This window comes from Lathyrus oleraceus, chromosome 3 (assembly GCF_024323335.1).
Source record: "Lathyrus oleraceus cultivar Zhongwan6 chromosome 3, CAAS_Psat_ZW6_1.0, whole genome shotgun sequence".
Taxonomy (NCBI): Eukaryota; Viridiplantae; Streptophyta; class Magnoliopsida; order Fabales; family Fabaceae; genus Lathyrus; species Lathyrus oleraceus.
Genome location: NC_066581.1, coordinates 15348977 through 15493155, shown reverse-complemented (window position 1 = coordinate 15493155; position 144179 = coordinate 15348977). Strand labels below are relative to the sequence as shown.

The window sequence follows — 144179 nt, the reverse complement described above, 5'->3', positions numbered from 1 at the left end:
GCAATTTAATTTCCATGCTAAATGATCTTTGATGCTTCTGATTTTTTGTATGATGATGATGTTGGATATGTTGAATGCTCATGAATTTTTCCATAATTATTTGAATCATTTGTGTTTTGATTTGGAATTTTCATTCATGATGTCCATATATGTGCTTTGAAATTGTCTTTGACTTCCCTTTGCACATGAAATGCCTTTGCTTGATAATTTTGATGTGGCACTTTTTATGACATGTTCATGATTGATTGAAGTTGCATTGTGTTGAAAATTAGCTCCTGTTTTGAATTTTTTCTTCACCTTTGACCCTAGGCTTTGACCTAGGGGTTTGGACTTACATGTGAGCTTTGAATTTCAGGACCAAGCATCTAATCTCCATGGTTGATGATGCTTCATCATTTGAATGTTGATATTTTCTATTGATTGCTAATAATTGGTTGTTTTGTAGGTTGAGGATAATTCACTTGAGTTTGCCTTATGGTTTACTCATAGTGCATGTTTGGGATTGTCTGTTTGATATTGACTGTTGTCTGTTTGTCTGAATTCTGTACTGATTGGTTTAGTTGTTTACACAGGTACCTAAGTTGCTTTAAGTTCATTTGAACTTTGCTTTGCTATTGCTTGGTGTTGGCATACCAATTAGGTAATGACCCCTAACTTCATGTAGTCTGGAAGACCTGTCATGTTACTTTGGCGGGCACCTGTCTGAAGCCCTCCTTAAGAGGCAATGTTTGTGGTTGTTTATCTTTGTGCCTTGTACATATAAAGACCTCCTAAGTGAAGAGGCATTGGCAGATAAAAGGGATGTGCAATCCATCCCCTGCTATTCAGTTGTGTCATTCATCCTGCTCACACCATGTGTTGATGCACTTTGAATAAGAACCCAAGATCTTGTTGTGTCAGTCATGTGGAGAAGAGTTCCTGATTCTGGACTCCCACACTTTCATTGTCTGAAGCTCTCCCGGGCCAGGGATAAGAGCTGTGAGGTCTGACCCTCACTTCCCATTTCATCTGCTTCACCCTAACTCTCAATGTTAGGGTTAAGAGCAAATAACACCCTTTTCCAGTTGGCTTGTTTGTCGAGTTTGACATGACCCCTTGACTAAAGCCCAGCCTTGTGTGAGCCAATTGTTTGCATATAGTGTGTGATACTTGTGCTTGTGATTACTCATGTGCTGTTTAGGCTAGCTTGCTTCCTGTGCAAGTTAGGATTAGAGACCTCAACATAGGGATCGTGTGCATGACAACTTCTAGGTTCGAGTCGTAGTCTCCCTAGTAGTTTGTTATCTCCCTAGTCTCTGGTCAGGATAGAAGTTTCTCCCCTGTTAAGGGGAACTACGTTGCCCTGATCCTCATACCAGATGAGGTACGTAGGCAGGAGATCGTGCGAGATCTCTCCGGGCACCCTTTTTCTTTTTGTGTGTGTTTGCTTGACAGCTAGTAGGCTCGAGTACCAGACTTCCTGTTAGCTTGTTTGTCCAACCTTTGTGTTTCTTTTGACGACTCAGCGTCCGGTTAGCGTTTATTTGCTTGGAGTCTGATGTAAGTCCAGCGATTGGCATTCGGTTTCCTTGTTTGTCGGTTGTGTGCTTGGAGTCTGAGTAAGTCCAGCGATTGGAAGTTAGTTTCCTGTGGGTTGTGTGTGTGGAGTCTGATGTAAGTCCAGCGATTGGCATTCGGTTTCCTTGTTTGGGTTTGTTGCTTGGAGTCGGACGTAAGACCAACCATTGGTAGTCTGTTTCCGTTTGTGTGTTTGTTTTGACGTCTCAGCGTTTGTTCGTGTGTCTTGTTTCGGCGTGCGTTAGCCGAACTACGGTAGCTCTGATTCTCATTCCAGATGAGATACGTAGGCATAGGATGCGATATTCTAGCGAGCCCGTTCCCCATTTCCCCGAACTACGTTGACTCTGATGTTTGTTTCTGACAAACTACGTAGGCCCAGGATGTGACATCCTGCCGAGTCTGCTTCCTACGTCTTCTTCCATCTGTGTTTGATTCCAGTGTGTGTGCATTCTTTGAGCAGTTATTTAGCAACCTTATTCTATTCTTTTGAGCGTGGATCTCGTCGAGTACGACGGACGTGCGGGGTGCTAATACCTTCCCCTTGCGTAACCGACTCCCGATCCTTGCAATCTCCGGTCGTAAGACCGTTTCCTTTCCAGGTTTACTTTGAGCGTTTCCTTTCCCTCTTTGGGATAAATAACGCACGGTGGCGGCTCTGTTCGTTTGTTTTCCCGCCGGTTGTTTTTCGCGGATGCGACAGCTGGCTTCTAGTGACCAATGATAGTTTATTTTCATTCTCTTTCTCTTTCAATTTTATTTCTTATTCATTTGATTGGATGAGTTGGAATGGACAAGGATTGCTAATGAAGACCATTGATTAATTTGAATAAACGATCAAGATCGAATCAAAGAAACACACAAGCAAACACACATTGCTAGATAATTTTAAATGCCTGGAATGCCCCTTCTAGATGATTTGATTAATTTAAAACAATTTAAATCAATAAAATCAAATAAAATTCACATTTTCTAAATTGAGTATGACAAAAATAAAATAAGAACATGGAAAATTCTATTTATTTAATTTGAATACTTTGACAAAGGAATAAAAATAAAACGAATGATTATGAATAAAAATCGGGTGCCAAAGTGCTCGAAAAATTAAACTGAATGCATTAAAATGATCAGTGCGAAATAAACTTATTGAAAAAATACAACGTTTCTTTTGATTTTGAAATAAATTTTGACCGGTTAAAAGGCTCAGGCGGGTCAAAATGCGACTGAAAAAGTCGTCGAAAAATATAACAAACACATCAGGCTAAACTACGTGAATCGTAGATTAATAATACGGGCGTATGCAAGCTTGATTTTGAAACTTTTTACCCGTTGATTTTACATGTACTTGAGGAATGATTTAACCAATATGTCTGTATTTTTGAGAATTTATTCCGACTGATATTTTAGGCATTATTCATGATGAAATGCATGTCATGCTATACATATGATGCAAATTGAAAATGAAATCCAATTTACGAAAATTTTAAAATGCCCGGACAAAATTGGGGTATGGCTATTGCCCATATTTAATTACCTTGAACCAGAAGGTATGAATGACGTCAGTCTTCGTACATTCGTGGTGGGGACTCTGCTTGGAGAAAATGGTCCCCAACAGAGTCGTCATCTGTCGCATCTCGAAAAATACGATCCCTCGCGATGGTCGCGGAAAAAGTTAGTTCGAACAGAGTCGCCACCAAACTTTATTTATCCCAGTGAAGGAATAGGAAAATATAAATAAAACCTTTAAAAATAGAATAGTGGTCATCGCAACCATATTCGGGTTCGGGAGTCAATTACGTAAGGGGAAGGTATTAGCATCTCTCACGTCCATTATACTCAACGGGAACCTTTTAGTTGAATTTGCGATTTGAATGTGAGCTAAATGTTGTTTGTTTTCTTCGAATGAATAAAGGATTGAAAATAGAGATGGATGGAACAGAAGGGGAAAATGAGGTTTTTTATTAGTGTTCTCACCAAGATCTCGCAATCTCGTGCCTATGTATCCTTATAGTGAAATAAGAAAGTCAGAGCATTCGTAGTTCGGGGACTACGGTTTGTTTGGTGTCTTTTAATGAACAGCTGTTTAGATCGCGTTCTAAAGCCTAAACGTTGACTTGTCTACTCTCAGTGGAGGCTTAAGCACTAGTTTGTTGTATGCATTAGAAAGGATTAAACATTGTTCTTTTTGAAAAGAGTTAAGTTGTCGATTGTACGGGGGCGAGGAAAGAGGTTTGATAAGTTGAATGTGTTTTAATGAACAAGTGCTTAGATCGCATCCTAGCGGTTAAACGTTGGCTTGCATGCTCGCGGTGGAGACTTAAGCGCTAGTTTGTGTACGCACTAGAAAGGATTAAGCAATGTTCTTTCTGAAAAGAGTTAAGTTGTTGGTCGCACGGGGGGGGGGGGGGGGGGGGGGGGAAATTAGGTTTAATGTGTTTGGTATTTTTTAGAAGAAGAACGATAAGAAATTGAGCAATATGGTGCATACCAATCATTCAATCTTTTGAGGAATAACAAGGCGAACACCTCCTATTTCCCTTTTCGTTCAGATTATCATTGAAAGTTATTTGCGGAAATCGAATATGCATGGTAGTGAGGCGAACGCCTCCCACTTGCTTACTCGAGGAATAATGAGGAGCGTGCCACCTATTCCTTTATCCAAGTTTACTTAAAGTGTTTTAATTGGACGATGAAAAAATCGAGCAATATGGCGAGCGCCAATCATTCCATTATTCGAGAGATGGTGAGGCGAACGCCTCCCATTCTTTTTCATCCAAAGTTTATTTAAAATATTTTAATCGGACGACGAAAAAATCGAGCAATATGGAGAGCCTATTCGATAGATGGTGAGACGAACGCCTCCCATTCTTTTTCATCCAAAGTTTGTTTAAAGTAGTTTAATTGAACGACAAAAAAACCGAGCAATATGGCGAACGCCAATTATGTGGAAGTTCGAATTCCACAACTTTAATAGGGCGGTACTTGTATAACCGCTCAATAAAGAGACGACTAGTGGAAGCCGATTTCACAGCTAGTATACTTTGCATGTGTGGTGCCTCGGCCTTGAAATACAAGGCATCTAATACTAGTTTAGAGGTGACTTTATGGTCGAATTCGTTGCAAGTTTGGACCATCTTCAGCTTGTGGCAGGTAAGGTATGGGAAACGGATGAAGTGGATAAGTTTTAATCTGAAAATTTATCTCCTCTCTTCAAGACTACGGTATTGGGTTTGAGCTCACTTCAGCATGGAGTCGTACACGGCATCCTCATATGTGACCTACAGCTCATCACTGGATAATAATGCCACCACCCTAGCAAGTGACAGTCCCATCAACTCATCCTGATGCCTGGTCAAAATGAGACTTATTAGCATTTAAAGAATCGGCAACAATTCAGGTGACAATTATAAATACATCAACTGTATCCTAAAAAATCATTTGAACATTCTATTCTTTTATAGTGTATAAAATACAATATAGTTTTTTTTTAATGAGCTTTGCACAGGGTATATGATAATTTATAAAAAAAAAGTATGTTTAAAAGAAGTTTATAACATATATCATATAACTAATTTAATCATAGAGGAAAAATAGAAACATACTTTGTGATGTCGTTGTAACGAGTAACAAGATACTATTTTGATTCTATAACTAATGGTCGAACAACATTAGCCTTTCGCACGTTGAAACGAAGCTCTAAGTATACAACGCAGACTCCACTATCATGGGTATGTTCAGCAATATCCGACTGCAGTATCTCATGAAGAAAGCCATCTCAAACTTGTCCACTGCCATCAAGATGTCCGACATGTTATGCGGTGAGGTCACATTCAGAGAACTGTTGTACATAAAGTTCAAAAGCTCCATGAATGAAGCTTCCTCTATCACATGCAAAATAAATTAGCATTAGTAAGCAAACTATTGGAGAAAACAAATCTGATTAAGGAAATAATCTAAAAAGCTTTTGATATATGCTCATACCATATGGTGACTCCCGCATCCCATTAGAGAAGAGCTACAAAATAATACACATAATCATACAAACAAAATTACCAAGAGTATTCAAATCTAACTAATAAGTAAAGACGCATACCTTGTAGAAGAACATACTCTTCCCAGCCAGGATGGCAGAGCTAATATGTAGTGTTCTCACTTTAAGTACTGTAGAGTTGTCCATGTGAGAATCTACAACATTTGTGGGATTGGCAGCCTCATCACCTATATAAATACAGTGAGTAGAACTGAAAACTTTAATTTTTTTGAAAGGAAATGTTTAGCTAGAAAGCAAAAATAATTGAATCAGGATACGGACACAATTCACAAATTCTGCCAGGTTGTGCAATTTCATGGATTATCAATAAAATTATCAAGCCACACAATCGGAGAACCACTTGCAAAATGTTTCCCCATGACTTGAACCATAGTATTTATTTCGATAAAAAGACTCATAAATCGGATGTTGGAAATCCCCCAAAATCTATGAAGAATTTCAATCAATCTTGATGAACAAGATTGTTCTTACCCACACAATAACAACAAAAAGAGAAGAACAATGGAGAAAGAAAGTAAAGAACGATGAAGGAGAATAGTAATAAAATTCTGCAGAGTTTCTCTCTGCCCATAAAATGTGGAAAACTCGTTATTCACTTTGCAACTGCAAAATACTGTAAAATATTGTGAATACAATATGTTGTGAATACTTTATTCACCTCTGTTACAAAATAAGGGTTACTCCCTCTATTTATAGATTTTAGGTTAACTTGGACCTCAAGTCAAAGACCAAAACTATAAAATCCCAAAATTATAAAAGCCCAAAAATAGCTAACACTACTCAACACACTAGGTGGTTGGACACTTTCTTGCTTCTGTCGAGCAACCTGCTTCAACACAAGGAATTATAATTCAACACACCATCTAATTCATTGTGTCTAAGCTATCTACATTCATCATAGCTCTTAGCCTTCTAAACACTTCGACCTGTACTTCATTCGTCATGATGTCTGCAATTTGATTCTCAGTTCTGCAGTGTTCCACATTCATTTTCCCATCTGCTACTTGCTCTCGAAGATAATGGAACCTCATCTCGATGTGCTTGCTTCGACCATGTGTTATCGGATTCTTTTCCAGATTGATAGCTGGCATGTTGTCGATCTTCATGGTAATTGTTCCATGACTCTTCGATGTTATCTCTTCGACCAGATTCACCATCCATGTTGCTTGACATGCACAAAGAGAAGCGGTTATGTATTCTGCTTCGCATAACGATAATGCCACTACTGGCTCTTTTCCCAAACTCCAAACAAATGGTGCACCACCTAGCATAAACACAAAGGCTTCTGTATTGGGTTGAGTCGACATCATCTTCATCTAAATCCTTCGACAGTTGTAATTTGGGCTCAGCTGGAGTCGAAGTTGGGTTGCAATCTTGCATCTCAAATCTCTTGAGAATTTCGCCTGCATACCTTCTTTGATGCATCATCAAACCTCTACCACTCTTGTAGAATTCGATGCCAAGAAAATATGAAATGTCACCCATATCTGACATTTCGAATTCCTTGTTGAGATCACCTTTGAAGTCTTCGATCTCCTTCTTGCAGCTACATGTTATTAACACGTCTTCGACCTAAAGGCATAGTATTGAAGGTTGAGAAAAACAAGAAAGGGGGGTTTGAATTGTTTTGAAAATAATTTTTTTTCCAGAAAATCAGACACACAAAATAAAAAGAGATGACATAGAATTTTATACTGGTTCGCTTGAAAATCAAAGCTACTCCAGTCCACCCGGCCAAGGTGATTTTTGAAGGAAAATTGCGGTCCAAAACGCAGCGGAAATTAAAATTTTCTCCTTTAGAGATCCTTACGAATGGCCATGATCAGTGATAGAATATTTACCTCTTGTGACGATTGAAACCTTTGGTGCAGATCTCTTGTGACGATCAAAACCTTTGATGCAAATCCATGGAGCGATCACGAACGTTGAACGATGACAACGTCTCTACTCAGTCCACACGAACGGATTCCTTCAATCTCAGTGCTAGCTAGTACGAATGAAGGCTTTGAGTGTGTGTGTGTGTGTGTGTGTGTGTGTGTGTGTGTGTGTGTGTGAGAGAGAGAGAGAGAGAGAGAGAGAGAGAGAGAGAAAACGAAAATAATGCAACCGCCATTAAATGCTTCTGCACAAGGGTTCTATTTATAGAACCACTTGTGTGGGCTTCAAGCTAAAAAGCCCACTTAAGTGTATTTTGGCCCATATCTTATAATATGCCCAAAATCACTTAAGCCCGTGGTACCTTACCATATTTCATATTCTACTTAAGTACACCGTACCTTACGATGTTCTATAATTCACTTAAGGGCACCGTACCTTATGGTGTTCCTTAGTTACTCTATCTCTCATCAATCCGTCCTTTGTGTGTGACCCTGTAGGTTTTCGTGACGTTGGCAATTATATTAAATCACGTATTTAACATAATAAATAGTGAGCGGTATCTAGCATTACATCACTGCTACCCAAGACACGAAAATATCATGTGATCTGACAAATCCTTCTGTGATAATACTTATTTGTATAATTACCCTTTTGCCCTTATGTCTATATTGAACACAAGGCATAGACCGTGTCATCCTTGTCCAGTTCAATATTGGGCCCATAGACATTTATCCTGTTATGTAGGATGGGCAAATTCCATCTAGGTCACTCATGTCCCTCAGCATGCTTCGTGGAGTATCCATCAACTGTCTTTATGGTTATCCAGTTACGAACAACGTTGGATCAACAATAAAGCACTCGACTCTACATCTAGGGTCCATAGTGGTTTCAGGTTGAAGAGTGGTATACACCATTATCACCATGAGAATAACTTATGACACTTTGCATAACTTTCTATATAGTATTCTCATAGCGGGTCAATCCGGTATAAATATTACTCTTAATATTCATACCTATGTTTAAGACTTGATAACTCCTTATCCATGATCCATGAGATGTGATCATCAGTCTACATATATAATAGTCTTAATGCTTTAATGTTATCCCACTTCACAATAAAGCTCGACTACGGATACTTTAAGAATAGTGTCCTTATGTTTAATGTGATCTCATGGTCAAGCCACACTTGATACATTAAACGGACTAGCTATTCTAGGGACTTTATTAAACGAACGTAATAAAGAAAAAGCCTTTAAATAATTAGATACAAGTACCAAAAGTATTGGCCTCTAGGGCTTACACCAACAATCTCCCACTAGCACTAGAACCAATCAGGCATACCCCGAATGCCCATAGATCTAGTATGGCCATCATGCTTCTGCTGCGCAAGATGCTTTGTCAGTGGGTCAACAATATTGTCAAGTGTAGGTACTCTGCATATTTTCACATCTCCTCTATTTGTTATCTCTCGAATGAGGTGATAACGCCTATGTATGTGTTTGGATCGTTGGTAAGATCTGGGCTCCTTAGCTTGTGCGATAGCACTATTGTTATCATAATAGAGACCAATGGGATCCACAATGCTAAGAACTATGCCAAGTTCACTAATGAACTTTTTGATCCAAACAACTTCCTTTGCAGCACTTGTCGCATCAATATACTCGGCCTCGGTTGTAGAATCAGCAACCGTATCTTGCTTTGAACTTTTCCAGCTCACAGCGCCACCATTTAAGCAAAACACATAACCATATTGCGATCATGCATATTAAAGCGTCTCAGCACTTTGTCCATGTATGTACTCTGACTTAGGCTAAGCAGTTTTTGTGATCTATCTCTATAGATTCTGATTCCTAATGTATATAGGCTGTTTCACCTAGGTCCTTCATAGAAAAGCATTTCCTCAACCAAGACTTTACTTGTTGCAGGGTAGGGACATCGTTTCCAATGACTAATATGTCATCTACATATAATACCAGGAAAACGATCATGCTCCCACTAAACTTCTTGTAGACACAAGGCTCATCTTCGTTCTTGATGAATCCATATTGTTTTACTATTTCATCAAAACGAAGATTCCAGCTTCTGGAAGCTTGCTTCAATCCATAGATTGATCTTTGTAACTTACATATCTATTGGGCTTCCTCTGGTATGTCAAATCCTTCAGGATGTGTCATGTACACATCCTCAAGAAGATTTCCATTAAGGAAAGCAGTTTTGACATCCATCTGCCATATTTCATAATCATGATATGCAGCGATAGCAAGTAAAATCCGAACAGATTTAAGCATTGCAACTGGTGAAAAGGTTTCATCATAGTCAATCCCATGAATTTGTTTATATCCTTTTGCAACCAGTCTTGCCTTATAGGTATGTACCTTACCCTCCATGTCAGTCTTCTTTTTGAAGACCCACTTGCATCCTATAGGGTTAACTCCTACATGAGGCTCTACCAAGGTCCAAACTTGGTTTGTGTACATGGAATCCATTTCAGATTTCATGGCTTCTAGCCACTTCTCAGACTCGGGACCAGTTATGGCCTCTTGGTAGGTCACAGGCTCATCTTGGTCCATGAGTAATACATCACCTTGATCAGTTATGAGATATCCATATCTCTCAGGTAGTTGACGTATCCTGCTTGACCTACGCTGGTCTTGTTCTACTTGAGCAGGTTGCTCTTACACAACTACTTGTGTTTCCTGCTCTAATTCCTCCATAGGTGTATCAATGCTTTGTGATTCTTGAATTTCTTCAAGCTCTACTTTCCTCCCACTAATTCCTTTGGAAATAAAATCCTTTTCTAGGAAAACTCCAGTTCGAGCGACAAACACTTTGCCCTCAGAAGGATTGTAGAAGTAATACCCTCTTGTTTCTTTAGGATACCCCACAAATAAGCATTTGTCAGATTTGGGCTCAAGCTTAGTTGAAATTTGTTGTTTCACATAAACTTCGCAACCCCAAATCTTCATGTAAGACATATGTGGTTTCTTACCACTCCATATCTCATATGGTGTCTTCTCAACCTTTTTGGATGGAACACGGTTAAGTGTGTAAGCTGTTGTCAATAGTGCATGTCCCCAAAAGGAGTTTGGAAGATCGACGTGACTCATCATGGATCGGACCATGTCTAACAGGGTTCGATTTCTTCTCTCATATACACCATTCCATTGGGGTGTTCCAGGAGGAGTAAGTTGGGATAGGATCCCACACTCTTTCAGATGGTCATCAAACTCTAGGCTTAAATATTCACCACCTCGATCTGATCGAAGAGTTTTAATATTCTTACCTAGTTGGTTTTGTACTTCATTCTTGAATTCCTTGAACCTTTTAAAGGACTCTGATTTGTGTTTCATACACATAACCGTATCTACTGACATCATCGGTAAATGAAGTACTGAAAACCTCCTCTGGCTGGAATGTTCAGTGGTCCACATACATCAGTATGTATGAGGGCCCAAAAGATCATTAGCTCTTTCACCTTTTCCTGTGAATGGAGATTTTGTCATCTTCCAAGTACTTTGGGCAGTTTCTCTTCCAGTGTCCAGTCTTACCGCAATGGAAGTAGGTGCATGCCTTTGCTATGCCTCCACTAGGCTTCAAAGCAGCAACAATGGATCTGGGTTTGGCAACTTCCTTTCCTTTCCCTTTATCACCCTGCTTGGTGGGCCTTTTGTTCTGTCTCTTTCCATTTCCGATCATTAGAATGGACTTCCCTTTTGTCTTCAGATTCTGCTCAGCAGTTCTTAACATGGCTAGCAGTTCAGGAAGAGATTTGTCCATATCATTCATATTGAAATTTAGGACAAATTGACTGAAACCATCTGGCAACGATTGCAAGATCACATCAGTCACAAGTTCGTTTCCGAGGGGAAAACCCAACCCTTCAAGGTTTTCCACGTACCCAATCATCTTGAGCACATGGGGACTTACAGAGGCTCCCTCAGCTAACTTGCCTTGAAAAAGGGATTTTGAAACTTCAAAACTTCTCATGCCTTGCTTGCTCTTGATAGAGCATCTTCAGGTGTTCGATCATATCGAACGCTGTCATGTTCTCATGTTGCTTTTGCAACTCTGAGTTCATGACATCCAGCATGAGACAAGCAGTTTCATTGGCATCATCGACATGCTTCTTATAAGCATCTCTTTCTGCCTTAGGTGCAGAACTAGGAGGTTCCTCTTCAGGAACAGGTGTCTCCAAGACATACAGCTTTCTATTATGTTTGAGGACAATCCTCAAGTTTCGGTGCCAATCCAGAAAATTTATCTCAGACAATTTATATTTGTCAAGGATTGATCGTAAAATGTTGTTAGAGGTGTTTGTTGAGATTAATGAAAATATAAGTATCATTGACATATTTAATTAGGCCTTTAATTAAATATGCTCCCACTATTTTACTCAAAACAAATGACCCTCATCATTTGATTCGGAAAATTCCGTTGGAAGATTTTCTAGTGGGTCGAGATCCATATTTCACTTCGTTCTAAGTCCGCGTAGGCGGATTACACAAAACTAGGTTATTTAGGTAGGAACTCCTTCCAATTGTATCTCATACAACTCTCTAAAATTTCAGTTGGGTGAATAACTCCTTATTCCAATCCATCATATGGATCATTCCCAACTCTTGCTTCTAAATATATATAATATTATTATAATTAAGTTTGACCCATTGTCTTAGCAGTTGGATATTACAATTATCCCATCGCACCTTACTAACATAGAACATGCACCTCGCGTAGGCGAAACCTACATTATCCGATACTAGTCTTGATGAGTGCTAAAACTTGGAAAGCAAAAACTTAATATTTAGTTTGAGGGAATTGCAATTGTTCTGATCTCATTGGCTTATTTATCATATAAATCGTCTCTCACATGCATCAACATACATTCACATGCATCAGCATACATACACATGCATCAACATACACAATGAAACAGTTATGGCCCCTAGCGCAATTGTTCTCCCAAGCCAATGAGAGAACCTAAGCTAACCTAACAACGATCTAAGCTTCTCCAAGCAAGATCTTCAAGGTTGTCCTCCTTTGATATTGAATTCTTCTCTTTCTTCATAACATTGTCCTCCTTTGATATTGAATTCTTCTCTTTCTTTATAACATTCTCCTCCTTTGATATTGAGTTCTTCTCTTTCTTCATAACATTACATTCCAGAAGAAACTCGTTTTACATACGAAGGAGTGAGATGAGAAAAGAAGTTACATTAAGAGATTAAAAGGAGAGGCACGACTCGCAGGTCGTATTTCAAAACCCAAAACAAGATAAAGGATAACTAAGGCCATAATTGATCACCACAAGGCAATAATAATAAACACATCATTATTATTATTAATTTTAATTCCTTTAATTAATTAAAACCAAATTAAATCTCGGCGACCGATCACACTACGTAGAGTTAGTCGGGGGTCCGCTGCCCGGTCAGCGGACGGTGGTCAAGGGGGCAGCGCCCCTTGCGGGGTTGTAGGGGCAGCGCCCCTGTCCGAAATTTTTAATGAACAATTCATTTGAAATCGGCGTCGTTTTGCATCAACACAACTCTTGCGCAGTCACAAAACAGAAAACCCCGAGAATTCTGACTCTGTGAATGTGACGACCGTCACAAGCATGTTACGACCGTCACAGGCCCATGACGAACGTCACGCGGCCAAAAACAGAAACGCCTAGAATTCCGGATTTGTGAATGTGACGACCATCACAAAGCACGTGACGACCGTCACGTCCAGCTTGTTACGATCGTCACAGGTCCATGACGATCGTCACGCGGCCAAAAACCAGCGTTTTGAAACAGTCAGCAGACGTGTTCCAACAAGCCCTCAATTCACAACTCCTTGACGGCACAACCCTTGCGCCGTCACTAACCCTAATGCGCCAATTTCAGACCGTCAAACACACCTGGATTGTTGATTCAGTATGATTAATCAACAGGCCATTGCTTCACCATACTAATGTCAGATTCCGAAGCAAATGACCATTGATCGCTCAAAGGAAAACAACCATTTAGTGTTTGAATGAACGAAACAGAAATACTATATCATATATACCGTACTTTGCATTAGGATTACTTATATCATATATAAGTTGATCGGTCTCAATTGCGTAACCTATGGACGATCGATGTATCGCTGCTTCACCATACTAATGTCGGTTCTGAAGCATAGTCAACATCAATCATCCAACTCGTACACTCATGATGCCAAATTTAATTACCCGTTTAATTAATTGATTCATTCTATCTTTTAATCATATTAATACAGAAAATAAACAGTTATCCGATTCATGGTTTCGCAAGTGGCTCTGATACCACTGAAGGAGAATTGCGGTCCAAAACGCAGCGGAAATTAAAATTTTCTCCTTTAGAGATCCTTACGAATGGTCATGATCAGTGATAGAATATTTACCTCTTGTGATGATTGAAACCTTTGGTGCAGATCTCTTGTGACGATTAAAACCTTTCATGCAGATCCACGGAGCGATCACGAACGTTGAACGATGGCAACGTCTCTACTCAGTCCACACGAACGGATTCCTTCAATCTCAGTGCTAGCTGGTACGAATGAAGGCTTGAGAGAGAGAGAGAGAGAGAGAGAGAGAGAGAGAGAGAGAGAGAGAGAGAGAACGAAAATAATGCAACCGCCATTAAATGCTTCTGCACAAGGGTTCTATTTATAGAACCACTTGTGTGGGCTTCAAGCTAAAAAGCCCACTTAACTGTATTTTGGCCCATATCTTATAATATGCCCAAAATCACTTAAGCCCATGGTACCTTACCATTTTTCGTATTCTACTTAAGTACACAGTACCTTACGATGTTCTATAATTCACTTAAGGGCACCGTACCTTACGGTGTTCCTTAGTTACTCTATCTCTCATAAATCTGTCCTTTGTGTGTGACCCTGTAGGTTTTCGTGACGTTGGCAATTATATTAAATCACGTATTTAACATAATAAACAGTGAGCGGTATCTAGCAACACATCACTACTACCCAAGACACGAAAATGTCATGTGATATGATAAATCCTTTTGTGATAATACTTATTTGTATAATTACCCTTTTGCCCTTATGTCTATATTGAACACAAGGCATAGACCGTGTCATCCTTGTCCAGTTCAATATTGGGCGCATAGACATTTATCCTGTTATGCAGGATGAGAAAATTCCATCTAGGTCACTCATGTCCCTCAGCATGCTTCGTGGAGTACCCATCAACTGTCTTTATGGTTATCCAGTTACGGATAACGTTGGATCAGCAATAAAGCACTCGACTCTACATCTAGGGTCCATAGTGGTTTCAGGTCGAAGAGTGGTATACACCATTATCACCATGAGAATAACTTATGACACTTTACATAACTTTCTATATAGTATTCTCATAGCGGGTCAATCTGGTATAAATATTACTCTTAATATTCATACCTATGTTTAAGACTTGATAACTCCTTATCCATGATCCATGAGATGTGATCATCAGTCTACATACATAATAGTCTTAATGCTTTAATGTTATCCTACTTCACAATAAAGCTCGACTACGGATACTTTAAGAATAATGTCCTTATGTTTATTGTGATCTCATGATCAAGTCACACTTGTTACATTAAACGGACTAGCTATTCTAGGGACTTTATTAAACAAACGTAATAAAGAAAAAGCCTTTAAATAATTCGATACAAGTACCAAAAGTATTGGCCTCTAGGGCTTACACCAACAATTTCTCCTTCAAAAAGGACTTAATCCACTAATGTTGAAAGATTATATAACCAATCATCTAAGAGAATAATCTCTCAGCCCTCTCAAGTATTCAGACTACACAGAGTCACTTGAGGAAGTATTTTTAAGCAAGAGTATAAATTGTAATGTAATGTGCTTCTAACAAACAAGCAAGAATTACAGAATTGTAAGAGCGATAGTTTTTCACATAAGAATAGCAGCTCGTGAAAGATAAGAGAGAGTGATTGAGAGTTTTCGTATACTGTTTGTCTCAGGTGTATCTTCTTGTCAGGTATTCCTTCCTTTATATAGTCATTGAGAAGGACCGTTGGAGTGTTGACAGGATCTTGGTCATTGAAGAGTGATTAATGTCATTACTATCATTGTTTCTTTCTAAAACAATTTTGAGAGCCTCATTATTTCCTTCTTGAAATAGTTTCTTTCCAAATACAGATTTCTTTTCGGTTACGCATTCTGAGTTGGTGATCTACGTCAGAGTCTTGATAGATCAGAGTTTGTCTTTAGAGGATAATTATGTCTAACCACATCAGAGCTTCTCAATGCTCTAGACTTCTTTAGATTCAGAGTCTGGATTCAGTATTCTTTTATCGAAGTTTCTAAGTTCTTAATGTTGCGCTGGTATCTACGTTGATCAGAATCAGAACCTTCTGGACACATTCTTTCTGAGTAACATCTGATAATCGATATTTTGTATCTGATGTAATTTTCTATTTGATGTATGGTCAGAGTCCTGCACGCTAAGAAAGAATCTCGTTAGAGTACCATTTTTGTTTCATCCTTTGTTATCATCAAAATCTTAGAGATATATTGTAGGACCAACTTTGTTCTTACAAGTATAAGCAATTCACTCTTGCTTCTTGTTACATATACTCCATGTTCATATTTGCACTTCACAAATTCCTTCTCCCTTAGAAAGCCATCTACCTTCTTGTTCCAAGCTCTTGGAGCTTGTTTAAGTCCGTACAGGGCTTTGTGCAGCCTGTACACTTTTCTTTCTTCGCCATGTTTCACAAACCCAGCTGATTGTGCAACATAAACTTATTCTTCTAAGGGGAAATTAAGGAATGCATATTTCACGTCCATCTGGCACATCTGCCAGTTGTTCATGTTTGCTAGACCAACAACCAACCTGATTGTTTCGATCCTAGCAACAGGTGCAAAAACTTCATCGAAGTCGATTCCTTCTTTCTGAAGAAATCCTTTCTCCACAAGTCTCGCTGTGTGTCGAGTTACTTCTCCTTTGGGATTCAACTTCACCTTGTATACCCACTTCACATTGATTGCCTTCTTGTCTTTAGGCAATTCGACAAGTGACCAAGTGTTGTTGACTTCGATTGGTTTCAGCTCTTCGTCCATTGCTTTCATCTATTTTGAATCTTTCAATGCCTCAACTGCATTGACAGGTTCGACATCTGCGTAGAAAACATAATGTACCAGCTCACCTTCTTCATCGACCATATCATATGATGTAATCACACATTCTTGCATCCTTGCAGGCGTGTGTCTTGTTCTCTGAGGTCTGCTTGTACTTGGTTCACCTCTGACTTCTTCCTGTCGAATTTCTCTTTCGACTTCAGTAGCTGGTTCATCATAAAAGATTCTCATTGAATCTTTCTTGACATTCTCAGTCCAATCCAACTCCTTAAGCTCATTTATGATCACGTCCCTACTGATCATTACTTGCTTATTCACTGGGTCGAACAACTTGTATCCTCCAGTCGAATGATATCCTATTAGGATCATCTGGCTGGACTTTTCATCAAGTTTTATTCTCAACTGATCTGGCACATGTCTATGTGTTATAGATCCAAACACCCTCAGATGACTCAAGCTAGGCTAGACACCAAACCAACATTCTTCTGGCGTGATTCCTTCTAGCTTCTTCGTCGGACATCTATTCAGGATATATGTCGCAGTCGACACAACTTCTCCTCATAATTCTTTGGGTAAATGCTTTCCTTTCAACATACTTCTAACCATATTCATAATGGTTCTATTCTTCCTTTTTGCGACTTCATTCTACTGTAGAGTGTAGGATGGCACCACCTCATGCATAATCCCTTCTTTCACACATAATGCATCGAAGTATTTTGACACATATTCTCCACCACCATCAGTTCTCAAAATCTTGATCTTTCGACCGTTCTGTCTTTCGACCATAGATTTAAACTTGGAAAATACCTCGATCACTTCACTTTTCTTCTGGATCAGGTAAGACCACAGTTCGACTGAAATCATCTATGAATGTAACAAAGTATTTGTACCTCCAATAGAATCCACTTGGAGAGGACCACATACATCAGAGTATATGACTTCAAGAATTGCCTTCGACCTGGTTCCTGCATCCTTACTGAAGTTGTTCTTATGCTGCTTTGCCTGCACACATTCTTCACACACTTCGTTTGGAATGTCGATTTCTGGTAATCCTGAAACCATATTTCTTCTCTTCAAATCTCGAATGTCTTTGAAATTGAGATGGCCAAGTCTTTAATTCCATATCCATTCATCTCAGTTGGCTGCTATTGCAATGCACTTATGCTCCATCACATTTAGTTCAATCTTAAAGGTTCTATTCTGAGACATTGGAGCCTTCAAGATCAACCTTCCATTTGAGTCGAGAACTCTCATCATCTTGTCTTCGATCGACACCTTGTAGTTCTTTTCAACTAACTGTCCTATGTTGAGCAAATTACTCTTCATGCCTGGTATGTACAACATATTTGAAATTACTGACCTCTTGTCATCTTTCCTCATAATCAGAACATCACCAACACCTTCAGCTGCTAGAGTGTTGTCATTTGCAAATTTCACCATGTTCTTCATTGAGGGCTTTATGTTGACAAACCAATATTTTCTTCCAGACATGTGTGATGAGCATCCTGAGTCCAAGTACCACTGGTCTTTGAATCTCTCTTCTTCTCTTGTTGTAACCATCAACAACGTCTCTTCTTCTTCACGTTTCTCCAGCTTTGCATAATTTTCTTGATTCTTTTGCTTTTCTGGACAATCACTAGAATAATAACCATACCTTTGACAATTATAACACTGAATGTGACTCTTATCTGACTTTTGAGCACCACCTCTTCCTGTACCTGCAACACCACCTCTTTGGTTGCCTTGGTTCCAGGGTTTTCTCTAATTTGACTAGTTTCCTTCTTGCTGATTTCGACCAGTCAAATTGTTGTAACCTCATTTGCCTTTGTTGCCATTCCAGCTACCTTTGCCTTTTCTTTCTTTTGTTGATTGAGCCTGTAAAGCCATATTACTCTTCGACTTTTCTGCAGCTCTTTCAGCCATTCTTTGTTCATGAGATTCAAGCGTCCCTTGAAGCTCTTCCTTTGTCAGTTTTGATAGATCTTTCGGCTCTTTTATGGCTACTACCACGTGGTCGAACTTTGGAGTCAACGACCTTAAGATCTTTCCAACAGATCTTGATATCAACACTTCTCCACATACCTTGATTTGATTCATCCGTTTCATAACCTTAGTGAAGAAATCAGTTATGCTTTCATTGTCTTCCATCTGAAGCAATTCATACGTTCTTTTGTGAGTTTGTAACCTCACCTCTTTCACCTTCTCCGTGCCTCCAAACAATTTCTCCAGAATTTCCCATGCTTCTTTCGCTGACTCTGCATCACTAACCTTTTCAAATTTATCTGCATCAACACATTGATGGATTATAAAGAGAGCTTTATAATCTTTCTTCTTCAATTCTTTATGTGCCGTCTTTTCTTGATCCGTCGCGGCTTTTGCAAGCATTGCTACTCCTTCCTTCACAAGATCCCAAAGATCTTGATAACAGAACACAACCTTTATTTGCTTGCACCAATTCTCATAATTGTTGTTCTTGAGAATCGGAAGATTTGCTGGAAAATGCCCGTTTGGATGATTCGTTGCCATGGTGATTTTCTTCCTACAAATCGATTAACCGGAGCTCTTGATACCAGATGTTGGAAATCCCCCAAAACTTATGGAGAATTTCAATCAATCTTGATGAACAAGATTGTTATTACCCACACAATAACAACGAAAAGAGAAAAACAATGGAGAAAGAAAGTAAAGAACGATGAAGGAGAAGAGTAATAAAATACTGCAGAATTAATACTGCAGAATTTCTCTCTGCCTTCAAACTGTGGAAAATTTGTTATTCACTTTGCAACTGCAAAATACTGTGAATACAATGTGTTGTGAATACTCTATTCACCTCTGTTACAAAATAAGGGTTACTCCTTCTATTTATAGATTTTAGGTTAATTTGGACCTCAAGTCAAAGTCCAAAACTATAAAAGTCCAAAATTATAAAAGTCCAAAAATAACTAACACTACTCAACACACTAGGTGGTTAGACACTTCCTTACTTCTGTCGAGCAATCTGCTTTGACATAGGGAATTACAATTCAACATCGAAGAAATTAGGTGAGAGATTTTGTTTAAGTTATCCAAGTACCAGTTGTGGGCGTTTCAACCATTACATCCACCTCTGCATCCGAGGCTTAAGCGGCGAAAATCATCTACATCAGGTTGGTCTAACAATAGTTCTGCTACGAAAACTAGGAGAGGGCATATGGTAGTATGATGAAAAATTGGTATGTAAAACACATAACTTGATATATACATAGTAACACTTCTTAGGAAAACACATGCACATATCATGTTTTATTGCTTTGACTCCTATTATAATGGTGCAAACCAAGTTATATTTAACTAGAATCACAAGGACCCACTATTGAAATATATTTAGACATAACTCGTAGTAATAGAAGTATTTTAAAAATGAATGAACAGATCCCCTAAAAATTAAGCAAATAGACATAACTAAAGCGGTGCTATAAAACTTCTGCCAAAGAAGAATTTAAGGACCCACTGTGAGTTCATTGTAGACAGCTCTGCACGAGGCTGAATACACAGTTGAACTTGGGACTTTCTTATCTCACATTAAAGTTAATTAAACATACAATCTTTATCACTATTATATATACCATTAAATTCTGGTATAGTATAACTGAAAAGCATGTGCCTTAGTAACCCTAATGTGGTTACAGTATCAATGAACAATTCAACATTTTTTGAAAAACACATCTAACGTGGTTCATTAGATATGAGTTTTAATTTTCAACTTTTGAGTTATTTATCACAGCATATTTTGAAAAACTTTTGTTTCCCTCTGAATTCTAGAGAAAATTTGAAATAAACACACAAGGGCCACCAAATTTGAAAAACACATCTAACTTATGTGATCACTCACTTTTGAGTTATTTAAAATAATTTTTAACTCTTGTATTTCAAAAAATGGACAAATAAAAAATACATAAAAGTGAAGAGTTTTGGGGAAAAAATATTAGTGTCTTTCTGAATGTTTTCTGACGTTTGGAAAAACATCAATAAGATCCCTCGTGATTTCGAGTTGAATGATTATATCCGAGACAGTTGAATACAGAGCAAAATTCAACGTCCTCAGAACCTCTCCATTCAAGATTGAAGACTCGACAAATTTGATTTCTCTGACAAAATTATTCTCCTCAAAATGATGATAGATTTTATTGAAATTTTCCCTAATGTCAAAAGTTCCTTCACAGGTACCAATTGAACTAGCCTCCACAAAAAGAGAAGGGAGGACATTCAGAAAGACAATAGGAAACACTAATAATTTATATTACTCATTTGACTCAATTTAATTGTATTTTTTTCTTCAATTTAACAAATGTGATTGAAAGATTCTCGTGCATTCCATGGTATATAAACGTTATGTAAATTTGTGTATATAGTACATATTCAAAGAATTCTAACAAATAAAAATGAAAAAATAACTAATATCCTTATTTATATTATAAAAAATAATTTTAAAATATTTTAAGTAGCATAAATAAAAATGGTAATTTAAAATTAGAAAACATTAAAAGGAAATGTATAGTGTACATACAAAGTAAATTCAAGTAAATTCAATAAACTAAGTGATAAAATAAAAAATAAAATAATATTTTTATTTATTTATTATTTTTTAGAAAAAAATTTCAACAATCTAATTGAGTATAAACAAAAGAGCATTTGAGTTATTTTCATCACCATCCTCTTATTCATTTTCCTTGTTGATCATCACAAGAAACTTATGTGTCTCTTAATCAATCACTATCAACAACATTATTAATTTAGTTGAGTCTTTAATCATGACGGATTCAGATCTTGATTTTTCCTTCAACAATTCTAGTTTCTCAGATAGAATCATTCGACTCAAAATCACGAAGGATCTTATTGAAGTTTTTCCTAATGTCGACAGTTGCTCCAAGTGCCGATCGGAATAGGCGCAACAAAAAGAGAAGGAAAGACATGCAGAAAGACAATGGTAGTCCACTTATATTTTTTTATTCATCTCATCTTTTAGACTTGGTACCATGCTTTGAACCAAATGTTACTGTGATTCAATTGTTGTAGCTTCTTTGTTTATTTCAAATTTTATCTACAAATCAAAGGGAAACAAATAGGATACGAATTAAAATTTAAATCTAATAATCCACGTTAGGGTTCCCATAAACTGAAAAGGAAAAAGTTTCTATGTAAAATGTAATACCATTGTCTTTCTGCATGTCTTCCCTTCTCTTTTTGTTGCGGCTATTCCGATCGGCACTTGGAGCAACTGTCGACATTAGGAAAAAGTTCAATAATATCCTTCATGATCTTGAGTTGAATGATTCTATCCGAAAAACAATTAAAGGCAAAGCAAAATTCAACGTCCTCGGAACTTCCGTTCTCGACCGAAGATTCAATTGGTGTTGTTGTTGATACTGTTCATTCTGTGATTGATAAAGAGACACAAAGAAGAACAAGGAAAATGGGAAAGAGGATGATAATGAAGATATAACTCTCTCTAACTATGAGTAGTGATGAAAATAACGCTCTACTGTTTCTCTATTTATAATGAAATTTTATCTACAATTTTGTTTTATTTTATGACTTAATTTATTGAATCATTTTTTGGTCAAGACTTAATTCATAGAATATTTTTTTTGTCAAGACTTAATTCATAGAATTTATTTTATTTACATTTAAAATTTTAATTTTGGTTATCGGTACATTTAATCAAACCATTTTTATAAATTACTTTTAAAAATATTAATTTCTTTTTGCAATTTTTATTTAATGAAAATGTTAAAAATTATTATACTTTTGGTAAACAAAATTTAATCTTTGACTGATATGTAATAATAGTAGAAAAATATTATATATTATTAATTTTATCTACAATGTTATATATTATTCAACTGTTTCTCTATTTATACTCAAAATAAAAATGTTGTTAATACATAATTATTGTTTTTTTTTATGACTTGATTCATAGAATTTTTTATGGTCAAGACTTAATTCATCTAGAATTTATTTTATACACATTTAAAATCATAAATTTGTTTACCGCTACATTGAATCAAACCATTGTTATGAATTATTTCTACAAATATTTATTTATTTTTGTAATTTTTATTTAATGAAAATGTTAAATTTATTTTATACTTGGTAAATAAAATTTAATCTTTGACTAATATGTAATAATAGTATATAATATTCTAGAGTATCAATTAATCATAATTGTTAATTATAAAAAAAAATTATTAGAAATTATTAAAATTCATTTAAAAACAATACAAATGATAGTTTTGATTGTTTGGAAATGTAAAATGTTTTATTTTATAGTAAATTAAAATTAGTCTCTTAGTTAGATTAATATTTGTTTTTTAATGAAGGATTCATATTCAAAATATAGAATTTAGAGGAAGAAACTATTCTCAACTAATTATTTAAGTGTTTTTAGATAAAATTAATATTTATTAATATAAACTATATATATTTAAGAGTTGTAATTTTGAGATGAAAAAAATATTATATTTAGAAAAAATTCAAAAGTTGAAAATTATGGAACTTGATGAGTTCCGAAATTATTATTCAGGTGGGGGAAGCGGTGAGAAAGGATGTTACAAACATTGGAAACCACCTAAACAATTTTTTTTAAAAATAATTAAATACCTTTAGGAGTATCTTTAGGTTCAAGGGGATGGACAATGTCTCCATACAGACAAGGTCTAGTGATTAAGATGTCAAATGTCTAAGGTATATTTTGGTCTTTTAACTTAATTAATTGTTTCGCATTGGTCTCTTAACTAAAAAATACTACAAAATAGTCTCTTAAAACCATTATGTTACCTCAAATGGTCCTTGCCGTTAGTTTTTCATAAAATATGTTAACTTTTGTCTTGTTGGACATGTAAAATCTGACCTCGCTTTTTTATTTCTCTATCTTTTAATTTTCTATGTAAATTATGAAATTTTAACAAAAGAAGAAGAAATGAAACTCGTTGCATTCCTTTTATCACTTTCAAAACCTAAAATCAGCTGGAGAAGACGAGTGGTACGAATAAGAGCAAGGAAAAGAAACGAAACTCGCTGAATCCCATTGTATATTGAACAAGTGCTAACATCCATTGTGTATTTCTAGGTGAAGAGTTCTTTAAGGTATGATTACTAGTGTTAAGCATTAGTCCTCATCGATCTTTTTCTTTTTACCACTTTTTTTAGTAAAACATTCTTAGTAAAGCATATTTCTTTATTTATCTTGATTATGTTTACACTATGAGGTTTGAATGTGTTGTACATCATGAGGGTGAGTTTCTTAAGTTTAAAAAATTAGGTTATAAAGAGTTAAATGAGGTTTGGATTGTAGACCTTGATTACTGGAGTTATTTTGAAGTGTTTGGTGGTTTAAGGGACTTAAGGTATCTCGATGTGGAGAGTCTATGGTATTGTGATGCGATGGATCCAGCAGTTCACAATGTTCATATCACTAATAGTACGAATAACACTTTCATCATGGAAAAAACAATTCATCCTCTTGTTTCTATTTTTGGACAAAATCCTTCCTACTGCCACTAGGTTTGGATTCAAAAATGGTGACAAAACTACAGTTGAGACCCACATTGGCCATGAAATCGACGCAAATGTCCCCTTCTCGGTAGATGTGGGAAATGAATAAGTGTTTATATGAAAAATAAGCTAAACAACAAATCCATTTATATGTTAACTGTTAAGGCAACATAGATTGAATATGGAAAGCTTGCACGACATTGGATGAATCAGTTTCAATCCAAAGCTTGCACAACCTCTTTCCATTACAAATTTCATGGCTTGGACTACTACATTAAACTCCTATAGGTAAGAAGAAGGCCACTTAACCTTATTTGCAAAAGAAATCACAAAATTCCCATGATTATTTCTAAAAATCCCTCCACAACCGACAGTGCGAGAGTCTTTATGATAAGCTTCATCACATTTGCATTTTAGCCAATCTAGTTGTGGGGGATGCCGACATACCTCTTTGATTTGGGGAGCTCGAGGGGGCCTAACAATCAACTTGAAATCTTTTATGATTCGGAAATCATCAACAAGGGAAAATGTAGTGGCAGATGAGTTGGAACTAGTCAGCATGATATGATTTTTAATATTTCCTATTGTGCGCAAGACATTTGGAGACTTCCCTCTAAATCTATCAAAGTTCCTTGCATCCAACAAATATCTAAGAATGTAAGTAATATATACTTTAAGAATAAGAGAAAATTGCCTTGACGTGTTGGTTATACAAGTCGTCCACCAATCCTCCAAAAGTTGTGGCAGATTTGTTATGTTGATAGTTATGTAGAACCAATGCCATATTTCCTTTAAGAAAGAACATTAAAAAATTATGTGCTTTGATGTTTCAACATTGATCTTACATAGGCTTCACCTGGATGGGATTTGACACCCCCTGTACTTCAGGTTATCATCCGTGGGAAGTTTATCAAACACGAGCGTCCAAATAAACAGCGATTTGGAGGGATGTATAACTTTACACCATATGATTGTAGCCTAGTCATAAGTTATACAATTGGATTTGAATTTGTAGGCCTTTTTTTAAAGAAAGGGTTCTTGTTTGGTTCATAGGCCATATGAGGGAGTCTACATTCAAATGGATACCTTGAAGCTTATGCCGAAGGAAAAGGAAACAAAGTGATCCAACCATCAAAAGAATGCCATTCTCCATTGGAGATGAAATCTACAACTTTGGAGTAGATGGGAATATCTTTAAAATTGAGGAAGTCAATGCTAGTTTCAAGAATGAGAGGATCACCATATTGTAGCGGTAAAAATTTGAGATTAAGTTATTGATTAACTTAATTCATAAAACAAGAGTCGCCTCCACGCTTTTATTATTTCTAAAGGAAAGGGAAAAAGAATGAACAAAACCCAAAGAAGTTTTTAAAATAAAACTAATAAAAAGAGATAAGGGTACTGTAAGACCCCAATTTTGACCCTAAGATCCCTCATGGCATCATAACATTGCATTTGCAAAGCCTCAAGGATCATAAGCATCTTGGTTCCCTTTACCTTTGGGTGGGATCTCTTCTTGTCAGTGGTTTGAGATCACCAAGCATGCTTGAATTGTATATTATTGCTTTTCTTATTTTGTTTACTAACCAAAAGCACAAAAATATGTCACTAACATCTTTTGTTTGTAGCTTGAGCAATCACAAGGTCAAAAGCTTCAAGGAGATCATTTGTACAAAGATATGGTCAAAAGAAGAGGAAAGAAAGCATGGTAATAGATCCCAAAGCTCCCCTCCATCAAATGTGCTTCCCTAGCATCTGAATTCATCATTTTTGATCAAAGCAAGTCAAAGGGTTTGAGGCTTGACTCCCAAGGAAACCCCAATTCATCTGTGCACCACAATGCCTTGCTCTTGAAGCAACCTCAGTCCATGATCAAATACAATTAAGGGAAGTTCTTTAACTCATCATTTCATGCATATTTGAACTTATTTTAGTGTCCTCAATCATCAATTCATCAAGATATGAGTCATGGACTTGAGAAGTTGATCAGTCAATTCATCTGATTATTTTGAAATGCACTGAGACCTAACTTTTTATGTGTTGGTCAAATGGAGATGATCCCAAAAGCAAAACTGTTCTTAAGGACAATATGAACAATTTTCATGTTCATCCAAAATTGATTTGAAGCTTGGAAGGTCATCTCCCATTCCAAGACATTATAGGTCATTTTGACTGAAACCCTAATTTTGGGTCAACTTCCCAAGGACATAACTCATTCATTTTTTATGATTTTGAGGTGGGATCAAATGAATTGGAAAGATTAAGATATCTGCTTCAAATGTTATGTTGAACAAAATTTGAAAATCTCAAAGGAAATACATGTGATAATGCAAAACATTATAGGTCACTTTGGACCAAATGCATTGAAAGTCAAAAAAGTCCAACTTCAAGTGCCCATAACTCTTTCATCAAAAATCGAAATGATGCAAAGTTTAAATCCATTTTGATTGTCTTGAAGATATCTACAACTTTAATGTTGGAGGTTTTTTCATTTGAAGTTTGCATCATCAAAACAGAGGGGCTTGAACATTGGCCAAATTTAGAAACTTTGCCTTTACATGTTTTGCACCTTGCACTTTAAACTCAAATTTCACCAATTTCCACACTTCAAATGGATTTTTGCCCAACATAACAATTGTTCCTTACATCAAAACCTTTCCAACCATTACTCATATGCTCATGTTTGGATTTGGCAAATGGCATTTTCGAAGAGGAGAAGTTTTAGGCATGATTATGCATAACATGTTGGAACTCATTATACAAGCTTGTGCATTGCCAATTCCACGACCATTTCAGCTCAATTATGCTTCAGAGTGCATTTGGCATTGAATTTGGGCCCTTTGAATGATCATGCAAGCCCATGCAATGAATATCCAATTCCATGCACACGGCTTTGATCACACTTGCCTTGCCTTTCCATCTATAAATAAGAGCCTCACTCCATTCAAATTTCATCCATGAATCAACCTGAAATGCTGCTGAACTGAAAACCTAACCTCTCACCAAATGAGCTATTTCACTTTTCTTCAATTTTTTCAGATCTAAAATTCAACTACGTCTGGTTGAATCTTTGGATCTAAAGCTCCTAGACCTTCAGCCTTTAGTCCATTGCACTTCTGTTTTGCCAAAGGAAGCAAGGAAGCAAGCTCAAATCTCCAGAATCCAAGGTTCTTCTTCAACTGGTTTTTTCTTCGAAACTCACCAATTATTGATCCATTTGCTTGGATATTGTGTTGGCTGAAGTCCTCTTCATAGAGGCAATTGTTTTGAGTGCTTAATTGTTGAAATCCATGAAGTTCACATGAACACCACAGAATTTTCATCTCTGATTTCTCTCAATATAGAGATCTAGAGTGGAATTGAGTGGTACAGGGATGATGTACATCATCCCAGCTTTCCAATGATGTATGGATCGTGTATTTTGGTTAAGTTTTTGTTGTCTGCAATTTTAGCCGGAAAACACAAGCACGCCGGAGAAGACGGTGGCGCTGGCCACCGTCTCCTTTCCAGTTTGAATCTGGACTGTTGGATTGAGTTTCCCAGATCTAATCCTGGCCTTTGCTTCTTTTGACTTTTAATAATGCCATGTGTTTCGCTGATGACTTTGGTACACCATGGAAGCGCGCATGTGGAGCGTCTGATCAGCCACGTCAATTAATGAGGCTTGATCAGACGCTCCTTGTTTTTTTGAATTTCTTATTTTCTGATTTTATTTCTTTTATTTCCATTATTTTCAAAAATTCATATCTTCTTCATTTTAATTCCAAAAAATATGGGACCAATTGCATTCTTTCCCAAATAATTTCTAGTTTCTAATTTTGATTTTTAATTTTTTTTATTTTGTCATTTGATATTTTTTGTGAATTTTCTCTTTTCTGGTTATTTTTAATTCATTTTAAATAGTTTTTGATATTCAAAAAATACAAAAATATTTTCCTAACCTATTTGAATGATGATGGATCTATGAAAAATATTCTCATCAATTTTTTAATTGATTTGAGATTTATTTGAGATTTTAATTCAATTAGGTTATTTTTATTCATTTTAATTGATTAAAAATAGTTTCTGACTTTTAAAAATGCTGAAATTTTTTGTCAAGCTTTGTTTGACCTTGTTGAACTTGGGATAAATCACTTGGACCTTTCAAGGTTGATTTGAAGTGATTTTGAAGTTTGACCTTTCTTTTTATTTTTTTAATTCAAGTTTATTTTAATATTAAAAATGCCAAAAATATTTTGCTTATTGTTTGACCTTCAATCTTCATCTCATTTCTTATTTCTCATTGTTTGACTTTGACTTTCAATGTCATTTGGTCAAGACACATGGATTGGTACATTTTATTTCACCTTATGCACTTTATTCTTTCCTTTTTTCCTTTTCCATTATTCATCTCTTTCTTCTTCTTCTTCTTCTTTTTCTTTTTTTTGATCAATGAGTTGAAGGTTAATAAGTTAGCATTGATTAGGGAGACTTAACCTTCCTTGATTCAAATCTAATTCATCTTGATCAATTGATCAAGTGAATGGCTTTGCATTAAGGATAGGTTGTTTCCTAAATTATGCAAAAGACTTAAACCAATACAAGATCAATTCTCTTCTTTTTTTTTGGCATGGCAAGTTGTTAGAACTTGGTTCACTAATCAAGACTTCTAACTTGTGTTGTTGCCTACATTATTATTGACCGGCCTCAAATAGTTGTGACTTCTACATAAGTCCAATTACGATTGCTTAACATGGTGCTAAATTTGCCTTATGGCACACTAACTACTAACACTAACCATTAACAATTAACATTTACTTTTTGCTCTTTACTTTTAATGCAATTTACTATTCTTGTACATGTTATCCATTTGCTTTTCCCTTTGCTCACTTGAGCACATGTTTATGCTAATGCCATTTGCCTTTTGCTCACTTGAGCATATAATTGTGTATATATCTTTTGTGCTTGTGTTTGTCTGTTTGTTGTGAACCAAATGCAAAGAATTAGACAAATGGACTTAGACTTTAGGACTTTCCCTATGCAAATTTGGAGTCAAAGAGCAACTAGGCATTGGGCCTTTAGAGTGCTATAAAAAGTCAAAGAGCAACTAGGCATTGGGCCTTTAGAATGCTTAAGCTTGAGGATGAACATTGAAAGGACCATATTCTAAGCTCCCTCTTGTCCATTCTTTGATTGTATTATAGAACCTTTTGATGTGTGTTTTCTTGTGTTAGGAGCTCCAACTTGAGCTTAATTGAGGAACCATTACCATGAGCTTCCAAGAGAGAGAGATCCAAGATACATTGAGGAGTCTTTCCAAGAGTTCATTTGACTGTTGATTGCTTGAGTTTATGCTTATTTGCTTGCTTATTCCAAAGGATGGGAGCTACTTGGATCATCAATATGATCTCAAGAGAGGAACTCCATTGTGGTTTTGCTTCTTGTCCCTTACCTCTTGTATGCTTAGGACTTTAGCCTTTCTTCTTCTTCTCTCCACTCTAACCCAAGCCAAAACTGTTGTGCAAACATTTAACATTTGTTTTCAACATTAGAAACCTAAGCCTTATGCTTTTGATTTTCAAACTTTCTTTTCATAATACTTATTGTTGGTACCTTAAGATTGGCATTAATTTTGTAAAACAAATAATGTAATCACCTCAGTTGTTTTAATATGTTGGGTTGAAGAAGTTCAACATTTGGACCAACATGTCATGTAAGATGTCACGACATCGGGACTGTGACATCTCACATGTGTATAAAACTGAAATAGTTAATTCTGGTTTGTATTAAATGATTAATTAGGATATCTGGTGAATATCCTAACTCCTATGTGGAGATCTTGAAGATTCAATCAGAAGATTTGGTGAATATATTTGGTGAATATACAGTTTCCAAATATGGAGATCTTTTAGGAAATAAAAGATTGAAGACCTTGATTGTAGCAGAAGAATTCTGCCAGCATTGTAACAGCAAAGGAGAAGCCTGCTGCGATTTCTGAAGGCCCAAATCCAGTTGGGTGGTTAGGTTATAAATAACAGATTGTAACCTAGGTTTTGTAAGCCTCAAACAATGTAAAAATTAGTGGTGTGTGTGAGATAAACCTCCCAACCTGTGGGAAGGTTACCAGGTGTTTCTCAGTGCTTGAAAGCATGAGATTATTTGTAACTTAAAGCCTGTAGGCAAGAGTTGTTATGTTCTTGAACGAAGCTGTGAAGCATGTTCAAGTTGTCTAAGCATTACATGGTAATTGTAATGATAGGAATGGAAACTGGAGGTTTCTATCTAGGAGCGCCTAGGTATAGATTGCATTGGGTAGGGATTAAGTGAAGAGTTGTAAATGGGGGAGTTTAACTCTGAATTAATACTGCTAATAGTGGATCTTCTTCCTGGCTTGGTATGCCCCTAGAGTAGGTAATGTTGTACCGAACTGGGTTAACAATTACTGGTGTTTTTACCTTCTGCACACTATATTTTGTTTGTTATAACTCAGTCTGTTTCTAGTCTGTTTATGAAGGAAATAACAGACCTGACACATAGCCTGCAGTCTGAATGCAAAACAGAATGTTATGACATCATTATTGACTGCTAATACTGATGTATAGACGGGTTGGTCTGTTACAGTTCACCCACCTGTAATGTGGGAACAGATGATGTTCAAATCAATGCTAAGACATCATGCTGTTAACTGGGTAGGATCAATAAACATAAGGGTTATATTTGATCTCTACTGTGTCTTTGCACTGGATGGAGAAAACTGGATGTTCTTCTTTCCATGGTGGTATATTAGCAGATGTCTTGACATTTGTGACTGGATGCATATGAGTACTGGGTTTTAATTTGTATAAATGTCTTGCTGTATTAGTAACAGTGTTGGATCAGATGTCATGACTTCGTGTAGAACATCTGAACTCTGACTATACCAGAATTTCAATTGGTATCAGAGCAGGCATCCTGTTCTATTTCTAGATGAGATCCATGGGTGATACTTTCTGGTATCTTGAAAGGAGTTATGTTAGTACTGATGTTGGAACCTGTGGAAGGTTCTGTGATTTCCCTTAATAGTCCCTTGAAGTAGGTGGATGGACTATTCATGACAGGAACTGTGTGTACCTGTTTCTGGAGGTTGGCAATTGGCCGTTGTGTGGGACACCTCTGCTAGTATTGAATCATATTCAATCTTGGTATGATCTTGAAGGCTGATCTGGAGAAGTGTGTGTTCATAGGTTGAGTTATATTATGATTTCCGCTGTATAATACCTGGCAAAACTCAAACTCTGATGTAGTTTCCCCTCATGTGGATGAAAGGGTGCTGTATTCAAGATTTCATCATAATCTACTGAAGATGTCAAAGATACTTGAGTCTCCTCGAGTCCACTCATCATGACGTTCTCACTTCAGGATTGTAAGAATCACCTGATCACTGATTCCTTTTACTCTCTTGGGTAGTGTATACGAAGACCTTGAAGACTTTCAAGGAGGGTTTTGTTCCAAGGAGGTGGAACTAATGTTCTATGTGATGTTAGAACATGTTGTTCAACAAGTATGCAGCTACTGGTTGAAGAGCAGATGTGTTTAGGTGTCAAACAAAGGGATACTTTTGTTTGGAACCTACTCCTGACCTGGAAGAGGAGACATCTGTGTGTGTTAAGTTGACAAGGGTAGGGTCAACTATATGTATGCTCAAGAAGGTCACTTTTAGACGTCTGATCTCTAGAAGCGAAGCTGGTTGAGATGTGACATGGCGTAATTTCCTGTTGTCTGTCTTATCCCGATAAGATTGATTAGGATTGGATAGTTGTTCCCTGAAGTACTATGTTGTGTTGGAAGGCAAGTCCCCTGGATGTTAGAGTCAATACTGGGGTAACCTGATTGATATTTCATTTGAGAGGATTGGGACCATGAATCTAGTTATTCAAACACCACACTCAGAAGTGACAGTTCTTTCAAGGAGTGAGAATATGAAGATTCAGAGATTGGTTGAGGTAGTATGCTCTGGAAATGCATAGCTACTATTGACGGGTGTTGTTTTCTTTCACCAGTACTTATGGTCAGCTGGAGTCTGATTGGTGTGATTGGAGTATGTATAGGTATAACTCATAGAGTTAATTGCCACCGATAGGGGTGATGTATGTCATGTTGAGACATTTGTGTACAATGGATGGATATTGGTGTGAAGTTTCCATGATTGTTAATTTGAGGGGGAGTTTTGGTTAACCTCCTCACGTTTGGTCAGCCTAGGGTCTGGTTGGCTGTTGACCTGTGTCACATGGGTTCTGGTTGTTGGGTGACACATTTGCAAGGTAGGATTCATCCCTCTCTTTCCTAAGGGTGAATTTAATCTGGAAAGATTCTTAAAACTGTTGAGGTGCTTGCAAGCAGAAGATGTTGACACCAGAAGAGTATTCTCAAAGTATTCTTATGGTGGAAGTATCTGAAGGGAAAATTGGGAAAGGATTTAAGATCAATGTCTACTTGTGCCAAGTACAAGTATTTAATTGATTATCCTTGGAACTCAAGATAACTGATGTTTTAAAAGATGTTGGAACATCTTGTCTTCAAGACCCTGTGCAGAATCACAGGAAGGATAGTACATTGGTTTATGATCTATCACTTTGGTGGCAGCAAAAGCATATGATCTCTGAAAAGGTTTCCTGGCAAGAAACATGTTCATCCTTGGTGTGTACAAGAAGAAGAAAACATCATAGTCCTGATGGTGGTTACTGGGATCAGTTCACTTCTGATCTAGGTAAGGAAGTGCATTAGCTAATGCATACTGTGGAGTCAAGAACAAGTGGCAGCGGTCTTGACATCATGGAAACAGCTTTGCTTTAGGAAGTGGAATCCTTGGTATAGCTGAAGGGGTAGTTTCTAACTGGTCCTTCTGAAGACTCATGCATCAGAGTGTCTGATGTCTTTGGAGAAGAAGCAGGGATTCATCAAGGTGTGAGCTTGGATGACTTAACTGCAAACCTGCAGGATGGAGGTTGTTTACTCAAACTTGGTTCCACAGTTAAGTCTATGAGAACATTGAACTCTTGTTCTGTGAAGGGAGGAAGTTCTTTCAAGTGGCAGAAGAAGGAGCTGAATTCAACAGCTAAATATCAAAACACAATGTTATGACATTTGGTTCAACATCAGAATCTTAGTTGGTGAAGTGGCACATCAACTTGAGATAGAAGGGTCTACAGGGTTGTAGATTGGATACTTCAAAAAGCTTGAAGTTCAAGTCTCACTTGGAAGGTCAGAATATCTTTGGGAGAAATCTGATAAACGTGGAGAGGTCAAAATAATGGCATTTGACTTTTTCATATGAGGATTCATGAAGGAGGTAATCAACCAGTGGCATTTGGTCTATCTCAGAAGTGAGTTCGAAGAATCAAGATAATCTACATATGGCAACTGATTATTCTTGAGGATTGTCTGAGACAAGTTACTTTTGAGCAGAAAAGTAGTAAGTTGAAGACAAAAAGGAGGTGTTTACTAGTCATCTCTTAGAGCTTGTGGAAGGAGTTTTGAGCTATATATGGAAGACTATCTCTTGTAATGGGATGAGAATGTATATGTCCCAATTTGTGTCTGGTTTCTTGTGGATCAAGCTAATGACTCAGTAATAGCTGAAGATTATCAGATGGTGTTATGTTGTGAAGGATGTCCTAACTCATGTTAGAACAGTTTGTGAAGTGGTTTTTTTCTGTTCTGGTTGGAAGAGAGATTGACACAGAGTGTGGATATGTTCAGCCAAGAGGGTTGAACAGAGGGTGTGCTCTTGAAGACATGAAGATGCGTCTTATGTTTTCCATTCATCAAGTGGTTTGGGTTCTCTTTGAATCAGGAAGTTTATGAAGGTCCAACCTTGGGGTGTTGGATATGTTCATGTGTGATCTCCATGTTTCAAGAGGAGAGTTGGTTGCTCATGACAGGGGGAGTTCTGTCTTTGCACTGCAAGTAATCATCAAGCTTGTGGTCTATGTGTTCTCAAATAACAAGGTATGGAACCTTGTTAGTTAGTGGGATGTTGTGGTGTGTGTCAAGGCTGAGTGAGCAGAAGAATGTCTGACCGGATGTCATGACATTGCCTTGGACAATATTGTTACTTCCTTCTGAAACTTACAGTCATAAGGAAATATGGATGGGGTGTGTCTCATTATGTTATATTAGAATGAGCCTATGTATTACAGTTGTGTGGAACAGGTGCTGGAGTTTCTGTTATTTGATGTATGCACAGATTTAGGGGGAGAAGGAATACCCTGGTGCATTTGTGTGTCTTACTAGTTGCATCCATAACTAGTAATTCTGATTGTTGCACAGATTTAGGGGGAGGAGAAGTACATGTGTGCATGTGTGTATTACTAGTAGCCATAGCTAGTAATTGTTTTGCTTCTGCTGCTGATTAAACTATTGTTATGTTGTTTAATTGCTGTTAGTTTTCCTTGTGAACAAAAAGGACAGAGTGTTCACAAGATGTCATATGTGATGTCTTAACATAAGATATCCTATGTACCTGCTAGAAGTTATATAAGGAAATGTGGGTGTGTGGTGCTAGATGTCAAGCTACCATTGGAGGTGAGAAAGTGGTTTTAGGAAATGGTGATAGGGAGAATATATGAAGAATGCAGACAAAAGCAGTGTCAAATGTTAAGACATAGCTTGCAACGTGTCTGACAACATTTATGGAATAGTCTTGGAACTGTTGTTTCTAGAAACAGTCAAGAGCTGTAAAAGGTATTCAAAGATAGTCTGGGATATTGGTGGTGATTCTCTGACTAATTCTCAGCAAATATTTATGGATCTTGACCAAGTATTTACTCCTACCGTTAATTCCTAAAGCATATATTTATGGATCTTGACCAAGTATTTACTTCTACCGTTAATTCCTAAGCATGGTCTGGCCTATTTAAAGGATGTATCAGCATTCCTCTTCTCACAAGAGCGACATTTCATTCTCTCTAAACCATGGGGTTTGTTAAGATCTGGGCATACTGCTCCTGGATCTGGTTTTGTGAAGGTGTCACTTATAAATGTTTAGCTAAAAAGGGGGAGAGAAACATTGTTCTGAGGATGCACCAGAAGCAAGCAATATCTGGTGGAAACGAGAAGATGGGTTCAGACACAAAAGTCACTAACTGGGTATATCAGTTGTGTCTTGTGATCTGAGTTAAGAAGACATCTGTGTCTTGTGATCTGAGTTACATTATCTATGTACTCAGCATTACATATTCTTCAGGAAGCCCTACTGTTGAGAGGAAGGTTTGTGATGGAGATGAGCCTTGTACATCTTCTTCCTCATGTACACCAACAGTGGTGGTGGTAATGGGGTTGTCATTGACAAAGAGGAAGTACAGACCCATATTGGGTTATTTGTTTTAGCTAAAATTTGCCAAAGGGGAGATTGTTGGTACCTTAAGATTGGCATTAATTTTGTAAAACAAATAATGTAATCACCTCTGCTGTTTTAATATGTTGGGTTGAAGAAGTTCAACATCTGGACCAACATGTCATGTAAGATGTCACGACATCGGGACTGTGACATCTCACATGTGTATAAAACTGAATCAGTTAATTCTGGTTTGTGTTAAATGATTAATTAGGATATATGGTGAATATCCTAACTCCTATGTGGAGATCTTGAAGATTCAATCAGAAGATTTGGTGAATATATTTGGTGAATATACAGTTTCCAAATATGGAGATCTTTTAGAAAATAAAAGATTGAAGACCTTGATTGTAGCAGAAGAATTCTGCTAACCTTGTAACAGCAAAGGAGAAGCTTGCTGCGATTTCTGAAGGCCCAAATCCAGTTGGGTGGTTAGGTTATAAATAGCAGATTGTAACCTAGGTTTTGTAAGCCTCAAACAATGTAAAAATTAGGGGTGTGTGAGAGGTAAACCTCCCAACCTGTGGGAAGGTTACCAGGTGTTTCTCAGTGCTTGAAAGCATGAGATTATTTGTAACTTAAAGTCTGTAGGCAAGAGTTGTTATGTTCTTGAACGAAGCTGTGAAGCATGTTCAAGTTGTCTAAGCATTACATGGTAATTGTAATGATAGGAATGGAAACTGGAGGTTTCTATCTAGGAGAGCCTAGGTATAGATTGCATTGGGTAGGGATTAAGTGAAGAGTTGTAAACGGGGGAGTTTAACTCTGAATTAATACTGCTAATAGTGGATCTTCTTCCTGGCTTGGTATGCCCCTAGAGTAGGTAATGTTGTACCGAACTGGGTTAACAATTACTGGTGTTTTTACCTTCTGCACACTATATTTTGTTTGTTATAACTCAGTCTGTTTCTAGTCTGTTTATGAAGGAAATAACAGACCTGACACATAGCCTGCAGTCTGAATGCAAAATAGAATGTTATGACATTCATTATTGACTGCTAATACTGATGTATAGACTGGTTGGTCTGTTACAGTTCACCCACCTGTAATGTGGGAACAGATGATGTTCAAATCAATGTTAAGACATCATGTTGTTAACTGGGTAGGATCAATAAACATAAGGGCTATGTTTGATCTCTACTGTGTCTTTGCACTAGATGGAGAAAACTGGATGTTCTTCTTTCCATGGTGGTATATTAGAAGATGTCTTGACATCTGTGACTGGGTGCATATGAGTACAGGGTTTTAATTTGTATAACTGTCTTGCTGTATTAGTAACAGTGTTGGATCAGATGTCATGACTTCGTGTAGAACATCTGAACTCTGACTATACCAGAATTTCACTTATTTTGAATTGAATCTTTAAGTCAACTTTGACCATTTTGTATATACTTCTAATTGGTAAATATAACCCATTCAAATGTCTTTTTGTGGTTTCAATGGCCACTTTCTAATCAAAACTTCTTCATAACCTTTAGCTATTAGGTTTGAGTTATCTTTGTGGTAGATGTAATACTCACCTATATCCTTAGTGATGGACAATGAGTCTTCCATGCTTATTATAGGGTTAACCCCTCACTAGCATGTTGAAGCTATCCTCACATGGTGGATTTGTGGTTTTAGGTTGAGTTTTCTCCCTTTGATAACAAAAGACCTTAAGGCTTTTGGATCAATCAATTCACTCACTCATTTTTTGAGATTTTTACCCCGAACTACAAGGTTTTGATCCTAATCTTTTTTAAGATGGTACGTAGGCAATGGGTTTATCCATCCAAACATAAAAATGTAAATAACTTGTATATTCTCTTCTCATCTCTTCAATCATGTTTGCACAAACAAATTTTCATAAAACAACAACCTTACCACAAGTATGAAAAGGGCTCCCTAGGAGTACCTAGGATGTTTTGGGTGCCTAACACCTTCCCATAGCATAACCAACCCCCTTACCCAAATCTATGACTCTCTTTTACTAGTTTTTGATTCGATAAAACTTTTAGGTTTTTATTCGCTTTCTAACCATTCCTTTGGATAAATAGAAGTGCGGTGGCAACTCGACTTGTATGATTTATCTTGGATTTAGTCAATATCTCTAATGGTAACGAATACCCCGCTACAGGTACGGGGGTTGATTATGCAAAGGGAATGTATTAGCACCCTAAACGTCTAAGGTACTCTATAGGAACCTATTTGAAAATCTACATTTTGGCTTTAAAATGGTGTTGTTTGCAAATGATTAGGGAGATGAGAAAATAAATGTTTTTATCATTTTTGTGTTTGCCAAGACTTTCTGAGTCTCATGCCTACATACCAAAAAAGTGCAATGGAGGATCAAAACCTCGTAGGTCGTGGTAAGAATAACAAATATGTTTGTTTTGATTCAAATTTTAATGAAAAGACATTTTGTCATTTTAAGGAGAATACTCAACTAATCACCCATAAGTGTGAGAACTTTGCATCGCCATAGAGAAGGGCTCTGATCGGGAAAATAACAAGTGTACTATTTTGCCTTTTATAGTAATAATGGGGAAATTCCCTGAATGTCGATCTCAAGGACTACAAGTCAATATCGAGTTTAAATTATCATTCAATTAAAAAAGTATTGATTTAGTTTTTAGATAAGAATGAAAATAAGGGTTTGCAGGGTAAAAGGAACAATGTCAGGGAAGGTGTATGATATATCTCTGTAACAACTCCGAGTCACTATTGCATCAACAAATGTCAATTACTACCAGTTCTTAAGGGTATTTTCTCCCAAGTCCTTGGTGAGAAAACCTTTAATCAATCTACCCTTCTCCATCATGAGTTGATCTACAATGCATTTCCAAACATCGGACGTAGGAAGATGAGTAGATGACGAATTATTAGAAGAAAATAAATTCTCTTGATCCCTTGACCTCTTCATAGAACGTTGCTAAAGCAACTCTATTAAGTCGTCCTTTTCCTTCCATTGTTCCTGCAATTCTATCTTCTCTAGGTTCGAAGCGTGAAACTTGTTTTCCCAAGAATCCTTTTCTTGATCCATCCTATCCAAAGCTTCTTGCAACTCCTCTATGTCTTGAATATGAATACTGGGTGATCTGACCACTACTAAAGACATAGGCCTCTCATAAGCATAAGGCATCTTGAATTCTTTTTCTTTCTTCTTCACCCAACTAGTGTAAGGCTCCAAACCTACACAATTCTTCAATCCAAGCTCACTGTTTCCTTTCCTATGAATATTGTGCCAAGCATGCACCATCCTAGCCTTCAATCCTTGAGTGTTTTTCCCTTCTTGGAAAAATAAACCTTCTAACAAAGTCTTATTAGGTTTGTCCCTCATAACGAACCCATGTTGACGTCTTGCCAAATTCGAATTGTAGTTGATTCCTCCTTGTGTACCAAGAAGAGGCATATTACAAAACTCCCCACAACTATCAATAATCTCGACGTTGTCGTAAATAGAAGAATACCGGGTGATTTTATCATTGGTGATAGACATCAGTCTTTGGGACCACCTTAAACAACCCTTGTTTTCTTTGAAGATATAAGACTGCGACAAGTGTGAAATAAAACACTTGTACAACAAAGATACACAACAAACAATAGTTCTGTTTCCCTTAGAAGTACTATGATGAATGGATAAATAAGTGTCACCAAGCAAAGTTGGAACAGGATTCCCAACCAAAAAAATCTTAATAGAATTAACGTCAACAAAATTGTCAATGCTGGGAAACAAGACAAAACCATAAATGAGTAAGGCAAGAATAGTTTCAAAGGTCACCATGCTACCAGCATTAGCAAAAGAAAAGGCTTTCTCAATCATAAATTTTGAAGTCAACCCTCTTATACTTCCTTTGACAATGAGATTAGCATTTACGTTAGATTTCTTCAGATAAATAGCTCCAGCAATAACTTGAGACTCCAAAGTTCCTTCCAAACCATAAAAAGGAATCCTATCAGAAACCGGTATACCCAAAAGATAAGCATAATCCTCCATGGTATGCAACAAATTATAATCAGGGAAAGTGAAGCACTGGTAGATGGGATCGTAGAACTGAACTAGAGTACAAAGAAGACCATCTTCAACATCAGTAGATAGAACAAACAAAAGTCTTCCAAAAAGGTCTATGAAAACCTTAGGATCATCCACAAAATATGTTAGCTTTCTCAATTCCTAAAGATTAGGATATCTAAAACTGTATTTCTGAGTATTCCTTCTTCCAATATCCATGGTCAAAATATTTGCGATGTTTGCAAAGAGAATCTCTAAGTTCCTTGAAAACTGAGAAAAATTCTCATGAATGCAATGAGTGCATGATGCAACAACCACACATAAGATCATACAAGGAACTTAAGCAAGATCCAAAGGTTCAGAGCCACGAACATGGAGCCAAGGGTAAGAACCAACCCACAAGGTATGTACTAAGGATATAATCACCTGTAGAACAAGGTTCTAAAAAGTTCCCAGAGTTATAATTCCATCTTTAAAATATTATTGGCTTAAACGACTACTCGCCAACCAATAATATTCTCAAGAGAAACTCGCCCGAGTGTAGTATCACATAACAACTAATTCAAGTTTACACCTGAATAGAAATCGCATTACATCCTAAAATGACAAGATGGGTTAAGGGTTCTAAGGTCCTTAGCTTCTCAGGATCCCAGGTCAAAAAAAGTATTGCCAATTACGACTAGTAGTAAGACATCAGTAATCCCAAAAGGGCATCCATTGAGTGGGGGATCTCAAGTCAGCTCATTAAGGATTAACTCCACGTAAGCCAAACAAGACTATACCACCCTCATATCTTAAGAGCACTCAAGCCCGAGTATATGACATATCTCACCATACAGAGATCATCAAGCACCCAGACAGAACAAGCAATAACAAACAACACCAAACATAATATACACAGATATATAAAGATGGGTTAAACCCACTAGAGACTACTCCCCATCAGAGTCGCCACTTTTCTGTAGCGGTAAACATTTGAGATTAAGTTATTGATTAACTTAACTCATAAAGCAAGAGTCGTCACCGAGCTTTTATTATTTCCAAAGGAAAGGGAAAAAGAACGAACAAAACTCAAAGAAGTTTTTAAAATAAAACTAATAAAAGAGCTAAGGGTTCGGGGTTGGTTATGCAAAGAGAAGGTATTAGCATCCTAAACATCTATATTACTCTATAGGAACCTCTTTGGAAATATGCATTTTGGATTTAAAATGGTGTTGTTTGAAAATTATTGGAGAGATGAGAAAATAAATGTTTTGATCATTTTTGTGTTTGCCAAGACTTTTTTAGTCTCATGCCTACGTACCAACAAAGTGCAATGGAGGATCAAAACCTTGTAGTTCGTGGTAAAATTAACAAGATATTTGTTTTAATTCATTTTTTAATGAAAAGACATTTTGTCATTTTAAGGAGAATACTCAACTAATCACCAACAAGTGTGAGAACTTTACATCACCATAGAGAAGGGCTCTAACTTGGATAAAGATCAATAAGAATACCACTAGCTCTCTTGGGTGAAAAAGAATTATCATTAATGCTATGGGAATAGAAAAATTACATCTCAACTATGGAAATGACTCATGTCTAAATTTTGAGAAAAGTTTTAAAAGTGCACAAAGGGCACAAGATGATTTGAATGAGTTATGTATTTTTTAGTCTTTTGAAATTGGGTTTGAATTTGCTTAAGATGTATTAGCATTTATTAAGAAAAAAGTTTTGAAAATCACTTGACAAAAGTCAAGGTTTATTAAGAAAGTGGTTCAAGTTTGAAAACAAGAAAGTTTTGAAAAGAGAGAGGATATTTTGAAAATCAAAGAAAGAGAGGAGAAGAAGAGACTACCCTAGAGCATAAAGTAAAAGCTAGGGAGAAAAGATCTAACCAAAAGATAGCAAGCTTCATGACATAAGTCAAGCAAGAATTCCTTCCTTTGGATTAAGCCTCAAGCAAGCCAAACAAGCAAAGAATAAACCATGTATCAGATAAAACTAAAGTAACCAAGCCAAGTCTTCAAAAGAAGTCACATGTCAAATGTGCCAAATGAATCACAAGGTCTTAGATCACAAACTCCCAAAGCAAGGGTTAAGATCCTAATTCTAAGTCCATAACTCCACAACAATGCTAAGGATAATAACCACAAGTCCATGAATCAAGAGAACCAATTTTTTTAGGGGGTTTTCCTTTATTAATGTCTTAAAAAAAAGGTCCAAATGGACAAAGAAAAAAGAGCATAAATATAAATAATATGATATGAGATGCTAAAATAAAAGCATAAAGTAAATGACAAAAGGATAAAGAGTATAAGATGAATGACATTAAAGTAAGGTTAATTCAATAAATTGGTAGTAAGTGATGTTAGTGATAAAAAAGAGAAAGATGATTTGTCATTTTTTGGAGAACACTTAACTATTCACCCACAAGTATAAAAATATGGACCTCTACATCACCGATGAGAAGGGCTCCAACTTGGATAAAATCAACAAGTATGTCACTAGCTCTCATAAATGAAAGGAAATAATATCTTTCACATAATACCATGAGGATTATGAGACTTACAAACTCACTTATGAAAATGACTTGCTTTCGGGATAAATTTAGCGCTATGTTAAGCAAACGTAATTGGACTTATGTAAAAGTCACAACTATCTAAGGTCGGTCAATAATAATATTTGTGTTAATACATGCTAGAGAAATGATATGTAAATTATTCTCCTAAAGTTATGCCACTCAAAAAAAGAAAATAGAGTTGATAAAGCACAAAGGCTAAGAAATTGGTCCATTACATCAATCAATACTTCATAGTACTTAAGATAAACTTATGCATCAGTTAAAAGTACCTTCAATGATCAATGATCAATTAAGAGGTTGATTTGAAGTGATGAAAATTCATTAAGCACTAATCCACACATCATGAACAAGATGAACACAAACCATTCAATTGATCAAAAGTAAATGAAGGAGATGAAAAAGAAGAGGACAAGAGAGAGAATAAATCCAAATTGGATCAAAGCATTGATCAAATCATCATCAAAATCAATAATCAATTTTGACGGATAGTATCTTCACCCCTTCAACACCTAAGATCCATTGAGTTTGATTAGACCTATGATCAAATCAACTAAAATTCAAGGCCAACAGAAGTTAACAAAGGTCAAACAAATATAAAATGCAATAAAAAAATGCATCAAAAATATTTTTAAAACGAATTTTAAAAGGGAAATAAAAGAGAAAATCCATAAAGTCCTTCAAAACACCAAATAAATGGCCAAGAAAATTATGGAAGGTCGAAAATAAAATAAGAAGCATAAAATAATTTTTTTCAAAATTTTAAAATGCATAAAAGTATTTTTAAATCAATCAAAACAAAGGAAAAAAGAGAAAATCCATAAAAAAAAATAGAAAATTAAGAAAATAAAATGTTGAAAAATAAAAATCAGATGAAGAAAAATAAAATAAAATTTTAGAAATTATTTTGGTATTTTTTGGATGCAAAATGAATTTTTTTATGAATTTTAAAATAAAATGGAGTTAAAAAAGAAAAAAGAAAAAGAAATAAAATCAGGAAAAAACACAGAGCGTTGGATCTGGCCTCATTAATTGACGTAACATATCCAACAATTCTCAGATTGGGGCGCACGACCGAAATTAGCAAAAATGAAACACGAGGTCTAATTCAAAATGGACCAATCAAAAAATTTCAAATTGTCAACGTGTATGGCCAAAGTCAGATGACCTGAAACACTCTAGTCATCTTCCCCGATGATCCCTCACCGGAGTTTCATCATTTGGTAAATTCAGAACACGAGACTAACACCAATGTAATCGCCTCCTCGTCACGAATTGAACCTCATGCTCAAAGTTCATTTATCTAAACTGAGCATGGAGAATTTTAGAGAAGTTTTAGAAGCAAGCAAACCATGAAAAGTAAAATTAAATGATGGACACGATCAATCAACACCAGATAAGTTAGGGGAAAGCATCAGAGAGGAAAGTACTACATTGTGGTAACTTGTTTGATTTCAAATGATGCTCAGAACTACCTTGTCCAAATGGTGATCAGGATTTGATGAAGCTTGATTTAGTCAGAGCACTTTAGGAGATCTTGGAGCTTGGGAATCATTGCAAAAAGCTTCAGAGAAGACCGAAGATGCTAATGGAATCAAGAAATTGGATTGAAACAAGCTTGAATTTAAAACACGATAGTTCAATTTTCTGAAAAAATTTCAGAGTGAAGCAGAGATTTATTGGCTCTCCAAAGTTTGGAAATGAATGCAATATGTTGCTCTATTTATAAGGAATATGTTGGGATCCAAATAGATGTGGAATGAAGCTCTTTTCGTGCAAAACGAATTTGATCAGAATGTGAGGAAAGTGTGACTTACAATCCATCAAAACTTAGCCAAATCATGCATTTTAAGAGTCAATTAACTTCTTGAGACTTGATTAAACATGTTTAGGTACAAAATGTGTGGTAATTTGGCTTGCAATTGAGATTAGTGAAGTTCAAATTTCGGATCATGGTGATTTTATCAGTTCCAAGTCACCATGTTCAACTCAATGAGGCATCTTGCTCAAGAGGCTTTTTGATCCCATTATTCTTGCAATGTGTTGACATCATATCAAAAATTACAATGTGCCAAGAAATTTTACATTTGGATGCTTGAGCACAAAGTTGTGGCATGTTGAAGTTGACACGAAAACTTGGTCATGTAACTTAGAAAATTCTAAGTCCCAAGTGGCTGAAAATAACCTGTAATGTTTCAAAGAATTCTAAGGCCTTTCAAGCATAAATTGACTTTGATCCTTGAAGAAATTTTTTAGAGGGAATCACAAATGATATTGTGCAAAAAGAATCAGCCTCAAATGTTGAAAATTGAAGAAGTTATAATCCTTGAAAGTTGAGGAAAAGGCACTTGAAAATAGGTCAAATTTCATTAAGTCCACAAATGACCTATAATGTCTTCAAACTTTTGATGATCCTCCAAGCCTAATTGGATCTTGTCATGTAAAGAGAAGTTGTATAAGATATTGATAAGAGTCATATGCAAAAATAAGCATTAAAAAATGTTGAGAATTGAAGGAGTTGTGATCTTTTGAACTTTGACTTCAAATGTTGATTTTTTTGTCAAACTTCTTGGAATAAACTCGTGTAATTGGACTTTTATTGCATTTCAAAGTACATGGATGATCATAAGAACTCAAAATAATGTGTCCTTGAATTTCCTTTGATTAAATTGCTCAAGGTTTAAAGTAACTTATTGAAGAAGGCATGGAAATAAACACATGAACCTTTGACTTTTCTTGAGAAAATAAGCAACAAAACTTTGAGATACTCTTGATCAAAATGAGATTGAAAGATGAGTGAGGACCTTAGAGATGATTTCTTGTGAGATAACCCCTTGAGAACCAAGGGTTGACCATACTTTGCTGAGGAATTAAAGAAAACCTAGTTGAGGAACCATGTTTGATGCTCTTGATGAAAAGTCCCACCTTGCACAATAAACTTAAAGAAAACAAAACATACTTTGCTATTTTGATTAGTGGTTAGATGAGCAATGAATCTCATAAACATAAAGGTAAAATACAAACAAAGAGGTGTTGGATGATCCCTACAAAAGGCAAACCCAAAAATGAGAGGGAGATGACAAAGATGTGATCTTGTTTGTATGCAAGGATACAAATGATATGTGGTATCTTAGGGTTAAAAGTTAGGGTATGACACATACCAAGCATCATGCCAAAATAGAATTTCATTTCCATTTCCCACGGACCAGGTGGAGTGCAGCTTCAGGGTGTGTAGCTCGAACTTCATAGTGGACTACAAGGATGACAAAATGTGATACCTAATAGTACCATAGGTCTTAAGGACCATGATTTTCATAAAGATGGCCCAATCTTTGTTGCGACGCGAAAAAACACTCGGAGCAATGTCGCATGCTCAGAATGACAACAAAGTCACCACCGATCTTTATTTATTCCAGAGGAACAAGAAAATATCAAATAAAACTCGCTAGAGTTAAGGGGAAATGGTCGTCGTAACCGGATCGGGTTCGGGAGTCGATTATACAAGGGGAAGGTGTTAGCACCCCTCACATCCATTGTACTCGATGGGACCCATTTAGTTAGTGTCATGATCAAATGTTAGTGTAAATTTGTTTGATATCTTCGACTTATCATGCGACGAGAAAGAAAAAAGAAAGGGATTTTTATTTTTTGGTCTATAGGATCTGACGAGATGTTGGATCTCTCTCATAGGTATCCTCTATTATAATGAGGAACTCAAGACCAAATAGTTCTAAGTAAAAAACCATGTGTTGGTTGATTACTTTTATAGAGTGATGCTTTAGGCATCTTGAGTGTTTAAATATTTGCTTGTTGCTCGCTCTTGGAGGTTGAAGCCTTTGTTTCTTTCGCGTCAAAATGACTAAAACACACTTGTTTCTAAAAAGGTTTTCAAAGTCACACACGGGCAAAAAAGAAGTTTGATTGGTTGAGTTTATTTTATATGGAATTTTAGTAAACATTTGGGCATAGGTGTGCTCCTAGTGCTTATTTACCTAAGATATTCAAAAGGATGTGCTTCAAATTGTCACTTGTTATCCAAGTTTATGAAAATTAATCTTTATGGACTTTTAGTAAACATTTGAACATAGGTGTGCCCCTAGCGCTTGTTTACTTGATATATTCAAAAGGATGTGCTCCTAGTGCTTATTTACCTAAGATATTCAAAAGGATGTGCTTCAAATTGTCACTTGTTATCCAAGTTTATGAAAATTAATCTTTATGGACTTTTAGTAAACATTTGAACATAGGTGTGCCCCCAGCGCTTGTTTACTTGATATATTCAAAAGGATGTGCTTCTAATTGTTACATGTTGTCCTTGTTTAATTAGAGTATCTTAAGGCGAAACATCAAGGTATTCAAAAGGTGTGCACCAATTGTCACTTTGTCTTTCAATTTCATTAAGAAAAATAGTTTTGCACGTAGAAACGTCTTGATGTTGAATCAAACGTTTAAAATTTATTATGAATGCATTTTAGGTAATCGAAAGAGATACTAAACATTGCATTCTATTTTGGGTTTGATTTGGGAAAAATTCGACGTTGGATCGAGTTCGTTTTGGTCTTTTGAAAATTGTTTATTTTATGTTTATCTTGAATTAACAAATACATAAAGCAATGAAAACAAAATAAGCGAATACGGGTAAAATTATTACATGTCATAGGGACGGGGATACACTTTTATCGAATGGTGGTATCCTTTGTTAGATGGTAATAAAAATAATGAAATAGAAATAATAATCAATCAAACCACACAAAACCAGAGAAGAGATCTAAGTTTAAAAAGTAAATAACTTCATGTAAACAAAATTGAAATTAATTGGTAAATTTTTTAATTAAAATTAATTAAGTGACATTAACTTATTAAACTAATTAAACTAATTAATTATGATTATCAAAACTAGTTAAAGAGAACAACTAAAAAACAAACAAAAAGAAACTAAATGTGCTGAGAAATCAACATGAAGCCCAATAGAAAGAAGACTCATGGGGGTGGAATGAGCAGGCACTAAACAGAATGGTCGCAGGCCCAAAGGCATAGTCTGGTCCACCTAGGAGTCAACTTTGTTGACTCAACCAGAGCCCTAGGATCTAAATACTTTCCAGTCAAGCTGGAACTAAAGGTGAAAATGGGTGAGCACGTGATGGTTGTCGTGGGCGTGCCATACTAGATCCCCAAACCATATATATATATATATATATATATATATATATATATATATATATATATATATATATATATATATATATATATATATATATATATATATATATATATATATATATATATATATATATATATATATATATATATATATATATATATATATATATATATATATATATATATATATATATATATATATATATATATATAGAGAGAGAGAGAGAGAGAGAGAGAGAGAGAGAGTCAACTTTGTTGACTCAACCAGAGCCCTAGGATCTAAATACTTTCCAGTCAAGTTGGAACTAAAGGTGAAAATGGGTGAGCACGTGATGGTTGTCGTGGGCGTGCCATACCAGATCCCCAAACCATATATATATATATATATATATATATATATATATATATATATATATATATATATATATATATATATATATATATATATATATATGTATATATATATATATATATATATATATATATATATATATATATATATATATATTGTGTGTGTGTGTATGCTTGTGATCTAACATTTTTAGAAAGAATCAAAGTAAGTATGATTTATCAAAGTTAATGAGAGATATTCAAGCATATGATTATAAGAGAAAGGGGGAGCATTGTGGTCAAATTAATCTTTCTTGCTCGTATGATTGTCATCATAAAAAATGGGGAGATTGTGAAGACAAACTTTCAACATGTTTTGAGGAAGACAATATTTTAAAGCTCAAGTCTCATTATCAAAGAAGAAGGGAAAATTGCTTAGCACTATAATCAACACTCAAGGTATATGAAATCCTTATCATAGACAATCTTGAAGTGCTCAATATGTATTTGTTGATCATGCATTTGAAAAATCAGTTTATTCTTTGTTAAAATATTTTTTCAAATGATTTTACTAGCATTGATTGAAAATTAGATTTGATGCATCATGAAGTTTTTGTACTTAGAATTTTTTTTTAAATGTTACAGCATGCAATCGATTGAACCATTTATGCAATCGATTGAACCATTTGTGCAATCGATTGAATGGCCTTTTAGAAAAAATTGTTTAACTCATGCAATCGGCTTAATGGTTTGTGCAATCGATTGAAGTAGTGTAAAATTTAAAAATTTTATTCCATGCAATCAATTGATGGACTTGTCCAATCAATTGGCACTGTATAGTTTTTGAAAAATTATGAAACATATGCACTCCTTTTCATGGTATCTCCTAATTTTAAACTCATTCTTTTTCATTAAAATTATCCAACCATTACCATGCTTTATCAAGAGTTGTTCTTACTCTATAAATAGAATTCAAATTTTCATTTTAAGTTACCTCTTTCAAAAGAAATTATACAAAACTCTTTGCATAATTTTCAATTCATTTGTTCTAGACTTAGATGCTTTTTGAAAACTTTCATATCATTCTAAAAGCATCATTGAACACTTAGAGAGTTTATGATATTGAACTTTCATATTTGAAAGAGAAGAAGTCCTACAAGATAGGATTTAGTTTATTAAACCTATTACTACTCAAATTCATTATATTGTATCAACATCTTATCTTTCCAGGACTGTTGGATATAAGATTGTGTGGTTCTTGTACTTGTTATCCAGGATTGTTGGAAGTAAGGGTGTGAGAAAAGGAAGGATTGTTTTATTTTCTTGAGTTATAAATCACAAGAGTATTGTTCTTGGTGAATAGGTCAGAACCCTGAGTATAGAAGTCTAGATTAGGCTTGCACAAAAGTTCTAACATTATTGAAATCTCTTACTGTGGAAATGGACTAGAGTACTCTCGAATTGTATGGGGAACCATAATATATCATTGATGTTCTTTATTTTCTGGATTTACTTCTTTCATCACTTATCACATCAAGAAAAGAAAGATACACCATTCTAAAAACCAGATAAAAGTTTTGATACATAATTCACCCCTTCCTCTTAGGTGTACTCTACACTTACATATTTCACCTTGCTTATATTTCACATACACACCATACTCAATTGAACATCTTTTAAATCCATGACTGATGAAGAAAACATCAATTCTCCTTTTCTAGGCTTTTGGTGCATGCTTCAAACCATACAAAGCCTTGTATAGTCTATATACCATATGCTTTTTTCCCTTTACTTCAAAACTTGGAGGTTGAGACACGTATACCTCTTCATTAAGAGGACCATTTAGAAAGGAAAATTTTACATCCATGTGTGACAAAGTCCACCTTCCACTACAAGTTAATGCCACTACAAGTCTTATAGTCCCATGCCTTGCCACTTGTGCAAATACCTCAGAGTAATCCATACCTTGTCTTTGAAGGAAACCCCTTGACAAAAGTCTTGCTTTGTGATTCACTATTGTTCCTTATGGACTCAACTTTACTTTAAAAATCCACTCACATCAATTGACTTCTTTCTTTCTGGTAGTTGAGTCAGTTTCCATGTGCCGCGGTTTTCAATTGAACTAAGTTCCTCCTTAATTGAACCTTTCCATACTTTTTATTGCATTGCATCCTGATAATTCAATGGTTCTCCAATTGCTAACTTGTCAAGTGTATTATTTATCCTTTCTCATCCACTGTATTGTCAGGCATAATTTCATAATTATCCATCCTTGTAGGTATCTGTGTGTTCCTGGTTCGGTCTTTCCCTTTAAGTAAAATTAACTACATCAACTAGAGTCTCAGTTAAGATTAGATTCACTTCATCAGAATCAAACTACATTGGAGTCTGCATTGGAACTACTTTGGTTCTTTCTCCACCTTGGTTTCAATCCTAGGATTATGCTTCTCTGATGATTACATCTCTACTAACCACCAATTTCTTAGTAACTAGATTATATAACCTATATGCTCTAGTTGGATGGTAACCAACTAAGATCATAAGTTCACTTTTATCTTCAAGTTTGGTTCTTCTTTCATTTGGTACATGTCTATAGCATAATGATCCAAATACCTTGGGGTGAATGATGCAAGAATTACTTTCTGACCAACATTCTTCTGGCACCTAATTCTTTAAATTCTTTGTATGACATCTATTCAGAATATAAGCAGCAGTAGACACTGCTTCACCCATAATTTATGAGGTAATGACTTTTGTTTCAGCATGCTCCTAGCCATATCAACCAAGCTTTTATTCCTTCTTTCAAACATACCATTGTGTTGAGGTGCGTAGGGGGTTACTTCATGTAAGATGCCACTTTCGTGACATAATTGCTTGAATTCATGGGAATTGTATTCCCCCTTCCATCTGTTCTGAGTATCTCAATTGATCTTCCACTCTGGTTTTCAGCCATAGCCTTAAATCTTTTGAACATGTTTAAATCTTCTCCTTTGGTCTTTATTAGGTACAACTATAACATTATACTGAATTCATCTACAAATGAGATGAAATGCTTGCTTCCTCCATAAGAAAGAGTTTCAAAAGAACCACAAAATGTCAGATGAAACTACATTCAATACATGTTTGGCTCTCATTGACATCTGCTTCACAAAAGGTAACCTACTTTGCTTCCCAAGCATGCACATGTCACATGCTTTATCAAATGTCACTATCTTAGGCAACTCTTCTACTAAATTCATAATATTCAACTTGCCGAGACTTCTGAAATTCATATGCCTATACCTTTTGTGCCAAAGCCATCTTTCTTCATCACAAATTGATGAGTAAAGACAATGTGTTTATGAGGCCTTCAAACTAGCCTTCCAAATTCTGTTTCTGGTCAGAGTTGATTTCAGAACCATTATCATACAACTACAATGAGCCTTCTTCCATGATTATTGAGAATCCTTTCTCTACTAGCTGACTAATGCTCAGTAGATTACATTGCATACCAGGGACAAATAACACATCTTCTATCAGTGATGTTTTGCCTTTCTTTCTTTGTATGACAATCTTGCTCATGCCTTCTGCCATTAAGCTTTTTCTATCTTCCCGCTTCACACTTGTCTTCTTGTTTGAGTTAAAATCAGTTAAGAACCCCTTGTGTCCAGTCATGTGGTTATAAAAACTAGCGTCTAAGTACCATACATCAGAAGTTAAAGTCCCTTCAGAGGTAGTTATCATCAACATGACATGATATAAATCTGAATCATCTTGCACCATGTTAGCTTCCTCTGCACCAGTATTTTTCTTTCCCTTTCCAAAACAGAAACTGAAGCAAGGTGACCATACTTCTCACAATTGAAGCATTGAATTTTTCTCCTGTCTTTGAACTTTTCTTGTTTTGAAATTTGCTAGATCCTCCCCCCTCATTTAGAGGATTCAGATCTTTCTTCAAACTTCTTTTTCTCTTTGCTATGTGGCGTGACTTCTCTCTGGTGCTTTCCTTTTCCCTGTTTCCACTTTCTTTTCATGTCATCAGAACCTCCCTTTCTTGAATGAGCTACCAGGGCCTGTTCAGATTCTTTATCTGCCTCTCTTTGATTCAGTCTCAGTTCTCTAGCTTCAACAGATCCTTGCAGATCCTCCATCTTCATTATTTACATATATGTGGTTTCCTCAATTGTTACTACTATCATATCATATTGAGGACTGAGACTCTGAAGTACCTTTTCAACCTTAATTTATTCTGTCAATGTCTCTCCATAATCTTTATCTGATTGGTTAATTCTTGAACCTTTGTGAAGAAATCTAATATTGTTTCACACTCTTTCATATGCAACATTTCATATTGCTTTCTCTAAGATTGGAGGCGCACCTTCTTGAACTTCACATCTCCACCATATTTTTTTCCAGCATATCTCATGCTTCTTTCAAAGTTGCAGCATGAGCTATTTTATTAAATACACCCGCTTCAACGCATTGGTGAATGTAAAATAGGGCCTTCTGATCTTTCTTCTTGGATTCCTTGTATGCAGCTTTCTGTGCATTAGTCGTATTTTCTGCTAGTGGTTGAAGTCCCCTCTGCTACACACTCAGACACGTCATTAACATTGAAGATGACTCTCATCTGAATGTACCATTTTTTCCAATTTTTTCCATCAAGAATTGAAAGATTCGTAGGAAAATTATTGTCGCCTATTCCAACCATAGCAACAATCACTATTGATTATGGATCAGAGTCGGTATCGTGATATCATATGTTGGTGATATCACACCTTGCTAATGCAGAAGTTAATTAAGAGAAAAATAGAGAGAGTATTGGAGTGGAAGAGAAGACGGAAAATATTGAATATTAAATGAGAGAAAATGATGTTTGGAAAAAGTTGTTACAAAATTACACCAGTAGTTATTATATATACATTTGTATAACTAACTAACTAAACTTGAATTAATACACACTAATACTACTTTTAAATTAATTTTATTAATTATTAAAATAATCTTAATAATTCAATATTAATTGTTTGACAATATAAAATATTTATATAATATTGTTTTAATTAAGATTAATTTTTGTTTATCAAAAGTATCAATTTGCTTAAATTTTTATCAAATTTTTAAAATTTTCGGTACCCTATCAATAAAAGTTTTATTTTCATTTTTATTTATAATTTAGAAATATGTTATATCTCTAAATTTAATACATCAATATAGATCAGATACATCAATTTCAATTATTTAATGAATCTAGAAAGGTGAAATTTACTTATAATATAAGACGGAGGGAGTATATGTTTTTTCTGATAAATTTAAAATTACCGGTACAAAAACATATATGCATATCGACAATTTTGAAATTACTTATAAAAATTACAAACAAATTTGTAAATATTGTCAGATATTTCTAAATCACCGGTATGATACTGGTAATTTAAAAAAATTTTGAAAAAAACATGATTTTTACTAAATACAGGCATACAAATTTTAAAAATTACCAGTATATACTGGAGCGTAATTGAATTAAAAAAATTTAATGGATCATTTTCTTTTATTTTTAAATCTTTTCTTATTCAAGGGTGTGACCATTATAAACAACACTACTAAATTGTTTTTTTTTTGTGTGAAGAAATATATGTTATATCGAACTTTTAAAAAAAATTAAAAATCTTTTGATACGCATTAGGCATTTTAAACGATTTGATAAACTCTATATCAGATTTTTGGTATAAACTATCGAATTTACAGGGACTCAGAAAATTTGACAATGTAGTTAATAAAAAAGATTTATTTTTAATATTATTAAAATATATGGGGTGTGAGAGTTCATTGATGGGGTGCAATAGAAAATTCTCTAGTAATAGCCCAGGAAAGATGATAATTTTATTTTCAAAAACAGTGAATAACAAGAAAATTAACCCCGTAACAAAAAGGAGAGTGATATTTAAAAAATGAAAATTGAAAAAACGTGCAATCTGGATTTTGAAGATAGATAATGAACCAATGAAAAGGTGAGATTTGTCCACGTGTCAATCACTGAAAACCAGTGTCCCAAAACACATTACAGTGTGGATAACAAGTAAGTTTGTTCTCAAATTCAATCTAAACAAGAAAGCAGATAACAGAAAAAAAGGTGTGAGAGAGAGAGAGAAACAAGAGTTAATGGCAATGGCAGCAAGCACAAGCACAGTGTTAGTCCCTCCTCTTCCTCGGCTACTGACCACCACCACTCGCTGCTCTGCTTTGCCTTATCTCCCTCCTCCTCGCCTCTCCACCACCACTCCTTCTTCTTCCCCTTTCCCTAAACATTTTTCAGGTATTCTTTCTCTCTACTCTTTCAATTTCATTGTATTCTAACTCTTAATGTGCATATTTTTAAGTTAAAATTGACCTAAATGTATGAATGTATGTATAAGTAAATTGAACAGTAAATTTGAGTGTAAGGAATTGGAATTACTTTGGGAGTCAAAAGTTGCAATCCGTGATTATGGAGGCAAAATCAGTTCCACCGAACTACGAGTATGTTTGGTTTCACGTTTGAAAAACCTATAATTGATTTTGATATGTTTCGTTGCTATTGAGTAGAATTTATTATGTTTTTAGAATTGATTCTTGAAGCTATGATTTGTAGCTTGAGTTGAGTCTAAACTTGATTTTTACACTTTCACTTTTGCATAAATTTATTCAAACATCAGTCACTTACCTTTTTAACTCACTTTTAACCAAAATCAATTTTACACTATCAATTCAATTAAAATCAATTTTTTCTACCAATCGTTTGTTGGTCCGGTGGTGATTGACACTGGACTTGGTTGAGAGGACTACGGTTTGATCTCCTGCAACTGCTATTAGGAGGGGCCTGGAAACCACTTGACGCCAAAACTGAACTCGGACCGGATTAGTCGGTCTAATGAACCGGATACTGGTGTTTGAAAACCCCCCAAAAAATAAAAATCAATTAATCCATACACTTGAGAATATAAGTTAAAGTTCTACAGTTTATTTTGTTCTACTTTTAATGTTCACTTCAAACTGCTAGTTCCTATATAAGTTATTTTCTTGTTTCCTCCTATTTAGAGTCGCGGAAGTTTTCTCTTCATCGGACTAGAGCTTCTTCTTCTGATGATACATCTACTTCTCTCGATACCAATGAGTTGTTTACCGATTTGAAGGAGAAGGCAAGAAGCTTATATAATTTGTTGAATTCAATAATTTTAGTTTCATGTTGATTTATCTTCTGTCAAATCCATAATGTTTCATTTTCTATTCTAAATAAGAAACACAAACTGACATGACACTAGCACATTGGAGTCATGACGATACCAGATACACCTTTAATTTGGAGTGTTGGTGCTAACCCTATTGTCTTTTATAGTTTTACTAACAAAGTAGAAATTATATCTTCCTGCATTTTGCATTATCAGTGGGATGGTCTTGAAAACAAGTCCACAGTGCTTCTGTATGGTGGTGGTGGTTTGGTTGCTGTTTGGTTATCTTCAATTCTTGTAGGTGCCATCAACTCAGTCCCCTTGGTAAGCCAGAATTCACTTCTTTTACATTGAGTACTATCGAATGCAATGCTTCGGTTTTCTGCTCTATAAGGCATTTTGAAGTTCGAACCAATATAAAACAACTTTATTTATTTTTCAGCTTCCAAAGATTATGGAGTTGGTAGGACTAGGGTACACTGGATGGTTTGTCTACCGGTACCTTCTGTTTAAGGTATGCCAAATGCATAATTCATTCATCAATATGTTGTTTTCTGAAAATGAGAAATTGAAGAAATTCAAAAGTGGCATGATTATCGATGAAGTCAACTCCTAAAATACAAATCGCCATTTAGTATGTATATTGCTTAGGTTCCAAACACAAATTTCTCGCATTTTATGACAGACCATATTAGAATGTCTGTGTACTTTCTTGCATCGGATATCCTCTTTCTGTAATCAGAATCCGATTCATTGTTCTATTTATAATCGCGCATGTATTAGTCAGTAGATTTCTCATATGTGATATAACTGTTTTTGTATACAGTCTAGTAGAAAGGAACTAGCTACGGATATTGAGGCACTGAAAAAGAAAATTGCCGGAACCGAATAGAGCTGTATTAGTAGCAAGTCATGTTGATCTTCCTTGCTCATCATTTGTTTGTTTTGCTGTATGTCTTGTTATATGAGAGGCATTTGTATCTCTTGATATAGAATAGAATTGCTCAATCTCTATCAGTATCAACCTTGTATTAATCCATTTCATTGTTGAAAATAATGCAGCAAATCTTATATATATGTTTATGATTCTGAATGAAAATCATTCATATTTTTACTTGGCATAGGGTAAATTACATATTGGTTCTTGGTATAAAATATCATATGATGATCTTGTAAATATTTTTTAACCATGAGATTTTACTTTTAAAAAACATTTATTTTAATCATTTGCATTTATTTTTCATTACCATTACTTTTTCAAAATTAAGTTATTGATATTTACCAACATGATACAATCTTAATATCATATATTAAATTTAATAATTTTTTCAAAATGTAATTTGGATGATTTGATAGATTGATGATTTTTTCATTTGAAAATCATGTAAAATTTCTTTATACTAACGCATTTATGTATTTTAAACTCATATTATTACTTTTTTGAAATTTGATATCTCACCCTAATCTTGGGAGTACATTATATTATTAGATCTCAAACATTGACGTAGTTCAATTTATTAGTAACAAACTAGATAAAGAGACAAGAAACAATGATGTTGAAATGAATCAACCTATTGGTTGAAGATCACAGTGTTGTTGAAATGGAAAGGGAGGATCAAAATATGATCCATTAAGAATAGCATGTGTTATAAGCTTGTTTGCAGCTTCTGTGGTGTGTATCCCATCCCAACTCACATACTTGTAAGGGTCATCACATGCTGTCGCTGTCACTTTTTTCCCATCGATCTCTTTACTCTCTCCACAATAAACTTTAGGATTGAAGTTGTACTCACCACCTCCATATCCACAACATGCTTTTGTACCATACTCAAGTCCTGTTTCAAATAATCCAAAAACATAAAAATCACACACAAAGACAAATCACGGGCATCAACAATATGTGTCTGATGTCGGACATTGACACATACGTATTAGATTAGACACGTTACATGTCTAATATCATAAGTGTCAGTGATATGTATCATAAAAAACTATAACAAGGTTGATGAGTGTTTGTACCATGAGAAGAAGGATGTTGGAAGAGCTCTAACAGAACAGTGTAGGTATCCACATAAATGACAGAAGCATCTGATAAATTTTCTCTAGTTTGTTTCAGTGATTCTTTCAACATGTTGTTATAGTTCACAACGGCATTGTTGTAAGAAACCTTGCATCCAAATTCGTCCCGTTCTGTACTATTATGAGGAAGCCCTACCAAGAATGCAGGGTAGCACCCTACTGGTGCAAGATTAAGCACCATAAATGTTCTCCCACCAAGATTATACAGCTCCTACAAATTTCATTGAGAAAAATCCATGTTAATAATCATTTTCTGATTTACCATAACAGAAGAACACAACACACTATGTTTGGTGTCGAGTCTCTTGATAAACTAATAATAGACATAAATTACTCTTACTTTAATGGCTGCAACAATTTGTGAAACAACTTGAGGGAGAAACTCTTCCATTCCACCCTTGCCGATGTCTGCTAACTTGGAAGTAAAATCATTTTGGCCAATATAAAATGTATATAGAGATTTTCCAAATACATCCGGTGAAGGAAGATTCATATCTGATCGACAATGAAAAAATCGGCGCATTACAACAGAATCATATGCAATTTTCTTACATCATTTCAAAAGTATTGGAGACAGTTATACTATCCGTTTTGAACCTTTTTGATCAGCTTCTGTAACTTTGGCAACGAATTGCTTCATCTGGTTGAGCTGAATAGCAAGGGAGAAAGGGCTGATTCCGGAGACAAACACAGAAGTATTAGGAAAAAGAACAGTGGATGCCAATGTAGCATAGTTTGCTCCATGTTTAAAATCAGATCCTATTGATTGTAGAAACGGACTCAAAAATGGAATTCCAATAGCTTGAGCTGCAAAATCAAATCAACAAAAATGTTTGGTTGTTTAAACGGCACAAACATGCACCTAAACTTCACAATGGACATTTTACAATAATTAAGGTATCTTATGAGAAGAAAAAAAACAGAAACAAAGAAAAAGCAGAAGCTAGAATGTCTCTATGAATAATGGCTTCATGTCCACAATCATTAGGAATGATATCATATGAAATATATATAGATATTAACAGTAGTATTACCTAAGAAATCAATGACGAGTCTGCCATCTGAAGCCCGACCAACTGGCTTCTTGAAATAAGTCATTCCAAAGGGAGGACCTTCAGCAGGAAAAGCTGAAAAAAATCCACCAGTATCTGAATTTGAATCCCCAAAGTTAAAGATTGCTTTGAATTCACATTCACCATTACTCAAATCAACCGACCAAATCAAAATGAACAGTAGCAACATGGTATTCATCAATGTCTTTGAACTAATTTTTGAAGCTTAAAATCACTGAACAAGTGAATATTTGTTAATGATTGATCACGTGGCAAATATTGCTTGTACTGTTTTAGACAAAACACTCTTTTTGTTTGAGATAAGGTTGGTTCACACGTTTATGTGTTTAAGAGTTGTTCGGTTATAGTCTATTACTCATTTATATAGGAAGGTTAAATATTGAAAGTAATTGTTGGATTTATTGTATCTTAATTATATATAAAAGTTGTTAAGTCTCTTAAAAATTTATTGCATCAAAATAGAAGTCAATTATATAATTTTTTTATACTTATTTTATTTATTTATTTAATAATAATAATTTCATTAATTTGATATTTTTTCTTTGAATTAATTTTTTTATAATTTTTTATTTAATAATAATTACTCCACTAATTTGATATGTTTTCATTTAAACAATAAACTAATAATTAATAATAATAATATATAAATAAGTATTAGTCATTAATAATCATACTAAATTATAATCCTATAACTTCTTTTATAAAAACTTTCCCTCAAAATCTATAATGATTAATAAAATAATAAAATACAAATGTTACTAATTAATAATAATAAATTAATTAATAAAAGACACACTCATCAGAATAAAATGCAAACATTACTAATTAATAAATAATAAATTAATTAATATAAAACTCCACTCACCCACTCTTTAAGACTATTTAAAGAAACAGTAAATATTATTTCTATTTAAATAAAAAGTAAATCTTATTAATTAATAAAATATATAAATTAAATAATAATAAACTAATAAGAAAACTCCAGTCATCCAACACTCCGTTTCCAATTAATTAATAAAGAATTAACAATTCTATTTATAAATTAATGATTTATTAAATTAAAATAATGTCTTATTATTGTTGAAAAGTCTATATTTCAAATTATTTTTCTATACAATTTGTTTGTCTAGAACTTATGTTATTGCTTTTTCCTTTCATTTTGATTTTGTTTCTTTCATTAATTTTTTTTGTCAAGTATCACATATTAGTCTATTATTCACTCATGTTTTTTTCTATTTTATAAATTTATTATATCATTTAAAAAATTCTTATTTACTTTTTTAAGTATATTGTTCATTTTTTCTATTTTATCAACTTATTTAATCATTCTCTTTTCTTTTGAGTATTTCTACTTTTCCACTTATATTTTCTTTTTGTTTTATTTTTTTATCACTTTTTGTCCTAATTTTCTCAATTCAAATTTAGTTTTAACTATTTATCAATATTTATGAATGAATTGGATTTATTGTATCTTATATATATCTTATATATAAAAGTTGTTAAGTCACTTAATAATTTATTACGTCAAAATAGAGGTCAATTATGTAATTTTTTTATATTATTTATTTAATAATAATTATTCCACTAATTTAATATTTTTTATTTGAATTAATTTTCTATATTTATTTATTTAATAATGATTACCCCACTAACTTGATATATTTTCTATTAAATAATAAATTAATAATTAATAATAATATATAAATAATTAATATTCATTAATAACCATACTAAATTATAATCCTATAATTTCTTTTATAAAAAATTTCCCCCAAAATCCATAATAAATAATAACATAATAAAATGCAAATATTACTAATTAATAATAATAAATTAATGAATAAAATACTCACTCACCAATATAAAATGCAAACATTACTAGTTAATAAATAATAAATTAATTAATATAAAACTCTGCTCACCCCTCTTTAAGATTATTTACAGAAATAGTAAATATTATTTCTATTTAAATAAAAAGTAAATCTTTTTAATTAATAAAATATATAAATCATATAATAATAAATTAATAAGAAAACTCCACTCATCCAACACTCCGTTGTCACTTAATTAATAAAAAATTAACAATTCTATTTATAAATTAATGATTATTAAATTAAAATAATATTTTATTATTATTGAAAAGTATATATTTCAAATTATTTTTCTATACAATTTGTTTGTCTAGAACTTATGTTATTGTATTTTTCTTTCATTAATTTTTTTTGTGAAGTATTTCTTTTTAATTCTTAGTTATTTTCTTGTTTCCTCCTATTTAGAGTCCCGTAAGTTTTCTCTGCATCAGACTAGAGCTTCTTCCGATAATACATCTACTTCTCTCGATACGAATGAGTTGTTTACCGATTTGAAGGAGAAGGCAAGAAGCTTATATAATTTGTTGATTTCGATAATTTAGCTTCATGTTGAATTTATCTTCTGTCAAATCCATAATGTTCTATTTCCTATGACACTAAGTCGCGAACACATTGAAGTCATGTCCATACCGGATACGCTTTTAATTTGAAGTGATATTTGGTTATTTTCAATTCTTGTAGGTGCCATCAACTCAGTCCCCTTGGTAAGCTAGAACTCACTTCTTTTTCATTGAGTACAATCAAATGCAATGCTTTGATTTTCTGCTCTATAACGCATTTTTAAGTTCGAACCAATATGAAACAACTTTATTTATTTTTTAGCTTCCAAAGATTATGGAGTTCGTAGGACTAGGGTACACCGGATGGTTTGTCTTGTTGAAATATTAAACTTGATTTGAGTCTAATCTTATTATTTGATTTTGGGCTTAGTTATTTGGATTTAGTTTATTTTGGGTAATGTTTCTAGAAAAGTCTTGTAGTATTTGGAGTATCTAGATATTTCTTTAGATTGTAATATTTTCTAGAATACTCTTTGAATATCTAGAATTGAGAACTCTCTAGAATTAGTGTGTCTAGAGTTCTCCTTAGAGTACTATAAATAGAGATGTAATCTTACACTTTTGTATCAAGCAAAAATACAAAGTTCTCTCTTCCATAAATAATTCTCCTACCTACCAAGTTTCTATTCAAGCCTCTAATATTCCCACACACTTTCCATAAATACAAAAAGAGTTTATTTCCAACAAAGTGGTATCAGAGCTTCAAGGTCCTAAAAAAATGGCGAATGGAGGTTTTTCTTTTCAAATGCTGATGCTCACAAAGAACAACTATGACAATTGAAGTATCAAGATGAAGGCGCTACTAGGAGTTCAAGATGTGTGGAATATCGTTGAGAAAGGCTTCAATGAGCAAGATGAAGTCTCGTTAAGCCAAGGTGTAAAGAAGACATTGAGGGAGTCAAGAAAGAGGGACAAGAAAGTTCTCTTCCTTATTTATCAATCGGTGGATGAAGATACATTTGAGAAAATCTCCAACGCAACGACGACCAAAGAAGTATGGGACAAACTTCAAACTTGCAACAAAAGAGTGGAACAGGTGAAAAAGATTCGTCTTCAAACTCTTAGAGGTGATTTTGAACGTTTATTTATGGAAGAGTCCGAGTTAATTCCTGATTATTTTTATCGAGTATTAGCCGTAGTCAATCAACTTAAAAGAAATGGCGAAGATGTTGATGAGGTGAAAGTCATGGAGAAAACACTTCACACTTTAAATTCAAGTTTTGACTTCATTGTTACCAACATTGAAGAAATCAGGAATTTAAAGACCATGACTATTGAGCAACTCATGGATTCCTTACAAGCATACGAAGAAAAACAAAAGAGACAAATTAAACAAAAGGAGACTATGGAGCAACTACTACAACTCAACGTAAAGGAAACAAATTATGCGAATTACAAGAGCTAAAGAGGACGAGGTCATGGCCAAGATCGTGGGTGTGGACGAGGACATGGAGAAGAAGGAAGAGGCGGTTACAACAAATACTTTAACAATGGAGAAAGAAGTTGGAATCCACAAGCAACAAGAGGTTGTGGAAGAGGAAATTCATGCTCGAGGTGTGAAAAATCACAAATCAAGTGCTTCAACTGCAACAAGATCGGTCACTGTGCATCTGAGTGTAGATTCTCGAACAAAGTTGTGGAGAAAGCTAACTTTGTAGAATAAAAAGGCGGAGAAGAAGAAACTTTGTTGCTCGCGTGCCAAAACCAAGTTGAAGAGAAAAGAAACAAATGGTACCTCAACACCGGCGCAAGCAATCACATGTGCGGCGATCGAAGCATGTTCGTAGAGATCAATGAAGCGACAACTGGCAATGTCTCATTTGGAGATGACTTAAAGATACCGGTCAAAGGCAAAGGTAAAATTCTTATACGCTTAAAGAATGGGAGTCATCAATTCATATCCAATGTCTATTATGTTCCTAACATGAAGAATAATATTTTGAGCTTGAGATAATTATTAGAGAAAGGCTATGACATCCACTTGAAAGAATATAGTCTTTTCTTAAGAGATTGTAGACATAACTTGATTGCTAATGTGCCTATGTTAAATAATAGAATGTTCCTCTTGAACATTCAAAATGATGTTGCAAAGTGTCTCAAGACTTGCTATATCGACTCTTCATGGCTATGGCATCTACGATTCGGACATCTCAACTTCGACAATCTAAAATGTTTGTCAAAGAAGGAAATGGTGAGAGACTTGCCTAGTATAAACCACCCAGACCAACTATGTGAAGGATGTCTAGTTGGGAAGCAATTCCGGAAAAGATTTCCAAAGGAATCAACGTCAAGAGCGACAAAACCGCTAGAGCTCATACACACTGATGTCTGTGGACCAATCAATCCAAACTCTTTTGGTAAGAGTAAATACTTTCTCCTCTTTATTGATGATTATTCTAGAAAAACATGGGTTTATTTCTTGAAGGAGAAGTCATAAGTGTTTGAAAACTTTAAGAAGTTCAAAGCCCTTATGGAGAAAGAAAGTGGTCTTTCCATTAAGGCCATGAGGTCTGACCGAGGAGGAAAGTTCATTTCAAATGAGTTCCACAAATATTGTGAAGATCATGGAATCTGTCGCCCAATAACACTGCCAAGATCACCACAACAAAATGGAGTAGCAGAGAGAAAGAATCGGACCATGCTTAACATGGTGCGAAGCATGCTTAAGAGAAAGAAGATGTCGAGAGAGTTTTGGGCCGAAGCAGTGGCATGTGCGGTTTATCTGACAAACCGTTCCCCAACAATAAGCGTGCATGAGAAGACACCACAAGAAGCATGGAGTGGAAGGAAGCCTGGGATCTCTCACCTCAAAGTGTTTGGAAGTATTGCCTATACTCATGTTCCTGATGAAAGGAGAACAAATCTCGATGATAAAAGTGAGAAGTATGTATTCGTCGGTTATGACTCAAGCTCTAAAGGGTACAAACTCTATAATCCAAATAGTGGAAAGATCGTCATAAGCCGTGACGTGGATTTCGAAGAAGAAGATTGTTGGGATTGGAGTGTTCAAGAAGACAGGTACGATTTTCTTCCTTACTTTGAAGAAGAAGACGAAATGGAACAACCAATGATAGAGGAAAATATTACACCACCGGCCTCACCGACACCAAGGTTGGATGAAACAAGCTCAAGTGAGAGGACACCACGACTAAGGAGTATTGAAGAGCTTTATGAGGTAACCGAAAACACAAATGACATTAACCTTTTTTGCCTTTTGGGTAATTGCAAGCCTCTAAGCTATCAAGAAGCAGTTGAAAACGTAAAGTGGAAAGACACCATGGAAGAAGAAATCAAGTCAATCACGAAGAATGATACATGTGAACTTATTACACTTCCACGAGGACACAAAGCAATTGGAGTAAGATGGGTGTACAAGGTGAAGAAGAATGCAAAAGGAGACGTGGAGAGATACAAAGCAAGATTGGTGGTGAAAGGCTATAGTCAAAGACAAGGAATTGACTATGATGAGGTATTTGCTCCCGTTGCTCGTCTTGAAACTATTAGACTGATCATTTCTTTGGCAGCCCAAAATGAATGGAAGATCTATCAAATGGATGTGAAGTCGGCCTTCTTGAATGGTTTTCTCGAAGAAGAAGTTTATATTGAGCAACCACAGGGCTATGAAGTAAAAGGGCAAGAAGAAAAAGTCTTGAAGTTGAAGAAAGCCTTGTACGGACTCAAGCAAGCACCGAGAGCTTGGAATGTTCGAATTGACAAGTACTTTCAAGACAAGAACTTCATCAAGTGTCCATATGAGCATGCACTCTATCTTAAATTGCAAAGTGGAGATATTTTGATTGTGTGCTTATATGTTGATGACTTGATCTTCACAGGGAACAATTTAAGCATGTTCGAAGAGTTCAAGAAAGACATGTCAAATGAATTTGAGATGACAGATATGAGTCTTATGGCATATTATCTCGGCATCGAAGTAAAGCAAAAAGACAAAGGAATTTTTATCACCCAAGAAGGTTATGCCAAAAAAGTTCTTAAGAAGTTCAAGATGGATGATGCCAATCCAGTTGGCACCCCGATGGAATGTGGCAGCAAGTTGAGTAAGCATGAAAATGAAGAGATTGTTGATCCAACTCTTTACAAAAGTTTGATTGGAAGTCTGCGTTACTTGACAAGTACAAGGCCGAATATTCTCTATGCTGTAGGAATCGTATGTCGCTACATGGAAGCTCCAACAACAACTCACTTCAAGGCGGCAAAAAGAATCCTTCGATACATCACAGGTACAACAAACTTTGGCTTGCACCATTACTCTTCTAACAATTATGAGATTATTGGCTATAGTGATTGGAGTGGAGACTTGGATGATAGAAAAAACACTATTGGTTTTGTGTTCTTTATGGGAGATACTGCTTTCACTTGGATGTCAAAGAAGCAACATATCGTCACACTGTCAGCTTGTGAAGCTGAGTATGTTGCCGCCACATCATGTGTTTGTCATGCAGTTTGGCTAAGGGATTTGTTGAAAGAATTAAAAATGCCACAAGAAGATCCTGTCGAAATATGTGTTGACAATAAATCAACACTTGCTTTGGCAAAGAATCATGTATTTCATGAAAGAAGTAAGCACATCGACACTCGTTACCACTTCATAAGAGAATATATCGAGAAGAAGAAGGTGAAGTTGAAGTATGTGATTGTCGCATTACGCGAAAAACCGGCGGGAAAAGAAAGAAACAACAGAGCCGCCACCGTGCGTTATTTATCCCAAAAGAGGGAAAGGAAACGCTCAGAGTAAACCTGGGAAAGAACATGGTCTCGCAACCAAAGAGGATGGGTTCGGGAGTCGGTTATGCGAAGGGAAGGTATTAGCACCCCTACGCATCCGTAGTACTCTACGGGATCCACGCACAAAAGGAAGGAAAAATGGTTGCTAAACACTGCTCAAATACTCACACACACTGGCTGAAAGAAACGCAAGAGACTGACTGAAACTGACTCGGCAGGATGTCGCATCCTGGGCCTACTTAGTCTATCAGGCATAGACATCAGAGTCGAAGTAGTTCGGACTGGGGAGACGACACATGCTCGCTAGGATGTCGCATCCTATGCATACGTATCTCCTTTGGACGAAGGAGAATCAGAGCATTCGTAGCTCGGCTGACGCGCACAAACAAACAAGACACAGGCAAACGTGGAGCCCGACTGCCAATCACTGGACTTATGTCAGCATCCGAACCAAAACACACGCACACTGGAACCCAAATGCCACTCGATGGACTTACATCGGCTTCCAAGCACACAACAACACAACAAGTTAATAGGGAGTCGGGGACTCGAGCCTATAACTGTCAGACAACACACACAAAAGAAAAGAAAAGGCGCCCGGAGAGATCAGCTCAATCTCCTGCCTACATACTTCATCTGGTGTGAAGATCAGGGCGATGTAGTTCCCCTACGCAGGGACAAGGATCTAGCCTAACCAGATAACAGAGGGAGACACAACTCTAGGGAGACTACGACTCGAGCCTAGATGTTGTCATGCAAAGTCAACCCTAAGTTAAGGTTTCTAGCTAAATGGCACAAGGGCCAACCTATCCTAGACAAGGCTTGCACAGGAAGCAAGGGTCTCGATTGCAACTAGGGCAAGAGAAAGGGGAGGTCTCAATCGCAACGAGGGCGAGAGAAAGGAGTTAGTGTTAGTTGTTAGTCAAACTCGGCAAGACATCGCGTCTCGTGCCTACGTATCTCACCTGAACGTGAGAATCAGAGTTGCCGTAGTTCGGCAAAACAAATACTGTTGGTTTGTGTTTTTTAAGTGGACAACGTTACTACACAATCTACCTGATGCTCGACCTTTGGAGGCTTACTCATCTGTAGTAGAAGGAGTTAACGTATCCTTAAGAGGGGATGATGTTTGTTTGTGTTTTAAAGAAGCAACAAGCAAGAAAGGAAGTCCTATACGAAGGAACCGTGCTACCTTAATTGACATGCAAACGAGACTACGCGGAGTCTAACAACCTAGGGGATATGATCACACCACATAGGCACACACAAACACATTCAGCATAAAGTAAACACACCAACAAGGGGGCTCAAACATGGGTTAGGTTTTAGTCGAGGGGTCATATCAACCTCAACAAATAAACCTCTGGAATGGGGTGAGTGTTGCTCTTAACCTTGCCATCGAGGGGCTAAGGTGAAGCAGATGAAAGGAGATGAGGGGTGTGCCTCATTGCTTCTATCCCTGGCCTGGGAGAGCATTTGACAAGAATGTGTGGGTTCAGAAAGTGGGAACCCTTCTACACATTTGATACTGACTCCACTGTGCAATTGCACAAGATCTTGGGTTTTTATCTGTAATGCATCAACACAGTGGTGTGAGCAAAACAGAAGACACACTGAATAGCAGGGGATAGGTTGCTTATCCCTTGGTTCTGCCAATTGCCTCTTTACTTAGGAGGTCTTTGACTCTGTACAAGGACAAATTAAACATACACAAGCATTGCCTCTTAAGGAGGACTTCAGACAGTTTGCCCGGCCAAATAACAGGCCGGGTCTCCAGACTACATGAAGAAGAAGTAATTATACCTCAAAAGCAATTTGCTAAATAGCAAAGCAAGCAAATAAAGCAACTAAAAGGGTACCTGAAAAAAGTCAAACTAATCAGTAAACAGTTCAACAGTTTAAATCAGAAGGAAATGAATCAACAGTTAAATCAGAGGGACCAATGTGCAAAGCACAAGACTCAAGTCACATGAGTCACACCTACAAAACAAAGGTTAGCACATGATATATGATCAAGCTCAATCAAATTGGCAATGATTTCTTTGAGGCATTATGCTTAACCTGAAACAAATGAACTCAACATAAGCCCAAAAGACCACTAGGACAAGCCTAGGGTCAAAAACAAAAGGGAAAGTCAAAACAGCAAACAATAGTCAACCAAAGTCAAGTTCAAGCATTTAAGAAACAAGCACAATTGGATTCAAACTCATATCATGCATCATTGTCATTTTATAGACCAAAGAAGTCAAAACATGGCAAGAGGGAGCACACAAAAGGTCAACAGCAAGACCAAACTCAAACCCAAACATAATCAATTCCAAAAATCATGAAATAATTCATGCTCACTCACAATCCACATAATGACATGCATATAAAATTTCAGCTCAATTGGATCATGGGAAGATAGTCAAATAAAATCAGGAAGTCAACACATTTTCAAGTATGCACAAAGAAGTCAACAAAACATGTGTCATCTTCAAAAATTCATAACTAAATGAAAACAGATGAGAAATGGATGGGATCAACACCACTGCAAAGCTCAAGATGTCTAGTATGCACATGTAAAATTTCATGATCATCCAATAAGATATGAGAATTTCACAAAGGAAATGGCAAGATGTATCACACAAAGTCAACATTTTGGTCAAACAGGGGATAAAATCACAAACAAATTGGGAATGGCTCAAATAATTCCAGGAAAAATCACACATCAACTAGACATACAAGAGATGGCTCATGAAAAATTTCAAATTATTTGAAGGCCAGGAAGCATGTCAACAAAAATCATGAACTTGCACATCATTGGTGTGACACAAGTTGTCACACCCTAGTTAAAAAATCTGTATCTCACAAACCACAAATGATAAATGCACAAACTCCACATCAAAACAAAGGTGAATGAGTCTAGTTTCACCACAAAAGATTTCAGGGGCATTGGATACATCATGATCATTTCACAAAAGGAATGGCAAAAGGTGTCAAATAAGCATACATGTTAAGAAGTCTAATGCCATTTAAAATCCAGCCAACCAAAAATTCAGCAAAAATCATGACAAAATAGTAGACATTCTCATGAACTTGATGGAAAAAAATTCGTGATTTTTGGAGTTAAATTGAGTGAAAAATGGATTTTGGAAGATGATGAACAAATGGGAACAAACATGAACAAAGTGACATGAATAACAAGTCAACGGTTGACCAGCATGGCATACTTGTAATTCTGACTCTCATTAATCAAAACGCAACGTACAGGCAAATGAAATGAAATGTTTTAATTGGTGGCCTCCCAATGGAACAGTACAGCACGCAGCAAAATACCAAGTTCTGGAAATTCTAGGGTTTACAACAGTAACACGCATGTGTTCATCTTCTCCAAGAATCATGGAAAATCAACACGCCCAGAACACGAAATCGAGCATACCATCGTGATTAACAAACAACATACAGTATAAATCCAGCAAGCATAGGCATTAAAACAACATCAACATCCAAGAATCGAGCAAAGAACTCATGCGTCCATAAACTTTAAAACAGCATATCTCAAGGAATACTTGACCATTTCATGCAACACAAAGCTCAGTAAAATCAGCATAACAAGAGCTATCTAAAACATAGCATGGCATAGTAAATGGTTAAGGTCGAAACCTTACTTGTTTTTGAAGAAAAATGTGGAGCAGTGATTATTTGTATGTTTTGCCTTGAAACAGATCTTTCTTATGCTTAAGAATGATGGATGCTTGAAGTAATCGGGCTCAGCAAGGCTTGGAACTCTTCAAATCTCGTTTCACCATTGAAGGGTCCATGAAGAAACAGAACTTGAAATGGCTGTCCAGTTGTGGTTTGAGGGTTCAAAATGCTTCACAAGGTTGTCCAAGTGATGAAGGAAGCAAGGGTGCTCGAGGGTTTTGAAGATTTGAGCAGAAAATGCAAATCGAGCAAAAATGCAAGAAGGAGAGAATGAGAGTATTCTGATCTTTGGAGGCTGTGTCTAGGGTTACAAATGGCCAGAAAATTGCTTATATGTGGTCTGTTTAACATTCGTTTAAGAAGTGCTAAGAAGGATTAACTTAAATGATGAGATTTGCAAAATTGCTAATTTGAACATTGCACATGGAGGTGTGGTCTGGCCTGCACGAAATTGGGCCTCAAACCTCTTGCAAATAACATTTAGAACAAGTCCCAAATGGCCAATTATGCTGAAAACCTTTAATTCAAAAAGTCAACCATTGGTCAAACTTGGATTTTAAATGAAACAAGTCAAAAAAATGCCATTTTGATTGGCAAGGTTTTGGTACATGATGTTTATATTTTTGGAAAGAGGAGGAAAAATGTGGTTTGTAGGAAAAAACCCCATCAAATTTGGCCAAAGGAATCATGAGATATGGCCTTTTGAAGTTCATGAAAATGTGAAAATGAAATGATCATATCTTGCAAACCATTCATGGGATTTTGGTGTTCTTGGACTTTTTGAAAATGGGAGAACAAGATCTTCAACTTTCATGTTGGGCAAAAATTCATTTGAAGCTTGTATCATGATGTAAGTTTAAGATCAAGAAGTTTCCATTTTTGGCAGTTAAAATTACAGGTCCAGTTTCTATTTTTGGAAATTTTCTGATTGGCTTCAAATTCTTCAATGATGTTGTTTGCCATGATATATGAGGCCTATTGGGACATGAATAAGCTCTCTCAAACCAAATCCATCCATCAAAACCATAAAATCAACCACAGTTGACCAACTTTGACTTTCTGTTGACTTTTCTAGGGTTTTGCATGACTGAAGCATTTCTGATGGCTTCTGAACATCCAACCCTTGACTTAAACACTTCAAATGGACCTCCAAAACATGTGAACTTGTTGGACATAACCTAGGGCCTTGACTCCTTGAGAAACACACTTGCTTGCTTGGTTGACTGATCTCCTGATCAGTTTGACCTAACTTCTTGATTTGCTTGCTCTTGAGGCAACTGGGGACAATGCAATGTTATGCAATGGACCATGATATGCTATGACCTAATATGAAAATGTATGTACAATGATAGGTGCAAATTTGAGGTGCTACAGCTGCCCCTATTCAATCAGCTGGGAACCCGAACGGATGATAGCAGTGGCTGTCAGACTTTCAGGGTAAACAGGGATTGAATACAAAAGAACCGTAGAAATTTGCACCGACTGGAATCCACCAATGGAAACGTCAACTGGGGTTTGATGCTTATTACTGGGTATATATTTTTTGTTTTTGTTTTCAAAGGGTACAGCCACATCCAGACATCGCAATGACGATGAAGGGGAAAAGAAATCACAACTAGATGCCAACGGACAACTAGGAAAAACTCAGCGTTTACCGGAACCAACGGAGAGGTAACCAGTCATTAATGAATGACTGGAAAAGGTACAACCATACGTCAACGGACGAAATGGGAAAAACTCAACGTTTACCAAGACCAACGGAGAGGTAACCAGACATTAATGAATGACTGGAAGGGATACAACCATTCGTCAACGGACGAAATGGGAAAAACTCAACGTTTACCGAGACCAACGGAGAGGTAAATCCACGTGGGGATAGGTACAACTAGACGTCATAGGACGAATAGGAAAAACTCGACGTTTACCAAGGCCAACGGAGAGGTAAATCCACGTGGGGATAGGTACAACTAGACGTCATAGGACGAATAGGAAAAACTCGACGTTTACCAAGGCCAACGGAGAGGTAAATCCACGTGGGGATAGGTACAACTAGACGTCATAGGACGAATAGGAAAAACTCGACGTTTACCAAGGCCAACGGAGAGGTAAATCCACGTGGGGATAGGTACAACTAGACGTCATAGGACGAATAGGAAAAACTCGACGTTTACCAAGGCCAACGGAGAGGTAAATCCACGTGGGGATAGGTACAACTAGACGTCATAGGACGAATAGGAAAAACTCGACGTTTACCAAGGCCAACGGAGAGGAGGAAACTCTACTGGGGAGAGTGAACACAACCAAATCATCAACGGATGATCGGGAAAAACTCGACGTTTATCGACACCAACGGAGAGGAGAATACTTCACTTGGGAAGAAGGACACAACCAAATCATCAACGGATGATCGGGAAAAACTCGACGTTTATCGACACCAACGGAGAGGAGAATACTTCTTCGATTTGAAAATCGGAAATCGGCCTGAACGCCATGAGTACATCGACCTGATCGTCGGAAACTCCTTCGGTCTGAATACCGGAAAAACATAAGTACATCGACCTGATCGTCGGAAACTTCTTCGGTCTGAATACCGGAAAATTGGCCTGAGTGCCATGAGTACATCGACCTGATCGTCGGAAACTCCTTCGGTCTGAATACCGGAAAAACATAAGTACATCGACCTGATCGTCGGAAACTTCTTCGGTCTGAATACCGGAAAATTGGCCTGAGTGCCATGAGTACATCGACCTGATCGTCGGAAACTCCTTCGGTCTGAATACCGGAAAAACATAAGTACATCGACCTGATCGTCGGAAACTTCTTCGGTCTGAATACCGGAAAATTGGCCTGAGTGCCATGAGTGCATCGACCTGATCGTCGGAAACTCCTTCGGTCTGAATACCGGAAAAAACATGAGACATATTATCTATAGCCGTCAAAACGTAGATAATACACTCGCATGGAAGATTATCCATAACCGGGTTGTAGGTTGTTAAATGAATAATCGACCGAAAAGAAAGGCATCTGGGTACCAGGCTAGGTATGCAAAAGATGACCAATCAAAAGAGGATAAAGTTGCTAACTCGGAGCAAGTATCCAAAAAGAAGGTGAAGACCCAATGGGGACAATACTGCTTGATCAAGGCAAGTATCCAAAGGGGACAAGACCATTAATTCCACAGAGAGGGGATTACATCTACCGGTTTATAGGCAGAAAACCACGGAAAAGTAACCAGTCATCATCGGGATGAGCACAAAGGGTTAATTCCAACAAGGGGAGGAAAGTGGGATTTTACAACTACCAGCTAGTGGGTAGAAAACCACGAAGATAGGACTTACAACTACCGGTTTGTAGGTAGAGGCCACCAAACGATCTGCTGAGAGACAGAGTGAGAAAAAAGGATTTACAACTACCAGCTAGTGGGTAGAAAACCACAAACCATATCCGCCAGGGGATGAAAGTGGGATTTTACAACTACCGGCTCGTGGGTAGAAAACCACAAATATGGGACTTACAACTACCGGTTTGTAGGTAGAGGCCCACAGATTCCGCTGAGGATAAGATGAATGAGTGCCGGTTAGTGAGCAACTATTCATTTATGCCCCAGGGAATCACAAAAAACAGTCGACGGGGAGCCAGTTTAGGATCGATCCAAAAAGGCAGACTGAACAAGACTCATCCTAATGAGGAAAGAACTCAATAGGGAAAACCCATCCCGTGTAGGGAGGGAACGGAAGCAACCGTCATCCACGAGGATGTATCTCAGTGGGGAAATGGCAGGAAAGATTGACACTTTCTGCTTAAGGGGTTGGCTCTACATGGAGAGATCGGACACACCCATATCTGCTTAAGGAAAATCCACTAGAGAGATCTTGTATTACCAAAAATAGCAGAATGCAATCATCAACAGACACACGGCAACAGCTGCAACATGAGTACCCGAATGCTATGATTATGCATGTATGTATTATGCATGATGAATGTATGATGAATGCTGACAAACAGACCTGCTCAACACGCAGGTCCAGGAATCAACCATCCGGAGAGAAAACCAAAGCCACCAGAGAGCAAAGAAAATCCACTGGGGACTGGGATATCAGGGAACACTTATCCTGCAGGGGAGGAAGGCCATCGGAGGCTTCCGGAGGGATCGTCCGTCACAACCGGTTAACAGAGTTCAACATACAGGCGGATGCGCCGCAACAACTTGTGCTGGAAATCAGGGATACCAAGAAGCAACCAGATCTCTGATGAGAAATACAAAAGCATTGATAAAGCTCCTCACGCGAACAACTCCACTGGGGGATCTATCTGAGGGAATGCCGGATTACGGGGATGTCGATCCTCCAAATACTGAGTCTTCCAAGAAAAGCACCCATGCTGGGGGGAGATGAAGACTGCTCTGCTGGAGAGGCGAAAGTTAAAATCTTCAGTAAACACTCTGCTAGGGGAGCTGCCCCACAATAATGTCCAAAACAGCAAACTTGCTGGGGATGCCCCACGATAGGGCTCAAACAGCGCTCTACTGGGGATGCCCCACAATAGAGCTAACAGGGACTTGGAGGAAAAATGTTGCACTGCCGGGAACATGAAGATAAACAACTTCAACCAACACTGCAATGAGCAACCTTGCTGAGGAGAAACCAAGGTTCGACAGGAGAGAGATAAAGTTATGCTCGAGATACGAACAAATGTCTTACCTGTTGGTAATCGTACCACCCTCGGGAGAGCACTGCGGATTTCCTAAGTATCCTTCCATCATTGTGAACGTTCACTTTGTTTAAGAACAATTTTGAAAAATTTGTTTATTTTGAAAAACAATGATACTTTATCAATTAAAGCATGCAAAACATTTGTTGAGTTGAAACAAAAAGGAGTGCAAATAATTGGATAAAAGCTCAAATTAATGTGATGGGATGGTAGTCTGCAAAGGGCGAGACTCCATAGATCTGTACAAGTTTGAAATCGGTGATATATAATGGAGAGGGCTACATTGAACATAATGACCTTTCCTCTACCATTCTGAATTTTCGATGTATTCAAAGCTTCAGTCGACGACGAATCGAGAATTCCTGACGGATGACAGATGTACAGCACAGTCTTGTCAAGATGCAGTTACTTGCCAAATCCCTAATTTTTGCCTAGATTGCCCCAGTGTGAAGTGTTCAATCCAGCGGGATGCAAATTCTTTTTTCAATGTCTCTAACTTTTGCCTGGATTGCCCTTTCGGGTTTTCAATCCACCGAGACGCTCCTTTTTGCCTAAGTCGCCCTTTGGGGTGTTCGACTTAGCGAGCTATTCTGCTTTTTTGTTTTTATCTTAGGCGAAGTATTTCTTGACTGCATCGGAATTCACAGGACGAGTGAACTTCTCCATCCATTGTTGTAAGTGTCAGAGCACCGCCTGAAAAGGCTCTCTTGACAACGTACGCACGTTCATAGCTTGGGGGGTTCACTTGCCCCTGGAATCGAGCACGAAAGACAAGACCTTCTTGAGCACAGGGTCATTTTCTCAGAACTCGAGACTTGACCTTCTTGTCGAATGCTTTCATCACTCTCTGCTGATATGACTGACCATGACACATGGCAGTTGATCTCTTCGTTCTTTCCGTCGAATTCAGCATTAGTCAACTTGGGACTTTGAGGGTGCTATCTTTCTTTTGTTTTTTTTTCTTTTGATTTTGCTTTTGATTTTGCTTTCTTTTGATTTTGCACCCTCCTCTCTTTCTTCTTTTTTTTCTTTCTTTTTGATAAATGCCCCAGTTGGCTGTTCTGCTGATTCTCGAGATGCAGCTGAGTATGATCTTCTTTTCTTGCTCAAGAAATCGGGAAATACCGTCAGGAATCCCTTCAACATCGTCTTCTTCCGCTTCGAATACAGGGAATTCAAAATTGGGAGATGACGTCCGATCATTATGTTCAATGGGTTTGAGAAACAACCTGCATAAAGATTTTGAGTATAAAAAGCACTTTGAAAATCAAACAAGACAATCGTTATGCAGATGAAAAGATTGCTTTTATTCTTGTTTTTAGGGTTTTTTGTGATCACCAATTTCACGTAAAAAGCGAAAAGGGAAAACAATTGGAAAAAACAAATGTTTAACATGAATTTATTTGAATGAAAATATCATTGCACAAAATGTTGCCAACAATGTCACCACTTCTCCTTTTGGCATGGGAGAAGGGTTTTTAAACAAAGTGATTATTGCTTTGACTTATGAATGACTGTAGGAAAGCCCACAGTGACCCAATTGTGATAGATCCCACCAGGGATGACAACTGTCAGTATCCTTGCATCAGCAGCTTCTGTTTTCTGAACAACCCTTCTGAAGAAAAAGTCGGCGCCAGCCCAGAACTTGTTATCTTCAAGCTTGATTAACATGGGGACCTAAATCCTCCAAAATCAGAATTCCTGACCTCACAAGGTCTTGAACCTTCATCTTCAGCTGAAAGCAGCTATCTACATCATGACCAGGAGCACCCGAGTGATACACACAATGTTGTTCAGGCCTATACCACCACCGAGGGTTGACGGGTATGGGCGGCGGGTCTCTGGGAGTGATCAAGTTCCGCTCTATCAGAGTGGGATACAGTTCGGCGTAGGACATGGGGATTGGATCAAAAATGATCTTCTTCCTCTCATTACTTGTACCAGCTTGATTATCAATGGGAGGCTGGTAAACCTGCTGCTGAGGATGACGTTGCGGACGCTGATGCTGCTGAGTTGGTCTTCTCTGTTGTTGTTGAGTTGGAGTTGCTGGAATAGTCACAGCAGCAGCCTGACGATTCTGTCCTCTGTTTGCACTCCTCCGACAGTGCACAGCATTTGTTTCAATCTCTCCCCTTTTGGGTGCCCCAGAGTATGTCTTCTTAGAACTGGAAGAACTTGAAGAACCAGGATGGCGAACCGGAGCGCGGGTTGCTCTGACATTAACGGTCTCTGCAGCAAGAGGCTGTTCACTGATTCTGACCCTCCTCAATTCATCACCCACGGCATAATCATCGACGAGAATAGCGACAGCAGCATTCTCATGAACGGGTACATCCACTGGTGGAGTACGGTGGACTGGTGGAATCACGACTTCCAGTCTCTGGGCTAAGGCACGCAGCTCCTCTTGCCCCTGAACAACTCCTTGCATCATTGTCATGAACTGGGCCATGTTTACCCTCATCTCGGCCAATTCTGTCTGAACCTGGTCCATAATCCTCTGATGATTGAATCTGGTTGAGTAGCGGTGCGGACGACGGTCAGCGATCCTGTCTCAGTCAAAACCCAAAGTGAGAAGTCGTGTCCCCAAACATGTCTGTAATGCAAGGATGATATGTACATGATATGCGTATGAGGCGGATGCTATTTTATCATGGATGATCCCGATAAAGGATATGCGTATGCGAGTTAACTTTTTCGATTTTTTCATGCATTATTATTTTTTTGGAAAATAAACATGCTATGATGCAAATGATGGAGCCACAACTGGCAGGCGGTGCATTTCTGAACACAGGGTCAAAGGTCTGGCTTGAACTCTGACCAAAATCATCTGAAACCCAAAGTCAAACTGATCAACTGGCATCTGAACCCATGTCTGGATAACTGAGTCACCATCTGAGCGAGTACCCTCAAATTCAGCCCAGGGATCCGAAATAAACGGAACCCTCCGATCAATACCAGGGTCAAACCTCCGGCGTCCAGAAATATAAATCGTAGTCACGATCAGTACCAGGAATCACCAACGGTACCTGTAAAAATGATCAAACCCTTCCCCACTCACGGGTGTCGTCTAGGCCAGGGTAAGGTCGAGAGAAACGCAGCATAAATAACCTTTCGCAGAATATCATCCTGTGCACACCCGATGTATGCACCGATAATATCCCACCAGGGTCTGAACTGCTCGTGATATCAATGTTCCGCTAAGTGGCGCAATACCACCCGCTTCCCGCGAATCACTTTATTCCTAGGTTTCCTAGATTTCACTCATAGCCTGGGTATTGGGCCTTTTACCTCGAGTAACTCCCACCCCCAAACAGAGAAACACAGACAGCACAGCAGATGATAATGAATGAATGCAAACATTAATGCGAACAATAAATGCAAACAGTAAATGCAAATATATACAAATGAATGCAATAAATAAAGCAGCACAAAGCAACCAAAACCCTAACCTAGAGAGCGCTAGGAGAGACTCGCTCAGGGAAGATGGACCAGCATAGGTCAACTTCACTTTTATCCCCAGGGTTCGATCCCCAGAAGAGTCGCCAGCTGTCGCATTACGCGAAAAACCGGCGGGAAAAGAAAGAAACAACAGAGCCGCCACCGTGCGTTATTTATCCCAAAAGAGGGAAAGGAAACGCTCAGAGTAAACCTGGGAAAGAACATGGTCTCGCAACCAAAGAGGATGGGTTCGGGAGTCGGTTATGCGAAGGGAAGGTATTAGCACCCCTACGCATCCGTAGTACTCTACGGGATCCACGCACAAAAGGAAGGAAAAATGGTTGCTAAACACTGCTCAAATACTCACACACACTGGCTGAAAGAAACGCAAGAGACTGACTGAAACTGACTCGGCAGGATGTCGCATCCTGGGCCTACTTAGTCTATCAGGCATAGACATCAGAGTCGAAGTAGTTCGGACTGGGGAGACGACACATGCTCGCTAGGATGTCGCATCCTATGCATACGTATCTCCTTTGGACGAAGGAGAATCAGAGCATTCGTAGCTCGGCTGACGCGCACAAACAAACAAGACACAGGCAAACGTGGAGCCCGACTGCCAATCACTGGACTTATGTCAGCATCCGAACCAAAACACACGCACACTGGAACCCAAATGCCACTCGATGGACTTACATCGGCTTCCAAGCACACAACAACACAACAAGTTAATAGGGAGTCGGGGACTCGAGCCTATAACTGTCAGACAACACACACAAAAGAAAAGAAAAGGCGCCCGGAGAGATCAGCTCAATCTCCTGCCTACATACTTCATCTGGTGTGAAGATCAGGGCGATGTAGTTCCCCTACGCAGGGACAAGGATCTAGCCTAACCAGATAACAGAGGGAGACACAACTCTAGGGAGACTACGACTCGAGCCTAGATGTTGTCATGCAAAGTCAACCCTAAGTTAAGGTTTCTAGCTAAATGGCACAAGGGCCAACCTATCCTAGACAAGGCTTGCACAGGAAGCAAGGGTCTCGATTGCAACTAGGGCAAGAGAAAGGGGAGGTCTCAATCGCAACGAGGGCGAGAGAAAGGAGTTAGTGTTAGTTGTTAGTCAAACTCGGCAAGACATCGCGTCTCGTGCCTACGTATCTCACCTGAACGTGAGAATCAGAGTTGCCGTAGTTCGGCAAAACAAATACTGTTGGTTTGTGTTTTTTAAGTGGACAACGTTACTACACAATCTACCTGATGCTCGACCTTTGGAGGCTTACTCATCTGTAGTAGAAGGAGTTAACGTATCCTTAAGAGGGGATGATGTTTGTTTGTGTTTTAAAGAAGCAACAAGCAAGAAAGGAAGTCCTATACGAAGGAACCGTGCTACCTTAATTGACATGCAAACGAGACTACGCGGAGTCTAACAACCTAGGGGATATGATCACACCACATAGGCACACACAAACACATTCAGCATAAAGTAAACACACCAACAAGGGGGCTCAAACATGGGTTAGGTTTTAGTCGAGGGGTCATATCAACCTCAACAAATAAACCTCTGGAATGGGGTGAGTGTTGCTCTTAACCTTGCCATCGAGGGGCTAAGGTGAAGCAGATGAAAGGAGATGAGGGGTGTGCCTCATTGCTTCTATCCCTGGCCTGGGAGAGCATTTGACAAGAATGTGTGGGTTCAGAAAGTGGGAACCCTTCTACACATTTGATACTGACTCCACTGTGCAATTGCACAAGATCTTGGGTTTTTATCTGTAATGCATCAACACAGTGGTGTGAGCAAAACAGAAGACACACTGAATAGCAGGGGATAGGTTGCTTATCCCTTGGTTCTGCCAATTGCCTCTTTACTTAGGAGGTCTTTGACTCTGTACAAGGACAAATTAAACATACACAAGCATTGCCTCTTAAGGAGGACTTCAGACAGTTTGCCCGGCCAAATAACAGGCCGGGTCTCCAGACTACATGAAGAAGAAGTAATTATACCTCAAAAGCAATTTGCTAAATAGCAAAGCAAGCAAATAAAGCAACTAAAAGGGTACCTGAAAAAAGTCAAACTAATCAGTAAACAGTTCAACAGTTTAAATCAGAAGGAAATGAATCAACAGTTAAATCAGAGGGACCAATGTGCAAAGCACAAGACTCAAGTCACATGAGTCACACCTACAAAACAAAGGTTAGCACATGATATATGATCAAGCTCAATCAAATTGGCAATGATTTCTTTGAGGCATTATGCTTAACCTGAAACAAATGAACTCAACATAAGCCCAAAAGACCACTAGGACAAGCCTAGGGTCAAAAACAAAAGGGAAAGTCAAAACAGCAAACAATAGTCAACCAAAGTCAAGTTCAAGCATTTAAGAAACAAGCACAATTGGATTCAAACTCATATCATGCATCATTGTCATTTTATAGACCAAAGAAGTCAAAACATGGCAAGAGGGAGAACACAAAAGGTCAACAGCAAGACCAAACTCAAACCCAAACATAATCAATTCCAAAAATCATGAAATAATTCATGCTCACTCACAATCCACATAATGACATGCATATAAAATTTCAGCTCAATTAGATCATGGGAAGATAGTCAAATAAAATCAGGAAGTCAACACATTTTCAAGTATGCACAAAGAAGTCAACAAAACATGTGTCATCTTCAAAAAATCATAACTAAATGAAAACAGATGAGAAATGGATGGGATCAACACCACTGCAAAGCTCAAGATGTCTAGTATGCACATGTAAAATTTCATGATCATCCAATAAGATATGAGAATTTCACAAAGGAAATGGCAAGATGTATCACACAAAGTCAACATTTTGGTCAAACAGGGGATAAAATCACAAACAAATTGGGAATGGCTCAAATAATTCCGGGAAAAATCACACATCAACTAGACATACAAGAGATGGCTCATGAAAAATTTCAAATTATTTGAAGGCCAGGAAGCATGTCAACAAAAATCATGAACTTGCACATCATTGGTGTGACACAAGTTGTCACACCCTAGTTAAAAAATCTGTATCTCACAAACCACAAATGATAAATGCACAAACTCCACATCAAAACAAAGGTGAATGAGTCTAGTTTCACCACAAAAGATTTCAGGGGCATTGGATACATCATGATCATTTCACAAAAGGAATGGCAAAAGGTGTCAAATAAGCATACATGTTAAGAAGTCTAATGCCATTTAAAATCCAGCCAACCAAAAATTCAGCAAAAATCATGACAAAATAGTAGACATTCTCATGAACTTGATGGAAAAAAATTCGTGATTTTTGGAGTTAAATTGAGTGAAAAATGGATTTTGGAAGATGATGAACAAATGGGAACAAACATGAACAAAGTGACATGAATAACAAGTCAACGGTTGACCAGCATGGCATACTTGTAATTCTGACTCTCATTAATCAAAACGCAGCGTACAGGCAAATGAAATGAAATGTTTTAATTGGTGGCCTCCCAATGGAACAGTACAGCACGCAGCAAAATACCAAGTTCTGGAAATTCTAGGGTTTACAACAGTAACACGCATGTGTTCATCTTCTCCAAGAATCATGGAAAATCAACACGCCCAGAACACGAAATCGAGCATACCATCGTGATTAACAAACAACATACAGTATAAATCCAGCAAGCATAGGCATTAAAACAACATCAACATCCAAGAATCGAGCAAAGAACTCATGCGTCCATAAACTTTAAAACAACATATCTCAAGGAATACTTGACCATTTCATGCAACACAAAGCTCAGTAAAATCAGCATAACAAGAGCTATCTAAAACATAGCATGGCATAGTAAATGGTTAAGGTCGAAACCTTACTTGTTTTTGAAGAAAAATGTGGAGCAGTGATTATTTGTATGTTTTGCCTTGAAACAGATCTTTCTTATGCTTAAGAATGATGGATGCTTGAAGTAATCGGGCTCAGCAAGGCTTGGAACTCTTCAAATCTCGTTTCACCATTGAAGGGTCCATGAAGAAACAGAACTTGAAATGGCTGTCCAGTTGTGGTTTGAGGGTTCAAAATGCTTCACAAGGTTGTCCAAGTGATGAAGGAAGCAAGGGTGCTCGAGGGTTTTGAAGATTTGAGCAGAAAATGCAAATCGAGCAAAAATGCAAGAAGGAGAGAATGAGAGTATTCTGATCTTTGGAGGCTGTGTCTAGGGTTACAAATGGCCAGAAAATTGCTTATATGTGGTCTGTTTAACATTCGTTTAAGAAGTGCTAAGAAGGATTAACTTAAATGATGAGATTTGCAAAATTGCTAATTTGAACATTGCACATGGAGGTGTGGTCTGGCCTGCACGAAATTGGGCCTCAAACCTCTTGCAAATAACATTTAGAACAAGTCCCAAATGGCCAATTATGCTGAAAACCTTTAATTCAAAAAGTCAACCATTGGTCAAACTTGGATTTTAAATGAAACAAGTCAAAAAAATGCCATTTTGATTGGCAAGGTTTTGGTACATGATGTTTATATTTTTGGAAAGAGGAGGAAAAATGTGGTTTGTAGGAAAAAACCCCATCAAATTTGGCCAAAGGAATCATGAGATATGGCCTTTTGAAGTTCATGAAAATGTGAAAATGAAATGATCATATCTTGCAAACCATTCATGGGATTTTGGTGTTCTTGGACTTTTTGAAAATGGGAGAACAAGATCTTCAACTTTCATGTTGGGCAAAAATTCATTTGAAGCTTGTATCATGATGTAAGTTTAAGATCAAGAAGTTTCCATTTTTGGCAGTTAAAATTACAGGTCCAGTTTCTATTTTTGGAAATTTTCTGATTGGCTTCAAATTCTTCAATGATGTTGTTTGCCATGATATATGAGGCCTATTGGGACATGAATAAGCTCTCTCAAACCAAATCCATCCATCAAAACCATAAAATCAACCACAGTTGACCAACTTTGACTTTCTGTTGACTTTTCTAGGGTTTTGCATGACTGAAGCATTTCTGATGGCTTCTGAACATCCAACCCTTGACTTAAACACTTCAAATGGACCTCCAAAACATGTGAACTTGTTGGACACAACCTAGGGCCTTGACTCCTTGAGAAACACACTTGCTTGCTTGGTTGACTGATCTCCTGATCAGTTTGACCTAACTTCTTGATTTGCTTGCTCTTGAGGCAACTGGGGACAATGCAATGTTATGCAATGGACCATGATATGCTATGACCTAATATGAAAATGTATGTACAATGATAGGTGCAAATTTGAGGTGCTACAGTGATGTCTAGAGATCAAGCTGCCGACATTTTCACCAAGCCACTCAAATTAAAAACTTTCGTGAAGTTAAGGAATATGTTTGGAGTCACAAATCAAGTTTAAGGGGGATGTTGAAATATTAAACTTGATTTGGGCCTAATCTTATTATTTGACTTTGGGCTTAGTTATTTGGGCTTAGTTTATTTTGGGTAATGTTTCTAGAAAAGTCTTGTAGTATTTGGAACATCTAGATATTTCTTAAGATTGTAATATTTTCTAGAATACTCTTTGAATATCTAGAGTTGAGAACTCTCTAGAATTAGTGTGTCTAGAGTTCTCCTTAGAGTACTATAAATAGAGATGTAATCTTACACTTTTGTGTCAAACAAAAGTACAAAGTTCTCTCTTCCATAAATAATTCTCCTACCTACCAAGTTTTTATTCAAGTCTCTAATATTCCCACACACTTTCCTTAAATACAAAAAGAATTTATTTCCAACATGTCTATCGGTACCTTCTCTTTAAGGTATAAGGTGTGCCAAATGCATATTCATTTATCAATGAATTCAACTCGGAAAATACATATGTAATTGCCATTTTGTATATATATATTGCTTAGGTTCCAAACATAAACTTCTCGCATTTTATGACAGACCATACTAGAATGTCTATGTGTACTTTCTTGCATCGGATATCCTCTTTCTGCAATCAGAATTCGATTCGTTGTTTTATTTATATTTGCTCATGTCTTAAACAGTATATTTCTCATATATGTTGATCTTCCTTGCTCATCATTTGTTTGTTTTGCTGTATGTCTTGTTATATGAGAGACATTTGTATCTCTTGATATAGAATAGAATTGCTCAATCTCTATCAGTATCAACCTTGTATTAATCCATTTCATTGTTGAAAATAGTGCAAGCAAGGAGTTAAGTAGTTGAATGATAAGGATGTTAAATGTTTGATCATATCCCTGCACAACACTGATAAGTTGGGCCATAGGGGGTTGGCTGTCAATTGAAATGCTGGTGTGTAGGGTAATTACAAATTGGTTCTTAGTATAAAACTTAAGATATTATATTTTTGAAATTTGATATCTGACCGTAAAACCGACTAATCTGGATAGCACAGCCAACAGGCCAGCCTTGAAGATTTTATTATATTATCTTGACCATCATTTAAAAAAAACTTTATATAATTTAGATAGAAATGATTATATAGTTTATTAGCTTCTGTTCAATTATGCAAACATCACAAGCTAGTTTGACATACTTCAATTTGTTATTACAAAGATAAAGAGATACTAAGAAACAATGTTCTTGAAATGAATCAACCTATTGGTTGAAGATCACAGTGTTGTTGAAATGGAAAATGAGGATCAAAATATGATCCATTAAGAATAGCATGTGTTATAAGCTTGTTTGCAGCTTCTGTGGTGTGTATCCCATCCCAACTCACATACTTGTAAGGGTCCTCACATGCTGTCGCTGTCACTTTTTTCCCATCGATCTCTTTACTCTCTCCACAATAAACTTTAGGATTGAAGTTGTACTCACCACCTCCATATCCACAACATGCTTTTGTACCATACTCAAGTCCTATTTCAAATAATCCAAAAACATAAAAATCACACACAAAGACAAATCACGGGCATCAACAATATGTGTCTGTGTCTGATGCCGGACACTGACGCATACGTATTAGATCAGACACGTTACATGTCTTCTATCATAAGAGTCACTGATACGAGATAATTTTCAGTAGCTATAAAATATGTATCATAAAAAACTATAACAAGGTTGATGAGTGTTTGTACCATGAGAAGAAGGATGTTGGAAGAGCTCTAACAGAACAGTGTAGGTATCCACATAAATGACAGAAGCATCTGATAAATTTTCTCTAGTTTGTTTCAGTGACTCTTTCAACATGTTGTTATAGTTCACAACGGCATTGTTGTAAGAAACCTTGCATCCAAATTCGTCCCGTTCTGTACTATTATGAGGAAGCCCTACCAGGAATGAAGGGTAGCACCCTACTGGTGCAAGATTAAGCACCATAAATGTTCTCCCACCAAGATTATACAGCTCCTACAAATTTCATTGAGAAAAAATCCATGTTAATAATCATTTTCTGTTTTACCATAACAGAAGAACACAACACACACTATGTTTGGTGTCGAGTCTCGTGATAAACTAATAATAGACATAAATTACTTACTTTAATGGCTGCAACAATTTGTGAAACAACTTGAGGGAGAAACTCTTCCATTCCACCCTTGCCGATGTCTGCTAACTTGGAACTAAAATCATTTTGGCCAATATAAAATGTATATAGAGATTTTCCAAATACATCCGGTGAAGGAAGATTCATATCTGATCGACAATGAAAAAATCAGCGCGTTACAACAGAATCATATGCAATTTTTTTACATCATTTCAAAAGTATTGGGGACAGTTATACTATCCGTTTTGAACCTTTTTGATCAGCTTCTGTAACTTTGGCAACGAATTGCTTCATCTGGTTGAGCTGAATAGCAAGGAAGAAAGGGCTGACAAACGCAGAAGTATTAGGAAGAAGAACAGTGGATGCCAATGTAGCATAGTTTGCTCCATGTTTAAAATTAGATCCTATTGATTGTAGAAACGGACTCAAAAATGGAATTCCAATAGCTTGAGCTGCAAAATCAAATCAACAAAAATGTTTGGTTAATTAAGGTATTTTATGAGAAGAAACAAAGAAAAAGCAGAAGCTAGAATGTCTCTATGAATAATGGCTTCATGTCCACAATCATTAGGAATGATATCATATGAAATATATATAGATATTAACAGTAGTATTACCTAAGAAATCAATGACGAGTCTGCCATCTGAAGCCCGACCAACTGGCTTCTTGAAATAAGTCATTCCAAAGGGAGGACCTTCAGCAGGAAAAGCTGAAAAAAATCCACCAGTATCTGAATTTGAATCCCCAAAGTTAAAGATTGCTTTGAATTCACATTCACCATTACTCAAATCAACCGACCAAATCAAAATGAACAGTAGCAACATGGTATTCATCAATGTCTTTGAACTAATTTTTGAAGCTTAAAATCACTGAACAAGTGAATATTTGTTAATGATTGATCACGTGGCAAATATTGCTTGTACTGTTTTAGACAAAACACTCTTTTTGTTTGAGATAAGGTTGGTTCACACGTTTATGTGTTTAAGAGTTGTTCGGTTATAGTCTATTACTCATTTATATAGGAAGGTTAAATATTGAAAGTAATTGTTGGATTTATTGTATCTTATATATAATTTATATATAAAAGTTGTTAAGTCACTTAATAATTTATTGCGTCAAAATAGAAGTCAATTATATAATTTTTTTATACTTATTTTATTTATTTATTTAATAATTATTATTTCATTAACTTGATATTTTTTCTTTGAATTAATTTTTTATAATTTTTTTATTTAATAATAATTACTCCACTAATTTGATATGTTTTCATTTAAACAATAAACTAATAATTAATAATAATATATAAATAAGTATTAGTCATTAATAATCATACTAAATTATAATCCTATAACTTCTCTTATAAAAACTTTCCCTCAAAATCTATAATAATTAATAAAATAATAAAATACAAATGTTACTAATTAATAATAATAAATTAATTAATAAAATACACACTCATCAGAATAAAATGCAAACATTACTAATTAATGAATAATAAATTAATTAATATAAAACTCCACTCACCCACTCTTTAAGACTATTTAAAGAAACAGTAAATATTATTTCTATTTAAATAAAAAGTAAATCTTATTAATTAATAAAATATATAAATTAAATAATAATAAACTAATAAGAAAGCTCCAGTCATCCAACACTCCGTTTCTAATTAATTAATAAAGAATTAACAATTCTATTTATAAATTAATGATTTATTAAATTAAAATAATGTCTTATCATTGTTGAAAAGTCTATATTTCAAATTATTTTTCTATACAATTTGTTTGTCTAGAACTTATGTTATTGCTTTTTTCTTTCATTAATTTTTTTTTTGTCAAGTATCACATTTTAGTCTATTATTCACTCATGTTTTTTTCTATTTTATAAATTTATTATATCATTTAAAAAATTCTTATTTACTTTTTTAAGTATATTGTTCATTTTTTCTATTTTATCAATTTATTTAATCATTCTCTTTTCTTTTGAGTATTTCTATTTTTCCATTTATATTTTCTTTTTGTTTTATTTTTTTATCACTTTTTGTCCTAATTTTCTCAATTCAAATTTAGTTTTAACTATTTATCAATATTTATGAATGAATTGGATTTATTGTATCTTATATATATCTTATATATAAAAGTTGTTAAGTCACTTAATAATTTATTACGCCAAAATAGAGGTCAATTATATAATTTTTTATATTTATTTATTTAATAATAATTATTCCACTAATTTAATATTTTTTCTTTGAATTAATTTTCTATATTTATTTATTTAATAATGATTACCCCACTAACTTGATATATTTTCTATTAAATAACAAATTAATAGTTAATAATTAATAATAATATACAAATAATTAATATTCATTAATAATCATACTAAATTATAATCCTATAATTTCTTTTATAAAAAATTTCCCCCAAAATCCATAATAAATAATAACATAATACAATACAAATATTACTAATTAATAATAATAAATTAATGAATAAAATACACACTCACCAATATAAAAGAATTTAATTGATATACACTGACAGTGTAAAGATTTTTTACACTGTCAGTTAATCACAACCATTGATTTATTTAACATGTTTGACTTTTATTTTACCCACTTAAAAAGTAATACAAACGGATGATTGTGATGCATTGAAAGTGTAAAACTTTTTACACTGACAGTGTATAACAATTAATCTCATATAAAATGCAAACATTACTAATTAATAAATAATAAACTAATTAATATAAAACTCTGCTCACCCTCTTTAAGATTATTTAAAGAAATAGTAAATATTATTTCTATTTAAATAAAAAATAAATCTTATTAATTAATAAAATATATAAATCATATAATAATAAATTAATAAGAAAACTTCACTCATCCAACACTCCGTTGTCAATTAATTAATAAAAAAATTAACAGTTCTATTTATAAATTAATGATTATTAAATTAAAATAATATTTTATTATTGTTGAAAAGTATATATTTCAAATTATTTTTCTATACAATTTGTTTGTCTAGAACTTATGTTATTGTATTTTTCTTTCATTAATTTTTTTTGTGAAGTATTTCTTTTTAATTCTTAGTTATTTTCTTGTTTCCTCCTATTTAGAATCCCGGAAGTTTTCTCTGCATCAGACTAGAGTTTCTTCCGATAATACATCTACTTCTCTCGATACGAATGAGTTGTTTACCGATTTGAAGGAGAAGGCAAGAAGCTTATATAATTTGTTGATTTCGATAATTTAGCTTCATGTTGAATTTATCTTCTGTCAAATCCATAATGTTCCATTTCCTATGACACTAAGTCGCGAACACATTGAAGTCATGTCTATACCGGATACGCCTTTAATTTGAAGTGATGTTTGGTTATTTTCAATTCTTGTAGGTGCCATCAACTCAGTCCCCTTGGTAAGCCAGAACTCACTTCTTTTTCATTGAGTACAATCGAATGCAATGTTTTGATTTTCTGCTCTATAACGTATTTTAAAGTTCGAACCAATATGAAACAACTTTATTTATTTTTCAACTTCCAAAGATTATGGAGTTCGAAGGACTAGGGTACACCGGATGGTTTGTCTTGTTGAAATATTAAACTTGATTTGAGCCTAATCTTATTATTTGATTTTGGGTTTAGTTATTTGGGCTTAGTTTATTTTGGGTAATGTTTCTAGAAAAATCTTGTAGTATTTGGAGCATCTAGATATTTCTTCAGATTGTAATATTTTCTAGAATACTCTTTGAATATCTAGAGTTGAGAACTCTCTATAATTAGTGTGTCTAGAGTTCTCCTTAGAGTACTATAAATAGAGATGTAATCTTACACTTTTCTATCAAGCAAAAATACAAAGTTCTCTCTCTTCCATAAATAATTCTCCTACCTACCAAGTTTCTATTCAAGCCTCTAATATTCCCACACACTTTCCATAAATACAAAAAGAGTTTATTTCCAACAAAGTGGTATCAGAGCTTCAAGGTCCTAAAAAAATGGCGAATGGATGTTTCCCTTTTCAAATGTTGATGCTCACAAAGAACAACTATGACAATTGGAGTATCAAGATGAAGGAGCTACTAGGAGTTCAAGATGTGTGAGATATCGTTGAGAAATGCTTCAATGAGCAAGATGAAGTCTCGTTAAACCAAGGTGTAAAGGAGACATTGGGGGAGTCAAGAAAGAGGGACAAGAAAGCTCTCTTCCTTATTTATCAATCGGTGGATGAAGATACATTTGAGAAAATCTCCAACGCAACGACGACCAAAGAAGTATGGGACAAACTTCAAACTTGCAACAAAGGAGTGAAACAGGTGAAAAAGATTTGTCTTCAAACTCTTAGAGGTGATTTTGAATGTTTATTTATGGAAGAGTCCGAGTTAATTCCGGATTATTTTTCTCGAGTATTAGCCATAGTCAATCAACTTAAAAGAAATGGCAAAGATGTTGATGAGGTGAAAGTTGTGGAGAAAACACTTCGCACTTTAAATTCAAGTTTTGACTTCATTGTTACCAACATTGAAGAAAACAGGGATTTAAAGACCATGACTATTGAGCAACTCATGGATTCCTTACAAGCATACGAAGAAAAACAAAAGAGAAAAATTAAACAAAAGGAGGCTATGGAACTACTACAACTCAACGTAAAGGAAACAAATTATGCGAATTACAAGAGCCAAAGAGGACGAGGTCATGGCCAAGATCGTGGGTGTGGACGAGGACATGGAGAAGAAGGAAGAGGCGGTTACAACAAATACTTTAACAATGGAGAAAGAAGTTGGAATCCACAAGCAACAAGAGGTTGTGGAAGATGAAATTCATGCTTGAGGTGTGAAAAATCACAAATCAAGTGCTTCAACTGCAACAAGATCGGTCACTGTGCATCTGAGTGTAGATTCTCGAACAAAGTTGTGGAGAAAGCTAACTTTGTAGAATAAAAAGACGGAGAAGAAGAAACTTTGTTGCTCGCGTGCCAAAACTAAGTTGAAGAGAAAAGAAACAAATGGTACCTCGACACCGGCGCAAGCAATCACATGTGCGGAGATCGAAGCATGTTCGTAGAGGTCAATGAAGCGACAACTGGCAATGTCTCATTTGGAGATGACTCAAAGATACCGGTCAAAGGCAAAGGTAAAATTCTTATACACTTAAAGAATGGGAGTCATCAATTTATATACAATGTCTATTATGTTCCTAACATGAAGAATAATATTTTGAGCTTGTGACAATTATTAGAGAAAGGCTATGACATCCACTTGAAAGAATATAGTTTTTTCTTAAGAGATTGTAGACATAACTTGATTGCTAATGTGCCTATGTTAAATAATAGAGTGTTCCTCTTGAACATTCAAAATGATGTTGCAAAGTGTCTCAAGACTTGCTATATCGACTCTTCGTGGCTATGGCATCTACGATTCGGACATCTCAACTTCGACAGTCTAAAATGTTTGTCAAAGAAGGAAATGGTGAGAGGCTTGCCTAGTATAAACCACCCATACCAACTATGTGAAGGATGTCTAGTTGGGAAGCAATCCCGGAAAAGATTTCCAAAGGAATCAACGTCAAGAGTGACAAAACCGCTAGAGCTCATACACACTGATGTCTGTGGACCAATCAATCCAAACTCTTTTGGTAAGAGTAAATAATTTCTCCTCTTTATTGATGATTATTCTAGAAAAACATGGGTTTATTTCTTGAAGGAGAAGTCATAAGTGTTTGAAAACTTTAAGAAGTTAAAAGCCCTTGTGGAGAAAGAAAATGTTCTTTCCATTAAGGCCATGAGATATGACCGAGGAGGAGAGTTCATTTCAAATGAGTTCCACAAATATTGTGAAGATCATGGAATCTGCCGCCCAATAATAGAGCCAAGATCACCACAACAAAATGGAGTAGCAGAGAGAAAGAATCGGACCATGCTTAACATGGTGCGAAGCATGCTTAAGAGCAAGAAGATGTCGAGAGAGTTTTGGACCGAGGCAGTGGCATGTGCGGTTTATCTGACAAACCGTTCCCCAACAATAAGCGTGCATGAGAAGACACCACAAGAAGCATGGAGTGGAAGGAAGCCTGGGATCTCTCACCTCAAAGTGTTTGGAAGCATTGCCTATACTCATGTTCCTGATGAAAGGAGAATAAATCTCGATGATAAAAGTGAGAAGTATGTATTCTTCGGTTATGACTCAAGATCCAAAGGGTACAAGCTCTATAATCCAAATAGTGGAAAGATCGTCATAAGCCGTGACGTGGAGTTCGAAGAAGAAGATTGTTGGGATTGGAGTGTTCAAGAAGACAGGTACGATTTTCTTCCTTACTTTGAAGAAGAAGACGAAATGGAACAACCAATGATAGAGGAAAATATTACACCACCGGCCTCACCGACACCAAGGTTGGATGAAACAAGCTCAAGTGAGAGGACACCACGACTAAGGAGTATTGAAGAGCTTTATGAGGTAACCGAAAACATAAATGACATTAACCTTTTTTGCCTTTTGGGTAATTGCTAGCCTCTAAGCTATCAAGAAGCAGTTGAAAACGTAAAGTGGAGAGACGCCATGGAAGAAGAAATCAAGTCAATCACGAAGAATAATACATGGGAACTTATTACACTTCCACGAGGACACAAAGCAATTGGAGTAAGATGGGTGTACAAGGTGAAGAAGAATGCAAAAGGAGACGTGGAGAGATACAAAGCAAGATTGGTGGCGAAAGGCTATAGTCAAAGAAAAGGAATTGACTATGATGAGGTATTTGCTCCCGTTGCTCGTCTTGAAACTATTAGACTGATCATTTCTTTGGCAGCCCAAAATGAATGGAAGATCTATCAAATGGATGTGAAGTCGGCCTTTTTGAATGGTTTTCTCGAAGAAGAAGTTTATATCGAGCAACCACGGGGCTATGAAGTAAAAGGGCAAGAAGAAAAAGTCTTGAAGTTGAAGAAAGCATTGTATGGACTCAAGCAAGCACCGAGAGCTTGGAATGTTCGAATCGACAAGTACTTTCAAGACAAGAACTTCATCAAGTGTCCATATGAGCATGCACTCTATCTTAAAGTGAAAAGTGGAGATATTTTTATTGTGTGCTTATATGTTGATGACTTGATCTTCACAGGGAACAATTTAAGCATGTTCGAAGAGTTCAAGAAAGACATGTCAAATGAATTTGAGATGACAGATATGGGTCTTATGGCATATTATCTCGACATCGAAGTAAAGAAAGAAGACAAAGGAATTTTTATCACCCAAGAAGGTTATGCCAAAGAAGTCCTTAAGAAGTTCAAGATGGATGATGCCAATCCAGTTGGCACCCCGATGGAATGTGGCAGCAAGTTGAGTAAGCATGAAAATGGAGAGATTGTTGATCCAACTATTTACAAAAGTTTGGTTGGAAGTCTGCGTTACTTGACAAGTACAAGGCCGTACATTCTCTATGCTGTAGGAATCGTAAGTCGCTACATGGAAGCTCTAACAACAACTCACTTCAAGGCGGCAAAAAGAATCCTTCGATACATCAAAGGTACAACAAACTTTGGCTTGCACCATTACTCTTCTAACAATTATGAGATTATTGGCTATAGTGATAGTGATTGGAGTGAAGACTTGGATGATAGAAAAAGCACTACTAGTTTTGTGTTCTTTATGGGAGATACTGCTTTCACTTAGATGTCAAAGAAGCAACCTATTGTCACACTGTCAGCTTGTGAAACTGAGTATGTTGCCGCCACATCATGTGTTTGTCATGCAGTTTGGCTAAAGAATTTGTTGAAAGAATTAAAAATGCCACAAGAAGATCCTGTCGAAATATGTGTTGACAATAAATCAGCACTTGCTTTGGCAAAGAATCATGTATTTCATGATAGAAGTAAGCACATCGACACTCGTTACCACTTCATAAGAGAATGCATCGAGAAGAAGAAGGTGAAGTTGAAGTATGTGATGTCTAGAGATCAAGCTGCCGACATTTTCACCAAGCCACTCAAATTGAAAACTTTCGTGAAGCTAAGGAATATGCTTGGAGTCACAGATCAAGTTTAAGGGGGATGTTGAAATATTAAACTTGATTTGGGCCTAATCTTATTATTTGATTTTGGGCTTAATTATTTGGGCTTAGTTTATTTTGGGTAATGTTTCTAGAAAAGTCTTATAGTATTTGGAGCATCTTAATATTTCTTAAGATTGTAATATTTTCTAGAATACTTTTTTAATATCTAGAGTTGAGAACTCTTTAGATTAGTGTGTCTAGAGTTCTCCTTAGAGTACTATAAATAGAGATGTAATCTTACACTTTTGTATTAAACAAAAGTACAAAGTTCTCTCTTCCATAAATAATTCTCCTACCTACCAAGTTTTTATTCAAGCCTTTAATATTCCCACACGCTTTCCCTAAACACAAAAAAAGTTTATTTCCAACCTCTCTACGGGTAGCTTCTCTTTAAGGTATAAGGTATGCCAAATGCATATTCATTTATCAATGAATTCAACTCAGAAAATACATATGTAATCGCCATTTTGTATATATATATATATTGCTTAGGTTCCAAACATAAACTTCTCGCATTTTATGACAGACCATACTAGAATGTCTATGTGTACTTTCTTGCATCGGATATCCTCTTTCTGCAATCAGAATTCGATTCGTTGTTTTATTTATATTTGCTCATGTCTTAAACAGTATACTTCTCATATATGTTGTAACTTTTTTTTCCTATACAGTCTAGCAGAAAGGAACTAGCTACGGATATTGAGGCACTGAAAAAGAAAATTGCCGGAACCGAATAGAGCAGTATTAGTAGCAAGTCATGTTGATCTTCCTTGCTCATCATTTGTTTGTTTTGCTGTATGTCTTGTTATATGAGAGGCATTTGTATCTCTTGATATAGAATAGAATTGCTCAATCTCTATCAGTATCAACCTTGTAATAATCCATTTCATTGTTGAAAATAATGCAGCAAATCTTATATATATGTTTATGATTTTGAATGAAAATCATTCATATTTTTTGGTAAAAATTATGCAAACATCACAAGCTAGTTTGACATACTTCAATTTGTTATTACAAAGATAAAGAGATACTAAGAAACGATGATGTTGAAATGAATCAACCTATTGGTTGAAGATCACAGTGTTGTTGAAATGGAAAAGGAGGATCAAAATATGATCCATTAAGAATAGCATGTGTTATAAGCTTGTTTGCAGCTTCTGTGGTGTGTATCCCATCCCAACTCACATACTTGTAAGGGTCATCACATGCCGTCGCTGTCACTTTTTTCCCGTCGATCTCTTTACTCTCTCCACAATAAACTTTAGGATTGAAGTTGTACTCACCACCTCCATATCCACAACATGCTTTTGTACCATACTCAAGTCCTGTTTCAAATAATCCAAAAACATAAAAATCACACACAAAGACAAATCACACACATCAACAATATGTGTCTGTGTCTGATGCCGGACACTCACACATACGTATTAGATCAGACACGTGACATGTCTTCTATCATAAGTGTCAATGGTACGAGATAATTTAAAAACTATAACAAGGTTGATGAGTGTTTGTACCATGAGAAGAAGGATGTTGGAAGAGCTCTAACAGAACAGTGTAGGTATCCACATAAATGACAGAAGCATCTGATAAATTTTCTCTAGTTTGTTTCAGTGACTCTTTCAACATCTTGTTATAATTCACAACGGCATTGTTGTAAGAAACCATGCATCCAAATTCGTCCTGTTCTGTACTATTATGAGGAAGCTCTACCAAGAATGAAGGGTAGCACCCTACTGGTGCAAGATTAAGCACCATAAATGTTCTCCCACCAAGATTATACAGCTCCTACAAATTTCATTGAGAAAAATCCATGTTAATAACCATTTTCAGTTTTACCATAACAGAAGAACACAACACACACTATGTTGGTTTCGTGTCTCGTCACTAACTAGTAATAGACATAAATTACTCTTACTTTAATGGTTGCAGCAATTTGTGAAATAACTTGAGGAAGAAACTCTTCCACTCCACCTGTGCCGATGTCTGCTAACTTGGAAGTGAAATCATTTTGGCCAATATAAAATGTATATAGAGATTTTTCAAATATATCGGGTGAAGGAAGTTTCATATCTGAGCGACAATGAAAAAATCAGCGTGTTACAACAGAATCATATGCAATTTTTTTACATCATTTCAAAAGTATTGGTGATAGTTATACTATCCGTTTTGAACCTTTTTGATCAGCTTCTGTAACTTTGGCAACGAATTGCTTCATCTGGTTGAGCTGAATAGCAAGGGAGAAAGGGCTGATTCCGGAGACAAACACAGAAGTATTAGGAAAAAGAACAGTGGATGCCAATGTAGCATAGTTTGCTCCATGTTTAAAATCAGATCCTATTGATTGTAGATACGGACTCAAAAATGGAATTCCAATAGCTTGAGCTGCAAAATCAAATCAACAAAAATATGAGAAGAAACAAAGAAAAAGCAGAAGCTAGAATGTCTCTATGAATAATGGCTTCATGTCCACAATCATTAGGAATGATATCATATGAAATATATATAGATATTAACAGTAGTATTACCTAAGAAATCAATGACGAGTCTGCCATCTGATGCCCGACCAACTGGCTTCTTGAAATAAGTCATTCCAAAGGGAGGACCTTCAGCAGGAAAAGCTGAAAAAAATCCACCAGTATCTGAATTTGAATCCCCAAAGTTAAAGATTGCTTTGAATTCACATTCACCATTACTCAAACCAACCAACCAAATCAAAATGAACAGCAGAAACATGGTATTCATCAATGTCTTTGAACTCATTTTTGAAGCTTAAAATCACTACAGAAGTGAATATTCGTTAATGATTGATCACGTGGCAAATATTGCTTGTACTGTTTTAGACAAAACACTCTTTTTGTTTGAGATAAGGTTGGTTCACACGTTTATGTGTTTAAGAGTTGTTCGGTTATAGTCTATTACTCAATTATATAGGAAGGTTAAATATTGAAAGTAATTGTTGGATTTATTGCCTCTTATATATATTTTATATATAAAAGTTATAAAGTCACTTAATAATTTATTGTATCAAAATAGAGGTCAATTATATAATTTGTTATATTTATTTTATTTATTTATTTAATAATAATTATTCCACTAATTTGATGTTTTTTCTTTGATATAATTTTCTATATTTATTTATTTAATAATGATTGCCCCACTAACTTGATATGTTTTCTTTTAATTAATAAATTAATAATTGTTAATAATAATATATAAATAATTAATATTCATTAATAATTATACTAAATTATAATCCTATAACTTCTTTTATAAAAAAAATTCCCCAAAATCTATAATAAATAATAAAATAATAAAATATAGATATTTTTAATTAATAATAATATATTAATTAATAAAATACACACTCACCAATATAAAATGCAAACATTATTAATTAATAAATAATAAATTAATTAATATAAAACTCCACTCATGCGCTCTTTAAGACTATTTAAAGAAACAGTAAATATTATTTCTATTTAAATAAAAAGTAAATCTTATTAATTAGTAAAATATATAAATTAAATAATAATAAATTAATAAAAAAAACTCTACTCATCCAACACTCTGTTACCAATTAATTAATAGAGAACTAACTATTCTATTTATAAATTAATGATTTATTAAATTAAAATAATATTTTATTATTGTTGAAAAGTATATATTTCAAATTATTTTTCTATACAATTTATTTGTTTAGAACTTATGTTATTGTTTTTTCGTTCATTTTGATTTTGTTTCGTTCATTAATTTTTTTTGTCATGTATCACATTTTAGTCTATTATTCACTCATGTTTTAATATTTTCCATTTTATCAATTTATTATATCATTTAAAAAATTCTTATTTTCTTTTTTAAGTATATTGTTGATTTTTTATTTTTTATCAACTTATTTAATCATTCTCTTTTCTTTTGAGTATTTCTATTTTCCTACTTATATTTTCTTTTTCTTTTATTTTTTATCACTTTTTGTCCTAATTTTTCCAATTCAAATTTATCTTTAACTATTTGTCAATATTTATGAATGAATTGAATTTATTGTATCTTAGATATAAAAGTTGTTAAGTCACTTAATAATTTATTCCGCAAAAATAGAGGTCAATTATGTAATTTGTTATATTTATTTTATTTATTTATTTAATAATAATTATTCCACTAAATATTTTTTCTTTGAATTAATTTTCTATAGTTATTTATTTAATAATGATTATCCCACTAACTTCATTTGCTTTCTTTTAAATAATAAATTAATAATAATAATATATAAATAATTAATATTCATTAATAATCATACTGAATTATAATCCTATAACTTATTTTATAAAAAATTTCCCCCAAAATCAATAATAAATAACAAAATAATAAAATACAAATATTACTAATTAATAATAATAAATTAATTAATAAAAAACACACTCACCAATATAAAATACAAACATTACTAATTAATAAATATAAATTAATTAATATAAAACTCCACTAGTCCATTCTTTAAGACTATTTAAAGAAACAGTAAATATTATTTCTATTTAAATAAAAAGTAAATCTTATTAATTAGTAAAATATATAAATTAAATAATAATAAATTAATAAGAAAACTTCACTCACCCAATACTCGGTTGCCAATTAGTTAATAAAGAACTAACAATTCTATTTATAAATTAATGATATATGATGAGCGACGGACATGTCTGTCAGATTATGACTGCAAGCGCACAACCTATCGTGTAGTTTTAAAAGATTATCAAACCCACAAAAATTAATGTTCAAACTAATGATATTTATTATTGCAGTGCAAAGCTAAGGCTAAAGATTATAAGGGTAGGAACGGAAACAAAAATACTAATTTCTAACGGTTTAAAAGTTATGATAACAAACGAGTCCGGAATATGGATTCCGCGTACCTAAAGGATTAGGTAGAATTGGGCACTAATTATGATTCTATTATGTTAGGTAGAAAATAGCGACTTAAAGGTCTCGTCTCACACTCTCGCGCTATTGACAAAGATCACACCTCCTAACCACAGAATTTTGCTCTCGCTCGTCCGTTCTAATTACAAAGTGCATTTTTAAAGTAAATGAGATCATAAACGATGCCTAAAGCGCTCTCTATTTTTAGGATCGATGCCTAGTTTCCATTATCTGGTTCCTTCTTCACACTCTCGCGCTATCAGATTAAACCTTAACTTGTCTCACACTCTCGTGCCAAAACAATAAAATATACAATTGAAAACTAAAGCCATAACATGGTTAAATCATAAATTCGCACCTATGATAAAAAGCTAAACGTATTCGTTCCGTAGCAGATCTCTTACAAGATCAATTTGGATTGGCTCTCGTTTGTTTATTTCTACTGAGTCTCGTCGGTAACAACGGTCCTCATATGCCAGACTCATGATAAATTAGCAAGACATGATATTATTTGGGAACAACATAATTAAAATATTCAAAGTTAAGAGTAACATGGCATACAAGTAATTGAAACAGTAAAACATGCAAATATCAAAAGCAATAAATAGAACCTGAAATTGCTTAAAATAAAACTAGAATTAACTCGAACTTGAACTTGAATTAACTTGAAAATAAAATAACGGCAAACTTTCTCTTTGATCCAAGAGTACAATGAAGATGAAAAACAGAATGAAACTAGAACAGGTGTGACAATCCCTCGATGTGAGTTATTGTTATTTTTACAGGTAATTTATGCTTAGATTCTAATAAGTGATTTCGGCAGCGCTTCCGCACAACTTGGATACCTTTAAAAGTCTCCCACAATCCTATTTATAGAGGTTTTAAGACCTGGTAACTTCCTTCGATCGTGCATGGAGAGTAGAGGAAAAATAGAGGATAAAAAACGGTTCAGAACTGCCCACTAGCGCAGTTCTGTTACTGCGTGATAATGGCGAATGCCATTAGGGGAACGACGAACGCCATTCGTTCCATGTTTTAAATGATGTGGCATCGAAGTAAATGGTGAACGTCGTCTGTACAAAATGCATAAATTGGCTCTTTTTCTCCTTTTTAGCTCCTATTTTGCTCCTTTTCCGCGAGACTTCCAAAACTTCAATGATATCGGATAATAGCTGCAAAACAAATAAAATGGAAGTAAAAGGCGATAAAATGCAATAAAACAAAGACGAATAACATGTGAAATGAGCCTAAAAACACGATACAATTTATTCCCCGGCCGAGTCCTTCCATTAATTTATTTTCATGGAAATCCCTCGAGTCCCCCTAGTTGTTTTTAAGTCGTAGCCTGGCCTATGTACAACCCGTTTATCCCCCAGAGTCTTTGTCTCCCCAGTGAGTTTTCCTTATGGAATGCATTATACTCTTGCGGACTTTCAGTCTCTCCGGATTCTTTTCCTTTGTGGTAACATTTCCCCACAAAGATTCTTTTTAAACATTCATATCATATGCATCATGAGGTCTCTTAGGGACCAAAATTTGTTTCTATATGTTGTTATTTAATCCCATTCTACTGAGTCGATACGAAGATTTTAACCTTCATCTCCTTAGTTAGAACGTCCTTAAATAGGGACAGTTGTAAGACCCCAATTTTAACCCTAAGATCCCTCATGTTATTCTCATCATATGTATTAGCATTGGGATCACACCTTGGCATCCTCCTTACCCCTCATTCACTGGGTTTGCATTGGGAGAGATCACCAAGCATCATGTGATTGTATCATACTTTGTATTTGATCATCTTTACTAACTAAAATATCAAAAAATATGTCTTTGTATAAACTAACTCTTTTGTAGGTAGGACATGTGCTCACCTTTGATCTATCAAGCTCACATCTAGGGTTTAAGACCCTCATTGCTAAGAGCTCAATCAATAATGATCTACAATGGCTCTAGAAATCATATATGGATCTCCATGATCTTCACATGTTATTTTTATAAAGAAATCATCAAGAGTTTGGAATTGGTTTGCCTTGGAAACCCTAGTCCATCTGGGTATCTTGTGTAACTTCTTCAAGAAGCTTATTCACCAATTGATCAAATAATTCAAGGTATAATTCAACTATAATCATATTATGCATATATGATCTCCCATGAGTCCCAAAAGTCAAGAGAATTGCAAGTTAGCAAGTTGGTTCATGGTGGTTGACCAGAGGAATTCATTTGATCAAAACTGGGGTTCCCTAGACCCTGTCTCCTACAATTTTTATCATATGAAAATGATTCCAAGAGACAAATTACTCTAAATTTCATTCCAAACAACTTTAATATTGAGGCCTAGATCTAGTTTTGCTTGGAAAGTCATTTTTTATGATGAAAGATTATAGGTCATTTGTCTAAACCCTAATTTGGAGGTCAACTTCCCAAGGCCATAACTTGCTCAATTTTTATTATATGAAAGATTTACAAGTTTAACAACCAAATTCAAGGTGTATGATTCAACTTTTATGTTTTTAGTAAGAGCTAATTCAACTTTTATGAGCATGTGATATGAGGATACATTATAAGTCATTTTGGACCAATGCCATTGAACAAGTGATTTTCCTCAACTTCAAAAATGCATAACTACTTCATATTAAATCCAAATATGGTCAAATTTGTGACTATTTTGAAGGAATTTCAAAGAGTTACAACTTTTATGAAGGAACTTTTCTCATTTGAAGCTCACATGAAAAGTTATCCAAGGTGGAATAAGTGAACATATGGCTTGAGACTTAGATATTTTTTTTTGATATGTTTAATTTTCCAAACTTCCACCTCAAAATGTATCATGATGCAAGCTTCAAATAAAAACCTTTTCAACATGAAAGATGTTCCTCTTGATCTAACCTTTCCAAAAAGTCCAATTTCATCCATTATGGACAAGATTTGAATGGGCTGCGCATGGCTTGAACATTGCATCATCATTTGGCAAGATTGAACTTCAAACTTCCATGCACATTTACCTAGCATTCCAACATGATCTCAGACTTGTTTGCATTCAATTATGGACCAGATGACATGATTTCATGAGCCTGTACACGCCCATGCACCCATGCATCACTCATTACTATTTTTGGATTCCATGTTCAAGTGTGCAAATATCAATTGAATTGGCTATAAATAGAGTCCTCTAGGCTCAGAACAAAGGACCCTGGGCGCCAGCTTTGAATCCACACCTTCAAACCCTTCCATTTAAGAGGATGATCCTGAGAATTTCCATTGGAAATTGAGTTTGAATCTCACTGTTTTGAGATTCAAATCTCCAGGGATCCAAAGCCTTTTGATCATTATATTCTACTCCTTCAATCATCCTGAGTAAGATCAAGCACAAGCAAGAGCAAGACCAATCGAATTCAAACTTGCATTGAAGGTATTTTCCAGAAAATTTTATCTCTTCGATTCTCACTCAGTTCTCCATAATTCTCTTGGATCTTTGGTTGTCTGAAGTCCTACCAATGTAGGCAACAAGATGGAGTTGCTTTGAGGTCAAATCGAAGCAACTCGGACCGTGCACCTCAAATTTCAACTCCTTGTATCTCTTAATATACTTAGAGTTAGGATAAATTGAGGCCAAATTCGAGCTCAATGCCATTTTTACTTTAAAATCATGTCCTTCTTTTTAATTTTGGTGATGGTTATGACTGAACCAGTCCGATGAGGCTCATCGGAGAAGGAGACCAGAGCTTTGGCTCCGGTGATGAGTTGACAATCCTCAGAACCATAGGATCCATTTGATTTAATCTAATCTCACGTGTTGGTTTGAATGATCGTTTGTGTGGCGCGCTGACTCAGGTCCATTGTGGATTGTGCGCTAGTGACCACTTGACCTGCCACCTAAATTAATGAGGGAGATCAATTGGTCCATGTTTTTTCTGATTATTTGATTTTCATTTTATTTGTTCTATTTTTATTAATTCATATTAATTTTAATATTAATCCAAAAAATATGAGAGTTTCACCAAAAAAATTTAAATAAATTCCTCTTTCATTTTCTGAATTAAAATTATTGTTTGGATCATTATTAATATTTTTCATGATTTAATTGATTTTGTGAATATTTTTAATTGTTTAAAAATAGTTTTAAGTTTCCAAAAATTATAAAAAAAATTCTCCAAGGTCCTTTGACCTTGTTTGACCTATGATAAATCTCATGGCCATTTATTTGGTGTTTTGATGAGGTTTTAGGAATTTGATAAACCATAATTTAATTTAATGCATATTTTAGTTGATTTTAATTATTTAAATGCCAAATAAATTGTGTTGAGCTTCTAATATTGACTTGTTGAGTCTGGGTTGTGTTGTTGGGCCTTGGTCAAGGTTGATTTGACTTTGTTGAGTTAAGATCATTTGATTTAGGGGATTGATGAAATGTACATTTCATCTCCCAAAATGAATGAATGATCTTAATTTGGTAAAAGTCCTTCTTTGACCAATTTGTGTTGATTCCATTTCTCCTCCCTCTTCATCTCATTCCCCTTCTTTATTCATTCATGTCATGGACCTATGATATCTATAGATCCTAAGACTAGTTGATTGCAAAATCAACATGAGTGTGGATGAGATTAGGTCCACCCTTTTGCATATTCTTTTTGTGTGTGGTATGTTTTAGGAGTATAGTCCATTATACTATGTCTCTAACATGCATTAACACCAAAATTATATTGCTCGGCCTCCAATAGTTGTGACTTCTACATAAGTCCAATTACGATTGCTTAACATAGTGCTAAATTTATGACACAGAAGGCATAGCATTCTAGTAAGTGAGATTGTAAGTCTCCCCTCTTTCATGGTATTGTGTGGAAACTTGGCCTTTTTTCCTTCCTTTGGAAGATGTCTTGGTTCAAGGATCCATGCTTGTGACAAGTGGGTTAAGTGTTCTCCAAAGAATGAATTAAACAAAACAAAAGCAAAAGCAATATTAACTTCTAATCAACTAACAAGTAACATTTAATTTCAAGCCATTTACTTTTATGCACTTTAATTTCAAGTCTTTATTCATTTGCCATTATTCATACCATTCAATTTGTTTACTTTAATGCCAATTTCCCTTTGCTCACTTGAGCCATACTTTGTGAATATATTGTGTTTGTGTATACTTGTTTGTGTTTGTGGTCCTTTGACCTTAATGTACATAATAACAACAAAAACCTTAAAAGACATTTTGTGTGCACTGTTGGTTTTGATCTGAGACATTTGACTTAGAATTAGGCAACACTCCCTATGCAAAAGGACTTGGCCAATGCCAAATTTCATGAAACTAAGTGCTTGTGAAATGCCTTTCATTTGATACAATTATTGAAGATCCATTTGAGTTCATCTGCAACATATTGAAGCTGTTATTTTGAACTTGTGCCTAATGCCTATCTTTGAAGTCATCTGACACATGGGGAAGTTTGAAGAAGATCATGGAGTTGCTAAGCTTGGATGTGGCTATCTTTATTTGATGACTTGCTTTTCATCTTGCTATTTGTATATTGATATTTCTAGATTCTAAAGTCCAAGGGAAATTTGGTTTTCTATATGACATTCTTGTCTATTGGATTGCAGCCCATTGGTCAGATCTTTTCAACTCTCAACTTTTAAATTTTTTATTAGGATTAGTCTCTTCATATCTTCCCCACTTCTTTAATTTCAAATATCTCCCTCCTTTTAAAAATCTTCTTTGTTTGTGATTTCTAAACTTTGACCATTTTGCAAATTAGAAACTTTGTCCTTATGCCATTGCATTTTTAAAATCTTTTCTTAATCAAACTTGTAAATGAACTTAACTATACTTGACTTAAAATTTCAAAAGTCAAAAATAACTAACACTCATCCAAACCTTTTTAGGCCTCTTGTGCCTTTGTTAAACTTAAATTTTTGTTAAAAGCAACTCACTCACTTTGAAATTGATACCACAAACTACGAGGTTTTGATCCCTCATTTTATGTTGGTACATAGGCACAAGTCTGGAGGTCCTGTCAAACACAAAAATATAATTAATGAATTCTTTTTTCATCCCTCCACTCTATTTATTTCAAACATCATTTTATACAAAAACACATATGCACACAAGAAAGGGCTCCCTAGGAATACCTAGGACACTTTGGGTGTTAATACCTTCCCTCTGTGTAACCAACCCCCTTACCTGTAATCTCTGGAATTTTATTAGTTTTGATTTTAAAACTTCTTATCTTTGGGTTTTGTTTGTACTTTTCCTATTTCCCTTGGAAACAATAAAAGTGCGGTGGCGACTCTGGTTTAATTGACGTCTAGCTTATCCATAGCTTGATGGTCATGAATTTACTGCTACAATATGCACTCCATTCATATTATCGATGAGGTCAATAATGTGGAGATTCGTCCGCTCGACAAAGTCAAACTGAGTCTACCTGATCTGATCAATGGAGGCTCTCATCTTTGCCTGCTGCATCTGAATGTTCCTAAGTAGGACATCATGGTCTGCCTCGACATCATTCCAATGTATAAGCTTACTTAGGACGTCATCAAGAGTTGTTCTCATGGCGGGGTAGTCATACTCCTCGCGGGGCTGATATCCGGATGAGGTACCTGCAAAAGAGTCAGGAAAAGCAGGTGCGATGTATGATTAGGTGCCAGTGTGGGGAGCATCTTGCTCCATGTGATTGGGCTCGGAGGCGTTAAGATCAAAGGTCCAATTACCGATTATGTGCATGTTTATACGTGCGATGTAAGGTAAGGTAACTCCCCTAACCTCTCGGCTACTAATCATTAAGGAATACTTTCCGTCAGGTTTATTTTTAATGAGGCGCATGCTATGGCAGTAATCAAGGTCGGCAAATGGAGTCTCTAATGGCTCAAGCGTAGCCAACTCCGTGCCTAGGTTTAAAGCAAGGGTTATGGATGTAATGAGCCCTCCGACATAAATAGGACCTCCAGTCCGAGCATAGGTAGACTGAAAGTGTGCGAGTAAGAATGGTGTCGGGTTAACTTTTGTTCCAGATAATGCATAATAAATAAGAAAAATGTCTTTAGAATTCACGTTACCAGTATTCTCTTGACCAAAAATAGTACTGGCTAAAATACGGTGCAAATACCGAATGACCGGTTTTTGGATAGCTGTAGCTTTTAGGCCTTCCCAGTCTATGATGGTTTTGCCAGACAGTTGCTGCCAAAAGTCGAGAGCTCTGGATTCCTAATCGCTCTCTAAAAGGTGTTGGCATGCAAAATCATCCCCATGAGGGAACGAAAGTAAATCAGCCAGTTGGTCTTGGTTAATAGAATAAGTTCTGTTGAACATTCTAAAATGTGCAGTGCCGGTTGTTCGTGATCCTCCGATAGGAGTGGTGTACCGAAAAGATCTCAAGAACTCGTAGGTAAGTCAGATAAATGTAGGACTAGTTAAAGTAAGAAAATGAGACATACCTAAGTTGTTAAGCATCCAATGGACACTGTCGGATAAGCCCAAATCATGAAGAGCAACATTGTTGGGGTACCATGTTGCTAAGACATCCCTCTTAAAGAGTTTGTGGTATCTGCTCCTCTAATTCTCGCCATCAATTCCCTCGGAGAAAATAATTCCCATGTAATCCACATCTCCTCTTGGTCGAACAACTCTTGGAGGCATTTTGAATGAATGATGGAAAAATAAATAGGAAGAGAATGTTATGGTATTTGGAGAAGAGAAGAGTGAATGGAAAATATTGTGAGGTGGTTGTGAATTTATAGTGATTGGGAATGAGTGGAGTGGTTGGAAGTTGGAGTGTTTGAGTTAATATTGTATAGAGTAGGAAGTTGAAGGGTTTTAGTTGAAAGGGGTTTGAAAAACGCGCAGGAGGGAGAAGAAAAGGAGGAAAATGTTCTGGTTTCCTGATATGGCGATCACCATTAGGCTTATGGCGAACACCATCTTCCTAAAATGTTGGGGCTTTTAAATTCGAAGCGAATGAAGAACGCCAATAGCTTAATGGCGAACGCCATTAATCCAAAATTCGTAATTTTTGGCAGTTTCTAAAGATTTAAAGCTGGTACATTCTATTAAGGCTATAAAGCAGTAAATTAAAATTAATAACTATAATTTAAAAAGCATGAAATTCATAATAATGAACATAATAAGTGATTAGATAGAACAATTTACTGAAATGCAAAGTACATTAATTAAACGTAGGTGTAACACATGTTTGAGTCGACATATCGACTTTAAAGTAGGCAAATACTGAAAAATAACAACAAGGGAAACAAACTTTGATGATAAATAAAATACTAAACGTAGAAAATACTAAAACCCAAGTACAATCAATTAATATAGCTATCACTTCGGTCCACGAGAATGCTCCAAAGAATGAATTTGTTGGAATACATGATCGAACTGTTCGTTAATGACATCCATAAATCCTAGGAGATCCACTCGGAGAGAAGTCACTTCTCCTCTGATGAAATCGACTTCAGATTTCAGAGCATGTATAGCGGTGCCAAAATCAATGGGAGGAACGACATGATGAGCACCAGAAGCGTGTGAATCAACATCGGGAAAGATGGCTTCTGGGTTCTCATAATGTTGAGGACTGTAAGGTGGTGTAGGGGACTCACTTTGGCCCTATAATTTGTAGAACCAGTTAGCTCGGTTGTGGACGTTGGTTTTCTCATGATTCGGCAGTGTAAAATTTCTGACTACTTCGTTATCAATTAGAAGCTCAAACTCCGTCAGTTCTAGATTAGCAATGATGCCACGGTTGAAACAGAAGTTCAAGTGCATAGGGTGGATACTACCAAAATCATGTAAACGGGTACACGAGTATCTCAAGCCTATAGCATCAGCAATCATGGTTATTAAACCACCAATGACAATAGGACCGTGTGTCTCTCAGGCGATCTTAGCTAGGTTTGTTACAGGACAAAGAGTTTGTCCTTATAAACAACGGTGATGTTCTCTTCATTATCGAATAGGATATGAGCCAGGATCTTGTGAAATTACCGGATAACAGAGTTGTGGATATTCTCAAAAAACATGGTGTGAGGTTTAGGGTGATAATTCCCGGTTATGTTTCCCCAAAAATAGTCAAAGTCCAAGTTTATGAAGGCATCATCAGGGGTAATGGTATAAGTATTTGGGCCACTACCTAAATGTAACCTAAATGTAACCTAAATGTAACATCACCGTCTCTCAGTCCTAAGGTGGCCAGGGTCAGTCCATCTGGGTAAACATCAAAGTCCAAATAACCTAAATGTAACCAGCCCTCTACCAAATCATATTCCTCTGTTAGGGTCATAATAGAGGAAACTCAGACATTCAAGGGTGAGCCTACGTTATTGGCTATACCTCTTCCTCATAACAAAATTCTCCCAACCTACTTGGTTCAGAAGGTACATAACACTGTCTCTCAGTCCTAAGGTGGCCAGGGTCAGTCCATCTGGGTAAATAGAAAGTGCCATCTCCCTCAATGTTAACATGTCAAAATGGCGCCTCTGATTTTCGCTCCTAAATACAACCTCCATATTATCAACGTGCTCCATATCCCTAAGTTAGTGATAAGCTATCCTAAGCTATGTTAGCCTGAAAGTAAAAAAAGGTTATACTATTAGTAAAAAGGTATCGCATGTTAGTATTAGAGTAGGTAGTAATAATAATAGTAATAGTAATATTAATAATAGAAAAGAAAAAAACATGGTATAAAATAATAAAAATTAAAACAAACTAAAAAGAAAAGAAAAAAGATTAAAGGTTGTGGATTGCCTTCCACTAAGCGCTTCGTTTAATGTCAGAAGATCGACATCGATCAGAACGGTGCTAACCTTTTGAAAGAGCGGGTAGCTATTCTAATTTATAGCTCATGCTAAAATCCATATTTTTTACATTGTGGTGGTGCTTAAGTCGCTGCCCATTTACAATGAATGGTTCATTGGTTTTACCTCTTATTTCCACAACTCCACTCTAGAAAACTTTCGTGACCTCAAAAGGGCCAGATCATCTAGAACGAAGTTTGCCTGGAAATAGTTTGAGTCGAGAATTAAAGAGAAGGACTACGTCACCCTTCTTGAATTCTCGCCTTGAAATTCGTTTTTCATGCCACTGTTTGGTTCTATCCTTATAAATGTGGGCATTATCATATGCATCTAGTCTAAGTTCTTCTAGTTCATGGATATCCAAAATTCTTTTCTCTCTTGCAGCTGTGTAGTTCATGTTAAGGGTCTTAATGGCCCAATAAGCTTTATGCTCGAGTTCGACATGAAGGTGACATGATTTACCATAAACCAGCTTGAATGGTGTTGTTCCTATCGGGGTTTTGTAAGTTGTCCTTCATGAAGTTTTGCAGACCAATCTTTCCTAAAGGTTGTGTAAGACCCCAATTTTGATCCTAAGATCTCTCATGCTATCTTATCATATGCATTAGCATTGGGATCACAACTTGGCATCCTCCTTACCCCTCATTCATTGGGTTTGCATTGGGAGAGATTACCAAGCACATTTGATTGTATCATACTCCATTTATCTTTATTTACTTACCAAAATACCAAAAATATGTCATTGTATAGTTTGTTGCTTTTGTAGGTAGTGTACATCTCACCTATGCTCTATCTAGATCATATCTAGGGTTTAAGACCCTCAATGCAAGGAGCTCAATCAAGAAATGGTTCACATTGGCTCTAAGTATCATATATGGATCCCCATGATCTTCACATGTTATTTTTATCAAGATATCATCAAGAGTTTGGAGTTGGTTTGCCTGGGAAACCCTAATTCATATGGTATCTTGTGTGACTTCTTCAACAAGCTTCTTCAATAATTGATCAAATATTTCAACGGATACTTCACCTTACATCATATTATGCATATATCATCCTCCATGAGTCCCAAAAGTCAAGATAATGTCAAGCTAGCAAGTTGGTTCATGGTTGTTGATCAGAGAAAGTCAACTGGTCAAAATGGGGTTCCCTAGACCCTATCTCCTACACTTTTTGTCATATTAAAATGATTCTAAGAGAAATTTTACTCTAAATGACATTGCAAACAACTTTCATGTTGAAGTCAAGATCTAATTTTTCTTGGAAAGTAATTTTTTATGGTGAAACATTATAGGTCATTTTGTTTGAACCCTAGTTTGGAAGTCAACTTCCCAAGGCCATAACTTGCTCAATTTTTATGATATAAAAGCCATTAAAATTTCATGATCAAATTAAAGATGTCTACTTCAATTTTGATGTTTGAAGGAAGTTCAAAATTCAACTTTCAAATTCATGTGCCAAGACGAAACATTATAGGTCATTTTGGGCAAATACCATTGAACAAGTGATTTTCCTCAACTTCTAAAATGCATAACGCCTACATGCCAAATCCAAATGAGGTCAAATCTATGACCAAATTGAATATGTTTGAAAGAGATACAACTTTGATGAAGGAACGTTTCTCATTTGAAGTCCATAGAAAAAGTTATTCAAGATGGAAGAAGTGAACATTTGACTTGGGACTTAGAAAATTTTCAAATATGTTTGATTTCCCAAAATTCCACCTCAAAATTCATCATGATATAAGCTTCAAATGAAAAAGTTCTCAACACGAAAGTTGTTCCCCTTGATCTCACCTTTCCAAAAAGTCTAAAATCATATCATTTGGACAAAGTATGAGACACTTGCGCATGGGTGAAAGTTGAAGTATCATTTGGATATTTTCAAGGTCCAATTTCCATACACACTTGCATAAGCTTCCAAGATGATTTCAGTACATTTCACATTGGATTATGGATCAGATGCTATCATTTCATGGGCCTCATGCATGCCCATGCAACCATGCAAAGAGGATTTTCAAATTTTTGCCAAAATTGGAAGTGTGCAAATATCATTCTCTATGGCTATAAATAGAACCTCTCATGCTCAGAATTGAGGACCTCATGCCCAAGCTTTGATTCAGAAACCCCAAACCCTCACCATTGAAGGATAAACTTGGGGATTTTCTTTGAAAATCGAGTTTCAATTCTCCATATATTTTGAGATTGAAACTCCAAGAGTCCATCCCTTTCTATGATCTGTTTCTCTTCCATCAAGCATCTAAAGCAAGACCAGGCATAACTGGAAGCAAGATCGTGCCAATCTGAAGCTCCATTGAAGGTGAATTTTTAGATTTTTGATCTCTTCGATTCTCACTCAATTCTCCATTATTCTTGTTGATTTTTGGTTGTCTGAAGTCCTACCAATGTAGGTAAGAAGATTGAGTTGCTTTGAGGTCAAATCGAAGCAACTCAGTTCATGATCCTCAAAATTCAATTCCCTGTATTTTTTCATATACTTGGAATTAGACAAAATTGAGGCCAGATTCAAGCTTCTGAGCATTTTTCCTTCAAAATAGTGTATTCATTTCCATTTTTCTTTGAGTTGAACTTAGACCAGTCCGGTGGTCCTCACCGGAGAAGATGACCGAAGCTAGGGCTCCGGTGGTGTGTTGGCTTGTACAGAACCCTTTGATCTGAGTCCCACGTTCTAATCCTAACCATCAAAAGTGATTACCATGTGTGCATCTTATTTGACTAAGGAACACATAAAACGCGCTCTTTGGACCATCTGATATGCCACCTCAATTAATGAGGGAGATCAGATGGTCCACATATTTTTGAATTTTTGAATTTTCATTTTTTTGCTTTATTTTCATTAATTCATATTAATTTCATTATTGATCCAAAAAATATGGGATTTCACCCAAAAAATTCAAATATTTTCCTCTTTCATTTTCTGAATTAAAATTATTTTTTGGATCAATATGATATTTTTCATGATTTAATTGTTTTTGTGCATATTTTTAATTGTTTAAAAGTACTTCTGACTTTTCAAAAATAGTGAAATTTTTTCTCCGAGGTCCTTTGACCTTGGTTGACCTATGATAAACATCTTGGCCATTTATTTGGTGTTTTGAATAGATTTTAGGTTTTTGGTAAAATATAATTTAATTTAATGCATTTTAAATTGATTTTTAATTTGTTTAATTGTGAATAAATTGTGTTGAGTCATTTTTATTGACTTGTGAAGTTTAACTATGTGTTTGGGCCTTGGTCAAGGTTGATTTGACTTTTGTTGGATTAAAATCATTGAATTTAGGGGATTGATGAAATGTACATTTCATCTCCCAAAATGAATGAATGTTTTTAATTTGATAAAACTCCTCCCATGATCAATTTGTGTTTGTCTCATCTCCACTCCCTCTTCATCTTCAATCCCTTTCTATCCCATTCCTCTCATTGGCCAATGACATCTCAATATCTGTAAGACCCTAATTTTGACCCTAAGATCCCTCATGGCATCATATCATTGCACATTGCATTTGCCTCAAGGATCATAGCATCTTGGCTCCTTAACCCTTGGGTTGGGACTTGTGTGAGTTGGTTTGAGACCACCAAGCATGCTTGAATTGTATATTATTGCTTTTCTTATTTTTGTTTACTAACCAAAAGCACAAAAATATGTCACTAACTTGTTTGTTTTTGAAGCTCAAGCAGTCATGTGATTCAAGGCTCCTAGGAGGCTCATATACCCATTCAAGTGGCCAAATGAAAGTGAAAGCAAGCATGACAATGGTTCACAAAGCTCTCAATCATCATATATGTCTACCAAGTATCTCAATTTGTCAATTTGATCAAGATAAACCAAAGGGCTTGAGGATTGTTTCCCAAGGAAACCCTAATTCAACTATGCATTGATTGTGCCTTGCTCATGAAGCAACCTCAACCTATGATCAAATAAAATCAAGGGAAGTTCTTTCATTCATCACTTTATTCATATATGAGCTTATGTGAGTGTCCTCAATCATCCATTCATTAAGATTTGAAGTTTAGACTTGAGAAGTTGATCGGTCAATTCATTTGACTATTTTGAAATCCACTGAGACCTAACTTTTGATGTGTTTGTCAAATGAAGATGACCCCAAGAGAAAACATGTTCTTAAGAACCATATTAACAACTTTCATGTTCATCAAAAATCCATTTGAAACTTGGAAGGTCATCATTCATTTCAAAACATTATAGGTCATTTTGACTGAAACCCTAATTTTGGGTGAACTTCCCAAAGACCTAACTCCTTAATTTTTTATGCTTTTTAGGTGAGACCAAGGGAATTGTAAAGTTTGAGATGTCTAATTAAATTGTTATCTTGGACAAAATTTCATAATCCTAAAATAAGTACATGTGATAATACAAAACATTATAGGTCACTTTGGACCAAAGCCATTGAAATGTGAAAAAGTCCAACTTCAAGTGCCCATAACTTTCTCATAAAAAATCCAAATGATGTAAAATTTAATTCCAAATTGATTATCTTGAAAAGTTATACAACTTTTACTTTTAAGGTTTTGTCATTTGAGGCATGCATCATTGAAACATAAGGGTTTGAAGTTGGTCCATTTTGGCAAAATTCTCATATACATGTTTTGTACCTTGAGCTTCATGGCCAATTTTCAATATTTTCCCAACTCCAAATGGATTTTTGTTCAACATAACAATTGTTACTTATGGCAATACCTTTCCAACCATTACCCACATGCCTATGTTTCAATTTTGCAAATGGCATTTTCGAAGAGGTGAAGTTTTGGGTTCAATTATGCATAACATGTGAAATCTTCTTGCACACTCCAAGGCATTGCCATATGCACGTCCAAATTCATTTGTTTGATCATCATCACTCAAATGCAATTGAGTCTGGGCCTCACATGCGCCTGTACATGCCCATGCATGGAGGACCCAAGCTCACGCACACACGAATATTTCATTGCATTGCATCAGCCTTGGCTATAAATAGGATGCTTCACTCACTTCAAATCTGAACCTAAAGGCGCCTGAAGCTCTGCACAACTGAATCCCCAACCCTCCATTAAAGGAATTCTGAATTTTTTCTCCATTTTTCAAGCTCAAATTTCAACTTTATTGGTTGATCTTTGGCTTTCAAATTCCTTAGCCTTGCTTCCTTGTTACTTCAAGATCAAGCTGCACTGAAGAATTGGATTGGATCAAGCTCACACAAGCTGCTCTTCAAAGGTTTTCATTCCAACTGTTTTCCTTCGAATCTCTTTGGATATTGAGCATTATTTGTATTGGTTGGCATCTCTGAAGTCCTCATGTGAGAGGCAATTGATTTGTGATCTTAATTTTGTGAATTGAACAAGTTCAGATTGAGTACCTTGTTTTTCCATCTCAGATTTCTCCTTCTATGAGAGTCTTGAGCAAAAACTAAGGTCACAGGGTTGATGTATATCACCCCAGCTTTCAAATGGTATGTGGATCGCGTGTTATGGTTGAGGTTTGAAAACCTGCAACTGGTGGCCGGAAAAAGGCTTCTCACCGGAGAAGATGGTGGTTTCCACCACCGTCCACACGTGGCTGACCTCATAGCCCTTGGATCCAACTGGAACGATATAATCTGGTCCTTTGATTGTTTTGACTATTTTAAATGCATTGTGTTTCACTGTTGACCAAGGAACACAATGAGCGCGCGCTCCATAGCCTTCTGATCAGCCACATCATTTAATGAGCTTTGATCAAACGCTCCCTATTTTTTTTAATTTCTGAATTTCCATTTTAATTTCTTTTATTCCATTTTATTTTAAAAATTCATAACTTCTTTATTTGGAATCACAAAAATATGGGACCAATTGCCAAAAACTTCTCTTAAATTCTAATTTCTAAAAATGATTTTTAATTATTTTTGTGATTCCATTTAATATTTTTTGTGAATTATGTCTTTTATGGTTATTTTTAATTCATTTAAAATACCTTTTAATATTAAAAAATGCCCAAAATATTTTCTTAACATCTTTGGATGATGATGGATCTATGAAAAGTATTCTCATCAATTTCTTAATTGATTTGAGATTTATTTGAGATTTTAATCCAATTATGTTATTTTTCCTCATTTTTAATTGTTTAAAATTAGTTTCTGTTTTCAAAAAATGGCGAATTTTTTTGTCAAACCTTGTTTGACCATATTAGACTTATGATGATCCAATTGGACTTTTCCAAGTTGATTTGAATTGGATTTGAAGTTTGACATTTATTTGTTCATTTTATTTCAAGTATTATTTTAATTCCAAAAAAATACCAAAAAATATTTTTGTTATTTCTTGACTTCTAAGCTTCATCTCACTTCTGTTTACCATTGATTGATGTTAATTCCATTCATGATTGATCAATGTGTTTTGGTTATGTCTTTTGAATTTTAATTATGTACATTCCATTTTTCATCATCTTCTCCTTCTTTTTCTTCTTGACCAATGAGTTAATGATTGGTGGTTAGCCTTGACATATAGGGGGCTTAACCTTCTTTGATCCAAATCAAATTCATCTTGATCAAATATCAAGTGAGTTGCTTTGCATTAAAGATAGGTTGCTTTTTGGTCAAGCAAAAAACTTAAATCCATACAAGGTCATTCTTCTTTTCTTTTGGCATGGCAAGTTGGAGGAGCTTGGCTTACTAGTCATGCTCTCTAACTTGTGTTTGTTTGCCTATAGTTTTATTGATCGGCCTCAGATAGGTGTGACTACTATGTTAGTCCACTTACGACTGCTTAACATAGCGCTAAATTTCCTTATGGCACACTAACACTAACTACTAATTACTAACTTTTAATTCAAGCATTTAATTCTTGCAATTTACTTTAATGCAATTTAATTTCTTGCTCATTTATTCATATTGTCTTTTTCCCTTTGCTCATTTGAGCTCATGTTTATGTTAATGCAATTTGCCTTTTGGTCACTTGAGCATATTATTGTGTACATACTATTGCCCTGTGGTTGTTTTGTTTTTGTTTGTGTGAACCCAATGCAAAAGGAGAAAGGACTTAGAATTAGGACCTTACTTATGCTAAATGGAGTTTCAAGAGCAACTAGGCCTCATGCCTTTAGAATGCTAAACATGTTGAAGAGTAACCAGGCCTCATGCCTTTAGAATGCTTAATCTTGAAAGATGAATTGAAAGGACTCCTAATTTTAAACTCAATCTTGTCCATCTTTTTATTGCATTGTGGAACCTTTTGATTTGTGTGCTCTTGTGATAGGGATCCCAAACTTGAGCTAATTAGAAGGACAATTGTCATGAGCATCCAAGATAAGAGAGACAAATCCAAATTGGAAGATCCTAGGAGCTTGATTGATTATTTGCTTGATTGCTTGAGTTAATTGCTTATTGCTTGCTAAGTCCAAAGGAAATGAGCAACTTGGATCATCTTTATGATCTCAAGAAGGGAACTCCAAGTGGTTTTATTTCTCTTCCCTCATCTTTGCATGTTTAGGACCTAGCCCTTCTCTTCTTCTCTCCACTATAACCCAAGCCAAACTTTTTGTGCAAACATTAACATTGTTTTCAAAAATTAAAAACCTAGGCACTATGCCTTTGATTTTTCAAACTCTTTTCATAATACTTATTTTGAATTGAATCTTAAGTTAAATTTGATTTCCTTTTGTGAATACTTCTAATTTGTAAATACAACTCACTCAAAAAAATTTTATGGTTCCAATGACCATTTATGTTAAAACTTTTTCATAAACATTAGCCATAGGTTTGTGTTATCATAGTGGTTGATGTAAACCTCACCTTATCCTTAGTGATTGGACTATAAGTCTTCCATACTTATTATAGGGTGGATCCCTCACTAGTATATTGAAGCTCTTCTCACATGGTGGATTGTGGTTTAGATTAAGTTTTCTCCCTTTGATAACAAAAGACCTTAAGGCTTTTGACCAATAAATTCACCAACTTATTTTGAGATTTTTACCCCGAACTACGAGGTTTTAATCCTACCTTTTTAAGATGGTACGTAGGCAATGGGTTTATCCATTCAAACACAAAATTGTAAATAACTTGTATATTCTTTTCTCATCTCCCCAATCATGTTTGCACAAATATTTTTTTCACAAATACCAACCTACCTTACAACATTTGTAAAAAGGGCTCCCTTAGAGTACTAAGGATGTTTTGGGTGCTTAAAACCTTCCCATTGCATAACCAACCCCCTTACCCAGATCTCTGACATTTTTATTAGTTTTTGATTTGATAAAACTTCTCGGTTTTTGTTCGCTTTCTAACCTTTCCTTTGGATAAATAGAAGTGCGGTGGCGACTCGAATTGTATGATTTACTTTTGATTTAGTCAATAAATCTAAAGGTAACGAATACCCCGCTACAATATCCTAAGGCTAATTGGTTCATGAATCAATACAAGTATGGATGAGATTAGGTCCATCCTTTTGTCATTTTCTTTTTTGTGTGGTATGTTTTAGGAGTATGGTTCATTATACCATATCTCTAACATGCATTAACACTAAAAAATTTATTGCACGGCCTCAGATAGTTGTGACTTCTACATAAGTCCAATTACGATTGCTTAACATAGCGCTAAATTTTGACCCGAAGGCATAACATTCTAGTAAGTGAGATTGTAAGTCTCCCCCTTTTCATGGTATTGTGTGGAAAATTGGCCTTTTTTCATTACTTTGGAAGATGTCTTGGTTCAAGGATCCATGCTTGTTGTAGCACCTCAAATTTGCACCTATCATTATACATACATTTTCATATTAGGTCATAGCATATCATGGTCCATTGCATAGCATTGCATTGTCCCTCAGTTGCCTCAAGGGCAAGCAGTCAAGAATTAGGTCAAACTAATCTCCTGATCAGTCAACCAAGCAAGCAAAGGAATTTCTCATTGAACCAAGGCCTTGGAGTTTGGCCAACAAGTTCACATGGTTTGGAGGTCTATTTGAAGTATTTTGGTCAAGGGTTAAGGGCTCAGGGGTCAGTAGTTCATACACAGACAGTCAAAAGTCAAAGAAAGTCAACTGTCAGTCAAAGCAGTGGATGGTGGTCATTCTTGTGGAATTTGGGCACCATGGTCAATAATCAAGAGTTCATACAACTTGGGACATCATTTGAAGTCAAGTTCTCAAGGAATTAGGGTTTGGGAGTCATCAGTCAATGCACAATCAGTCAGAAACCCTAAAAGTCAACTGTTGGTCAACTGTCCATTTAATCAGTGATTGGATGAGTGGAATTGGTTTGTGAGAGTTCATTCATGTCCAAATAGTCATCATACATCATGCCAAACACCATCATGGAATAATTTGAAGCCAGATCATGAATTTCCCAAAACGGAAACTGGGCCTGTAACTGAAACCTGCCATAAATGGAAAGTCTTGATCCTCAAACTTACATCTTGATACAAGCCTCAAATGAATTTTTTCCCAACATGAAAGTTGAAGATCTTGTTCTCCCATTTCCAAAAAGTCCTAGAACTCTCAATTCCCATGTGTGGTTGGCAAGTTATGATCGAATCGATTTCAGAAAATCTTGAACTTCAAAGGGGCATATCTCCCAAACCGTTTGGCCAATTTTGGTGGGGTTTTTTCCTACAAGTCACATTTGATCCCCTCTTTCCAAAAATATAAATTTCATGGGCCAAAACTTCACCAATCAAAATGGCATATTTTGACCTTTTTCATTTAAATGTAAGTTTGACCAAGAGTTGACTTTTTGACTCAAATATTTTTTCAGCATTTGGCCAATTGGAACAGCTCATAAATGTCATTTAGAAGGTGTTTGCAAAGTCAAAATATGCAGCACATGTGAATCATACTTGGTTACTTGAATTGTAAGAAAGGTACAAATGCACCATACTTGTCCATGCTTTGCCTTGTACCTCAAAAGGACAACAATTATGCAGCAATTTTTCTGTCAATTGAACACATCTTAGCAACCTAAAATCTCAGAAAAGAAGCCATGCTTGCTCACTTGAATTTTGGGACAAAAGGACAAAAGCAACCACATCCATCCATACCTCCACACTTTACTTTGTACTATGGCAGCAGGAAATCATGGATGCACAATGCCCTCACCTTGCTATTTGCTGTCCAAAACCCTAAGGTTGCCAAGCCTTGCACAGTTCTGGACCATCATCTTTCATCATGTCAAACTACTTGCACATAACACAACAGCAAGAAGGCCATTGTCCATACCCTCTCACACCTCATCCTGCTGTACAATTCAAAAAAAGACCATACCTCTATGAACCATGCTGGTACACTATCACATGGCAGGTTTTAGGGATGAGGGTTTTCTGTCAAAATGGAAGACTAACTGCTGCATAACAAAAAAACTGGATGCTGTGGAAAAGGATTTTTTGAGCCATTTGAACCAAGAGCTGAAAAACTTCAAAAAGAGAATGAAATCCTGCCAATGGCCAACAGCAGAAAGAACAGCAGAACAAAAACCTCCTTCAAACCTTACCTTGCCCTGCTAACACCTGCAACCAACAAGCATACGACACTGCAGCAGAAAAAAAGAAAGCTTTGGCAATTGCTTCTCAAAACCCTGCAGCAGCATAATCCAACCTTGCTTGGCAATCAAAAAACCTGAGTCACTTGCATTTCCAACCAAAGCCTGGCCACTTGCATCCATCTGCGTACAGCATTCTAAAGCTTCACCCTTGCTATTTGCTTGGCATTTCACAAACCCTGCCACACCATAAAGCCACCACCGAGCAATCTTCATTTTCCACACTTTCAAAACCTGGCCTTTGCACCCTCCCAATCCTGTCACCATTTTGAAAGTAGCAGCATACCACAAAAACACTTTGGCATTTCTCTTCCAAGGTCTGTCACCACACTGCAGCAGAGGAAAGAAAAAACTTTGGCATTTGCTTCTCATAAAACCCTGCCACAAGCAGCATGCCAAAACAACAAAGAACCTTTGGAAATTACCTGTCATGAAAAAGCCCATAGCAACAACTAACCACCTCCAACTGCAGCAAAAAACCAACAAACTAAACTGGCTTGGCCTTTCTTCCAAAAAACCTCACCAACATCAACCAACAGCTAGCAGCATACACTCTCAAACTTGACCTGGCTTTTGGCACTGCATCTTCAAACCTTACAAATACAACAAATTAACCTGGCCATGAAAAACCAGTCACACCCTCCCAAATCACACTTGGCCACTTGCATTTGAACTTCACTTGGCCAAACTCCAAAGAACCTTACCAACACAAACCAACTGCTAGCAGCATACAATCTCAAACAAAACCTAGCCATTTGCCTTTTCACTATCATCTTCATCATATTACACCACTAGTAGCCACCAACCAAACCAGAAAATTTCATTGATGCACATACACATCCTTGGCCTTTTCTTCCAAAAAAACTGCTAACAAACCAATAGAACAAACTCACCATTGCAAAAATTCACTTTCTACTCCAAAATCCAAATTTTCAAAAATCATATTTTCCCCAAGTCCCTTGCAAACCATCCATTCAAACACCTTCCATACAACATGTAGAAGCTACTGTAGGCAGAAAATCACATCTGTAACCACTGAATCATCATATCCAAATCTCACGTTTTCACACTTGCAACTCGAATTGGCAAGAACAGTTGAGGAGGTTTTAAGGCAAGCTCTCAATGGCATTACATTCCTGGAGCATCAAAGGAGCTAAAGGGATCATCTAGCATCATTAAAAGCACCTCCAACATCACATTCAACATTGCCCTGTTCAGTTTTGGTAAATTTTCGAGCTCCATTATTTTCCAAATTATTACATGTTTTGAATAGGTCTTTCAATGCTGAGTACCATGATGCTTTCCTTTTTGAAAATGATTGCTTGTCCATGAAGATATGATGAGATAAAGTTTGATGTTTGAAAATGTTTCCTGTGATTTCTTGTTGTGTAGTTCAAATTAATGAAAATAGGGTTTAGATTGTTGTTGTATGATGTTTGATGATTACAATGGTATGCTCAATTGACATTTTTGGGGAGAAATTAAGAAATTCGAATTTGGAGATGATGCTGCTACAGTAAACCCCAAAGCCATTTTCCAGTTTTTCTTCTTTCCTCACGTGTACTGTGCCATTCCCCTCCAGCCAATCAAAACATTCCATTTACTGCCCAAAACGACTGTGTTTTGTTAAGTGGATTCAAATATTACAAAAATGCCATTCTTGCTTCATTTATTTCACATTTTTATAACCAACCTTCCAAAATTCATAACTTGCTCATTTTTGATCCAAATTCAATGGGATTTTTTGTGTTGTGTTCATCATGATCTCTACTTTTTTATCATTATTTTTCCAGAATTTTTGGGTGAGTGGTTTTTAAATGGTGCTAGGGTTTGTGACATGTGACCAAATTTTGTACATCTTGCCAAAACATTTGTGAAATGATGATACTTTATCCAATGGCTCCCAAATTTTTTGTGCTTAAACTAGACACATTCATGGTGATTTTGGTATAAAGTTTGTGGATTTATCATTTGTGGTTTGTGAGATATGATTTTTTGAATTAGGGTGTGACAACTTGTGTCACACCATTGATGTCCAACTTCATGATTTTCATTACCATGCTTCCTTACATCCAAATGACCCCAAATTTTGCATGAACCTACTCTTGTATGTCTAGTTCACATGTGAAATTTCTTGGATTTAATTGAACTATTTTCCATTTGTTTGAGATTTTCCTTTCCTGCCTAGTCAAATGTTGACTTTGTGTGACACATGTTCCCATTTCATTTGTGAAATTCTCATACTTTATTAGATGGACATGAAATTTTGCATGAGATAACTAGACATCCTCATCTTTGCCATGGATTTAGTCCCATTCATTTATCATACACCATTCTTGACTTATGATTTTTCTAAGTTGACGCATGTTTGGTTGACCTCTTTGGGCATGTTCAAATTGGCTTTGACTTTCTGATTTTCATTGACTGCCTTCCACTTGTCCAAATGGGATGAAATTTGACATGCTTACTATGCTATGTGTTAGGTTTGATCATGATTTATTTGGTGATTTTTGGAAAATGTTTAGATTGTTTTTGAGTTAAGTCTTTCTGTTGACTTCTATGAGTTTCTGTTTGCCCTACCTTGACCTAAATGGTTCATGAAATGATAATGATGATTGATATGAGTGTGAATCCAATTGTTTGTGTTTCCTATTTGTTTGAACATGATTTTGGATGCTTGCCCTTTGCTGTTTTGACTTTCTCATTCACTTTTGACCCTAGGCTAGCCCTAGTGGTCCTGTTACTCACCTTTGAGTTTGTGATTTCAGGTTGACCATCAAATGGCCATTGAGACCAATTCTTTTGACTGAGCTTGCTTGAATATTGTTGTCTAACCTCCTTGTTTTGTAGGTGGCTTGGCTCACATGCCTTAAGCCTTGTGCCTTGCACATCCATGTGCCTTTAATGGACTGTTGTTGTCTGTTTCTGTTTGTTTTGTTTGAAGTTGCATACTAACCTCTGCTTGACTGTTTCAGGTGCTTTAGTTGCTTAGTTCTTTGTGAACTTTTTGCTTTGCTTTGCTTGTATAAGCAATTTGCATTGAGGTATGTCTCTTTTACTCCATGTAGTCTGGAAGACCTGGCCTGTTACTTGGCCAGGCAACTATCTGAAGTCCTCCTTAAGAGGCAATGTTTGTGGATGTTTACTTTTGTCCCTGCATAGAGTCAAAGTCCTCCTAAGTGAAGAGGCAATTGGTGGAAGGTAGGGATATGCAATCTATCCCCCACTATTCAGTGTGTCATCTGCCTTGCTCACACCACTGTGTTGATGCATTGCATATACAAACCCAAGATCTTGTACAATTGTACAGTTGAGTCAGTTTTAAATGTGTAGAAGGGTTCCCACTTTCTGAACCCACACATTCTTGTCTTAAGCTCTCCCAGGCCAGGGATAAGAGCTGTGAGGTCTCATCCTCACTTCATCCTTTCATCTGCTTCACCTTAGCCCCTCAATGGCAAGGTTAAGAGCATATTCACCCCATTCCAGAGGTTTGTTTGTTGAGGTTGATATGACCCCTTGACTAAAACCTAACCCTTGTTTGAGCCACTTGTTTGTGTATAGCGTGTGCTATCTGTGCTTGTAGGATTGTTTGACTTGCTTCCTGTGCAAGATAGGATTGTTTGACTTGCTTCCTGTGCAAGTTAAGTATGTGTGGCTTGCTTCCTGTGTGAGCCATGCTTAGGATAGGTTGGCCCTTGTGCCATTTAGCTAGAAACCATAACTTAGGGACAATCTTGCATGACAACATCTAGGCTCGAGTCGTAGTCTCCCTAGAGTTGTGTCTCCCTCTGTTATCTGGTTAGGCTAGTCCTTTATCCCTGCGTAGGGGAACTACATCGCCCTGATCTTCATACCAGATGAAGTATGTAGGCAGGAGATTGAGCTGATCTCTCCGGGCGCCTTTTCTTTCTTTTGTGTGTGTTTGACAGTTATAGGCTGAGTCCCCGACTCCCTAGCAACCTGTTGTGTTGTTGTGTGCTTGGAAGCTGATGTAAGTCCATCGAGTGGCATTTGGGTTCCAGTGTGCGTGTGTTTGGTTCGGATGCTGATGTAAGTCCAGCAATTGGCATTCAGGCTCCATGTTTGCCTTCTTGTGTGTGTTTAGGTTCGGATGCTGACATAAGTCCAGTGATTGGCAGTCGGGCTCCACGTTTGCCTATTTGTGTTTGTTTGTGCGCGTGTCAGCCGAGCTACGAATGCTCTGATCCTTCTCTCGTCCGAGAAGATACGTATGCATAGGATGCGATATCCTAGCGAGCATGTGTCGTCTCCCCAGTCCGAACTACTTCGACTCTGATGTCTATGCCTGATAGACTAAGTAGGCCCAGGATGCGACATCCTGCCGAGTTCAGTTTCAGTCAGTCTCTTTCCTTTCTTTCAGCCAGTGCGTGTGTGAATATTTGAGCAGTGTTTAGCAACCAATTTCCTTTCTAGTGTGCGTGGATCCCGTAGAGTACTACGGATGCGTAGGGGTGCTAATACCTTCCCTTCGCATAACCGACTCCCGAACCCATCCTCTTTGGTCGCGAGACCATGTTCTTTCCAGGTTTACTTCGAGCGTTTCCTTTCCCTCTTTTGGGATAAATAACGCACGGTGGCGGCTCTGTTGTTCTTCTTTTCCCGCCGGTTTTTCGCGTGATGCGACAGCTGGCGACTCTGCTGGGGATACTAGAGAAGTTGACCTATGCTGGTCCATCTTCCCTGAGCGAGTCTCTCCTAGCGCTCTCTAGGTTAGGGTTTTGGTTGCTTTGTGCTGTGTTTATTTATTGCATTCATTATTTACTGTTTGCATTCATTGTCTATTGTTTGCATTTATGTTTGCATTAATGTTTGCATTTATTCATCTGTTCACCTGGCTGGTTGTTTGTTTCTCTCTGTGTGGGGGGGGAAGAGTCAGTTGAGGTAAAAGGTCCAATACCCAGACCATGAGTGCAATCTAGGATATCTAGGAATAGAGTGATTCATGGGAAGCGGGTGGTATGGCGCCACTTAGCGGAACATTGATATCACGAGCAGTTCAGACCCTGGTGGGATGCTGTCGTTACATACTTCGGGTGTGTATATGACAGTATTCTGCGAAAGGTTATTTATGCTGCGTTTCTCTCAAGCTTTACCCTGGCCTAGACTACACCCGTGAGTGGGGAAGGGTTATTCATTATTACAGGTACCGTTGGTGACTCGGTTCTGTTGGTGACTTGATTCTGATGGTGACTTTGTGTTCAAACAGTGTTCAGTTAACCTTGAGTGGGATTTATGTTCCGATTTTGACTGAAGCTTCGACCTAGTATCAGAGTTTGCACAACCAGCCAGCCATGTCTGCATCATGTGCATCATAGCATATTTATTTTTCAAAAGAAACGCATTGAAAAAAAAGAAAATGAAAAAAAAATCAAAAAAATCAAAAGAAAAAAAAAAAAAGAAAAAAAACTAATCTCTGCATGCATATCATTTCTCAGGTACATTCCAGAGCTTGTTCACTGATAGAGATGGCAACAGTCCCAGAGTTGAAGCGGAAGACTTGTTCCTACAGCTTTCACCGTGAGCCTTTGACGCCTCTGATTGAGTTGAGTAACCTTATGACCAGTAGTAACCAGAAGGGGTTTGTTGATCAGTATGGAGATATTCTGACACTGTTGAAGATGGTAGTTGATCCGGTGCCGTTGCAGACTCTTCTACAGTTCTACGACCCAGAGCTTCATTGTTTCACTTTCCAGGATTATCAGTTGGCGCCTACTCTCGAGGAGTACTCTATTCTGTTGGGTGTTCCTATCCAGCATCAGGTTCCTTTCTTGGATGTGCCCAAGGAGGTTGATTTCAGAGTTGTTGCCAGAGCTCTCCACTTGGGTATCAAGGAAGTCAGTGATAGTTGGAAGTCCAGTGGGGATGTTGTTGGATTGCCTTTGAAGTTTCTGTTGAGGGTAGCTAGAGAAGAAGCAGAGAAGGGGAGTTGGGAAGCCTTTCATGCTCAGTTGGCCGTCATGATATATGGGATCGTCTTGTTTCCGAGTATGCCCAATTTTGTTGACTATGCTGCAGTCAGTATTTTCATTGGAAGAAATCCAGTTCCTACTCTATTAGCTGACACTTACTATGCTATTCACAGTAGGCATGGTAAGGGTGGGGCTATCAGGTGTTGTCTCCCCCTTTTGCTCAGATGGTTCTTGTCTCTTCTGCCAGCTAGTGGACCATTTGTGGATACCCAGAGCACTCTTAAGTGGACTCAGAGGGTCATGTCACTCACCTCCTATGACATCAGGTGGCAATCTTACCGGATGGATGTGCGTAACGTCATTATGAGCTGTGGAGGATTCCGTAATGTGCCACTCATAGGGACTAGGGGTTGCATCAATTACAACCCGGTTCTTTCTCTTCGCCAGTTGGGGTTTGTAATGAAAGGAAGACCACTTGAGGCTGAAGTAGCTGAGAGTGTGTATTTTGAGAAGAAGAGTGACCCAGCTAGATTGGAGCAGGTAGGGAGAGCTTGGAAGTCTATTGGTGTGAAGGATGGATCTGTCTTAGGGAAGAAGTTTGCCGTTGCTATGCCCGATTACACTGATTGGGTCAAGAAGAGAGTGGAAACTTTGTTGTTACCCTACGATAGGATGGAGCCGTTGCAGGAGCAACCACCTTTGATCCTTGCTGAGAGTGTGCCTGCAAAGCACTACAAGCAAGCCCTGATGGAGAATCGCCGTTTGAGAGAGAAGGAGCAAGACACCCATATGGAGCTGTACAAAGCCAAAGCTGATAAGCTGCACTTGGCCCATCAACTCAGGGAAGTGCAAGGAGAAGATGCTAGCAGACTGAGAAGCAAGAAGAGATCCTACGAGGAGATGGAGAGTATGTTAGATGCAGAACACCGGGAGCGCTTGAGGCTGCAAAGGGCAGAAGCCAGTTATCAGAAGAAGATCAGAGACTTGGAGAAGCAACTCAGAGATAAAGACATCCAGTTGAAGAAGGAAGTAGACTTGAGACAGGCATCAGAGGACCACCTTGGAGGAGAAGTCTTGGAGCTGAGAAGACAGTTGAAGGAGAAGATTACCCCTCTACCAGAATGCTCAGAATGCTCACTGTTGATCGACCAGTGCCATTACCTGAAGACCCTCATTCCGGAAGACCGTCTGTCTTAGTTTATATCTCTGATTGTATTTTGTTAAGGATCACCTCCAGGCTTGTTGGATGGGATTCATTTGCGTGTAAGCCATCTCTTGGATCTTTTGTTAAGAATCACCTCCAGGTTTGTTGGATGGGATTCTTTTTCTTTGTACGTTGTTTATTCAGATATTCTGTTGACATTGGTTGTATGCCTTTTACCCTTATGTATATATAAGGATGTCAGCATTTCCTTGTATCTGTTTGTTCTCTTGTTGCTGCAGGTTGCCATCTTTTCAGGATGGGCCAGGCTCTTTGAATGCCTGAGAAATGAGCATATCATGTGCATCATACGCATCATTAGCATCATACTCATATCATTTTGCATAACAGGTGTTCTTGATCGTGACTTCTCACTCTTGGTTCCTGTTCAGGCAGGATAGCTGATCAACGTCCGCACCGCTACTCAACAAGACTGAATCAACAGAGAAGTATGGATCAATTTCAAGCTGAGTTGGCTGAGATGAAGGCAAGCATGGCCCAGTTTATGAATATGATGCAAGGGGTTGCGCAAGGTCAAGAAGAACTTCGAGCTATGGTTCAGAGACAAGAGGCTGCAAATCCACCGATCAACCATGCTCCGCCAGAGGGAGGCCCGGTCAATGATAACAATGTCGCTGCTGCTGTACCCGTCAACAACTATGCTGTAGGTGATGAGTTGGGGGGTATTCGAATCAACGGTCAGCCTATTGTTCCAGATGCCGCTAATGCCAGAGTAGTCCGTGCTCCGGCCCGTAATCCTGTTCCGATTGTTGACAGACAAGAGGATATGTTCTCTCTGCTCAGTGAAGACGAAGACGTTCTGGGAAGGGTTAATGAGAGAGATCGCAAAGTTGAAGCTCTTGCTGAGAAGATCCGTGCTATGGAAAGTCAGAATTCTCTCGGTTTTGATGTTACTAATATGGGGTTGGTAGAAGGTTTGAGAATCCCTCACAAGTTCAAAGCACCGTCCTTCGACAAATACAACGGTACTTCTTGCCCTCGCACCCATGTGCAGGCTTATTATCGAAAAATCTCTGCGTATACCGATGATGAAAAGATGTGGATGTATTTTTTCCAAAATAGTCTGTCTGGGGCTTCTTTGGACTGGTACATGGAATTGAAGAGAGATTCGATCCGATGCTGGAGAGATCTGGGTGAGGCCTTTTTGAGGCAATACAAACACAACATGGACATGGCACCGAGCCGGACTCAGCTGCAGAGTCTTTGTCAGAAATCCAATGAAAGCTTCAAGGAGTATGCCCAGAGGTGGCGTGAACTGGCTGCTAGAGTTCAACCCCCTATGCTGGAGAGGGAGTTGACAGACATGTTTATTGGTACTCTTCAAGGTGTGTTTATGGACCGGATGGGGAGCTGCCCATTCGGTAGTTTTTCTGATGTTGTCATTTGTGGAGAGAGGACTGAGAGTTTGATCAAAACTGGGAAGATTCAAGATGCTGGTTCCTCTTCTTCTAGGAAGCCGTTTGTTGGGGCACCTCGTCGAAGGGAGGGTGAAACTAATGCTGTTCAACACCGCAGAGATCAGAATAGAAGTGAATACCGTCAAGCTGCTGCAGTAACCATTCCTGCACCTCAACCTCGTCAGCAACAACAACCAAGAGTTCAACAACCGCAACAACAACAACAACAGCAACGTCCTTATCAGCCCAGACAGAAATTGCAGGCTGATAGAAGATTTGATCCCCTGCCCATGTCTTACACAGAGTTATTACCCGAACTACTCAAGTTGGGGATGATTGAGTTGCGTACAATGGCTCCGCCTACAGTGCTGCCTCCTGGTTATGATGCAAACGCCCGATGTGATTTTCACTCTGGGGCACCGGGCCACCATACTGAGAAGTGTCGAGCTCTCCAGCACAAGGTTCAAGATTTGATTGATGCCAAGGCAATCAACTTCGCTCCAGTACCTAACGTCGTAAACAACCCTATGCCTCAGCATGGTGGGCATAGAGTGAACAATATTGAGGGGAAAGAAGCTGAAGATCTGGTTGTTAATGTTGATGATGTTCAGACTTCTTTGCTAGTTGTGAAGTGCCGTCTGCTGAAGGGGGGTGTCTACCCGGGCTGTGATGAAGGTTGTTTGGGCTGTGCAGAATCTGAGAATGGTTGCGACCAGTTGAGGACCGGTATCCAGGGTATGATGGATGAGGGTTGTTTGCAATTCAGTAGGGCTGTAAAAGATCGTGGAACAGCGTCAACTATCACCATTTACTTTAAACCGTCTGAAGAACGTGGACAAAGGGTTGTCAGTGCACCTGCAGCAAATGGTACCCCAGTTACCATTCCCGTGCCTGTAACCATCAGTGTGCCAGCTACTACCGTGGCGTCTGAAAGAAGGGCTGTTGAGAATAGTAGAGCCGTGCCATGGAAGTACGATAATGCTCACCGCAATTACAGAAGGGCTGAAGGTCAGACGAGACCAGTGAATCAAACTCCAGTGACAATTGGTTTACCGAATAGAGTTCCTGCAACTGTTGGTCCGGCTGTGGATAATGTAGGGGGTCCAGGAGGTTTTACCAGAAGCGGTCGTCTGTTTGCATCGCAGCCTTTGAGGGACAATAATGCTGAGGCTCTCGCCAGAGCAAAGGGTAAGCAAGCTGTGGTTGAGGAAGAGCCTGTTCAGAAAGAAGCGCCCGAGGGGTCATTTGAAAAGGATGTGGAGGAGTTTATGAAGATAATCAAGAAAAGTGACTACAAGATTGTAGACCAGTTGAATCAGACTCCGTCCAAGATTTCTATACTTTCACTATTGATGTGCTCTGAGGCACACCGTGATGCCTTGCTGAAGATGTTGAATCTGGCTTACGTGCCTCAGGAAATTTCTGTCAATCAACTGGAAGGTGTAATGGCCAATGTGAGCACCAGGCATGGTGTGGGTTTTACCAACCTGGACTTACCACCTGAAGGGCGAAACCATAACAAAGCCTTGCACATCACCATGGAGTGCAAGGGGGCAGTGTTGTCTCACGTATTGGTAGACACCGGGTCGTCGTTGAATGTATTGCCTAAGCAGATTCTGAGGAAGATTGATGCGGAAGGGTTTGTGCTTAATCCCAGTGACCTGATTGTTCGTGCTTTCGACGGATCCAAACGTTCTGTGTGTGGAGAAGTTACCTTGCCTGTGAAGATAGGTCCTGAGGTTTTTGATATCATCTTCTATGTTATGGACATCCAGCCTGCCTATAGTTGTTTGTTGGGGCGTCCATGGATTCATGCAGCAGGGGCAGTCTCGTCGACTCTCCATCAAAAGCTCAAGTATGTCTGGAACGGTCAGATTGTGACTGTGTGCGGTGAAGAAGAGATTCTGGTGAGTCATTTATCCTCGTTCAAATATGTTGAGGTGGATGGCGAGATCCACGAAACCTTATGCCAGGCGTTTGAGACTGTGGCTCTTGAGAAAGTGGCGTACGCTGAGCAGAGGAAGCCAGGTGCTTCGATTACTTCTTACAAGCAGGCTAAGGAGGTTGTTGATTCTGGAAAAGCTGAAGGCTGGGGCAAGATGGTGGATTTGCCGGTTAAAGAAGACAAATTTGGTGTTGGTTATGAGCCTCTCCAAGCAGAGCAGAATGGTCAAGCGGGTCCAAGTACCTTTACCAGCGCTGGGCTGATGAATCACGGCGACGTTTCTGCAACCGGTAGTGAAGACTGTGACGGTGATTGTGATTTGGACAACTGGGTTCGCCCGTGTGCACCAGGGGGGTCTATCAACAACTGGACGGCTGAAGAAGTGGTTCAAGTTACTCTTCTGACAGAGTAATTTTCTGTTGTTTTGTCATTTTGCATGAAAATCCTACGTTCTGCCCAAGGCGTAGTGATTCATTTTGTAGGGCCTCATCATGTTTTAATGATTATCATTAATGAAGGACATTTTTTGAAATCAAACTTTGTGATCCCTGTCTTTCTATTTTTTGTTTTTTACTTTTTTTCAAAATAATAAAAATGGCAATGTTTTTGTTTTTGTGACTTTTTTTGAACTCTTTTTCTAAAACAAAGCATTAAACATGCAGAAGCGATCTTATGGCATGCACTATGAACAGTTCTGTTATGGCTCAGTATGATTTCGATAATCCCATTTACCAAGCTGAAGAGGAGAGTGAGGAAGACTGTGAACTCCCTGCAGAATTAGCCAGATTGCTGAAGCAGGAGGAAAGGGTCATCCAACATCATCAGGAGGAGTTGGAAACTGTTAATCTGGGTACTGAGGACGACAAAAGAGAAATCAAGATTGGGGCTACTTTAGAGGACTCTGTCAAGAGGAGGCTGATTGAGATGCTGAGAGAATATGTGGAGGTATTCGCCTGGTCATACCAAGATATGCCTGGTTTAGATACAGACATTGTGATGCATCGATTACCTCTTAGGGAAGGATGTCCTTCGGTTAAGCAGAAGCTTCGTAGAACGAGTCCTGACATGGCAACTAAGATTAAGGAAGAGGTTCAGAAGCAGTGGGATGCAGGTTTTTTGGCTGTTACAAGTTATCCCCCATGGATGGCCAACATCGTTCCTGTGCCGAAGAAGGATGGTAAAGTCAGAATGTGTGTCGATTACCGGGATTTGAACAGAGCGAGTCCGAAAGATGATTTCCCATTACCTCACATTGATGTATTGGTCGATAATACGGCTCAATCCTCGGTATTCTCTTTCATGGATGGTTTCTCCGGATACAATCAGATCAAGATGGCGCCAGAGGACATGGAAAAGACGACATTCATTACACCTTGGGGCACGTTCTGCTACAAAGTGATGCCATTTGGGCTGAAGAATGCTGGTGCTACCTATCAGAGGGCAATGACGACTCTCTTTCATGACATGATGCACAAAGAGATTGAAGTGTACGTAGACGATATGATTGCAAAGTCGCAGACAGAAGAGGAGCACCTGGTTAATTTGCAGAAGCTGTTTGATCGGTTGAGAAAGTTCAAGCTGAGGTTGAATCCGAACAAGTGTACGTTTGGGGTGAGATCAGGGAAGCTTTTAGGCTTCATTGTCAGTGAGAAAGGGATTGAGGTTGATCCAGCAAAAGTCAAAGCTATTCAAGAGATGCCTGAACCGAAGACGGAGAAGCAAGTCCGTGGGTTTTTAGGGAGGTTGAACTACATTGCAAGGTTCATATCTCATCTAACTGCTACATGTGAACCAATTTTCAAACTGCTTAGAAAGAATCAAGCGATCAAGTGGAATGATGACTGTCAGAAAGCTTTTGACAAGATAAAAGAGTATTTACAGAAACCTCCAATCCTTATACCTCCAGTTCCTGGGAGACCTCTGATAATGTACCTGTCAGTGACTGAGAACTCGATGGGGTGTGTATTGGGACAGCATGACGAGTCTGGTCGAAAAGAGCATGCCATATACTACCTTAGCAAAAAGTTTACCGACTGTGAAACAAGATATTCACTGCTCGAGAAAACTTGCTGTGCTTTGGCCTGGGCTGCTCGCCGACTGAGACAGTATATGTTGAACCATACTACCTTATTGATTTCTAAGATGGATCCAGTAAAATACATCTTTGAGAAGCCAGCTCTCACCGGACGTGTTGCCCGATGGCAAATGATTTTAACAGAATATGACATTCAGTACACGTCACAGAAGGCCATCAAAGGTAGTATTCTGTCAGACTACCTCGCCGAGCAACCGATTGAAGATTATCAGCCTATGATGTTTGAATTCCCGGATGAAGACATCATGTATCTCAAGATGAAAGATTGCGAAGAGCCTCTTGTCGAGGAAGGACCGGACCCGGATGACAAATGGACACTGATGTTTGATGGGGCTGTGAATATGAATGGTAACGGTGTTGGGGCAGTGCTGATCAATCCTAAAGGTGCTCATATACCTTTTTCTGCCAGATTAACGTTTGACGTCACCAACAACGAAGCTGAGTATGAGGCTTGTATCATGGGGATAGAAGAAGCCATTGATCTGAGAATCAAAACACTTGACATATTTGGAGATTCCGCTCTAGTGGTCAATCAAGTCAACGGAGATTGGAATACGAATCAGCCGCATTTGATTCCGTATAGAGATTACACCAGAAGAATACTGACGTTCTTCAAGAAAGTGAAGTTGTATCATGTCCCCCGGGACGAGAATCAGATGGCTGATGCCTTGGCTACTTTGTCGTCTATGATCAAAGTTCATTGGTGGAATCATGTGCCACATGTTGCGGTGAATCGACTCGAGAGGCCTGCGTATGTGTTCGCAGCCGAGATTGTTGTGACTGATGAGAAGCCGTGGTATTATGACATCAAGAATTTCCTCAAGACTCAGGAATATCCTGAAGGTGCGTCGAAGAATGACAAGAAAACCCTGAGGAGGCTAGCTGGAAGCTTCTACTTGAATCAGGATGATGTGTTGTATAAGAGAAACTTTGACATGGTCTTGCTCAGATGCGTGGACAGACCCGAGGCAGACATGTTAATGCAGGAAGTTCATGAAGGTTCCTTCGGTACCCATGCCGGCGGACATGCAATGGCTAAGAAATTGTTGAGAGCGGGTTATTACTGGATGACTATGGAATCCGACTGTTTCAAGTATGCTCGGAAGTGCCATAAGTGTCAAATCTATGCTGATAAGGTGCATGTACCACCAAGCCCTCTGAATATCATGAATTCGCCTTGGCCGTTCGCCATGTGGGGCATTGATATGATTGGGAAGATTGAGCCTACTGCTTCGAATGGACATCGCTTCATCTTGGTTGCGATTGATTATTTCACCAAGTGGGTGGAAGCAGCTTCCTACGCTAATGTTACCAAACAAGTGGTTACCCGGTTCATCAAGAAAGAGATCATATGTCGTTATGGAGTTCCTGAGAGAATCATCACTGACAATGGTTCGAATCTCAACAACAAGATGATGAAAGAGCTTTGTAAAGATTTCAAGATTGAACATCACAATTCTTCTCCTTACAGACCGAAGATGAACGGTGCTGTAGAAGCGGCAAACAAGAATATCAAGAAGATTGTGCAGAAGATGGTCGTTACGTACAAGGATTGGCATGAGATGCTGCCTTTCGCTTTGCATGGGTACCGTACCTCAGTACGTACGTCGACTGGGGCAACCCCTTACTCCCTTGTGTATGGTATGGAAGCTGTCCTACCTGTTGAAGTGGAGATTCCTTCTCTGAGAGTTTTATTGGATGTCAAGCTGGACGAAGCTGAGTGGATCCGAACAAGGTTTAACGAGTTGAGCCTTATCGAGGAGAGACGACTATCAGCTATATGTCATGGACAGTTGTATCAGAGAAGGATGAAGCGAGCCTTTGATCAGAAAGTGCGCCCTCGAAGCTATCAGATTGGTGATCTAGTTTTGAAGAGGATCCTCCCTCCCGGTACAGATAACAGGGGCAAGTGGACTCCTAATTATGAAGGTCCGTATGTTGTGAAGAAGGTCTTCTCCGGTGGAGCCTAGATGCTTACAACTATGGATGGTGAAGATTTTCCATCTCCTGTCAACTCAGATGTAGTCAAAAAATACTTCGCGTAAATTGACCCGCTGGACAAAAAGAAAAAAAAGAGTCCAGGCAAAAAAATGGGCATCCTGACGAACCAAAAAAAAAAAAACAGAAATAAAGGTTCGGGCAAAAATTAGGGATAAAATAGAAAAATTGTACACCCGGTAAGTTGAAAACCCGCAAGGGCGGCTTAGGCAAAAATGGGTATCCCGGTGGATTGAAAACCCGAAAGGGCGATCCAGGCAAAAGTTAGGGATTAAAGCGAAGACTACAGTCTGAGTTGTCTGTGCTTCATCAAGCTTTATCGTCTGCCATCTCGAAAGATGTGATCTGTCCAGTCATCCTTCTCAGAAAGCAAGGAGTTGGGAGGAAAACTGATGATCTGTGAGTTATAACAGAATTGGGAAATAGTGGATGCCGTGTTCACATTGCCATTAGGGTAGATTTTTCCTTTTGTACGCAATTACCTCTTTCTAGGAATTGCTTCCTAATGTATTTGCCTCTTCAGGCACATTTTCAATCAATAAAAAAATCGTTATTCAGATAAATAGCTCTTGTTTTTATTTTTACTGTTTTGTTTGCAAAATGTCCGAATTTTTGATAAGCATTGCATATAAAAAACATGGAGGCTACACAACAATGTGCAGGATGATAAAGCATTTGAAAATCATTTTGAATGTTGAGGACACTTGAGCGTATCTTGTCCATGTACCCCCTGGGGGGCATCTTGTTGTGCTGTTTTTTCAGATTGGCATCTGTGAGGACGTTTCCTCAGCAGATATTCTCCCCAAGCGAGTTTGGAAGCTATCAGAGCTATTTTCCCCTGCGAAGACGTCTGTGGATAGTGCCTTCTATTCCCCAACAGATCTAAGGATTGCCTATCCCCAGCCGGCCTGTATTTGCCGATTTCCTCCCCGAGTGAGGCAGGTTCATTAAAGTTATCTCCAGCATTTATCCTACCTGTGGACTGAAGGATATCCCCAGCGGAGTTTATCTTTCCCCAGCAGCAGTGCTATTCTTCAACAAGAGTGTGAAGTCGCTTTACCATTCCTCAAGCAGAGTTCCCCGCAGAGTATTTCCCCAAGAGGAATCTCCCCACAGAGTCAGAGTATCTGATCATTTCGGCTCCCTAGCCAGGGTTCATTTGCATTTTGCATGTAGTAATCATTGCATCCTCAAATTGCGTAGCATTTCCATTCCATATGGAGCATTACGCCATAGAAAAATTCAAACATATGCATTCATGTGTTAACTTCACCAGACCGTATCCCCGGCAGAGGCGGATCATTTCATTCAACATCAGCACAGCAAGACTGCTACAGTTGCCCTTGACAGCATTCAGAATTGTTTATTCCCCACAGAGGTTTATTTCCTCACCCGATGGTGACAGAGGTTTATTTCCTCACCCGATGGTGACAGAGGTTTATGTCCTCACCCGATGGTGACAGAGGTTTATTTCCTCACCCGATGGTGACAGAAAGTTTGTTTTTCCTCAGTGAGACTCCCAGCAAGTGATCAGCCTTGCCTTGACATATCTAAGATGTCGTTCTTGTGATACCAGTAAGTGTCATGCTAGCACCCGCGCGTATTTTCTTTGTTTGGTGTCGGTAAACACCATTGTTTCGGTGTCTGTAAACATCGAGTCTTCCTCCAGTCATCAGTAAAGGTCTGGTCATCATTTTTGGTGTCGGTAAACACCATTGTTTCGGTGTCTGTAAACATCGAGTCTTCCTCCAGTCATCAGTAAAGGTCTGGTCATCATTTTTGGTGTCGGTAAACACCATTGTTTCGGTGTCTGTAAACATCGAGTCTTCCTCCAGTCATCAGTAAATGTCTGGTCATCATTTTTGGTGTCGGTAAACGCCATTGTTTCGGTGTCTGTAAACATCGGGTTTTTCTCCCCAGTCATCGGTAAATGTCTGGTCATTTTTTGATGTCGGTAAACATCGAGTCTCACCCAGTCATCGGTAAATGTCTGGTCATTTTATTGGTGTCGGTAAACACCATTGTTTCGGTGTCTGTAAACATCGAGTCTTTCCTTCAGTCATCGGTAAATGTCTGATAATTCCCCAACTAGAAATCCCCAGTAGAGTCATCTGTAAATGTCCTACCCGGTTTCCTGTTGCAAATATTTGTATCTCCCCAATAAATTTCTCAATCCCAGTCATCGGTAAATGTCTGGTCATTTCTTTTGATGTCGGTAAATATCATCTTTCGATGTCGGTAAACATCGAGTCTCATCCCAGTCATCGGTAAATGTCTGGTCAATAAAATCAAAATCCCCAGAAGTCGTCGGTAAACGTCTTGTCTGATTCCCCAAGTGGAGATGCCATCGGTAAATGGCCCAGTTTCCTTCGATATCGGTAAATGTCGAATTCCCAGTTGCAGCAGCCATCGGTAAATGGTATTGCTAAGTTTGACATTGGTAAATGTCAAATTTCTTTGAAGCCACCATCGGTAAATGGTCTTGTTTCCTTTCTGCATCAAATTTTGTTTCCCAGCAGTCATCGGTAAATGGCCTGGCTGAAGTTGATATCGGTAAATATCAAGGTCCCAGTTTTAACCATCGGTAAATGGTTTTGTTTCTCAGAAGTTTATTTTCCCCAGCCACCATCGGTAAATGGTCTCGCTGAAGTTGATATCGGTAAATATCAAGTTTCCAGTTCTCCAACCATCGGTAAATGGTTTTGGCTTTTTCTGAGGCTGTCATGCAGTTTGCCATCAGTAAATGATGTGGTTCTTTGGTATCATATCCAATCTGTGCAAATTCTACGGTTCTTTGGTATTCAATCCCTGTTTACCCTGAAAGTCTGACAGCCGTTGCTATCATCCGTTCGGGTTCCCAGCTGATTGAATAGGGGCAGCTGTAGCACCTCAAATTTGCACCTATCATTATACATACATTTTCATATTAGGTCATAGCATATCATGGTCCATTGCATAGCATTGCATTGTCCCTCAGTTGCCTCAAGGGCAAGCAGTCAAGAATTAGGTCAAACTAATCTCCTGATCAGTCAACCAAGCAAGCAAAGGAATTTCTCATTGAACCAAGGCCTTGGAGTTTGGCCAACAAGTTCACATGGTTTGGAGGTCTATTTGAAGTATTTTGGTCAAGGGTTAAGGGCTCAGGGGTCAGTAGTTCATACACAGACAGTCAAAAGTCAAAGAAAGTCAACTGTCAGTCAAAGCAGTGGATGGTGGTCATTCTTGTGGAATTTGGGCACCATGGTCAATAATCAAGAGTTCATACAACTTGGGACATCATTTGAAGTCAAGTTCTCAAGGAATTAGGGTTTGGGAGTCATCAGTCAATGCACAATCAGTCAGAAACCCTAAAAGTCAACTGTTGGTCAACTGTCCATTTAATCAGTGATTGGATGAGTGGAATTGGTTTGTGAGAGTTCATTCATGTCCAAATAGTCATCATACATCATGCCAAACACCATCATGGAATAATTTGAAGCCAGATCATGAATTTCCCAAAACGGAAACTGGGCCTGTAACTGAAACCTGCCATAAATGGAAAGTCTTGATCCTCAAACTTACATCTTGATACAAGCCTCAAATGAATTTTTTCCCAACATGAAAGTTGAAGATCTTGTTCTCCCATTTCCAAAAAGTCCTAGAACTCTCAATTCCCATGTGTGGTTGGCAAGTTATGATCGAATCGATTTCAGAAAATCTTGAACTTCAAAGGGGCATATCTCCCAAACCGTTTGGCCAATTTTGGTGGGGTTTTTTCCTACAAGTCACATTTGATCCCCTCTTTCCAAAAATATAAATTTCATGGGCCAAAACTTCACCAATCAAAATGGCATATTTTGACCTTTTTCATTTAAATGTAAGTTTGACCAAGAGTTGACTTTTTGACTCAAATATTTTTTCAGCATTTGGCCAATTGGAACAGCTCATAAATGTCATTTAGAAGGTGTTTGCAAAGTCAAAATATGCAGCACATGTGAATCATACTTGGTTACTTGAATTGTAAGAAAGGTACAAATGCACCATACTTGTCCATGCTTTGCCTTGTACCTCAAAAGGACAACAATTATGCAGCAATTTTTCTGTCAATTGAACACATCTTAGCAACCTAAAATCTCAGAAAAGAAGCCATGCTTGCTCACTTGAATTTTGGGACAAAAGGACAAAAGCAACCACATCCATCCATACCTCCACACTTTACTTTGTACTATGGCAGCAGGAAATCATGGATGCACAATGCCCTCACCTTGCTATTTGCTGTCCAAAACCCTAAGGTTGCCAAGCCTTGCACAGTTCTGGACCATCATCTTTCATCATGTCAAACTACTTGCACATAACACAACAACAAGAAGGCCATTGTCCATACCCTCTCACACCTCATCCTGCTGTACAATTCAAAAAAAGACCATACCTCTATGAACCATGCTGGTACACTATCACATGGCAGGTTTTAGGGATGAGGGTTTTCTGTCAAAATGGAAGACTAACTGCTGCATAACAAAAAAACTGGATGCTGTGGAAAAGGATTTTTTGAGCCATTTGAACCAAGAGCTGAAAAACTTCAAAAAGAGAATGAAATCCTGCCAATGGCCAACAGCAGAAAGAACAGCAGAACAAAAACCTCCTTCAAACCTTACCTTGCCCTGCTAACACCTGCAACCAACAAGCATACGACACTGCAGCAGAAAAAAAGAAAGCTTTGGCAATTGCTTCTCAAAACCCTGCAGCAGCATAATCCAACCTTGCTTGGCAATCAAAAAACCTGAGTCACTTGCATTTCCAACCAAAGCCTGGCCACTTGCATCCATCTGCGTACAGCATTCTAAAGCTTCACCCTTGCTATTTGCTTGGCATTTCACAAACCCTGCCACACCATAAAGCCACCACCGAGCAATCTTCATTTTCCACACTTTCAAAACCTGGCCTTTGCACCCTCCCAATCCTGTCACCATTTTGAAAGTAGCAGCATACCACAAAAACACTTTGGCATTTCTCTTCCAAGGTCTGTCACCACACTGCAGCAGAGGAAAGAAAAAACTTTGGCATTTGCTTCTCATAAAACCCTGCCACAAGCAGCATGCCAAAACAACAAAGAACCTTTGGAAATTACCTGTCATGAAAAAGCCCATAGCAACAACTAACCACCTCCAACTGCAGCAAAAAACCAACAAACTAAACTGGCTTGGCCTTTCTTCCAAAAAACCTCACCAACATCAACCAACAGCTAGCAGCATACACTCTCAAACTTGACCTGGCTTTTGGCACTGCATCTTCAAAACCTTACAAATACAACAAATTAACCTGGCCATGAAAAACCAGTCACACCCTCCCAAATCACACTTGGCCACTTGCATTTGAACTTCACTTGGCCAAACTCCAAAGAACCTTACCAACACAAACCAACTGCTAGCAGCATACAATCTCAAACAAAACCTAGCCATTTGCCTTTTCACTATCATCTTCATCATATTACACCACTAGTAGCCACCAACCAAACCAGAAAATTTCATTGATGCACATACACATCCTTGGCCTTTTCTTCCAAAAAAACTGCTAACAAACCAATAGAACAAACTCACCATTGCAAAAATTCACTTTCTACTCCAAAATCCAAATTTTCAAAAATCATATTTTCCCCAAGTCCCTTGCAAACCATCCATTCAAACACCTTCCATACAACATGTAGAAGCTACTGTAGGCAGAAAATCACATCTGTAACCACTGAATCATCATATCCAAATCTCACGTTTTCACACTTGCAACTCGAATTGGCAAGAACAGTTGAGGAGGTTTTAAGGCAAGCTCTCAATGGCATTACATTCCTGGAGCATCAAAGGAGCTAAAGGGATCATCTAGCATCATTAAAAGCACCTCCAACATCACATTCAACATTGCCCTGTTCAGTTTTGGTAAATTTTCGAGCTCCATTATTTTCCAAATTATTACATGTTTTGAATAGGTCTTTCAATGCTGAGTACCATGATGCTTTCCTTTTTGAAAATGATTGCTTGTCCATGAAGATATGATGAGATAAAGTTTGATGTTTGAAAATGTTTCCTGTGATTTCTTGTTGTGTAGTTCAAATTAATGAAAATAGGGTTTAGATTGTTGTTGTATGATGTTTGATGATTACAATGGTATGCTCAATTGACATTTTTGGGGAGAAATTAAGAAATTCGAATTTGGAGATGATGCTGCTACAGTAAACCCCAAAGCCATTTTCCAGTTTTTCTTCTTTCCTCACGTGTACTGTGCCATTCCCCTCCAGCCAATCAAAACATTCCATTTACTGCCCAAAACGACTGTGTTTTGTTAAGTGGATTCAAATATTACAAAAATGCCATTCTTGCTTCATTTATTTCACATTTTTATAACCAACCTTCCAAAATTCATAACTTGCTCATTTTTGATCCAAATTCAATGGGATTTTTTGTGTTGTGTTCATCATGATCTCTACTTTTTTATCATTATTTTTCCAGAATTTTTGGGTGAGTGGTTTTTAAATGGTGCTAGGGTTTGTGACATGTGACCAAATTTTGTACATCTTGCCAAAACATTTGTGAAATGATGATACTTTATCCAATGGCTCCCAAATTTTTTGTGCTTAAACTAGACACATTCATGGTGATTTTGGTATAAAGTTTGTGGATTTATCATTTGTGGTTTGTGAGATATGATTTTTTGAATTAGGGTGTGACAACTTGTGTCACACCATTGATGTCCAACTTCATGATTTTCATTACCATGCTTCCTTACATCCAAATGACCCCAAATTTTGCATGAACCTACTCTTGTATGTCTAGTTCACATGTGAATTTTCTTGGATTTAATTGAACAATTTTCCATTTGTTTGAGATTTTCCTTTCCTGCCTAGTCAAATGTTGACTTTGTGTGACACATGTTCCCACTTCATTTGTGAAATTCTCATACTTTATTAGATGGACATGAAATTTTGCATGAGATAACTAGACATCCTCATCTTTGCCATGGCTTTAGTCCCATTCATTTATCATACACCATTCTTGACTTATGATTTTTCTAAGTTGATGCATGTTTGGTTGACCTCTTTGGGCATGTTCAAATTGGCTTTGACTTTCTGATTTTCATTGACTGCCTTCCACTTGTCCAAATGGGATGAAATTTGACATGCTTACTATGCTATGTGTTAGGTTTGATCATGATTTATTTGGTGATTTTTGGAAAATGTTTAGATTGTTTTTGAGTTAAGTCTTTCTGTTGACTTCTATGAGTTTCTGTTTGCCCTACCTTGACCTAAATGGTTCATGAAATGATAATGATGATTGATATGAGTGTGAATCCAATTGTTTGTGTTTCCTATTTGTTTGAACATGATTTTGGATGCTTGCCCTTTGCTGTTTTGACTTTCTCATTCACTTTTGACCCTAGGCTAGCCCTAGTGGTCCTGTTACTCACCTTTGAGTTTGTGATTTCAGGTTGACCATCAAATGGCCATTGAGACCAATTCTTTTGACTGAGCTTGCTTGAATATTGTTGTCTAACCTCCTTGTTTTGTAGGTGGCTTGGCTCACATGCCTTAAGCCTTGTGCCTTGCACATCCATGTGCCTTTAATGGACTGTTGTTGTCTGTTTCTGTTTGTTTTGTTTGAAGTTGCATACTAACCTCTGCTTGACTGTTTCAGGTGCTTTAGTTGCTTAGTTCTTTGTGAAATTTTTGCTTTGCTTTGCTTGTATAAGCAATTTGCATTGAGGTATGTCTCTTTTACTCCATGTAGTCTGGAAGACCTGGCCTGTTACTTGGCCAGGCAACTGTCTGAAGTCCTCCTTAAGAGGCAATGTTTGTGGATGTTTACTTTTGTCCCTGCATAGAGTCAAAGTCCTCCTAAGTGAAGAGGCAATTGGTGGAAGGTAGGGATATGCAATCTATCCCCCACTATTCAGTGTGTCATCTGCCTTGCTCACACCACTGTGTTGATGCATTGCATATACAAACCCAAGATCTTGTACAATTGTACAGTTGAGTCAGTTTTAAATGTGTAGAAGGGTTCCCACTTTCTGAACCCACACATTCTTGTCTTAAGCTCTCCCAGGCCAGGGATAAGAGCTGTGAGGTCTCATCCTCACTTCATCCTTTCATCTGCTTCACCTTAGCCCCTCAATGGCAAGGTTAAGAGCATATTCACCCCATTCCAGAGGTTTGTTTGTTGAGGTTGATATGACCCCTTGACTAAAACCTAACCCTTGTTTGAGCCACTTGTTTGTGTATAGCGTGTGCTATCTGTGCTTGTAGGATTGTTTGACTTGCTTCCTGTGCAAGATAGGATTGTTTGACTTGCTTCCTGTGCAAGTTAAGTATGTGTGGCTTGCTTCCTGTGTGAGCCATGCTTAGGATAGGTTGGCCCTTGTGCCATTTAGCTAGAAACCATAACTTAGGGACAATCTTGCATGACAACATCTAGGCTCGAGTCGTAGTCTCCCTAGAGTTGTGTCTCCCTCTGTTATCTGGTTAGGCTAGTCCTTTATCCCTGCGTAGGGGAACTACATCGCCCTGATCTTCATACCAGATGAAGTATGTAGGCAGGAGATTGAGCTGATCTCTCCGGGCGCCTTTTCTTTCTTTTGTGTGTGTTTGACAGTTATAGGCTGAGTCCCCGACTCCCTAGCAACCTGTTGTGTTGTTGTGTGCTTGGAAGCTGATGTAAGTCCATCGAGTGGCATTTGGGTTCCAGTGTGCGTGTGTTTGGTTCGGATGCTGATGTAAGTCCAGCAATTGGCATTCAGGCTCCATGTTTGCCTTCTTGTGTGTGTTTAGGTTCGGATGCTGACATAAGTCCAGTGATTGGCAGTCGGGCTCCACGTTTGCCTATTTGTGTTTGTTTGTGCGCGTGTCAGCCGAGCTACGAATGCTCTGATCCTTCTCTCGTCCGAGAAGATACGTATGCATAGGATGCGATATCCTAGCGAGCATGTGTCGTCTCCCCAGTCCGAACTACTTCGACTCTGATGTCTATGCCTGATAGACTAAGTAGGCCCAGGATGCGACATCCTGCCGAGTTCAGTTTCAGTCAGTCTCTTTCCTTTCTTTCAGCCAGTGCGTGTGTGAATATTTGAGCAGTGTTTAGCAACCAATTTCCTTTCTAGTGTGCGTGGATCCCGTAGAGTACTACGGATGCGTAGGGGTGCTAATACCTTCCCTTCGCATAACCGACTCCCGAACCCATCCTCTTTGGTCGCGAGACCATGTTCTTTCCAGGTTTACTTCGAGCGTTTCCTTTCCCTCTTTTGGGATAAATAACGCACGGTGGCGGCTCTGTTGTTCTTCTTTTCCCGCCGGTTTTTCGCGTGATGCGACACTTGTGAATAGAGGGTCGAGTGTTCTCCAAAGAATGACTTAAACAATTGAAAAGAAAAACTCCACTAACTTCTAATCAACTAACATTTGACTAACTTTTTAATTTCAAGTCATTTACCTTATGCACTTTAAATTCAAGCCATTTATCATTTGTCATTATACATATCATGTAACTTATTTATGTTTATGTCATTTTCACTTTTCTCATTTGAGCCATATATTGTGATTGTATATACTTATTTGTGTATCTTGTTTGTGTTTGTGGTCTTAGGACCGTAAAATACTTAATAAACAACAAAAACCCCTAAAAAATGTTTGTGTGGACTGTTGGATTTGATCTTAGCTTTGGACTTAGAATTAGGCAGCATTCCCTATGCAAAAAGACTTGGCCAATGCCAACATTTCTGAAACCAAGTCATTGTGAAGTGAGCTTTCATCTGATGCAAGTATTGGGATCCACTTGAGTTCATCTGCAACATGGTCTTGATACAAATGTTACTTTGAACCTGTGTCTAATGCCTTATCCTGAGCCATTCAAGGAGTATTCCATCTGATACATGGGGAAAATTAGGAAGTTTCTAGCTTGGATGTGGCTATCTTTATTTGATGCCTTGTTCTTCATCTTGCTTGCTTATTGATATTGCTTGATTTTAAAGTCCAAAGGAAAAGTGGGTTTCTATATGACATTCTTGTCTATTGGATTCCATCCCATTGGTCAGATCTTTTCAACTCTTAACTTTTAATTTTTGCTTAGGATTAGTCTCTTCATCTCCTCCCACTTATTAAATTTCAAATCTCTCCCCCCCTTTTTAAAATCTTTTTTGCTTGTGATTTCTAAACTTAGACTTTATTGCAAATTAGAAACTTCGGCCTTATGCCATTGCATTTTAAAACTCTTTTCTTAAAATCAAACTTGTAAATGAATCTAACCATATTGACTTAAAATTTCAAAAGACAAAAAGAATTAACATTCATTCAAACTCTTTTTAGGCCACCTTGTGCCTCTTTTAAATTTAAATTTTTGTTAAAAGCAATTCACTCACTTTGAAATTGATACCACGAACTACGAGGTTTTGATTCCTCATTTTATGTTGGTACGTAGGCATAAGTCCGAAGGTCTTGTCAAACACAAAATATAATTAATGAATTATTTTCTCATCCCTACGCTCTATTTAGTGCAAACATCTTTTATACCAAAAACATATCCACACATAAAAAAGGGCTCCCTAGGAGTACCTAAGACACTTTGGATGCTAACACCTTCCCTCTGTGTAACCAACCCCCTTACCTATAATCTCTGGCATTTTATTAGTTTTGATTTGAAAACTTTTTATATTTGAGTTTTGTTCGTACTTTTCTCTTTTCCTTTGGAAACAATAAAAGCGCAGTGGCGACTCTGGTTTTATTGACGTTACGTTTATCCATAGCTTAATGGTCATGAATTTACCGCTACAGGTTGCAACAATTTTTTCCAAAATTTGTTTTATCTATCTATTGGAGACTTCAACTTACCCACTCGTTTGAGGGTGATATGGCGTTGCTACACGGTGTCGGACTCCATATTTTAGCAACAATCTTTCGAAGATTTTGGAAATAAAGTGCGAACCTCCATCGCTGATCACGAGTCTTGGTACACCGAATCTAGGGAAGATTTGATTTTTAAAATGTGTAATCACTACTCGTGTATCGTTAGTGGGAGAGGTTACTGCCTCGATCCATTTTGATACGTACTCAACAGCAACGAGTATGTATTTTTTTCCAAAAGAAGATGGGAAATGACCCATGAAATTGATAACGCGAAAACACATCAGATAATTGCCTTAATTTACACTCAAAGATCATACCATTTCGATTAATATCCCGATTATTACGCAAGTATTCGTGTTGTCTTTGTAGGTATTTGAATCTCCACGCACTAAAGAGCCAAATGAAGAAAAGGAAGAAAAAGAAGAAGAAACAGGTGAAAAAGCACAGAAAAACCAGAAAAACAGATCATGCAGATTTTGCTGATGTGATGACCGCCACACATTCATGAAGCTCGTCACGACCCAGATTGTGACGACCTTCACAGGCCCATGACGAGCGTCACGCGGCCACAAAGTGCGCTTTGAAACAGTCAGCCACAACACCCATACGTGCCTAAATTTCCTCAACAAACTTATTCCCACGGATTCCTCACTCAAGACCAAGTCTTCCTTGATTTTCTCAACTACCAAGACCTAATGGACACTATATAAAGGACTTAAATGGGAAAAATTGAGGACGCCTACTTTGAGATTTACGCTCTGCAATTTAACTTTCAGCTTTCTAGCTTTCAGCATTTTTTCTTTCTTTCCAGCAACCTTGTTTCCGCTGCCTTATTGTATTCGCCATTCTTTTTATAGTTTCCCTTTTTCCAGTTAGTTTTCCAGTTAGCAATAGTAGTAGTTTCCTACACTGGGGAACTACTACACTTTATTTAATTTTAGTAGTAATTTGTATCGAAGAAGCAAAGCCTACCGACTTGTGGAGGACTGCTCAAGTACTCCAAGAATCGCTAACCTGTGTACTTTGATCTCCAGGTTTTTTTTTGAATTATTATTATTATTGTCCATTTATTATTATAAGTATGTTTGCCGCAATGTTGATCTGTTTATGCCTTGCGTTTACTTTAATTAATATGTCCGGCTAAACTACCGGTATCGGTA

At 37.0% G+C, this 144179-nt stretch overlaps 2 protein-coding genes, 1 long non-coding RNA gene and 1 pseudogene across 7 annotated transcripts; 1 reads left to right on the top strand and 3 right to left on the bottom strand.

The window, feature by feature from the left end:
• Positions 1-4454: 4454 nt before the first annotated feature.
• Positions 4455-5979, bottom strand: LOC127129423 (BTB/POZ domain-containing protein At2g46260-like; annotated as a pseudogene).
• Positions 5980-21186: 15207 nt separating this feature from the next.
• On the bottom strand, positions 21187-22075 carry LOC127132152 (uncharacterized). Its single transcript, XR_007806626.1, has 2 exons — positions 21792-22075; positions 21187-21680 (listed from the first exon to the last, which is right to left on the bottom strand). It is a non-coding gene; the product is annotated as an uncharacterized LOC127132152 (long non-coding RNA).
• Positions 22076-53575: 31500 nt separating this feature from the next.
• On the top strand, positions 53576-93288 carry LOC127132151 (protein CURVATURE THYLAKOID 1A, chloroplastic). 2 transcript variants are annotated; one of them, XM_051061038.1, is made up of 5 exons: positions 53576-53822; positions 54584-54684; positions 54931-55038; positions 55157-55228; positions 93040-93288. In XM_051061038.1, exons 1-5 carry the CDS (start codon positions 53669-53671, stop codon positions 93103-93105), a joined length of 501 nt encoding a protein of 166 aa, XP_050916995.1. In that variant the 5' UTR covers positions 53576-53668; the 3' UTR covers positions 93106-93288. The 2 variants fall into 2 exon arrangements, with proteins under 2 accessions (XP_050916995.1, XP_050916994.1); XM_051061037.1 differs by lacking the exon at positions 93040-93288 and adding an exon at positions 55541-55828.
• Positions 56147-95277, bottom strand: LOC127132149 (GDSL esterase/lipase At4g01130). 4 transcript variants are annotated; one of them, XM_051061034.1, is made up of 6 exons: positions 94975-95277; positions 57828-57905; positions 57391-57600; positions 57134-57288; positions 56734-57004; positions 56147-56549 (listed from the first exon to the last, which is right to left on the bottom strand). In XM_051061034.1, the coding sequence occupies exons 1-6, from the start codon at positions 95129-95131 to the stop codon at positions 56281-56283; spliced, it is 1140 nt and encodes a 379-aa protein (XP_050916991.1). In that variant the 5' UTR covers positions 95132-95277; the 3' UTR covers positions 56147-56280. The 4 variants fall into 4 exon arrangements, with proteins under 4 accessions (XP_050916991.1, XP_050916993.1, XP_050916992.1 ...); XM_051061036.1 differs by lacking the exons at positions 56147-56549; positions 56734-57004; positions 57134-57288; positions 57391-57600; positions 57828-57905 and adding exons at positions 83312-83711; positions 83930-84200; positions 84331-84485; positions 84588-84788; positions 84954-85031 and having other exon boundaries at positions 94975-95270; XM_051061035.1 differs by lacking the exons at positions 56147-56549; positions 56734-57004; positions 57134-57288; positions 57391-57600; positions 57828-57905 and adding exons at positions 83312-83711; positions 83930-84200; positions 84331-84485; positions 84588-84788 and having other exon boundaries at positions 94897-95270.
• Positions 95278-144179: the final 48902 nt, after the last annotated feature.

Coding starts and splice junctions, on each gene's coding strand:
- LOC127132151 (XM_051061038.1), top strand. CDS start 53,669: ATGGCAATGGCAGCAAGCACAAGCACAGTGTTAGTCCCTCCTCTTCCT. Junction 53,823..54,583: donor TTTCCCTAAACATTTTTCAG/GTATTCTTTCTC, acceptor CCTCCTATTTAG/AGTCGCGGAAGTTTTCTCTT. Junction 55,229..93,039: donor ACCGGTACCTTCTGTTTAAG/GTATGCCAAATG, acceptor TTTCCTATACAG/TCTAGCAGAAAGGAACTAGC.
- LOC127132149 (XM_051061034.1), bottom strand. CDS start 95,131: ATGAGTTCAAAGACATTGATGAATACCATGTTTCTGCTGTTCATTTTG. Junction 57,601..57,827: donor ACTCGTCATTGATTTCTTAG/GTAATACTACTG, acceptor TTGATTTTGCAG/CTCAAGCTATTGGAATTCCA. Junction 57,289..57,390: donor TACAGAAGCTGATCAAAAAG/GTTCAAAACGGA, acceptor ATTGTCGATCAG/ATATGAATCTTCCTTCACCG.